At 43.8% G+C, this 144179-nt stretch overlaps 1 protein-coding gene and 1 long non-coding RNA gene across 3 annotated transcripts; both read right to left on the reverse strand.

Annotated features, from left to right (window-relative positions):
• Positions 1-3719: 3719 nt before the first annotated feature.
• PROX1 (prospero homeobox 1) lies at positions 3720-74810 on the reverse strand. The gene is made up of 6 exons (XM_081186001.1): positions 74219-74810; positions 65701-67494; positions 55728-55833; positions 53566-53703; positions 48068-48262; positions 3720-5554 (listed from the first exon to the last, which is right to left on the reverse strand). The coding sequence occupies exons 2-6, from the start codon at positions 67425-67427 to the stop codon at positions 5366-5368; spliced, it is 2355 nt and encodes a 784-aa protein (XP_081042127.1). The 5' UTR covers positions 67428-67494; positions 74219-74810; the 3' UTR covers positions 3720-5365.
• Positions 74811-124384: 49574 nt separating this feature from the next.
• On the reverse strand, positions 124385-131191 carry LOC308582718. Of its 2 annotated transcripts, XR_014005796.1 has the most exons (4): positions 130612-131191; positions 129975-130140; positions 128844-129083; positions 124385-126599 (listed from the first exon to the last, which is right to left on the reverse strand). It is a non-coding gene; the product is annotated as an uncharacterized lncRNA (long non-coding RNA). The 2 variants fall into 2 exon arrangements; XR_014005797.1 differs by having other exon boundaries at positions 129975-131191.
• Positions 131192-144179: the final 12988 nt, after the last annotated feature.

The raw sequence follows: 144179 nt of genomic DNA on the forward strand, positions 1-144179 counted from the left end.
GAATACTAAAGAGCAATGATGATGAAGACTACTTGAAGTACAGCAAAGATTGATGCTTTCTATTTTATTTTATGTGCCTTGGAAGGCACAAAGGCAATATGGCTATATAATGCAATGAAGTCACCATAAATCTAATTGAATTGTATATGTCAATGTATTAGATCAAGACTTGCCTGTTTTTCCTTCCTTAGCATTCTTGTGTGTCATTCACTAGTGATTTGATGTATGCTACGTATAAACAAATAAATAAAATAATGCCCCAAGCTGTAGTGTTCAACCAAATTCAAATAATCACATTTTCAGTCAATAATAATTATAGTAGTGATAATCGCACAAAACCAGTAATGCTAACAATTAACAGTGAAAACAAAAACACGTATAAGGAAAATATTTCTAGAAGTGCATCTAATATATATTATATGTGAAGTATGGCTTTAGTATGGTAGTTGGGGTTTTTTATGTTTCTAGGTGACTGAGTTCACACATAATGCAATGGCAAAACATAGCTTAGCAAAAATGAATAATTGTGTCAGTACTCAGATGTAAAGTGTGGCTGCTTCAATCCTGCACTACCCAGAACTAAAACATGGTTTGGTTCAACGTTATGTCTAAAGCTGAGTCTCCCTCCGTAAGCCAAGAACAAACCATGGCTACAGCTTGTGGTTTGTCTGGAGCAAGACAAACCATTAGCCTGAGTTCAGACATAACACAAAACTAAACCATGTCATAACATGACAGTAGCAGGACCAGGAGAGGCGTGAAGAGACTATGCTTTTTCCTCACTTGCACGTTCACACTGAGCCATGGTTTAGCTTAGCACTACATGTGAAACTGGCCAATGAAACAGCAGACTCTGTATGTAAGCGATCGCTACAAAAATGGGTCCCCCTCCCCAATTAATAAAGTTAAGTATATGCACAGCCCAATGGTAAATTGTTCTTGTGATAGCATAAGGGGGGGGGGGAAGGGAATAGCTCTTGAAGGCCTCCTCTACATTTCCAGAAAGCTTCAGCAGAAATGTGTCCTAAATCAGAAATGGAATAGTCCCACCACTCAGTGAAGAAGCATATTGAGATGTTCTGAGCAGCAATGGCACAGCAGGGCAGAAAGCGCAGCAGTAAGTACTTCAAGCAAGAGGTACTTACTAGTGCAGAAATCTAGAGCTGCAGTCATTATTTGGGCATGGCAGTAGCACTAAGCACATCTAGGCCAGCAGTGCTTGGAACAGGAACAAATATCCTGAACGTGGGGTTGAGGGATCATCAGCAAAATCCGACATATACAAATGTCCTAATGCTCTGCCCATTGTGCACAAATTAAAAGAGTGGCAATTATGCTGTCAACTGTACGTATGCAAAAAGCAAAACTGTACTAAGTACTTTAGAGGAAGTCTGGAAGCAGCATGGCTTGCTTTGAGTGCAAAGCGTACTACAACTAATTGGTGGTCCTTTATCCCATGGTATTGGCTAAATCACCTACACTGCATAGACACAATTCACATCTATGCTGCAACCCACAGAGTGGCGAGTGAAAAAAGAAGCTTATGTACAATTAGGCGCAGTTCAGACATTCAATAGACCATAGTTTATGAAGTTAGGAACAAGTGCCAAGCCAGAAAGCTCTGCCCTTGCTTCCTCTCTTTGTGCACCTGCTTGGCACTTATATCCTGGTCTGTATAAACTATGGCTCATGTCCGAAACAGGGAACTGTGGTTTGATGTCAGGTTACTAGCCGGGTTCTTGAATGTGGGTCAAACTGCAGTTTAAGATCCTGGTTAATAAACTGGTATCACAGCTCCCAAGTTTGAATACGATTGGGAACTAGATTTTAAACAAACCAGGGTTGAAGTGCTAAGGATGACATGCAAGGGGAGAGCCATGCTCCTAGTTTAAAAAACCATTGTTTACTGGGCCAGGGATGTTACATATGAAAAGACCCATTGGGCTTTGCTTGTAGTGTATGTTGCCTGAATGTATTTGCTTGTATTATTGTGCAAAAGTCTTGCACCAAGAAAATGGGTACTCGGCATGGATAAATTCTGTTATTGCATGTGGAAGAGGGTCGCTAGATTGTGGTCCTGGTGTCCTAGTTTGTTTGTTTTTAATCAGCAGGTTTTTAAGGCTTTTCACTGACAACTACTTTCATCCATTTCTGTCTCTTCGAGCAGTATTTGTAAATGAAGCATCTTTGCAATGACTAGGTCAGCTTTTTCAAAATATATATAATGTTGCGTGGGGTAAACTTTCACTCTTCAAACTCAAAAGACAATTGTTTAATAAGAAAAAACAACAACGAAGTTCAAGAAATGGAGTAAAAGGTAGGGTCCTTTTAAAAAAATTAAATTGCTAAGCTATAAAAAAGATACCTTGGCTAACTGGTATCAAATCTGTATCAAATTGCCAGTAAGGGGTGTATAAGGAAAACTGCTAGCCCAGGTAACAATAAATTCTTACTGCATCTGTACAAAAGACAACAGAGAAACGACAAATACATAGTGCCATAGAATATAAGAAAACATTACTAGACACTACACCTTTGCAAAAATGCCCAAAGAAAAAAGGAGACCACTGAAGAAAGCATTTAAAACTAACAGCGAGCTTTTAAGAAAAAAGCTGGTTATTTTATCAATTCACTGCAGTTGTATTCATTCAACTCCTATTACTAATTTTCCACTCTAAGGTAAACTTATTTTGGTCACCTTGTGGAGAAATTCCATCTGCGGCTGCTTTAAAATATGAATTCTGTTTCAGTAAATGTCAAAAATCAAGGCCAACTAGATCTACTAAGTGCTGTAGTGGTCTGAATATAGGCCACGCTCTCCTGCCCCCCCCCCAAAATCTGGCTTGTATAAAACCTGAATACAGTCTACGATTGTGCTCTTATAGCTAGAGATACCGTGATTTAACAAATCCATATAGGGAGTGGCTAGATTTGGGGACGGCTTATATTCAGACCCATAATTTTTTATCCACTCGGCGCTGAAAATGGCCGCCATGTGTCTATCTCCTCACAGCAACAACATAAAGCAGAACTTCATCACAATTGGCTATTGTGGTATCTTCCTGCCCCATGCAGGTGGACAAGCATAGAACATTATGGGCTGCATACAGCGATGTACAGTAGATGTTACAGAGGGGCAGGAATGTGTATATGGTGGCCATTTCCATTTGGCATTACAAGGAAGAATCATGTCTTGTTTGGCCTTGGGTACTTGCTGAAATCATATTTGTCTGCAGCCAGGACTCGAATTGATCCATGTGGCTCTTCAACGCAAGGTGGTGGTAAAAAGGGGAAAGTTCTCTTGATGAGAAGTGACAGAAAAGCACTGGTAAGCCCCATTCTGGTAAGCACTACGCTCTTTTTTATTTTATGCCGCTTACTTTTGTTGTAGAAGAGAAGTGGTTTGATCAGGTTTACTTCCGTGTTAATGAATCACTTACGATTGAGGAAATAATAAAAGTGGCTAGCTTCTGCTTCCCTAGCCCAAAAGACAGGGATAAAGTTTCTCCATGATTTATAGGCTACAAACCCAGAGGCACTGAAGCCTGCTCAACTCCAAGGAAGTGAGAAAGCACCGTTAACCACTTAAGTTCCCGCTGGGTTCAATGAAACTTGGAATAGCCCATTTTTGCTAGAGTTGTGTTCTCTCTGTGTATTGTGCTGTGTTTATTCCTTTAAACAAAAATGTCTTAAATGTCTCTGTGCCAGCTTTCGCTTTTCAGGTAAAAATGTGAAATATCAAATATATACACCACTCGAGGGTCTGGTTGGGACAGAGGAACGTATTTTGATAAAGATGGCTCCCAGGATGTGGGGGAAACCTGACTGTTCAGTGTGGTAAAGGGAAAGGACACCTTAATAAAGCGGATTAATCCTAACAACATCTATTCAGAAGTAAGTTCTAGGTTCCATGGCACATACCTCCCCGAGTATGTGTGCATAGGATTGTAACCTTAAAGGCACACCGATTCCCACAGGAGAGAGTTACCACAATATTTACTGGTGAAATAATGGGACTTAAAAATGCTCAGCTATGGCTGAGAGCCATGCAAGAGTTTGTTTTTGTTTTTTACTCTACGGAGAGTGAAATACTACTGCTTTTATAAGCTGAACAGTATTATTATGACACTTAAAATCACTCCTAGAATGCTGTGTATAGCCTCTTCGATAACACAAAAACCCCTTGCCTTAATTTACTTTATGTTTTGTGCAGTATTGCTTTGTTTGAAATGCAAGATGGTGGCAAGATTTAGGTGAACAGTGGTGGGAGCAAAGCCCAAAAGTGAGCGAAACTCTCGGCACTGGAATTTGGGGTTCTAGCTCCATCTCCCTAATCTGTTTGGACCCGAACCTTGCTGGAATCTTGGTCCAATCCAAAATCGAGCCTTTTCAGGCCTGCAGTGGGTTCACAGAAACTCTTCATCGCCATTCCCAACCTTACTGAAGGGATGGGCAAGGTGGGGAAATCACTGCAGTAGAGCAGTTTTCTTCAATCTTGAGTCTCCAGATGTTGTTGGACTACAACTCCCATCTTCCCTAACCATTGGCTAATGGCTGTGGCTGATGAGAACTGTTGTCCAATGATGAATGTTGTCCCTTCCAATTCTATGGTTTTATGACCTTACACTATCTGGGGACAGAAGGTTGAAGAACATTGCAATAGGGTATGTGGCAGAAGATGCACATGGCTACAGCAGCACCTAGGGGCACTGGAAAATGGGGCAAAATGATTTGGGGGGGCATATGTTGTTCTTGTAAGAGAAAAGCATGAAGACTGGTGTGGATAGATACTGCTTTTGACGTCTAAGTAACTGAAATGGTTGTTTATATGTCTTCTAAACTATAACACAAAAAATCTACCGCCTTCAATGAACAGTTGAGCTAAAATTTAGAAAGCTCTACGCTTGTAAAATGCCTCCCTAGAGCCGCGAGCTTCGTACAAACGAAGAAAACATCATTGTAGGATTGCGATGCGACATTTGTCTAAGACAAAATGCCACTTTGTAGCAAAATGTAATGCCCTAAACTTACTAAAACAGGCTTGCACACACTTCAAAACATTCTTCTCCCTGAAAAAGAAAAGTAACCCAATTGTTTCCCCTTCCAAATATTAAAAATCATGGGCAAAAGTAAAACAAAACTTGCGAGTTAAAATAATTATCAACTTGTTACTTATCAAATAAAAATACTCATGGTGGATTCTTATCTGATTCCATATATATATATATATATATATATATATATATATATATATATATGAAATTAATATAGACACACGTACACACACACACTCACATGCACAACATGGGCATCAAAAATTGGGTCTGCTAATTTTTTATACATTCATAAATAGTGGTTGAAATCTCTACTCATGGAGAAGCTCTTGGAGGCAGTTTGGGGATTTGAAAATCTCAGGAACTTCACTGTCCAGCTTACAGATGACCTTGTATATGGCCTTCTTCCAGGAAGGATCAACATCTTTGCCTGCGATAATGGCATTGAAAAACTCTCGTAATGTGATCTGAGCCACTTCCAGGAATCTCTCTGGAACCTGCTGATACAAGGAGACAATGGCATTAATAAAAGTTTTCAGTTTCAAGTCTCTGGGTCTTCAAAGGAAACTGAGCTAAGTTCTTGCTTTCAAAAGGGAGCTTACATAGCACCTGCATTTTCTAAATGCGGCAGGCCTCTATTCTCTTAGGCAAGGCTGTTATATATAGTACAATAGTAATAACTTTTAAAACATGTGTTAGCTAGCTTTGCAAAGTTGAACCACAGAATGTAGGTATTAAAATATGAACATCTGGGTTTAGTGGGTGCTGGATTTATAAGATATAATTAGCAGAGGAAGGCAATGGAAAGAGTAAAAAAAATAAAAAATACAAAGAGCAATAATACACAGCTATTGAAGATCTGCAGGGGCTTTTTTCCCAAATATTGATGTGTTTCTTCCTCTTTTCTCTGAGAATTTAGCATGTGCTGAAAAGAACATTGCCTCTTAATTCCAGCATACTCTATTAATATTTTTTCATTATTTGCCCTCTGGAACGCCCTCCCATCAGATGGCAGAGAGATAAATAATTATACGACCTTCCATAGACGTCTGAAGGCAGCCATGTATCGGGACTCTTTTAATGTGTGATGTTCTGTTGTGTTCTGTTGTGATTGTTTTTCTATATATTATTTGGAAGCTGCCCAGAATGGCTAGGGCAACATAGTCAGATGGGTACAAATAAATAAATATTGTTATTGTTATTCTGGTCCCAGCTAGTTCTGAAAGCCCAACAAAGAAGTAAGGGTATCTAGGAGCACCTAGTAAAGCCCCCTTCAATTGGCCTGGCTGAGAAGGTGCTTTGTTTGTTGTGCTCCCATAACATTTCCTTGCACTCAGACATTACAGCCCCCCTTCAACATGAGTGTTCAGATAAAAACACACCCTTATGCTTTGGGTGTGTGTCTGTGTTGTGACCATGGACCCAGGTTCTTTCTGACCCATTAGGTTTCTAAATGGCAACCCAGTCTATCTGGCAAATTGGAAATCATTGCACATGGACGGGCAGCTTCCAGCATCTTCTGCAACTGTGGGCTGGAGACAAGTGCCCTTGTCATGAAGGCAACTTCCTCTAAATCATCTCCTTTTCATTCATTTGTTTTGCAAGTTGAATCTATGCAGCCAAGCGGCTGTGGCGCTGTCGAGTTGCATGGAGCTTACTCCCCGCAGGAAACTCTTACGGTATTATTTATTGCAGATTCAAGCCCACTTCGTCATGCCCATCCCATGCGGGTGGCCGCTCACAATGCAACCCTTGTCAGCAGAGCTTCTGAAGACCTGGGACTGCACATGCCAGCAGTGGGAGTGACCAAAGGCACACAGCTCCCGCCCCCTGCCCCTCCTCTGATGATAGTCTGTGCAAAAGAGCTGAGGAAGGGGATTACAGTGGTACCTCGGGTTACATACGCTTCAGGTTACAGACACTTCAGGTTACAGACTCCGCTATCCCAAAATAGTACCTTGGGTTAAGAACTTTGCTTCAGGATGAGAACAGAAATCATGCTGCGGCGGCAGCAGGAGGCCCCATTAGCTAAAGTGGTGCTTCAGGTTAAGAACAGTTTCAGGTTAAGAACGGACCTCCGGAATGAATTAAGTACTTACCCCAAGGTACCACTGTACTGTCCCTCCCTGCTCAGCAGATGACACATCTGGGAGGGGACAACTTGCATCCTCATTAGGGTGCTTAAACCTCTCTGTGTCCACCCTAGATCAGCGTCTAATCTAGATTTATTTCCTTTAGTCAAAATTGGTGAGATCTTGCGTGGTTGGTGGGGGCATAAACAATTGCCAGGCCGGTGTGTCATCTGGTCGATGAGCCAGATGGATAGTTTGACCTGATTAAGCCAACTTTTTATGTTCAGCTCAAGCATTGTTCTATGCATTTTGGGGCATAACCCATTCAAACAACTTTCCTGAAGACATGGACCACTGACTATCTGTAATTTCAGATCCGGCTAATAAAACCCTCTCCTCTTAAAGGAGTTCATTCACCTTCTTCACACTTCATACAGAAGACCTTAAACGTCTCCTCCTGTAACAAAGCGCTGAAAGCTTTCTTGCCCGTTGTAGCAGATGACACAGCAGTGATCTAGGAGCCAGGTTTTGCCATGAGGCAGACATGTGATCAGCTGCTGCTGAAGTCAGTGGGAGTCGCTTGCATGCGCTAGAGGGTGGAATTTGGACCCAAACACTGAGTGTCATTTGCAAATGGCATATTGACTCATAATACTGAAGGCGTGATATGCAAAGAGAGACGGGGGGGGGGGCATTCAATATTCAGGATTGAAAAAAATGTCTGTCTTTTCTAGGGAAAAATAGTTCGACAACACACCACTGTGTTTGACTCTTTAGTCATATAAACACTAAATGCACTAACTATTTGGTGCTGGTGTTTGCAGGGGTCCATAATCAGAGGCTGTATAGTTCTAGGAATCCTTCCCTTGAAAACGACAGCTCTTGTTATTGTCCAAATCTGATTATGGAGGGCTGGGAGTTTGGGGAGGGTGGGAGGTATTTGCCAAATGTTATGGAAAGATAACAAATATTTGATAAATAAAGTCAAATATTTTTCTGTAGGTTTGGTTAAGTATTCAAAAACAACAGACATTTCCCCCTTCAGAGTTGTGCTACAGATTAGAAAAGAGAACTTAAGTGCCCTCATAAAAAAAGAAATGGAGTCAAGGGTGGCATAAAAAGGCAAGGGAACTTACTATGGCAGGGATGGAGAAGATGTGGTCTCCAAATGTGGATGAACTACAACTCCCATGACCCCTAACTACTGGCCATTCTGGCTGCGGCTGGTGGGAGTTGGAGTCGAACAAATGGAGGTCACAAATTCCCCATCCCAGTTCCAAGAAGCTGCCTTATACGGAGATGGACTGTTGGTCTATCTAGTTCAATGTTGTCTACACCAGTGATTTTCAACCTTGGGTCCTCAGATACTGATGGTCTACAACTCCCACAATCCCTAGCCAATCTAGTCAATGGTCATGGATGATGGGATGATGTTGTCTAACAACATCAGGGCAGGGACCTAGGGTTGAAGAACACTGGTGACACAAACTGGTAGTGGTTCTCTAGGTTTTCAGGCAGGGTTATTTTCTAACTGGAGATAACAGAGATCGAACTTGGCACCTTCTGCACACAAGGTATAGTAGATGCTCTAGCACTGAGCTGTGATGGTGCTTCCCCATATGCGGTATGAAACCGCCTTACACTAAGCCAGCCCATCAATGTCTAGTCTTGATTGGCAGGGATTGTGGTGTGGTGATGAGTCTTACAGCTCTTTGTTGCACCCAGTCCTTTGCCAGTAGCCTTCCACAACCTGTGCCCATCCTGAAGTTGCTAGACTGCAACTCTCATCAACCCACTGGCCATAAAGGCTTGGGCTGATGTGAATCGCAGTCTGAAGCATGTGGTAGCTTGGAGAAGGTCATGCTAGACAAGCAAATGAACAAGCAAACCAGTATCACAGAAGTGGGACATCATTCCAGAGCATATGTGGAACTCCTATTTAGTTTGTTTGTTGAATTTACATAGCGTCCAAACCTACAGGTCTCAGGGCATTTCAAAGGAAAACTCCTACAGAACAAATGTGTGTTAAAAAAAGAGAGAGAGAGCTCTAAAGGAAGAAAAGCTGAATGGATTCTTTGCAATAACTTTCACTGAACGTGTTGGAGGGGAACAATGGGAAAGAGAAGTGACAAAGGTTGCAGAGCCAAATAACACTTGCCCAAGTGTTCCTAAAGAACTTTGATATTTCAGTGCGCACACCCCCACGCATGCACACACACCATTTTTTGTAAGCAAATTTAAAATTCAGATTTTATTCATTAATCCATTCAAATGATGCCAGGAATAGTTTGCTAGAGGTTATTCAGAGGATGTGACAAACCAACAAATGTGATAGTGATTGGGTACAGGGCTACATAAAGTCTATAGTGGAAGGTGTTGTGGGTGGCAATGCTCACTTTAATTCCTAAAAGCCAAGTCACTAGTGCTTGCCAGGAGGGAGAAGGGGAGAGCTAAGGCAGTGGGGAGGTCAGCATGATGCAAACGCACTGACAGTAGGGCTGGATTGACTCTGCTGGAGGGTTTTCACTGTGCCAGCCTCCCTGCCGCCTTGCCCCTCTCCCTCCTGGTAAGCAGCAGCAGCTCAGCTGTCAGGAGGTCAGGTAAGCACCACCTCTCCCCTGCATGCTGGCCACTGCTGCTTACAGGAACTGCTAGAACAGTAGGAAACAGAGGGCAGGAATAAATGGATGCTATGTGAAGTGTAAACAGCAGGGCCCTTCAAGGGTCTGCGGACTCTCACTGTTAACTTGATGAGAGGTGAACAGTAAGGTAGCCAGGTTTGGAGATGACCCCAAATTATTCAATTATAGCAGATGATTAAGAGCTCCTACAGCTTCTCTATGAAACAGATGAAGAGCTTCAAGCTCCAGATGAAATTCAAAGTAACTCATACGACACGAAAGAATCAGATGCCCGATTTCATGACTGCTACGGGACTCCCAGCTTTAGATTCATCTATGCAGCTTGAGTTGCTTCATCTCTAAAAGAACAACACAGTGCTGTAAAAAGAACAGGTCTGGGGCCAAATGTGACCCTCCAATCTATCATTTGCCCGATAATAAATGTTGGAAATGTAAAGAGACCGAAGGTACATTCTTTCAACTTTGGTGGACGTGCCCAAAGATTAAGGCTTTCTGGGAAATGATCTATAATGAAATGAAAAAGGTATTTAAATATACCTTTCTGAAGAAACCAGAGGCCTTCCTCATGGGCATAGTTGGCCAATTGGTGCCAAAGAAGGACAGAATTTTTTTTATGTATGCAACAACAGCAGCAAGAATATTGATTGCAAAGTATTGGAAGACACAAGATTTACCCACACTGGAAGAATGGCAGATGAAGGTAATGGACTACATGGAACTGGCAGAAATGACTGGCAGAATTCGAGATCAGGGAGAAGAGGTGGTGGAAGAAGATTGGAAGAAATTTAAAGACTACTTGCAGAAATACTGTAAAATTATTGAATGTTAAAGGGATGTTGGATTGAAAATAAGCGGCATTGGTAAAAAGATTAATAAGAATATGTAAATATGGATTGATAATGGTGGAAAATACATATCTATAATAGGTTAAGACGTTGAGCAAGGACAAATGATAGAGGGTAAGGACTTGCTGAATTTAATATCTGAACTGGAATACAAAAAGGGAGGTGTGAGGAGGTCAGGAAACTAGTAAATGAAGTACAAGATATGAAAATATTGGTGTTTTTTCTTCTTTTTTTGTTAACTGTATTCTATTTTGCATTTTTTATGTGTTTTGTTTTTGTACCTTTGTAGTTCTTTTTTCTTTTATTAGGGTTATTCTTTGTTCTTATTTTTTTTAATGTTTAAACTTTGAAACTTTTTATTGTCTTTAAAACTTCAATAAATATTACTTTAAAATAAAAAAGTGGGAAAAACACACAAATGTGACCCTCCAAGCCTCATGAGATTCTCCCCAGCCACACACTCACTCTCCCTGGCCTTGCTTCAGATGTTCCCGGAGTACTTTTGCCTGGGTAGAAAGTGTCCTTGAACTCTGGTAACGCCTCCTGCTTGCCTGGATGGAAGACAGAGAGGTAGGTGTGTGTGTGTGTGTGTGTGTGTGTGTGTGTGTGTGTGTGTGTGTGTATAAAACTAACCTACTGTGCAAAGATAAATTTTACATTCATTGCTGCGGCCACTTTTGCCTTTCGCCCTGCCTGCCAGTGGAAGGGTGCCCCATAGGGAATATGGTCCTGGGGCTGAAAACTATTCCCCACTCCTGCTGTAAATAAAATCAGATAAAAAGCAGAAAGGACAACGTCAGAGTTGACTGAAAAATATGATGCATATATGGGAGATAGGGAGGTACCTTGGGACTTCAAATAGCTTGAGAAAATATCAAGCAGTAACAGCTTTTATAGGTAAATACACCAAATGCTGAGTTCCTTACAAATTCCCCTCCTTCATTCTGAGGAAACATATGCAAAACAAGTGGCTGCCTACCCTACGTTTCCAAAGGTTTACAACAGTCTCCAGCCATTCCAGACCTGGTCTATTTTTATTGTCCATCCAGCTTGCTTCTTCATGCCAGGGAGCCTTAGCTTATTCCTTTGTGTTGCATATTATCCTAATAGCCAGGGTTTAGCTTGAGCCAGGGCTCAGCAGAGCTAAGCTCTGCGACCTGTTTTCCATACCATGTGAATTAGATGGATTTTGCTATTTCTTTTTAACAAAAAAGAGCTTCTGGGCCTATGCAGAATGCCTTTCCCTCACCACTGACTAACCACAACCAGTAAGTCAAAATTTCCAGGTCAGGAGACGCAGCTCCCAGGCTTGTTTTGAGCCTGAGAGACTATCTTTTGAAATTAAGCACTCCTCCCACCTTAGTCGTAGCTGACCCCCCCATTCCCTATCACAAAGAGTACAATATTTTCTTAAGAGAACTGCACATTCTGAGGCAAAGCATCTAATTGTTTAAATGGATGGGTGGCTAGATAGATTTTTCTCTCTCCAAGTGGGCAATTAAGCAGTCAGCTGTGCTAATTGCGTATGTCTGGGGGTAGCTTTTGCCTGACCCTAAGTGATGATGACCTACTAAGTACGTCTTTACACCTAACTGATTGAACATCTCTCCAGCAGAAACATCTGCAGAAACAATGCCTCAGTGACAAATAAGACCCCCGTCCAGATTTCTTTTTATAGACTCAACAACAATCCCTAGTATGAACCCAGAACATTTTCCTAGCATCAGGTGGCTGCAGTCAATCAAGTAATAATACTTGACATTCGCCAGGAGGAAAGACAATGCTGAGAGGGGGAGCTAGGTGGTGGACTTCAGACTTAGACACGGTTGTCTCAGAAAAGAAGCCTCACATTGCTCCACGTAACCAGCAGATCCCAGGGACAAATGGCTATATATGTCTACAACATGGCAGAGAAACCAGCAGTGAAAGTACTGGTGAAAAACTACTGACTATTTAGGGAGTGTTGAATAAGCGAAAGATGGAGCATCCTGGCCAGTGTGCACTGGTAATGGTTATCTGTGAACCTATGAGCTGGTTCAGCAATTGCCTATCATCCAGTCTTACAAATCATCCAAGTCCCACTTAAGATGCACTATTTTCTCACGAGGAGGGAGGAGATGGGTTGCCTAGTAAAGGCCCTGCTTACTTGTTCGTTTATTACAGGAGCTGCATCTCATAAAATGAAGTGCTTTGAACCCTCTTAAGGGGAAATCTGTGGCCTTCTGCGTATCATTGGATGACGTCCCATCGTCCCTGACCATGGTTCATGCTGGCTGTTGAAGTCCAACCAAATCTGGAGGGCCACCAGTTCCTCATCCCAGCTCATGAGCATTATTTAAATGCTGAGTGTTTTTTTCCCCTCCGCCATCCAAAAAACCCCCCACATGGATGGTTTGGGTAGAAATGTCAACCAGCAATGGAAACACAATCCAGGAAGCCAGATTTGTATGCATAACTAGACTTCCATGTGCAGAATCAATGTAGAGGTACACCCTGACATGGGAGTTGGTACAGCATTGTGGGTAGGCAGCTGACATTTCTATTTACCCAGACCTTTGGACTGAGTGCAATTCTGGTATAGTGCTCTGCTGCTGCAAGATAGCACCATAGGATTTGATATGTTTTTTAAATTATAAATACTGATATTGCTGTTTTATTTTTCTATTGTTAGGCTGCCCTTTGCTTCTACAAGGAAGGGTGGGGTAGAAACACTCTCTCACTTCCTTAGACCACCTAATAGCCAACATGGAGATAACAGTGCTAATCAACATTACAGGGTTACAGGCAAGCTTACAACAAGTTAATGCAAGTGAAGTGCTTTGAACACACACGTGTTCTATAGAAATGCTTAATAATAATACTTGGAGTAGCCATATTCCATTGTACAGTCTGGATATACCGTTTGCTGTACAATGGGAACCTGCCATTTCCTATAAGGCTATTGGTTAGGCCTACTTGCTTGCATCTGCAGCTGGATAAAAAGCCCATCTGACTCTACCATTTTGATACGGAATACTAGGGCTCTCAGACTACGTGCCACACAGTCTACTCCACTGCTACAAGGCAGAGAAACTGGCTCTCTTAATCCCTACTTGTCAGTCATCTTATGGCATACCTCAAGGGGTGTGCATGGAGGCAATCAGAGAGCAAACCAATTGAAACGACACACAAATGAGTGAAAACACTTGCTAATAAAAGGGGGAGAGTAGGAATTTAGAAAGCTGCCTTCTGCTGGTCAGGCCAGTGGTTCATATTGCTTCATTTTGTCCACTCAATATTGCTTCATATTGTCCACTCTCCTAGGACTGCAGGGAGGAGTATCTCTCAGTCCAGAGGCTGAGGATTAATCCTGGGACCTTCTGCATATAAAGCAGATGTTCCACCAATGAGCTATGGAGCTTCTCTTTCCAACCTTACATGGAACCAAACAAACAGGAGTAAAGCGTTTCTTACTTTCTTATAAAAGGGACGAGGGTGGCGCTGTGGGTTAAACCACAGAGCCTAGGACTTTGCCGATCAGAAGGTCGGCAGTTCGAATACCCGCGACGGGGTGAGCTCCCGTTGCTCAGTCCCTGCTCCTGCCAACCTAGCAGTTCGAAAGCACGTCAAAGTGCAAGTAGATAAATAGGTACCACTCTGGTGGGAAGGTAAACGGTGTTTCCATGTGCTGCTCTGGTTTGCCAGAAGCGGCTTGGTCATGCTGGCCACATGACCCGGAAGCTGTACGCCGGCTTCCTCAGCCAGTAAAGCGAGATGAGTGCCGCAACCCCAGAGTCGGCCATGACTGGACCTAATGGTCAGGGGTCCCTTTACCTTTACCTTTACTTTCTTATAAAGTTATCAATTAGTCTTTAAGATATGAGAGTCTGTCCAAAATCTGACTTGCCACATCCTGTATAAAATTCATTGCACTATTTGAAACTGTCTTAGGTTGTCTCCCTGAACACTTTGCCAGAGGCTTCACAAGACCCGCTCATCACATTGTGTTAAGCATTCTGACCAAAAACAAAACAGTATCAGACATGTATATGATATTACACTTGTTTTTATATATTATATTGTGTGAGCTGCTTTGAATTTGCTTCACGAAGAGAAGCGGAATATAAGCTGCCAAATAAAAATGATAAAGAAACGTCAAAAATCATGAAAACGTGTAATTTTCATTTTTCCTAAAACTAGTTGCATGAATCAGCCTGAAGCTACCTTGTTCTTCTTTTCCTAACAAAATGTAACTTTTCGAGCCAATCTGTCTCTTAAACCTCACAGGGCTTTGGAGCCGCTGTAAGGAAAAGTTTTCAAATATGTGCTGAATGCCTTTTTTTCCAGAGGGAAAAAAGGGTTTCACTTCAACAATTTGATGTGCTCAGACACTTATCCAGTGGCTGCGCTGCTAAATTTATCGAACTGAAGTAGAATTTCCGTTTTAAGTCACCAGGTTTGGAACAAAGAGTGTAGACTGGCACAGAATTTCACTGACATCATACTCAACATGGGGAACCCACAATGAATCAAGCAGCAAAGGGTTACATTTCCCTGGTTTGCCAAAAAATAAACAGTGTCTCCTACTTGAAATTAGGGCACACAGGGTGAGAGTTTGGGGTGTGTGTGTGTGCTTATGATGTTCCACAGGCTGGCACTGAGCCTTCACTGCCGACAGTTGTTTTCTTGTTATTTCTTTATTTTTATTTTTTGCCTGTGCAGCAAAGACTTTCTCCCCCCCTCCTCCCCCTCTGCCCCCCTCCTTCTCCTCTTCCCAGTTGCTTTACCTTCAAGGATGATTTGTTTTATTAAACTGACTGTCCCCAGCCTCTGCAGTACATAATAAAAGCCTGACATAGCAGCCTGCCTGCCTTCTGTGTCCTGCAGATACTCATCATAAGTGTCAGGACATACCAAGGTTAGCGGTCACTGGAAGTGTGCTGGCTGGCTCAAGCCTTTGCCAAACATGCTTGGCAGCTGAATGAATGTCATAGAGAATAGAAGGGGAATTACAAAGGTTAGAGGGAAGACAGCCTCGCCTTCTCTCTCTCTCTTTTTCTTTCTTTCTTTCTTTCTTTCTTTCTTTCTTTCTTTCTTTCTTTCTTTCTTTCTTTCCTTCTTTCCTTCTTTCCTTCTTTCCTTCTTTCCTTCCTCCTCTCTCCTCTCCACCCGGCTCCCCACTTGTTTCCCCCTTCTGGAAACTGATTTTTCACACTCTCCTGAAAGAAACATCAGCTTGTACAGGGAATCATTACTCAGTCCCTTAAAACTTTTTCACTGTCAAACAAAGCTTTTCCTTTTTGTGAAAGGGGGCTGATGCTGTGCCTATTTTTAGGCACTCATGCCTTTATTGTCTTTTCACTGGTGCCCCAAGATGCTTGCAATTTTGTGATTTTATGGAGAATGAACTTGTTTCACGAAGTTAACATGCTTTATCACTTAAACGGTGGAGCTTGCCTCCTTAAGATTATTACCATGCTTCCCCCCACAATTTTTCTTTTAAACCCACATGTCACTCTTTTATGGACAAGTTGTGGTGTGCAGCCTCTGCTGAAAGGAACAGAAAGTGTGCCATTGTGCAGTGCCTGTGCATTCTGAGGACTGCTTGAGCAGGAGACCTTCCCACTGCACTTTCAAACTCACCACCACCACCACTAGCGCTGCCCTCTAGATTTAATTGTCATTAAACCCAGAAGAAAGGAAAAGTCAGGGTGATATGAAGATCGTCGTCATGTCAAAACTGATCTCCTGGGGAACTGCATTTTGTTTTTTTGACTATAAAAGGGCAATAAAATGCTGACTGTAAGAAGACAATGTCAAGGAGAAAAGGGTATTGGTATTTTGGATACTCTTGACTGCTCGCCTTGGAGAGAGAGTTATTCTTGTCACAAACCCTTTTGTCTGCATCTGCTGACTGCTTGCCTGTAGCCAGCAGCATACTTTAACTGTTTTGTCACCTCCTAACATCACACGCATCAGCTGTTGTGCTTTTGTTACGGGTATTGTCAAACTAATCCACTGTGGCTGTTCTAGTGTGCAGTAAATAAAACAGAAACTGCTTCTCAGACAATTCTGCATGAATATTTCAGATGGCTTTTACAACTCTGATTCACAAAATAAAAAAGCACACACAAACGCAAAACTAGACTTGGATGCCTTAAAGCTAATTGCATGTGGCCACTTCAATTGTTTTGGAGTAGATAATAAAGAGCTGCTCTTTTCCGTCCTTAACTTTTGAGTGCAGCTCTTTAGATTTAAAAAGATCTAGATAATGTGGTTTTTATGTATGCTGCTTAGAGGGCTGGCTTTCTTTAATTTAAGCGGTTTATTTGTTTATTTTCTAAAATAGGCAACATTTCACAGTCTAAGGCTACATAAATCTTCTCAAATGCAAGTCCCACCCAGGCTTCCTTCCCAGGTGAGAGGTACAGGATTGTAGCCTAACAGTCCAATCCTATATATGTTTATTTAGAAGCAAGTCCCTTTGGGGGGTCAATGTTTTCCTGTTGGAGTGGCTGAGTTTCACAGTATTAATTCGGAATGTGTGAGAGTGTTTTCGCAAATGAATTTATTTTAAAAATGGAAGAAATATAGTGCAATTAGATACAGCTGTATTTAGGGGAGTTGCACCTTCATTTTAAATGCATTTACTGGGAAGTGACCTCTGTTTGCATAGAAGCACATGTGTCTAGGTGCCATGTTGGGGCTGGAAAGGTTTAAGCCAGGTCCACAACTAGGGAAGCCATTTTCCTTAGTAACACACCCGGTCCTTTAGAAAGGTTTGTGTGAGGTATCAATGGGAGTCCTTGGAGAATCTTTTTCTAAAGGACAAAACCCAGACTATATCTCTATATATTTGCAAGGTCATTTAAGACACCCTGCAGAGATATGACCAGCACAATTTCATACACAGCCTCCACATACATGAATATGGTTGTCCTCACCATAAATAATAACAAATTAGACATTATTTTATTTTATTTTAGCCAGGCATCATGAGTTGCTGGTTTCCAGAAAGTGAAATTTGAATACTGGGAAACGGGCATTCCTTCAAATATAAATACTTAATTTTTAAGAATAATAATTTAACATGTATAAAGTATTTTTAAACTACCATGCCCCAGTAAATTTTAGCGAGAACCATGTAGGATAAGTTGGTATTATTAAACTCAAAATCTGCACATCAAGGGGTGACAGAGGTAAGTGTTGATGTTCTCAAAATAATTGAATAATAAAATAACCGAATATCTGCTGAGCACTTCCAAGTATCAAAAGTGCTTCCAAGGCACCATCTATTGTAATCTTGACACAACAACCCTGTGAGGTAAGTCTCTCGGGCTGCGGCTGAAAAGAGAGAGAAGCATACAGAAGGGCCTAGTGATTTTGGGCAGATCCACACCATACATTTAAAAGCACATGGCTTCCCCCAAATAACTCTGTGAAATGTGGTTTGTTGAGGGTGCTGGTAATTGTGAGGGGGGAACTACAGTTCCCAGGATTCCTTGGGGGGGGGGAAGCCATGTGTTTTAAATGTGTGTTGAATGTGCTGTGAATCTGCCCTTTATGACCAAGGCAGGATTCAAACTGGGAGCTTCCCTGTTTATAGCTCAGTGTCTTGGCTACTCTTCTCAACACAAGCCATTATACGCAGGCTCCTCTCCAGTGAGGGTTATTAAAACTGTTTTAGTACCGACCACCTTAGTGAAGTCACACTGGGGTGGTATGAAACGAAGAGAGAAGCCTGTGCGTTAGGGGGGGGGGGGAGGCACAGGAAAAGAGGCAAACAGCTGAAGTACTTTTTACCGAGCATTCATTCACCCTTGTGTGCACATGATTCTTCTAAACAAACTCTCCTATCCCTGCTGTTTGTTGAGCAAATATTGATCAAGGAGAGAGATCTATCTCCCGACAGCAGTGACACAAGCTGGGGACTTGCACTACAGACAGAGTGGACTTAAAACAGATAAACTTGGAAGCTTAAGCAACCCCGAGTGTTAGGTAAAGAGGCAGGAGGAGGGACCCCTTTTCTCCTTCCAAGCGTATTGTCAAGAAAAGGGGGAGATTTTTCTCTGCTCATAAACATCCTGGGGAGCTATGCCCTCGCTTACATGCAACTAGAAGCCTAACAGCCTGATTCAGAAACCCGCTAAATCAAGGTCTTCCGATTTAAGATGATTTAGGCCATGCATGGGATTAGGTGAGCTTAAAATCAAGTTTGCCAGTTTAATTGGTCTGCGGTTCAGCTTCAAAGTGTCTTGTCTTGTGCCCCCCTCCTTCTTACCGCTGAAGTGGTAATGGATTCCTATCCGAAGGGATGGGGGCTGTGAATGGTCTCTCCTGAATGCGTGTGCGCTTAGGCACTACAAAATCTGCACAGCAGAAATAACTGAATTGAAATCCCTGAACTTCAGTTATCAGATAATCTCTTCATTGCCCCGCTGAACCGCGTGGCTTTAAAGAAACAGTGTGACCACATAGCCCCACGTAAAAGGAATTCCCATTTATTGGCACTTCAAAAACTAAATGCAAGCAGTTATTTGCAATCGCGTTCCAGAGGAATCCCCTCAGAAGGACTGAAATCTTAAGGGATCCATCATTATGGGATGCATTCTGCGGCTACCACAAATCCAGCAAGGTTTTTTTTTAGTTTTTTTTTTAAAAAAAGTTTGCCGGAAGAATCCTGCATGGTGGTCCCTTTCAAGCAGCAAGATGAGATGAACATGCCACCTTGTGCAAAACTCCATTGCACAGTGGAGAAATAGGCTCTTAGAACCCATCTCATAGGCCTGAGCTGAAGCCATTTTCATTCCTGCCCCGATTTGGACAATTCAAATATAGTTCCCCCTTTAGAAATAGTCATTTACTTTTCAGCAGTCGCACTCGTTGCGCTCATTGTTCTATCCTTTCTCATGACCTAACATCGTTTCTTAAGAGGAGCCTGCAGGATCAGGCCAATGGCCCATCTAGTCCAGTATCCTGTTCTCACAGTGGCCAACCGGATGCCCGGGGGAAACCCTTAAGTAAAAGCTGAGCATAAAAGCACTCTTTCCTCCTGCCATCTCCATCAGGTGGTATCCAGAAGCGTTTCTGCTTCTGACTATGGAGGTAGAACATAGCTATCATGACTCATAGCCACTGGTAGCCTTATCCTCCATGAATTTGTCTAATCTTTTTTGAAAGCCATCCATGTTGGTGGCCATCAACGCTTCCTGTTGGAATAAGTCCATATGTGTGAAGAAGTGCTTTCTTCCTTGCTGCACATCTTCTTATTTGCACAGACCTAATGCTTCCATTTTTCCAAAGTGCAGAGAAGATAACTTCATTATCGGCTCAAAGCATCCCACTTGCTGTACAAGATTTGTCACTGGCAAAGATGGAAAGAATAGAGGAAGAGCCTCAGTTGAAGGGCTATAGCCAATAGCAGAAGGCCCCAGGTTCCATGTCTGGCATTTCCAGCTAAAATGATCCAGTAGCAGCCCACAGAATGTATTTCAATTATTTCAGAGATCCAGCATGCTGTACAGTCGTACCTCAGATTACATACGCTTCAGGTTACATACACTTCAGGTTACAGACTCTGCTAACCCAGAAATAGTGCTTCAGGTTAAGAACTTTGCTTCAGGTTGAGAATAGAAATCGTGCTCCGGTGGCGCGGCAGCAGCAGGAGGCCCCATTAGCTAAAGTGGTACTTCAGGTTAAGAACAGTTTCAGGTTAAGAATGGACCCCCGGAACGAATTAAGTACTTAACCCGAGGTACCACTGTAGTGGATTTGGTCTAAGGAGACCTAGGTTCAAATCCCTACACATGAGGCTGCATGACCAAGTGGCCATTTCTTAGCCAAGTCTGCTTCACAAAGCTGTTGTGAAGATACAGTAGGAGAAACCCCACAAGAGCTTCCCGAGATCCTTGGAGACAGAGCGTGATGCAAACTAAAAATAGTTTAGTTGCTCCCTCACCCCAAACTCCTTTAGCTCAGTTGTTCCAAACTGAGCAGACGTTCAAAACTTAAGTGTCAAATGTAAAATTGACTCTTAAAATAAAACCCAGTTCTCTGCCTCAGCAGCATATAGAATGGAGGCAGGCAACCTGCAGCCCAAGGATGCAGCCTTCAGTCTAATATCGTGCAGGTGGCAAGTATGGGAAAATGGAGAATGGGGTGGCAGAGAGAGAGAGAGAGACAAAGGGTGGCCTATTCAGTTTCAGCTCTCCCTACACCCACCTCCCACTGACTCTGACTCCCTCTGGCTCCCAGCATATGGTCCTAGGCAGGTTGCTCCTCAATGAATGCAGCCCTCATGATGGACGGCCATCTGAGAAATCTTTTAAAGAATTTCTCTGTTTTCCCCATATTATCACAGAGTTGGAAAGGAATCAGTGGATTACCTTGTCTAACCCTCTGCCCTGAGGCAGAACATACTTTACTTAAAAAGAAACCTGCACAGATGCATGTCAAGCCTTATTGTGACAACCTTCTGGAAAGGAAATTCTACCCCCTTTCTAGATGATTTGTTCCTCTGCTAAACCAAGCTGAACTGTTAAGAGCTTGTAAGCCCTGTTGGTTTCAGCGAGACAGTGAAATACATGCTCTTCCTAATACTTAGCCTACATCTCGTTTTCTTCTCATCTGAATCAATTGCTTTGTTCTATACTTTAAAAAACCAACCCCCTAAACCAATCAACATTTTAAATTAGTCTCCCTAAATAACCTGCTGTGATCATTTCAGTTGTATCTTTGTATACTTTTAACCAGAAATAAACTATCTTTTTTTGAGGTAGAGCATCCAGGGATGTTCGCAAGGCCTGCATCAAAGGACCAGTTGATTTCATTAGCAACATCAAGTTCAAGTGCCTTCCCTGTATAGCAGGGATGGGGATCCCATGGCCTTCTGGATGTTGCTGGATTACAACTCGCATCATCCCTGACTGGAGCTGATGGGAGGTGGAGTTCAACAACATCAGGAGAGCCAGAGGTTTCTCCTTGCAGCTGGACAAAATAATTTCAAACCACAAACATTGACATTGGCAGAATGTAAATATTCCTCTGTATTTGAAAATAACAAAACAAAATCCCTTAAAATCCAAAACATATCAGGGAGAAGGGTTCAGTTTAGCACTGTTCATGGCATGTAAAAAGATTTCTGTCATGGAAATTCAACCGTTCACTATCACAGTCTAGAAAAGGATTTGTCCATTGTGCTGATAATATAAACTGTTCACCTAGAAGTCCAACTGATTGAATAGGTCTTGCTATCACAATCTTTGGTACCTACACCTTGAACACCACAAAGTTTCATCATGAGATCAACACATTATGCAAGAGGAAGCAGAAATGTTAAATAGTTTGTTGTTTTGTGCACAACCCTCAAACATGCACGCCCGTCTCCCCTTCACATATAAGGTTCCTGGTTTGTTATCCAACTTGTGGACTTCTCAACTTGTGGGCTTCTGGAGGCTAGTTGGTTACCCACTGTTAGAAACAGAATGCTGGACTAAATGGGCCTTTCAGTTTATCTCACAGAAACTGTCTTAAGCTCTTATGGTTTGTGGAAACCACACTTTCCTGAGTTGGGATGAAACTGGGAACTGTGGTTTACAACAGATCAGGATTAGAGAATGATATCCATTCAATATTCAGAGTAACAAACAAATGAATTTAAGTCCGTTGATTTTTACTAACACCAGATATCACTGAGAAGCTTAAAATTTCATACTCTCACCTGCCAAAGAAAGTGTGCAAGCTCAAGGCTCATGTTGACAAACCATGATTTGTTTTAGCATTTTTAGAGCTGTGTTAGAAAATCTCTAGAAACAGCAAAACTAAGCAAAGTATACAACTGTGTAGCCTAATGCTGTGCTGCATTACAAATCTACCCAGGGTAAACACACTTGTAGGAAACAGCTATAGTTCAAGGCTAGCCTTTCTTTGAAAAAACAAACCCGGAATGTTTCATCAGTCTTAGCACAAGAACTAAGAGCAATAACACTCTGTCTCATATTTTACAAAGCTTCAAAAGAACAATGTCCCATTGAGTAAAATTCAGCAGCATTCTGTAAACATTAATTTAAGGAAATCAATAAGCTCTGTGAGCTAAAGGCATATTACAAGATAAACTGGCCCGAGAGCTAGTTGGTCAAACAGATTTTAGTTTTCTCGGCCAGATAAAGATGGTTTCAAAATGGGGCTAACGTGTCGCAACCAAGGTTTGAAAGCTATGTGGCCTTCAAACAGTCTGCTTGTTCCTACTACAAAGCTGGACAAACATACTTTAAATATGATAAGACTGGCCACAATTCGTTTGCTTAGCAGTTTTATATAAAAGTAGAATTGTTAGCCTGGGAAGCTTCTCACACTTGCTCTCAAATCACAATTCTCAGCAAACCAATTTCAAGAGCTCAGGGTTTGAGATTTTATCGCTTTAACAGGAGACCTCTTTTTCGTTTTGTTTTTAACAGCAGAGAGTTTACGGGTCCATCTTTATTCATGTTCACCTGGTGGGCAACATGCTGTCCTGCCAAACAGAAAAGCTCAGATCTCTTGTGGATTGGAGATCAGAGGTCTCTGGTTGGTGAAAGCTGCTCACGTTGCAGAGCTGAACCGCACAAGGTCATGTCAACGGGAGGTAAACAGGTAGTGGGGAGGGCAGGCTGGCAGTCTTCTCCTTGGATGCTGCAATAGTGCTTTCTCTTAACGCAGATAAGGGAGCTTTAGGGGCAGTTGACTTGGAACTTCTGCAGCAGGAAAAAAAGTGTGAGATCAAGCAGAAAGGGAAGGTGGCGTTCCAAGGTAAAGCAGCTCCGAGGGAATATGGATCCCCACAATTTGGATAAAAAGAGGGGTAAAGGAGGGGGTATTAGAAACATTACAGATTAAAAATAAAGCAAGAGAAAGCTCTGATGAGAATGTTCTACTCCACAATCCAGTATGAACATTCAGAGAGCCCAGGAAGACATGGTATATAATGGTATGTATCCTTTCTCTAGTTTAAAAATGAAAAGCGGCCTCCAAAGACTGCAAATGGAAGCGGCTGTTGACACCTTTCCCTTCTGGTGATCCTCCCAGTCAAAGCTGATTTCCTTACTGCAGGGTATTCTCCACTCCCCCTCTGTTCCTGTGATAAAGCTTGCTGCCTTGGGGGCTTCTTTTTAAATCCAAATAAAACATCAGAGCAAAACTTTTTCATGTAGTTTGAAGGCCTTGAGGTAGTCAACATACACCCAGCTCCTTCCCATCATCGTATGAGGGGAGGAATGTGTGTGAAATAAGCAGGGCTATACTGGATTTACACACACACACACACACACACAGAGAGAGAGAGAGAGAGAGAGAGAGAGAGAGAATTCTCCATTTTCTAAATTAATGAGAGAAAAAGCTGCAGTCAAAAATCATCAAAGATTAGCTATCTATCTATAATTTTACGTGCACACTGCTTTAAGAGATTTTCTTTTTTTTGTTTATCAAACAGTCCATACATCTACCAAGTAAATAAATCAGGGAATAATGGGTGAAGCCCTCAAAGGTGGCGTGTAGGGTTTTCGTTGTGCTTGCCTTACTTTTGAGGTGGCCGGGGGTTTGTGCAAGTGCCTTTTCTTTCATTTTACAAATCATCTAAGAAGATAATAATTGCTAATGGCCCTGAGATTTCCAGCCACTGATATTCAGAAGCATTACTGCTTCCCCCTGCAGAGGGAATAAATGTCAGAACGTAGCCAGAACATACAATAGTTTGTTGCTTGTTAGCTCCCGCCTTCGCCTCCCTTAGTTCTGACATCAACTCCCCTTGATCACCTGTAGCGAGCAAAAATTGAATCCTAGCTAGTACAGGTAGGAGAGGAAAGTAAGAAAAAAAAAAAGAAAAACCCCAAATCCATGGTGAAAGAGGGAAAGAATTTGCCATAGTGAGTGCTTTTTTGTTGCCTGTAAGCTTTTCAAAAAGTATCGACATATAAAGCTTTTTAAAAGGTATGAAGTGTGATCTGGGTAGGATTAAGATTGAGTAATCCTATTTAGAAGCCTTTAAGAGTTGGAGTGTTTTCGCACATCTTGTGCGTTGCTTCACTGATTGTCACAAAACTTCTATAGGTTTGGCTGGTCTTCCAGCAGCATATGCTCCCCCCGCATTTCCACAGACAAAAGAGGGTTCCACCTGGAACAAATTATTCATTAGGTTATCACAACTGTTTTGCAAAGGCCAGGGAAATTTTTTTGCCACCTACTCACGATGCAATTGTGTTTATGAGATGCAGAGGACACCAGACTGGCCTGGGGCCAGCTTTGTCCCTTTTTAAAAGAGAGAAAGGAAGGGAGTGAGAGAGATACTACTACAGTGGTACCTCGGGTTACATACGCTTCAGGTTACATACGCTTCAGGTTACAGACTCCGCTAACCCAGAAATAGTGCTTCAGCTTAAGAACTTTGCTTCAGGATGAGAAAAGAAATTGTGCTCTGGTGGTGTGGCAGCAGCAGGAGGCCCCATTAGCTAAAGTGGTGCTTCAGGTTAAGAACAGTTTCAGGTTAAGTACAGACCTCCGGAACGAATTAAGTACTTAACCTGAGGTACCACTGTACTACCTCTACTAAAGTTTTAACAATGTGCCAAATGTTGTGGATATGCCCTGGGAAGATAAAGCCATTCTTATCTTGAAACCTTAAATTCTAAATAGGATGGTAAAGACAAGGTGAGTAAGCAGGACAAGATGATTAATTTAAAAGAAATAAAAATGGAAAACGGTAGAACAGGGATGAGGAGGCATTTTCACCTAAGGGCCACCTTCCTTTCAGAGCAACGTTCTAGGAGCCCATGTCAATGGTGGTGGATGGGCCGAGAGGCATAAGTCGGCAGCACAATAAATGTGAATTTTGCCTTTGTACAGCACACTTGTTTCTACACACAGCCCTCTTTATCCTCCAATCCAGGCAAGCAATTTTATCAACAGAGTTCAAGGACGCACTCCATCTTGGCAAAATTGCTCAATTTGGGCTGGTGAGGGGTGTGGCTTAGGGAGAGGGGGTGTGGCCTAAAGAGCATCCCCTCTCCCAGGCCTGAGCTTCCTTATCCCTGGAACTGAACATGAACCTATAGTGGTACAGGAAAGTTTTACAGAAGAAATGGCTTCTGGGAAGATATGGCCACCAACCTGAAAAGCTTTAAAAGAGGGTTAGACAAATTCATGGAGGAGAAGGCTATCCATAGTTACTAACTCTTGACAGTTGTGTTCTGCCTTCACTGTTGGAGGCAGAAAGCCTTTAAATACCACTTGATGGGGATAACAAGTGGGGAGAGGGGCTTCCCATAAGCATCTGGCTGGTCACTGTAGAACAAGACGCTGGACTAGATAGGCTACCAACTAGATCCAGCTGACTATTCTTATGTGGAAAAGAGAGGAAATTAGACTACAAGCCTGGAGGAGGATGTGTCCCAAGGCATAACAGAGGAAGGATGAAGGGTATTGACATGTAAAGACTAGGATCTTGAAGTGGGTGAATAGAATGACAGGGAAAAACAGCAATGGAAGACCATCGTGAGTTTAGCAAAAGGAAAAAGAAGGAAAGAAAAGCATATGCATATATATATGCTTATATATATATGGTGGAACATTGCCGTTAAGAGAATACCTTATGAGCGGGAAGTCGTGTCCAAAGGAGGGCAACCAAAATGGTCAAAGGCCTGGAAACGATGCCTTATGAGGAACGGCTAAGGGAGCTGGGCATGTTTAGCCTGGAGAAGAGGAGGTTAAGGGGTGATATGATAGCCATGTTCAAATATATAAAAGGATGTCATATAGAGGAGGGAGAAAGGTTGTTTTCTGCTGCTCCAGAGAAGCGGACACGGAGCAATGGATCCAAAATACAAGAAAGAAGATTCCACCTAAACATTAGGAAGAACTTCCTGACAGTAAGAGCTGTTTGACAGTGGAATTTGCTGCCAAGGAGTGTGGTGGAGTCTCCTCCTTTGGAGGTCTTTAAGCAGAGGCTTGACAACCATATGTCAGGAGTGCTCTGATGGTGTTTCCTGCTTGGCTGGGGGTTGGACTCAATGGCCCTTGTGGTCTATTCCAACTCTATGATTCTTTGATTCTAAGTCTCTAGTTAACAACTCAGCTGAGCTAGTAACTCACTGGGTAGCCTTAGGCAAGCCATTATTTATCAGCCATTTGCAATATGGAGATGAGAATATTGGCCACCCGCTCAGCATTCCTGAGACAATATTCATCATGGGTGGGGACAGGGAAGAGGAATAAGGTGCTGAAAATTTACAGCAGCAACTGGGTGAGAACTGTAGTAACTGCCAATGATTTCCTAACAACTATTGAGGTTGGGGTTTCCACCCTTAAAAGGATTAGCTACCCTGTTCCCTGCTCTTACACCTTCTAACCCATCAGTTCTTATCTCCCATACTTGCCTCACTGGAATTTTTCTATCCACCATTTACAGCAGCAGCTGTAGCCAGTTCCAGTTGACTGTTCTAATATCGGTGCTGGTCAATGGCCAGCAATTCTTGGCATTTTAATAAGTATGAAAAGTATTTGTCCCTGGCTGGTGAGTGTGGGTCTCTCTCCACACTGTGTGATGGGCGGAGGTGCTTTCCGGATGCACAAGGATGTGCAGCTTGGCCCCGCAGGTAACCAATGCAGGCCCAGAGTCAAATCAGAAGAGAGGTGCGGCAGGGAGAGGATCCTAGACAAAGCTTTTCCATCCTTGAGAATGATACCGGTCAGTGGAGACAATACTGAACTACTGCAAGAAGTGCAGTTTCAGGGAACCAGGCAGAGGGCCTTCTCGGCAGTGGCACTCTCCCTGTGGAACACCCTCCCATCAGATGTCAAGGAGATAAAGAACTACACAACTTTTAGAAGACATCTGAAGGCAGCCCTGTATTGGGAATTTTTTAATATTTGATGTTATATTATGTTTTTTGCTTGTGTTGGAAGCTGCTCAGAGTGGCTGGAGCAACCCAGCCAGATGGACTGGGTATAAATAATAAAATCATTATTAGTATTATCATTGTGGCGTGACTCGGGTATGTTCCTTGATCATTCTGCTTTTGTGGGGTCTGTCTCTTCTCTCACGACAGAAAAGCAACTTGGCCCACAGAGTAAGGCAGGGTCTGCGAGTGCCCGATACGATCAGAAAAGATAAGCCCACAGTGAAAGTGGATATGGTGCATTACAGTAGATTATGTTTATGAACTTTAATAAAGCTTTTTCTCTGCAGAAGGATTCTTTACGTGCCCCATATGGCAACACGGTACATTACAGTTAGCAAGTAAATCCAAAGCACCGTAGATGTATTTCCACAGTGGTAACCCTTGTTCCACTGGTTTTTGTTCCAGATTTCTGCTTTACAATATGGCCTGGGGAAACAGATAAAATCCCTTGACAATCGACCCTCGCTCTTTCACTAATCTTCTGCCAAATACCTGCTAAGACCTAGACTGAAACGCCCCAACTTAAAAGCTAAACTGCAAGTGGGTCATTGTTATTGAATCACAAAGTTGGAAGGAACATTGTAGACGATCGAAATCCAACCCACTGCTCAATGGAAGGCTGGCAAAATAATTGCTGGATCAGGTCAATGGCCCACCTAGTCCAGCGTCCTTTTCCTCACAGTGGCCAACCAGATGCCTGTGAGAAGTCCGCAAGCAGGACCTGGCCTCTCTTCTTTGGTTTCTAGCAACTGGTTTTCAGAAGCATGCCAACTCCAACCGTGGAGGTAGACTATAGTGGTTAGCAGCCACTGATTGCAAGGTACAGCTATCCCATGCCTGGCAGATAGCTGTCCAGTCCCTTCTTAAAAAGAGCCCATCACCTCCTAACGTAGTCTTCCACTATCAAGCAGTTCCTGTTGCTAGATAGTAAAGGTAAAGGGACCCTTGACCATTAGGTCCAGTCGTGGCCGACTCTGGGGTTGCGGTGCTCATCTCACTTTATTGGCCGAGGGAGCCGGCGTACAGCTTCCGGGTCATGTGGCCAGCATGACTAAGCCGCTTCTGGCAAACCAGAGCAGTGCACGGAAACGCCGTTTACCTTCCTGCCGGAGCGGTATCTATTTATCTACTTGCACTTTGATGTGATTTCGAACTGCTAGGTTGGCAGGAGCAGGGAATGAGCAACGGGAGCTCACCCCGTCGTGGGGATATGAACCGCCGACCTTCTGATCGGCAAGCCCTAGACTCTGTGGTTTAACCCACAGCGCCACCCGCGTCCCTTATGTTGCTAGATAGTTTCTCCTAATATTTAGTCAAAAGCTGCTTCCTTGCAATTTATAGTCATTAGGTCTCATCCTGCCTCTCAAGAGCAACATAGAGCAAGTCTGCTCTTTTTTCTGCATGGAAACCCTTGAGAGATTTGAAGATAACAATCATCTCCACCCACTCTCTCCAGGCTTATTTTCTCCATGCTAAATGCACTCCCACTTTCAAAGGTTTCCAGACCTTACAGAATTCTGTTTGCCTTCCAATGGACATACACCAGTTGGTCAAGGTCCTTCTTAAAAATATGAAAGAACTTGTGTTGTAGTGGCAGCAGGACTAGCATTCCAGGTGTAAACAGATATTGCTTGAGTTGTCGATATTTTGGGTTAATTTCAGGAAGATCTACAACCATACATTGAAAGCACATGACTTCCCCAAACTAGAACCTGGGAACTGTGGTTTTCCTCTAATAGAGCTAAAATTCTCAGCACCAATAGTGACCTAAAGTCAACACAGTTTAAATGCATGATGTGGATCTGCCCTAAGTCATGCTCAGTCGTTTCAATTGGTGTACTTTGACTGGCATTCAATGATATTTTCCTCAGAGTCTTCTGTTCTGCTCCGGTTTAATGGTTATTGCACACAAACCACACCAGACCTGGTTTGCACATAATACTAAGCCATGGTTTACTGTAGTGATAACATTAACCGTAGTTAATCAATCATAATTAAGCTGTGATGTCTAGAAGACAATCACTTAAACCTTGGTTTGTTACACACACCCCCTTCCCCCATTCAAAGAGATACAAGTCCGGGAAAACCAGGGAAGAATCAGAGGTCTGAGGCTTTTGAACAATAACAGATTCTTAATTTTAATTAAAGAGGAGGACAGGGTACACATGTAATGGTAATCTACCCAAACTACAAACCTTTACTATGGTTAACAAGCTATCGTTACCCATAGTTAAGTTGGTAGGTTTCACACATAACACTAAACCATAGTTTAATGAATCATGGTTTAGCTTTATGTGTAAACCAAGCCATTACCAACCAACCAGATGCAAGAGTACTAGAAGAAAGGACTTGCACACTTTGTAGGCTTTCCCTGAAACTCTGAGCCTAATTTAATACCTAATTCTCACTAATGTTTCTAGGTTGTACCACTTCAGACTAGATTAGGCACTCTTCTGCACAAAGATGTCTCTTCACACAGTGCAATGTAGAAGGTGCTTTGGGGTTCTGGTAGCTATTTTGAATTAGAATCAATCATTCAGAAATACATGTTCTGATGTGTTTCCAGACATGTTACATCTTGATATTCTACTCACTGAGTTGTTTGCAACGGCTGTAAAAAGCACCCAGGCTTATTTTATTTTATTCATTACGTAAGAAGGGAAGAATAATTTGCACAAGACCATCTGTAGCCAGTAGTTTTTAACTCCAGAGCGAAGTCCCAAATCATCCACTGGACTGAACTTCTCTTTCAAGTTTTGTCTGGCATGATAACCCATGCTAAGAAGTATCTTTTATAGAACTCTTATTTTCTAATCCCAACAGATCTCGCAATTTAAAATACCATATGCCAGATCTTATCAGCATTATACTAATATTGAGTTTTCATAGATTTCCTGTTTGAATCAGTTCGTAAAAACACCAGCAAAAGAAGGGGGGGGGAGGGCAAGGATTAAGTTGAATGTTTACTCTTCTACCAGCTCAGTCCATAACCTATTTATTTAGAACAAACTACTTCAGTCTACAATGATTTAATCCCATTTATAGGAGCACTGAGAAGCTCAACACTTCCAGGCCTTGTGAACCCAACGCTTGGGAGAAATAATTGCCACTGAAACCACACAGTAGCAGCAAAATTAGACTGTAACCTGAATCATTTAGTCTGCTGTTTTGATCACAGAAATTAGCTATACTGGGACCCTGCTGCGTAAGGGATTAAAGCGTTTAAATGCAAATGCAAATAATCTTAGCTGGGTTGCGGTTTATTCAGAAAAATTCTCAAAACTTCTCAAAAATGCAGATAACATTTTTAAATGTCAAAAAACCCCCTGTTCAAATACATACTGGCTCTTCAAAGGCCAAACTGAAGACACTTAGGCAACACGATCACAATGGATTAATTCATTAGAATAATTGTTTAAAATCCTTTTTTTTTAATCAACTAAAAAGGTGTTCCCGATTAACCAGGTGACACATATATTAAAAATAATTAATTAAAACAAGGGCTTCTGCATACTGCAAGCACTAGGCACCATTTGGGAAGTGAAATTCCCATTTCACTCTCAAACAGGGGAGAATGCCTCTTCTAAAACGCCATCTAAAAAAACCCAAGTAATGGTGCTGCTTTTCTTGAAGACTATTGCTGCATCACATGCAAATTTAATTCATTAAAATGGGTTTCATTAGCTCACTACAATTCTTTTAATCAGTTTACAGCTGTAGTACAACAAACAACTTGGGGAAAACATTGCATTTTAATGTTAACTGTGTATTTGGTTTATATGAATCAACAAGTGTGGTTAGCAGTGGCAGGATCACAGCTTCGCTGCAAATCAGTCAGCCACCAGAATAGTTTTGTGGCACAAATGTGCAAGAACTCAAGGGGGGGGGGGTGAGTGCTACAAGCATGGTGGTGCCACAACCACTCTAATGGGTATAAATCAGGGTAGAGAATGGTAGCACTCAAGAAGTAAACAGTTGAGCATGTTCCCCAGCCTGTTCATACAAATAGGATGAGAATTGAATTTTCATACACTGTGGAACACTGCAAATATCTAGAATCTTAAATGAAGTAGAAGCACATTGCAGTTTTACAGATCAGCAACTGCATGAATAGCATTTTTTTATATAAAAAAATGCTGCTCACAATAAGCAGCACTTTAGATAACATTATCAGCAAAATATGAAAACATTGTGTGTGTGTGTGTGTGTGTGTGTGTGTGTGTGGTGCCTTATATATAATAAAAATAAACAGATACTGGAAAATATGCTTTCAAAAGCCAGTACTTAAAAATAAAACCAGGGAAGTGATTATCTAAGCACCAAAATAAAGAGGAGAGCAGATATAATTTTGTGGCCAAAAAACCATACATTCTATAATTTAAAAATTGTCAATTGTAATTAGTGATTAAAACATGCATAGATTTACTTCCATATTTATTTTCATACAACGCCCCCCCCCCCCAAATTGGGTGTTTCCTTCCACTTCTTTCCCTGCTTGGAGCTAAGAAGGTAAGGGGCAAAAAGGTAAAGATCCTTGTGAGCAGGAAGAGGAAGCCAGAGGAACAAAAACTGGGAAGATGCTGTTCATGGATGTAATATTAATGGATGGGTCTACTCTATCATTCAAGCCCTAAGTAGTAGCAGGGTGGTTCAGACTGCACTAGACGGGCAGGAGCAGTGAGAGAAGGAACTAGAGTTTACTGGGCAGTCTAGAAGCCTCAGTAATTGTATGTGTGTGAACACAGGGAGTGCAATTTGAGCTACGCTTTCTATGTTCACACACATCATTGACACCTGCCGCTCTTCATATCTCATTTCTACAGCTCCAGATACATGGGGACACAACAGCATTGCAACCTGCCATGATTAAAGCCCTCCCCCATTGCCCTGTAATAAGCACTAATCAGACACTATTCAGCTTCAAAGCACCTAGTCCATGGGTAGGCAAACTAAGGCCCGGGGGGCCGGATCCAGCCCAATTGCCTTCTAAATCCGGCCTGTGGACAGTCTGGGAATCAGTGTGTTTTTACATGAGTAGAATGTGTCCTTTTATTTAAAATGCATCTCTGGGTTATTTGTGGGGCTTAGGAATTCGTTCTTCCCCCCAAAAAATATAGTCCAGCCCCCCACAAGGTCTGAGGGACAGTGGATCAGCCCCCTGCTGAAAAAGTTTGGGGACCCCTGACTTAGTAGAAAGAGTCCATACTGAGTCCGTACCCCCCCACCACATTCATGAGAACTAGAAACTTGCCTGTTTTTAAAATGAAAATTTAGATATATTTTTTCAAGGAAGCGGTGGCTGCAAAATGCAGTGAATAAAGGCACACTGAAGCGCACTGCTTTCTCAAAAAAGCACACACCCCCAAAACACAGAAGAATAAGAAAATAGAAGGTGGGGAGACGCAGAGAGCTCCGGCTGAGTCAGAAGAGGTTAACAATCCGCTCCGCCTCTTCCACTTTGCCTTACAATCCTTTTAAGGGAGACTTGAGCTCAGGACATCTGGAGTTCAGGAAAAACAGAGAAGAACTGGGAAGATGAATAAAGGCTCATCACAGTACACAAAAGAACACAACGAAAAGAAGCCTGGGTTTGGGCATTCTTGTCTGGCAAGGCAGGCAGGCAGGAAGGCTAATGAAGCATTTGCAATATGGGACGTTTGCCAGTGTAACAAAGAAGATGTGCATCAGCTCTGCAGATGTGCCAAAGCCCCCAGAGCAAAATAATGACATAATCACCATAAGTGTCACAGGCCAGACTGTACACAAGGTGACATGGGAGGGAATAAATAAGAGTCTTTAGAGGCATCTAGTACACACATGGGGGAGTGGGGGGTGGAATAACCATTCCTCACTATTGTCCCCGCCACCAGGCAGTTTGGGAGAAGTCAGGAGCATAATGCAGAAGGCAAGCAAAAGAAATCTTCAGCAGGGCAAAGCCGACACAAGTAGCTGTGCAGTTTCTCCCCCTTCCGCCTCTTAATTCCCCTTAATTTCTTAATTCCCCTTGCCCTCATTGCATGCAAAGTGAAATGTCAGCAACGCTCCACAGTGTCTGGCAAACTCCTTTTTGCAAGAAGAGGCGAAGAAGGGAAGAAGAAAGGGGGGTAAAGTATTGGTAATAACCACTATGTCCAACACATATCAAAGACCCACTATAGACTGCAGCTGCTCAAATGATCTTCAAGTGATTGATTTAAATAAGAATTATACCTCTATCTATCTATCTATCTATCTATCTATCTATCTATCTATCTATCTATCATCTATCATCTATCTATCTATCTATCTATCATCTATCTATCTATCTATCTCCTCTTCAGAAATTATCAGGGGAGGGGAATGCAAGCCAGATTGCACATTAAATATGGCAACCATTCAGTACACGTTGTGAAATTGTGACTTCAATATATTTAACGTGGGCATGAGCCATCCACAGCAAGACATGATTCTTTACTGATTTCAGTAAAGAATGATTTAACCACAGTCATAAAATCATAGAATTGCAGAGTTGGAAGGGACTACAAGGGCCAACTAGAACAACCCCCTGCAATCCAGGAAACTTTTGTCCAGTGTGGGGCTCAAACCCATGACTGAGATTAAGGGTGTCATGTTATGATTCTACGATTTTATGCTCTACCGACTGAGCTGTAGCAAAGAATGTCTTTCTTCCTCCTCATTGCTCTATACTGCTCCTCGGTGCTACTGTTTTGTTTCACTGCCGCCCATTGTTTGGTAGTTTCAGTTTCTGGTTCCAATGTAAATTGCGCTTGTTTTAATTGGGACATTTCTGGTAACCTGTTTGGGACTATTCACTGAATGGCTGGTGAGAAGTACAATTAATTAAAGTGCCCAATATTGACTGGATGTGCAAAATGTTCTCTCTCCCCATCCCATCACTATTGTCTCTTACTTCAAGAGTTGGTTGGACAGTGTTCTCGAAGCTACAAACATGAGTCTGACCAAACTGGTCCATGGGGTCACGAAGAGTCGGACACGACTAAACGACTAAACAACAACAACAAACTGTAATAGTAGCTAAGAGTATGACTAGAGGGTTTCAAAGTCCAAATCTCTCGTTATTCGCAGTGCAGTCCCATGTTTACGGAGAAGTCAAGTCCCTTTGTTTTTCAATGGTACTTCTGCCCCAGTTTAAGAGTTTGTGGGATTGTAGCTCCATAAACCACTGGAGAACCTGAGGCAAGCCACCACCGAAGCCCAATCTGTAATGTAGGGATAATATCTGCAGCACTGATTCAATGACTACTGGGATAATATATCTGAAGCACATTGTATTTACACAGAGCAGAACACTTCCAGTGCTTTACTATAAATATACAACTTATTAGCAGCTCCTCCCAGGGTACTGTTCTGCACTAAGAAAGGAAATCCCAACAGCTTTATGAATATGCAAGCAGTTTTTCTCCCGGTGCTAACTTGAGGCACAGCCTATGGTCCCTGTCTCTCAAACTGTTTGCTGTGGCAGTCTCTATCTACACAACTGGGAATCAATAAATAAGAACCTGCTTGTGTTCGTTAAGTACTGCAAGTCGGCATCTTCTAGGAGAGACTCCAAGCGAAGCTCTTTGCTTCAACATGGCCCTTTTCATCTGGGTCTAATGAAAAATTCATCAGATTAACTTTAAATTTTTATGATCCCTTAATTGCGTAAGCTGTGTCTGCTTCACCTACAGCAGACCCTCCAAGTGTCCCTATTTTCCAGGGACAGTCCTAGATTTACAAAAGCCATCCCAGTTTCTGATTTGATCCTGGAATGTCCCGCTTTCCCTTAGGGTGTCCCTATTTACATTGGATAAATGTTGGAAGGTATGGAGTTATGTGACCCACGAAGCAAAGGAGATGAGTAACTATACAACCTTTAGAAGACATCTGAAAGCAGCCCTATATAGGGAGATTTTTTAAATGTTCAATATTTTTATATACGTTGGAAGCTACTCAGAGGGGCTGGGGCAACCCAGACAGATGGGTGGGGTATAATAATAATAATAATAATAATAATAATAATAATAATAATAATAATAATAATAGAATGCCCCTATTTTCATTAGAGAAATGTTAGTTTGCTACGGTGTTGTTTTTAAAATAATAATAATAATAATACTGGTGATTATGATGATGATGATGATGATACAAACTTGTTTCAAAAGGTTTTTGCATAAGAAAGTTAATCATTATATAACAAGGACCTGAGTAACCCAGTTGGTTTACTTACAGTGCAATCCTAGTCAGAGGAAAATTGTCATTGAGTTAAATGGAGTTTACTTCTGAGGAAGTGAATAGAGGATTACATATGTGGGGAGTGACATTTTTCACAGCTGCTTCACTTATATTATGATTATGTGAGCTTCAACCAAGTGTTTAGAACTCTACAGACATACAAAGTTAATTAAATTAATGGAGAGATTGTACGGTAGATAATTTAGTGCCATATTCCCTCCCTACCACCTCGGTTTCTTTGTATTGAACACCCTTATATTGTAACTTTGATTAGAATAGGCAATGCTCTGTTCTGTGTACTTTCCCTACATCTTCTAACTAAATCTTTGCTTACTATATCATTAGGGAAAACAACAGAACATGTATATCATTTTGTTTTACAGAGCCTAATAATTATGCCACAGAGGATTCTAAATTAATCACAGACGGTAAAACAATATTAATAATCTGCTCGGCAAACGCCAGCTTCTTTGCTCTTTGATAGATATTATTAGGCTATTACAATTTTAATTAGGCACACATTTCTCAGGGAGCCTGAAGTGGCACACCATTTACCATAAAGCTATGTAAACCATATCATTAAGGCAGCGGCAGCCAGTGTGGTTCCCTCTAGATGTTGAACTACAATTCCCATCATCCTCGACTAGTGGCTGGGGCAGATGGGAGTTGTAGTCCAACACCATCTAGTGAGAACCACACTGCATTCCCTGCCTTAATGAAATACCAGAGTTAACATAGCTTTAGCTATTTTGTCACCAAAAACTGACAGGCCATATTTGTTTAGTTATTTACAACAGCAATGGATTGAGCAAATGATTTTCCATCTTCACTCACCATCTCCGTGCAAGTTAGCTTGGTCATGAGGTTTGACCAAGGCACTTAACATTCCCAACTAGCCAACTCAATGGAGGACCATAACATTTACAGGTTCACAAAAGCAAATTTGTGATGAATTCAGAGCTAGGGAAATAGGATGCTGCTTTATATCGGGTCAGGCCATTAGTCCATCTAGCTCAGTATTGCTGACACCGACCGGCAACAATTCTCCAGTTCTTCAGACTGGTGACTTTGCTGGCCCTACCTGCAGATGCTGTAGATTGAACATTCTGCATGCAAAACAGATGTTGCACCACTGAATGATGAGTTCTTCCTCAGGTGAAATACCTGAAGAATTTTGAGGATACTCAAATTTTGAAAGGCTAGCAAAAGATGTTCTGTGTGTGCGCGTGTGCACATATCTTTAATATAGGACAACGGTTTGCCACAGACAGAAACAAACATTTTATTATTATTTAAAAAAACTAGACATTTTCAATACTATTCCGTCAGTATTTTCCTTAAACATTTCCCCTTCGTGTATTGCTGGCTGGTGGAGATAAAAATGAATTTAAACTGGAAATATTCTCGCATTTGTCAGTGCAGGGTCTTAAAACTCCCCCCCCCCCATAGGTAACTGCAACCCTTACTTCAACCTAATGACGGGGGCATTATTGGCGGGCAGGGCGGATCAGGGCCCCCTGAGCCCTAATCATCATCTTATTTATACCCCTGCCACCCTGGATGGCTTCCAACATGCATAAAAACATAATAAAAATAAAAAACTTCCCAATACAGGGCTGCCTTCAGTTGTCTTCTGAAAGTTGTATAGTTCTTTATCTCTTTCACATAGGATGGGAGGGTGTTCCACAGGACCTTTTGCACTGAGTCCCATGTCTCCTGTCTATTCTACCCTTTTCTTCCCAACTTATTTTTTTCTCAAGAAACAACGCCCAACAGACCTGTGAGCAAAGCACAGTGCCGTTGAGGCACCACCCACCATCTTAATTTGCCCAGAGACCTAAATCTGTGCCTAAATTAGCATACACAACAGCCCTGAGCTGTTCAAGTACCTAGCAATTCCCCCCGCACCCAGCTAATGAACCCACGTTTTCTGCATATGCATCCATAGCAGTCTTCCTTCTTAAAATTGTGTGTGGCTAAAAAATGAAAGTCCCGGTGCAAATCTACGCAAGCTTGCTCAGAAGGGAGCCATGCTGAATTCAGCAGCAATCCCACCTGCATTAAATGGCTATACCAGTCTACAACAACCTGATGCCTTCTAGATGTTGTTGGACTACAGCTCCCGCTGTGCCTGATGGGAGTTGTAGTCCAAGCACGCCTGGAGGGCTCCAGGTTGGCCTAGGCCGCCATACAAGATTGCAGCTGATGTGCATAATGATAACTTTTTTCATGCACTTTGACAGGCAGGCAGGCGGGTGGGGAAAGGGAGGTGGGGAGAAACCCTATTAAATTTCCCAAAGAATTAGCAGAATAGCTCTGCTAGAATGTATATGGCATTAAAGAAGAGAGAGAAAGGGTTCTGAAAAGGCTTGTCAGAACTTTTCCGAGCCCATTTCATCCGCCGGCAGTGGAAGCACAATGATCGGGCTCTTGTCAGAGCGCCACAGCCGCCACCTGCGGACCTTAGAAGGAGCGGCTGCTCTCTGCTCCCATTGATAACCCTTTGTGGTGTGAAGGGGAGAGGGAAAAGAGCCGAACGGAGGAGAACTGAAGGTCAGACAATAGACGTTGCTGCACACACTGTCTCTGAACTTTCCTCATCTCTGAAGGACAATTAATTATCAAAGCCTTTGGGGCAGGTCGAAGCAAAGGGAAAGCCTACTGCTGGCCCAGCACTCCAGCCATTTCGCTCTCTGTGTTTGCTAAATGGCCCAGCCTGTTGGAAAGCTAAAGTAGCAGCCACCAGAAATAAGGCAATAGATTGCATCTAGGGGTGGGTGGCTAGGAAAGCGGACGATTCCTAGCTAGATATAGTGTGCGCAAGCTTGGCCTTGTATCGTTCTATTATCCACACACACAAAGCAGGCAAGGGCAATTGCGCCCCGTCTTCCCCGCCAAAAAGCCACAGGGTAGGTTGGAGTCAGGAAAAAACGTCCTCGCCGTGGTGCGTTAAAAAGGATGGTCCCTTCTCTCTCTCCCCCACCCCTTCTCTCCGCCAAATCACTTCACAGAGGCAGAAAAACAGACAAACACAAAAGAGTTTGAGACTTTTTCTCCGACATTAAATAGAGTAACTGATAAGGTCAGACATATGATACCTAAAGACATGAATCTGTGAACTCTTGAAGTCAAAGGACCTCTCTGTGCAAAGGAACAATCTTTCAAAGGAAACAGATCACAGAACCTCCACTGAATCCCCTTTAAACTTTATGAAGCAGGAGGGGAAAAAGCTCTAAGTAAGGAAGCCTGACAGAAGAGCCTTGAACTATTTTCTGAAGGAAAGATGAGACCCTCACTAGGCTGCCACAAAACATCTTTTTTTTCTCTCCTAAAGGCTCTTCTGAACTTTGATATGTGCCAAGACACCACTATTGAAAGCTGTATAATTATGTGCTATAACCACTGTAGAAAATGCTTTGTTCACCTCAACAAAGAACAATAAGCAAAGTAAAGTGACATTACACTGTATCTTTTTCTTTAAGAATGTTGAGAGAGGTCACGGTACATTATAACTAATAGAGCTGTTGAGTAAGGAGGTTTAAAAACTTGATCTTGCTGTGCTTAAATGTAACCCAATGGGGGAAAATAGTCAGAGGGAGATATAAAATCTAATGACATTAAATCAAATAGCCCGCACATCATTTCGGGCCTATCTCATTGTAGCAGCAAACACCTTGAATCCAAGGGGGATAAATAACAAAATGAGAGTTTCCTGACTCAAAAACTACATATACCCTCAATTGCCATGCCTGGTTCAGCTGATTAAATACTGTTTGAGGAAGAACTTCCTCAGCTGAACCAGAAACAACAATTGAATGTATAATTATTATTAGGGGTCCACACAAGGTTCATTGACAATTAAAAGTGGCATTTACAATCCTGTTACAGCGCCACTTTATGCTTGCATAACTTTTGCAACTGAATTTAATAAAATGAGATATACTGGCTGAGCTGAGGGAAACTGTCTTCCTGAAGGATGTTTTCATACTTTTTAAAGAAATAAAAATCAACATTGTTTAAGATGCAACGAGATAGCTAAAACGTCTCTATATTTTTAATGGAAAATAGAGGAACAAAGTTCTGCCACGAATCCCATTCTGCAATCTTTCCATTCATTGATTTTGGATATAATTAATCAGCCCAGCAGGAATATTTTAATTATTTTCAAACCCCAATGTTTAAGTTTCAAATTCTTCTGTTGCACATCAGAGGAATTAGAGCTTATTATGAAATAATAATAATAATAATAATAATAATAATAATAATAATAATAAATGTGCATGTGTAACTAAGACTGCTATCAAATGTCTGAAGAATACATGTAGCCAGGCATTTTCAATATATAACAAAGTGCAAATGAAGTCCTATTACTCTGATTGCAAAGTGCAAACTAATGTCCTATCATTGTTACAGCCGCATCAAACTTCTTTAAAACTGATGCCTCTCGCTTTTGTTGTTGCATACTTTAAAATAATATTTTTAGCCCTGGTAGCCTGTTAGAACTTTCTCACTCAAAATGTGAAGCCTAGGTTTAAGGCATCCTTTAAGGCACAGGCACTCAGCCTAGGTGGTACCAAAGGTTAAATGCACAGTGCTACATAGTTTTTGAAGTCTGATTCCAGAATGTTTGCAACAGTATTGCTGGTAAACATGCCATGGATGTTAGAAGTCAGAACCACAACCAATTAATCAAATTCAGCTAATTTTGACCCGTTGTTTCATTAGGGTGAAAGTCGCTTACATATTTCACAGGGATATGTCTGAGGCTTTAGCCAAGCAAACTAAAAGCCAGGGGGGCATGAAATGCTCTGCAGTCTGTATGTGGATTGTTGTTAACTTTCAGACTTAAAGCAAAATAGTACGTACATTATATAATGGGTAGAACAATCAGCAGTTTGGCATTTTAGTTAATGCTAAGTTACATATATTGTATTGGGGGAGCCTGTTTGAAGATTTTAAATCAGCATCAATAGACATGACTTTAGAAAATGATACACTTGAAAGATTACAGAATTGTGAGAGATCTGAGAAATAATAGCGCACTGTAGTTGGTTAGACAGTGACCAGCCCACAATGTTACATCTATTCCTTTACACCTAAGTTTCCAACCTTTGGGGGCCCATAACAGATTTGAAGTTTTGAGAGGGTGCCACACCCTCTTCCTTCTCTTCCCCCTCCCTTTGGTACTGGTAATTTCACACAGACACAACCCTCCCTGAGGCAGAGAGCAAGCACACACACACACACACACACACACACACACTGGGCTTTCCTGTCGGCTCTGAAGGTCTACATTGGCACAGGGCACAGTAAAAGTTGCAGAGCTGGTGCTTGCCAGTGCAACAAAAACACTGATGAAGTTACAGGCAAAGATTGTCACGGATCTTCACAAAATTTACATATGATGAAAACCAAAGCACCAAGAAATTACAGGACACCTCTGGATGCAGAGGTAACCAATGATTTGGTGGCAGTTTTCAGAGTAACCCTTGTAAAAGTTATGAGGATACATGCCTTGTATTCATGTTTTTGAGTCATGGCAGTGCTGGAAAACACCAGTCATGGAGTCCCCCCCCCCATTTCAGTCAATGGATACAGATGTTTCTGTTATATGATATTAGGAGGATGAAAAAAATTACACAATTTCAAGAGACTGTTTTACTGCAGCCAATCTCTCTCTCTCTCTCTCTCTCTCTCTCTCTCTCTCTCTCTCTCTGTGTGTGTGTGTGTGTGTGTGCGTACGCACGCACACACGCACGAACGCACACACACTCTATTTCTTTCTCCTCATCCCCTACAGATCTCACTTTTTCTCTCTCTGGTTCTCCCCTAGTTATTCCATTTTCCTGCCTGAGCATCCAATATTGCTCCCATTTCTCTTCTCCTCTCTTGGCCTTTCAACTTCCTTTTCAGCTACTAATCTGAACATTGGAAAACACACACAACTAGAAAATGAAGTGGGAAAGAGTGGCCCTCTTTCAACTTCCTCCTTAAGTTCCCTTTTTCGAGGGGGGTGAACCTCCATCACATGACACAGGGAACAATGAGGAAGGGGGAGGGCTTAGAGATTTTGTGAATACCTAGAAAAGTCCTCAAAGATGGTATTGTGCTCACAGGAACCCCTTTGGTGATGCCAGCCTTATAAGCTTACAAAGGTATCCAGGATGCAAAGGTTTATACATGACAACCACAGTTTACTAGTCAGGCTACTACAACTCTCTAGCTTATATTTGAGAGAATACAAGTTCACATGTGAGTGCAAGTTTCTGGCCCACAACATTTAAAAACAAATGTAGCAAATAAGTACACCTAGGAATGCATCAACTGATTTTGCTAGGCTAAAATCCTAAATTACAACCTCTTAAGGAAATGGAACTAGGTATGACAATGAAGTTATGGATAGAGGCATAGTTTGCACATAACACCAAGCCATCGTTTATTAAATGATGGCTTATTTGCATGTCTGACTCATGCCAAGAGGCTGAACTATAGTTGGGTTACCAAACAACCCACCCACTGAATCCATGATTTGCTGTTGGCTTGCAAATCTTGGTTTATTTTAACTATGGATTGGTGCTACATGCAAACCCAGCACTCTTTCTTAACTATGGCTTGTCTGGCCACCTTTACCCAGACACTCACCTGACTACAAAAGTACAAGGCAAGAGCAGATGAAAAAAGACTTTGGAGAAACAAGCCATGGGTTTATTTGATTGTCTGTAGGAACCCATGATATGTTAAACAAACCATGGCTTAGTGTTATGGGCAAACCAGGCAATTTAACAGGAGAATACTAGTGGAAGGGAATGTATATGTCCCCATTATGAATCTACTCCTCCCTCTTCCTGACAACCTCTCTGCTTTTCCGGAAATCCCAGATCTCATTACTATGCCCTTCAAAATAAAAACTCAGCCATAAGATTTCACAACAGTGCATTGGCAGAGTTTTGATTTTTACATCAACAGGTAGAGCACCTTTTTGGTATACATAAGATGCCAGGTTCAATCCCTGACATTGCCAGTTAAAAATATCACAGGAGGCAAGGCTGGGAAAGACCTCTCCCACAGAGATGGATGAACCAATGATCTAACTTAGTAAAAGGCAGGTTCATACATCCATCACTGTGGAATTTAGGACTTTTCAGCTTACATTTCTAAGTAATTGCTTATGAAAGGCAAACAGAGACTACCCACTTGTCAGAGATGACAGTGACTGAAACACCATTTATGAAAGTATATCACAATTTATTGTATTCAAATATACTATGAATGTCCATATTATAAACAACAGTGCTCGTAAAACAGGTGCATATATTACTGGCTATACTGTCCACTTTTTATTTCGTGCATTCTTATTGTATATATTTATTTCTAATTTCAAACACCATGTGTGCAGCAGCGTGCCAGGAATCCCCTCCATTGAAAGCCTTCCACCACTCGCTTCAATGCAACAGTCAGCTTCTAGGGGCTCATGTAGCAGACACTTCCATTGAATAGGGGAGGGTAGACTTTGCAAGGAATACCTGCACACACTGGCAGTCACTGCAACAAGGTGCTGCTTGCACAACTAGCATCCTTAGCCGCCTACCTTTTGGCTCCAAGGATACTCCAGCATGTCTCATGAGACCTTTCAGCTGTCTCTCCATAAAATCAACACTGCAAGCCTTGTTCAGTGGTTTTACATACAGTTAATACATGCACAAGTGGGGAAGTGGGGCCACGCCAAATCTGAACAGGCATCTATAGGGATATAGAACATGATCTGGAACCTTGAGCAAACAGGGTTCCAGATTGCAAAGGTTCCCTTCCTTCAAATGTTTGCAGAGCACTGTATGCATCGATGTCTGGGTGAAGGGCTACTGGGGACGGCCCCTCTCCTCACTCACCTGTTTTCCTTTACTGTAAGCATAGTGTTCGCTATAGAATTTAGCAGGTTGATCCCCAATACCGTTTAATCCACAAAACAATTAAATACAACAAGGCAGCAACATGTGTACCAGATATGTAGGTTCCACACTCTGTATGGTGTATGAGTCAGCCTTTGGCTCATCTTCCATACTGCATTTAAGCCTTTATAGCCTGTATAGCCTTTAAGCAGGTATACAGGCAAGAGTGCCCATGCAGGTTGGCTCTGGAGATGTGGTCCACACCATGTCTGCCATGAGCAAGTCCAATTTACACAGAACATATGCATAAGGGGAAGTCCATGCGTTTCGCTCCTGTATCCCACCATGGGCATAACTACACGCTTCTCACGGCACGTGATAACTGAGGGCCACATGACATGGGAGTTCTGCTACTGGATTTCCAGACACCTTCCTCCTCTCTCCTCAAAGCAGCTGCAGAAGGCCCTGATTTTTGTAAGGCAGGATGGAGAGTTTAACTCTTGTTTTCAATGCCCGTTCCCAAATGCAAATCAACTTCCCAAAGCTACTTTTAGTTGCAAAGTAGAAGCATCCATGCATGAGTATTTATGCAATGTATCTATTTTATATCTAGGAGCTCACAGTGAACCACAACTGGTGTGGAATGCATGTTGATAGGGGGTGTGCAGCTAATTTGCTTCCCAAATGCCAATTCTGTATGTTTTAAAGGGGGGAAACAGCAATTTACACAGGTACATAGGGTGGAATTCAACATAGTGATAAGTGGGGTATGCCAGCACAGAACGAGATCTGCTTGTGCAATGGGACTTCCCCCTCTTACACCCCAACCTCTGGAGCAGATTTAAAGGGTATGGGGAACAAAGCGGGAAAGGTCTCATTCACAAGTGGACCTCATTCCATGCACATAACAACTCGGTTGAATCCCACCAGTACATTTCACAATCACTTCTTTTCTCCTCAGATAAATTTGCCCAAGTATGAAATGCAATGGGGAAAGCTGTATCTAAGTGCAATTGGAACAAAGTGTAATATGAACAAGTGCTCCTCGTCTAGGTTGAATTGATCTGCCACTCACAGCGTACAAGCAATTAGATTTCTGCAAAATCCCAAAATGTTCAGTGGCCATTCACAAGTTTGATATGCTAGCCTACCTAATCTTTAGGTGGGCAAGGAAGTTGAAGATAAACTGGAACTGGTCCAGTGCTACTACCACTAGATAACTGGGGGAAAGCCGGTGGGAGAACAAAGAGCTAACTAAATCCACCCTAACAATTCAATATTAAAACCAAATAATATATGTGTGTGTGTGACTTATGTAAGAAACCCATAGAAAGCTGCTGTCTCTTTCATGTTCGGATTCCCTTTAAAATATTCTCTGCAAACCATCCAGGATAAGTATGTTTCTATTGCATTTGGAGTGCATATCTAGATGTCTACTTGCAAGTTCAATGGAGCTTTGTTCTAAGTGTGTCTAGAATTGCAGTCTTTAGATACTTGAGTTTAAAACATACTAGAGATTACACAAACAGCACACATAGCTGCTGAGGTGTTTTTTGTTTTGTTTATTTAGAAGGGAGAGCTTCTATTTAATGTGTGCTGAAAACATAAATGAATTAGGATGGAGTAGGATGCTCTATAAGTTACCATTTGTGAAAACAGTAATGCGCAAGGATAGACATATGAAAATCCTCCTTCCCCAGCACGCGTATCTTTAATTCATCAGAATGTAAGTTTTGCTTACTACTAAAGATGATTTGGTTCAGTTTTGTGTTGCAGCTGAGCCTAATGTGTTCACAATTTCAACTGACCTCCAATGACAGAAACACAGAAACAAATTGGTACACTTCTCGCAAACAGAGAGAGATTACTCGTTCAGTCACCAAATCCTTCTGCAAGGTGCTTCAGCTACCTCTGGCTATGAGCCTGAGGTGATTGTGACAAATCTAAAGTAAGGAGGCATGAGGATTGTTAAGGATCTTATTTGAGTTCTGTTAACAGCTGCTGGCGGCTCCAAGGCATTGTGAAAGGAAGTCAGAAAAGCCAGCTGATATGTTAGAGCAAAGGCAGGCCCCAGCAGCTCCACAGTGGGTTGAGGATGTGTTTCGTATGAACTGCTGAAGGACATTCATGAGTCTAAAAAGCATGTGTGTTGTCCACAGGGATGCCGCTTGCACAATGTGTGCTGTGGCTCTGGCAGGTGTATGTTGAGTAATAGATCTTAAGGAAAACAGGTTCCATAATTCGCCCAGAGTCCCTTCTTTTCTATGAGATTTTATCCCCATTTCTTCAATACGTTAACTCCGTAAGAGGAAGCGAGCAGAAAAGGTTTAGGAAAATCCATTTAAATTATTTAAGATGAAAGGCATATCAGGCTTCAATTATATTAAAGGATCAGCAATAAAAGTATGAAGGGGAGGAACTCTGGTGATGCTAAATATGGAAAACGCTCCATTTGCTCAAGGACTTCAGATCCAATTTCAACACCACAGTACATGTCATTTTTGCTTCAGTGCTAGTCACCTGGGCTGGCCGCTGATCAGGCAAGAATGCATACCTTCAGATTAAACGATATGCAGTAATGGCCTGTTCAGGTCCAGGTTTTCAGCCTAGTGCGTGGAGTTGTGGATAGCAGTCTTAAAGCTGCCATCCAGCTATTTGTATGAATTAGGAATTTCATAGCCATGCATTTGAACACAAGTGAAAGGGGTTCTGTGTTATAAGAAATTAACTTATTGGGGGGCAAAACTTATGCTGCAATCTCCAGATCAGATAATTGCAAACTACTGGGAACAATATACCATAGGTGTTATGTTGCAGCCTCAGGCTGCTCCAATTAAAAGCCATTTCCTCCATGCTTTAAACTGTGCAACATAGAAAGACTCACATGGGTAGCTCAAAGACAGAAAGAGGGCAACACAATATATAAATGCATATTAATGCTTTTACATTTTCAGACAGAGACGTGATTTATGAGAAGAGGCTCATATTGTGAAATTGTACATGTAACCCTTATTCATCTTCTGCTAAATTGTTATTAGGAGGGTGTCAAATGCACTTTCCTTTTGTTTTTGTTCTTGGTTTCTTCAAAGAAGCTCCATCCAAGAGTAGTGTAGTCATTGGCCCACCAGAGGTTGCTGGACTCCAACTCCCATCAGCCCCAGTCAGCATGGCCCATAAAAGGCCAGGGACGATTGGAGCTACAGTCCAGCAGCATCTAGAACAGGGTTTCCCAAACTTGGGTCTCCAGCTGCTTTTGGACTACAATTCCAATCATCCCTGACCACTGGTCTTGCTAGCTAGGAATGATGGGAGTTGTAGTCCGAAAACAACTGGAGACCCAAGTTTGGGAAACTCTGATCTAGAGGGATCTTCAGTAGCCAGGACCGCAAGGTAGGGCACACATTTGATAAAGAATAAGCCTGATGGGCCATGGCTGTTTTGTTTTGGCAACACATACTGAAATAAAAAGCTCTGGTGAATGAGTAAGAGTAGAAGTGAAATCTGCATCCTAACCTTCTGTGTCCCTTTCCAACTGAATCACTTAGATGTGGTGATGATGGTGATGGCAATCACTTTAGAAATGCTTCAGAGCACGTTTTTGTACCAAGCGCACTACTACTTCCATAGGGAAAGAAACAAAAGCCCTTGCCACCCCTTCTGACCACGCCACTGTGCAGCTTATACCAAACAATGTGGCCCATCCTTTGAGCAGATAATACCAACGCACTGCCACAAGGCTTCAATGCCACAGAGTGACAACTCCCAGAAGCCCCTCTGGCCTCATCCCTGCATCTGACAGTGCAAAATGCTTATCATCAGCACGGAGGAATTTGCCACCGTGGGGCTTACGGAAGGTCAGCAGGTTAGCAACAATCGCTTGCTGAGCCAAGGCCTCGGTGATTGGCTCATACCCGCTCATTGTTGGCCTGTAAGGAAGAGTTTCAATCAAAGCTGCCAATCCATGGGGTATAATCCAGAGACATTTAGATAGGCCTAGTCCCCGTTGATTTCAATGGAACCGAGACACAACTAAGTCGTGCTTTTGTTTGTTTTTGTTTCGCTCGCGAGCTGCGTTTTCTGTCCAGGTTGCAAAACGATTAGCTACAGTCAAAAGATCTCGAGTAGGGTGGCTTTTTCAAGAAAATAGCTCTCGAAAATGTAGCTGAAACGCAAGCAACCCAAATGCAGCGCTCTGCTATTGAGACAGAAAAGTTTCCTGCTTTCTGATAAGGCAGGCAAAAATGACCTTCTTCCCTTTTTAACAAAACATAGAACAAAACACATTAACATCATTCACAAGGTGGGCACTGTAAAAGAAACAGTTTCCAAAATAAGTGAAAATGCATAAAAAAGGGAGGGGGGAAAAGAAAATTTCAATTATATGCATGCATAGAAGAGGAAGAAACCCAGAAAGGTCACAGCGTACCTCAAAGTCATTTGCCTTATTGTAGTGCATGTTGAGGGCTCTGTACAGCTCACAGTCTCTGGTTATGGACAGCTCTTCAGTGCTTGTTACCCCGTCGTTGATGGCTTGGCGTGCATACTTCTCCATCTGAATGTAGTAGAACTCACGGAAATTGCTAAACCACTTGATGAGCTGAGAGGTAATACATCTGTTGAACTGTGGAAATCAGAAGAGCAAGAAGGATTAGAGCGTTGACACGTTCTCTCTTTCCTCCCCATTTCACAACATCCTTTCTTACATCCACCCCTTCTCTTCCACCCGCCCCATAGCCAAGCTTCAAAAGCCTTTTTTAAACCCAAGGGGTAAAGAGGCTTGAGTGGTCGAGTCAAATGATAGAAAAATGCTGCACCAATTTTTTAAACGGGAAAGGATTGGATCTCGTTCCTAAGGTTGCTAAAGAGCACTGCTGTTCTATCAAGTTATGTATCACGCATAGAAAGCACTTTCAAATTTCGAGTCACCACTAGCAAACTTCTAGGCTCTTACAGGAGGAGATGTCCAGGACTTTCCAGGTTTGTGCTGATGTATTTTGTCCGATATAAGAGATGAGTGGCCAAAACAGTAAAATGTGACTATGTCTTGCCCAATGAAGGCAATTATTTATGGAGCCACATATAAGATGGGTGGGGTTGCAATGTGTTTCCTGTTACGTAGCAGTTATTCCCCACAAATAAAAGTGTGAAATCAATTTAGAAAATATTTATGGGCAGGTGATGTAACGGACATAAGTAACTTGAGGTTGGTTACATTTCAGTGTGTCACATAGATCTGATGCAAAATTCCTTTCTCGTTCTATGTCAAGCTAAAAAGAATTCCCCTCTCTCTTTATTGCACACACTCTAAACAAAAATGGGGCCTTCCTATAGGGTTGCTCTCACTTTGCAAAAAATAAATTTATAAATTTGCATGTGACATGTAGATGCTTATCATATCCTGAGTATCGAAATCCGCAAATCCTCCTTTAATCCCTAGGCATTCCATCCAGCAAATTTAAAGTTTTCCAGCTCATCCGTAAGATGGAGGAAAATGCACTGGATCCCTTTATTAGAAGTCAGAAGGTCAAGGTTAAAAGTGCCCACGTCTCTCAGGACAAGTTTCCTTACTGTTCCTCTGACCTTTGAACTGAAGATGTCACTAAACTGCGTTGCAGCTGATCCCTTCTTATTGACAGCCCTCCCTACGTGTAAAGGACAGATGCAACTTAACTTGCCAAGTTAAAACCAATAAATCCATAGCTATATATCTGGCAGGCTGATATACTACCCCCTGCCTTTTGTCATCACAGGCATTCACTTCCCCCGGCCCCCAGAAAGAGATGTGCATTAATCAAAAATCAACAAAGAACACTTATCAAATGCTGGCCATGAGAACATCCAGGCCTCCAACAAGATGACAGCTAAAGTGTGCATTGGGGCTGTAATTACTACACAGAAAGTTGTTTCCATGCTAGCAAAGATAATAAACGAATGAAAATTTATGGCAGGGAATCTAAGTAACAAGGAAACAGAAGCAGGGAGACTGGTGTTTCTCCCAAAAGGCCAACTTGCATCATAATTGCCATGCAGTTGCAAGGGTCCTTACAGATAATTGACCAGAAAATGATTAAGTCATCATCAAATCGCTTCTGCTTGCAAGAGTTCAAACATGTACTTAACCTATCCAAGAATTATATTTTCACTCTGTGTGTCTGCTCTGTCTCTATTCAGCCCTTGCGGGGAACCTGATTAAAAAGACAACTGAAGGACCCCCGTTATCTGATCTTCTGGTTACCGATTTCAATAGAACTTAAACCCATTACGATTTGCTGAACTTGGAGTTCTTTCCATTTTATCTCAGCAGTAAAATACACTGTCCAAATTTCCAGACACTGAGATAAGGACTACAGGCCCCCGTGACGGCTTACTGTTCCTTTTTAATTCTTTTAGAATAAGAAACAAAACATTACAAAATGATAGCAGGGTGTGCACTGGGGAATGAAAATTGCTTTGACATGGAGATTAGGCCCCTGTATTGTTACAAGACATTGTCTCATATGGGCAAGAGTACTGTAGAAGGGGAGGAAAATAGAAAGGGGATTCTTTTTCTAGAATGGTCATGAATGACCTAATGTGGACAACAACAACAAAAAGTAGGTGCGCATGTCATTATTTAGCAATAGGACAGAAAGAGAGATTTAATGCTTATTGCTGCAGCATGGAAACATCAGAGAAAGTTTTAGAGTGGACAGAAAAAAGTAAGACATGCAAAAATTACAGACATAAGCGCTTAAGGAACAAAACTAATCAGCTCGAATAGTATAGAAACATTCGGAGAGTGAGTTAATTGTGCATACATACAAATGTGTGTGCAACACACACGCAAACACAGAGACAAATGCCCTCTCTCGCCTCAACATTCTGGTGTAGATAAATCAGTCTTTTTAAAATTGCTAAACTTTAAAGAGTTAATTATTCCCCCCCCTTCTCTAGTGGAGTACAAGAAAAGGATCAATTGTTCTATAAAAGAAAAGCTCTGTAGTGTGTTAATGTGTTACTGCAAAAACTAATCGCTACAATAAAGAGTCTGTGTTTCCACAGTGTAAGAGTCTCTGTGACTTTGATTAATGCTTCCCACGGGATACCTCAGCCTCAATATGGGCTGAAGAAACTTCCTAAATATTCAATGAGCATGGTCAAAAGATGTATAAAACAAATCAATCTGACACCTTAATCTGGCTAGGCAGCAGTTGACTCAAGGGGTGGAGGGAATGAGATACATCATTTAACACTGCTGGGTTGAAAAGCCTGGAAGCGCCTGTTCTTCAAAGCTAAAATGACACTGAATCTGTTGTATTTAGTAGTCTTAGAATTATTAGCTTATACATTAAAATCGGCATCAAGTGGAGCGAAAGAAGATGATACAAGGAGAATCCTTTTTTGTTCCCACAATACCGACTCAGGAGATTTCCCCTTTCCCCCAGTTTAGGGACAAAATTATAAGATGGTTGCATCTTATACAGCCTCACTAATGGCAGCTCCTTAAGTAAAGCAGCAGAAAAATCAAGGGTGAAATTTGGGTACGGTGATTCATGCATAAGCGATTGGAAAAATAAAAAAATCAATGGGACAATTTCAAATAAATTAAGTAAGCAAGATTGATCCACAGAAATCAGTTTGGATTTATTTACAAACGAAAGATTTTTGGGGCTTATCTGCGTATGAAAAATATTTTATTCTTTTCAAATTGGTTAAATTGGCTTTTTTTGGGGGGGGGGTAAGCTCCTTTGCGTACAAGACCAGCACAGAGCACTAAACTGGACTTTGTATATTTATTGTACAACGTATTAGGATAGATTGCAGTGCATGGGCTGGGTTCCAAAGAGCCCTTGTGTGTTTTCCAGGGATTCTGTTCCAACTATAGATTCACATGCCGCACTGGAGGCCACTCTGAATGATCTCTTGATTTTTTGGAATGGATTTTTAATGGGGCACATGGGGTTGTGGTGGAAAGAAGGACCCTGGAGGATGGGCTCCATCCATCCTTTCTTCCCTGATTGCATTAGTGTTAAGAGTGTTCCTTGAGGTTTTTTATAGGCACTGCTAATACAACAGAAAGAGTTCCTATTCTGCCACCGTACATTATGAAGTCCTTCCATTGGTTCTTCCTTCACATTAACTAAAAGCATCTGACCCAGAAATTTCTTCAAGACCTCTTTCTTATCTAGAAACATGAATAGCTACACTCTCAAACCTACCATAGGTGCCAACTCCCTGAGGCCGTGGGTGCCCAAGCACCCACAAATTTCAGTGCCAGGGCCATGAGCGCTGGCATGGCACCCACGGCCCCAGACACACACAGTCACAGGGCTAAGTTGGCATGCCTGAACCCATTGGTTTTGGTCTTTGAGAGTATGGGCAACATTCTCATGCAGCTAAGTTAGACCAGGGTATCTCATGTTAGTCTAATTGTGTCTAGAGTTTTTGGCTATAATGCATTATGTAAATTAATGCATTAAGTTGCATTGGGTTTCTCTTTCACCTGTCTTAACTAGCGGCCTGTGTACATAGCAAATACTTAGGAAGTCAATTTATTGATCATTTACACCAAGGAGTTCAGTGGGACTAAAACCCCAACCTATTGTTCCAGCAGGGATATCTGGTAAGACTGGCATATTATGTTCTATAATGTTTTGCTGAAGTAGTGATTCATACATGTTCTGTATCTGCTGGCATGAACTTGTGAAAATTGTGAGAGGTTGTTTGTTTGTTTAAAGTTTGTTCGCAATCTTTTTAAAGCTTTCTTTTTTAAAGGGTGGTGTTCATCTATGTCTTAGAGTAGATCTATTGAGGCTAATAGCCACGTTCATTAATAGCACTGGACCCACTCTGAGTAAGAGTTGGTTGAATACCAACCAAAAGTTTGACATTAAAGTTTAGCCAAGCTGATTTTGAATTACTGTTGCCTAGCATGGTTTGGCTGATTAAATACTATAAAAAGGTGACTTGAGATGGAGGATACACTGATTTTTTTAAAAAATAAAAGAACTGGCTTAAAGTAAGTTGGGTCAACTGTCCAGACACAAGTTTATGGGTGACACCATGCCCCTTTGCAATTCCAGATGAAAGTAAACATGCCTCCCAAAGCATGCCATTATCACAGGGCCTTTCTCTTCTTTTATAACTAAAACTACCTCCATGCGCATGGAAAGAATCTACTCAAAAGGAGCCTGCAGGCCTCCCCCCTCCCCACAGAGCGCCTCTCCTCATTCCCACCCACATTTTCCTGACCTGTGCATGACACCTTTGAATGGCTAGCCCACAGAAGGTTCAATTCCTGGAATAGCCATTTGAAGAACATCAGGCAGAAGGACTGTGATGAGCTTCTAGTGTTGTTGCTAGTCTACGTGAACAAGCCAGACTGAGAAAGGCCAATGGTCAATATTTTTCACTAGCCTTCCCCAACCTGGTGCCCTCCAGATGTTCTAGACTCATCAGAAAGACCCATTCAGCCTGGTCAACGGTCAGGAATGAAAGGATTGCAGCCCACAACATCTGGAAGGAACCAGGTTGGGTACTGCCTTCTTACACCCTATTTTCAGCAAGCAGTAGTATTGGTCTTATTCCACCAGACTACTGTACCAGCATTCTGTCTGGCTAAGACTGAAGACATCAATCTCCTTTCTTGAGATAAGTAACCCTTTCCCATCTCCTGACATTATTTTTTTAAAAAAGGAGCTCAATGCAAAAAGAGAGAGAGAAAATTATGTGCACAATTCCCACAAGCGTCTACTTCGCAGCTTGCCTAAAATAAACATTAACCCAGCCCGGATCACACATTCAGCCCAACCAAATTTACAGAGCAGGTTAAAGGAGAGGCTGACTTTACCCACCATGAAATAAAACATTCCAAAAATATTAAACGTGGAAACCCACCCTCCAACCCCGCTCCCCCAAGAAAAGAGGAATGTATCTAATATTTACATCTACTGGTGTGTGGTGTTGCTGACCCCGAATGGCTGTTGCCTTCCACCACGGAAGTGGCTGCCTTTCAGTGGTGGGTGAATGATCCCTATATTGGCTGTTTGTAAAGCACTTTGGGCTTCTTCTGGATGAATGATGCTATATAAATATAAGGTGGCATAACATCAAAATATTTCATATCACTCGGCAACATTGCAAGAAGACCGACTTCGGCTGTCACATGCTGAAAAAAGACAACAGGCACTACATACTAGCGAGACTTTTTTCTTTTCTGTAGGGCTGCCTACATCGGCATCCACCAAAGCAGGGCTTCTCAAACTTCGGCCTCTAGCTCTTTTTGGACTACAATTCCCATCATCCCCGATCACTGGTCCTGCTAGCTAGGGACGATGGGAGTTGTAGTCCAAAAACAGCCAGAGACCCAAGTTTGGGAAACCCTGGAGCAGAGAGAACATCAGAGAGAGCCTTTAGGAGGATTCCCTCGAGCCATACTGCAGTCAAGCTGCACCAATGGCTCCAACGTCTCCAGAGCAAGAATTCTTTACATTGTTGCATTGCAGGTAATACTGCCACAGAAGCATTTTCATTGGCCCATTGGATGAGTCATGGCAGGTTATTAACCAGGCATAGGCACTGTATGGATGACGCATTATTATTATTATTATTATTATTTAAGCAAAAGCCTATGACAGAGCAGTCGTTAACAGCAATACACACATTCAGTTTTCTTCGCCAACACCCTACTTGACTTTCTGGACAAAATGGTTTTCAAAGCACTTCTTAAATTTTTTTAAAAAAAGCAGAAGTAAGAAAAAGCCTAGAAAACCAGTTTGGCCCTAAACTCTAGCAGGGCAGAATATGTTGAATGTACGTATACATGGATGCCATGCAAAAAGAAAAATGAAAGAAGAACCCATTAAAATCAGCCCACAAAGCACAAATATTTCTAAGTAAAATGCTGCAACCAATGGGAGGAAGGGTGTGCAATTCAAAACACCCCAATTCTTAAATTGATTAAATAGAAGCCAATTAACTAAACAAGATAGACCAAGTTTCTTTTTTTAAAAAAAAATGTAAGCAAAAAGTGAAAGGTAGTTAACAAAATACAAAAACCCAGCTTTTTCTTTTTGTTTTTTTTTTTAAGTGAACAGCAGGCCAGTTTCACAGGAGGCCCGTTTAAGAACATCCCTGAAGCACAGAAGGCAAATTTGCAAAAGTGGAGGAGAGGTGGTGATCATGGCTAAAGTTTTTGTAGAATCTGGGGGTGGGGGTGGGGGGGAGCGAAAAGGCAAGAAGAGAAGAATTTTAACACGGCAAATTTAAACTAATGTGATGTTTATTTTTAAAGGCTTACAAAATGATACCATGTGTATCATTATAATAATTGGAACCCAAACTTGTTTCTTCCCCCACAAAAAAAGTAGATGATTATAACACAAAAAAATCAAGTTGATGTGAAAGAACAATTACTTAAAAAAAAAACCAGGAGGTCCTAATATTCTGTAAAATGAGGGGAGGATGCAGCTGTACGTCGACAGCTTTCATATCCTCATTTGAATAATGTGGCCTGAATCTGTCAGTTTATTCATCCTCCTTATGCTCAGTGTACTCTGCATCAACAACAAATTAAGTTGTAAATAAGAGACAATCATCACTTTTGTTTTTAAGCAGCTACTGCACGGAGAATTTCAATGTAGTATTTCTTTTTCCCCCACTTTTCTTTTTTGACGGAAAGGAAAATGGGTCTCTACAGCGGGCACTAATCTAAGCGGAATAGGAGGAACCCGGCTGCAATGGAACAATTAAAGGAGCACTTTCAAAATGCTCTTGTATAGTAGGCTAATGCCACCAGTAGACATTTCACGGATGCAAAAAGCGTGCTGTCCAATGGTGCTTAAAAAAATTACAAATTTACAGGTTTTGTTTGTTTTTAATGTCCACAGGGTAAAGGAGATAAACAGAACAGGGAGAGCATAAACACAGACCTTAAGAATGACTTAGCAGCAAAATAATAACAGTAGCAAAAAAATATAACAACAGTTTGCCAAGATATATTATTAGCGAAATCAAATTTAAATTAATAAAAAAGCATTCAGGGGGTTAAAACATGCAACCAAAAGCAAGAGGAAATAAAAATAAATGAATAAAAGGATTTTTCCTACCTTTACATCTGAAAAGTACGTTTTCAGCATGTTGGAACTTGGGTAGCGTGTATAAAAGAACATGAGCTTGGCCTTTTTCAAGTGGTTGGGAGACAGACCTTCCTGCATGTAGGATGAAATTAGTTAAGGAAAAACGCTTTGCTTGGAAACTGATAAGACCTTTTGGGAGAAGAGTTGTACCTGGAACTGACCGACAAATTAACGTTCAATTTGCAACACACCTCAGAAGGGTCAAAACTGGAATTGGAGAAAACCTACATGCTTTTTTGGGAACCATTCTTGTAGAACTTACTTCCATGCAAATCTTGAACTGGGCCTCATTTGTTTCTTAGGAGATGGTGGCGGAAATTTTGTGGGTGCAAGGTTGAACGCCAGGTGTGCGCTCACCTGTTGCTAAGGAAACAAACACACAATGCATATGTTTCCAAGAAGACGACTCCCCTCTCCATTTTTGCAGTTGCCTTTTGATGCATTCTTCTTCCCTGAGTACCACATCACTCACATCAAATTATGCTAAGAGTAAAAATAGAAATGTTTTCGCTGGGTATACACCATGTTTTCCAATATCTCTGATGCTCCAGCTCCTTGAGAATGGGGCAGGGAAAGGTTTAGAGAACCCTTCTCCCAATTAGAAATAAATAAGAGCTTTCCTTAAAGGTGCACAGAAATGTGCTTGGGGGCCAGCAAATATCGAGAAGTGGAAAACTGCCGATTGATCCATGGCCGCTTACCCTGCAAGGATACCTATTTATTCTTCAGACATCATTACCTTTCAGGCCTGTAAACAGAAATAACCAAAAGCATTCCCAAGGGAATGTGAAACTAAGCATAACAATCTAGGCTTTCGGGACGGGTTTTTCCGCCACCCCTCCTTTTCGGGGCTTCTTGGCACTCTTTTGTGTACTGTTTGCTAGGACAGTTTTGGTCACATCTGTGTGGCAGGCTGGCCCTGCCATTTCCTCTGCAAATTAATGGCTTTATAATTTATCAGAAATGAAGATGCACGTGACAAAATCAATGTGGCCCCCACAAGGTCAATTAAGAATGCTCCCAGTAGCTTCTTGGAGGGCTGTTTCCTTTAAAGACAATCACCACACACACATGCACACAAATGTCACTTATTAAATATAACATGCGTTATGGCAGAAAAAGGTCAAACAAGTTCAACGTGATCTAGAAACTGAAGCACCTTCTCCTAACAGCATAATGGGGAGACAAGACACATGAGGTTCAGTGATACAACACACATTATATACTGCTCTTGGAGGGTTTATGGTTTTGGGTTTTTTTTTAATAAGCCTCTTTTTAAATAGAGCCCTTGCATCTAACAGCAGATTTAAAAATTTTACTCCTGGATGCGCAGGAGAATGGAGGAAGGTTTACTATTATTTAAAAGCACAAGATGTTGCCAAAAAAAAAAAAAGCTTTGTTTTAATTCTAAAAGGATATATAGAAAATGTTGTGGTTTAAAGCTCTTAATTTTATGTGACACGCACTGCAACATGCTTGGCTGAACTAGATTTTTTTTTTTTTTTTTTAGCTTCAGATGTTTAATGATTACAAAGAAGATAATTTATGACTGACATACTTCTTGTGCCAAGAGAAGAGTTGAAAGAACCTACAGCTACCTCCATTAGACTGATAGAGAAGTCTAAAAGAGCATTGCGCTAGGAACCGCCATCTGTCAAAATGCATAAGTGAAATAATAGTAGCAAGCTGTCACCTATTGCTTAGCAATAAGAGTTTCAGACAAGTCAAAACTTCTCCGATAGAAATCTGTTTCATTATGCAATTGTCCTGAGGAAGCCTGCACACACACACACACACACACAAATATATATCAACATTTTTTTTAAAAAAATGTATTAAAGCTCTAAGTAATGGATAATTCCAAAGCAGTTAACCCAAGACACAATTTCTTGGGAACTTCTCCTAGGCAGGTCCCATTGAAACAAGTGACACAAGAAAAAGCAGAGCTCTCATTCTATTTTAGAAAAGCACTGCTAGGAAAGGACCCCAATTATAATCATGCTTATTGCATTATTATTTTTTATTAGGTTTGTGTGCTGCACTTCTCCCAAGGAGTTCAGAATGGGGCATCAGTCCTCTCCCTATTTTATCCTCAACAACGAACACATAAGGTAGGTTAGGCAGAGAGATGATGAGTTACGCAAGGTCAGGTAGTGCACTTCATTCTGCCTTGGGAGGGTATATTTGAACTCGACACGCAACACATGTTCACAAGACCACCTCCACTTCTCAGTACTTACAAGGCAGAAATATCCATTTACACATATGGCTTGATTATTTCAAACGTAAATTTTCAGAAGCCCCTTTCTTCTGTTCCCCTAAACCTTGCCTGTCGTTCACAATACAGTCCTCATACACCGTTTCTATTTTGTTTCAAACAGATTAGATTATTGCTAAAAAGCATCCCTAATAGTGACTATTAAAAAAAGAGCCAATGGAACGCTAAAAGGGCCAGTAGTGAGATGACCCCCTTGCTAAATCTGAGCTGACCAATTGGTTAATTTTCTTTTTAAGTGCTTGTGTTGAAAAGCAACTGTTCTTCCAAGAAAGCACTGGCTGTTTCCAGGATACTTACACACGCACAATGACTCATGATGGAATAGATTCAGTAAACATACAGCTGTACTGAACACGAGCTAAGCTCCATTCAAGGCCAGGAAAGAAAATGAGCACAAATAAATATTAAGGAGGTAAAAAGGGGAGGGGGAGGTAGAAGAGGGGGGGGAGGAGGAGGAGGAGACACGCAAACAGGCTCTGCCCCAGCAGCTGATGTGGCTTGCCTCCGTACTCTTTGCCATAGCTTTGTGAAGACAGATGACATTCAGTTCTATGTGTAATGCAAAATAGACAATAACTGCTGAAACTTGAGCCAGCTGCCAGGTGTAAAAGAGAGAGAGAGAGAGAGAAAGAGAGAGAAGAGAGGGAGGGGGGCAAAAAGAAAAGAAAAGATGATAAATCCATAAATTAATGAAAGACATCTGCTCAGGAACATAAAAGATCAGAGAAACTGTGTACTGCAGCTGAACCTAAAACAGTGTTCAAACAACGTGAGAATCCAAGTGTTATCTATTTACAAAGCACAACGCAGCCCTGCTTAACACAACAGCAGAAGAGGAGATGTAAGGAGCAGGAAGTGGAGAGAGGATAAAGGAAGAGACGCATTGTTGTATGCAGTTTTCCAGCTCATGTTTTCCTTGTAGGTATACAATATGGATTGTTGCTCTTGATTTGAGATACTTTTTGGGGAGGTGGGGAGCAGAGGGGACTGGCATCTGGATTGTATCAGGTCTGGAAGCATCATTGTCAGAATTATTATATGAAGATGCCTTTATTTTTATCCCTTCCTCTTTGAAATCCTCTTATGGCCTCTTGTGTGGTTTTGTTTTGTTTTTTCGGTACCATAACCCAGGGTACCTGCCAAATGAAAAGAATATATATCTTATGGGCAGATTGGTGCTTCCAACACACCTTTCCTGCTTTCAGTCATATATCCCCAGATTAATAGAAATTGTGCTGCATATATTTATTGGGTTTAATAATGCGACACCATATTGAACTCAAGCTACCCCCAGTTTAATCAAACGTGTGTGTGTGTGTGTGTGAGTGAGTGAGAGAGAGAGAGAGAGGGAGAGAGAAGGCTTGAATTTGCTGCAAGTGTTTTTATTTTGGCCAGAGAAAATAACTCAAAATGCTGTCATTCATAAAGCATTGTTTGTCCATACTGCATCCTTGCACAGCTTGGACAAGAACTGTCTGTCTTACTTCAAAAAAAGTCCCCCCCCCTCTCCTTGTGAATTTTATAGAAGACAACCCTTCTGAAGAGAAAAATATTACAGCCTTCACCTGGGAAGATAATCTTCATGCATTACAACAAGAAACAAAACCAAACCAAACCCACAATCTAATGTTGTGTTTCAATATTCTCTATGCAAATGGCCTGAGGCTGCACAAGGCTATTTTTCTTGAGATGCAAAGAAGGTGGCCTGACAAGGAAGATCAGGCAGCAAAACAATTGGCTGTCTGTTTCTTTTGCAATTTGAATAAAAACTTGAAAAAATATTTGATTAAACGTATTTAGTTTGCAAAGATATACAATACATTCGCGAACAAGGCAGGAACTCTGGATGCAGGTGCATCTTCTCATCTTGTTTAATGCAGCATACAAACATTAACTCTCTCCTTTCGCCCTCAAACAAGGAGGATAATGGTTAGACGCCTTTTACGGGAAGAGCGAGATGTATTTGGGAACTAAAGCAAAAACAAAACAAAAATACCAGGAAGGGCTTTCGCTACCAAAACCTGAACTTGGCTCTTATCTGCAAGGCTTGTGCTCTTATCCTGGATGGATTCTCCAAGGAAACAGATGTTGCTTTCTGTTCCAAAGGGAAGAAGAACGGCTGCTCTTAAGATTCTTTATATTGGAATATTCAGCCATGTGAAATAAAGAGGAACAAAAACAAAAACCTGGTCGAGAACAAACAGACCTTCACATGCCTCTCTCTCTCTCCCCCGTTTGGTTTTGCCTACGATGGATTCCAGATAACATAGACAAACAGGCAGCTGTGAGAAAATAAGAAGAGCAGCAAATTCTAGATGTAGTGGTGGCCCCCAGTGGAAATACAATAGCTTTTGAAATATACTTGCAGCCAGCACTAACAGGGTGTGTGTGTGTCTGCAAGATTTTCTACTGAACAAGGACTGTGGGCTGCTTCTGACATTTTTGTTTGTTTGTTTGATTGGCATGCCTCTTACATACAGGCCCAATTAATGGTCTGGATGATGCCAGTTCCTGTGATCATGGTGAAGTGGGGAAGATCAGCACCTGGACAGGAGGAAACTGGGAGTCCCATGTAAGCAGCTCCAACTGAATCCTCCACTGGGGACCAGAGAAAGTAGAAACACTTTGCCAAGCTCCCATTGGATGTGCTAGCTGGGGCTGATGGGAATTGTAGTCCATAATGCATGGAGGCCGTCAGGCTGACAGAAGCAGTAGCCACCAAGCAGGCCTACACTGTTGGTGACCTGCCATGATGAATATGGTCCATCAGCTGCATGTTGGGTGTACTAGGTGTCAAATACCCCATATTGGCAGACCCAGGCAGGCAGCAAAAAGAGGAAGGTATCCAGGCCGAGGTGAATATTATGATGAAAGCCTGTTGTACAGCTTTGCAGTTTCATAGCCAAGTGCACAAAGTCCCCTGCATTTTGAGTAACATCTTTAGGACTGGAATAGCAGCAGGGTAGTCAAGGAATCTCTATGGCTGTCCATGGGACATATCTGAGGATATGAGCACACGGATGGGATGGGGTGGAGGAAACAGAATTTAATGTATGGCCAGAGCTTATGCTTGGACAGCTTGCCTGCATGCAGACTCTCTTCAGAGATTCAAATCTGATATATCCCCAGATGTATCATGTGAATGGGACTTTTTCTGTGATGTCCAAAAAAAGATGCAATCAATGGAGAAAAGGATAAGCCCCAGTTAAAATCTGATTTCACAAATTAACTCCCCAAGCTGTAACAGTGTCAGTGGGGAAGGGGGTTCTGAAGATCTCAATTTCTCCAAAAGTTCCAAGCTATGAAAATGTGAGAAGGGCAAAGAACCTAGTCAAGATTGTCCAGAGCACAGTGGATAAGAGAAGCTATGAATCAGGAAGATCTCAGTTTGCATCTGCCTGTGATCTTGCTAGTTGGGTTTAGGCAAGTCTCCGCCTCATCCGCCATTTTACGGGTTTGGGAGCAATAGTACTAGCTTAATTCACAGGGCTGTTGTGAGGACTGCAACTAGAAGATACACCTGAAGTGATCTGAATGCTTGGAAGCACTATACAAACGTAGGAATAAATAATAATAATAATGATGATAATAATAATAGGAAAGGAGGAAAGATTAAAACAAACAAAAATCACACACAATGGTAGTTCCAGAATTATGAAGAAAGCAATTAAGGGGTTACATATATCAGGAGAGTCCCACTGAAAGCAACTGGTAGTCGTAAATTAAAGAGATGCCTTCAGTAACTATGAGGAGAACTGCATCAAGGCAGAGTCACAGAATGCTGTATTAATAGTTTATATATTTTAGACCATGGGTGGGAAACTTTCCTTCCAGAAAGAAAAGCTGGCATGGCAAAGGATGCAACTCTTACCTTGTACAGCAGTCTATCCAAAAGACAGAGGTTTCTACATTCTCACATGCAGGGCCCATGGGGTGATGTGGGGCAGCCACCTCAGGTGGCAGACCTGGGCCTGAGGGGTGCAGCACGCACTGCCACTGTCATGCCCCCGCAGCAACCATGTCCCTGCCTCCTCTGTCATGGGCACACACCACTGCTGCCATGGGCATGGCAGGACTGGGGCATGCTCACAGCAGAGAAGGTGGGTTTTCCCTCACACACTTCTCCATTATCACAGCTCAACACATCCCAGCCAGGCAAAAGCACTTAAGGAGACGTGGAATCACCTGGTAAGGGGTGTGGCCTGGTTGTGGGTGCGGCCTGGATTTTTCAAGGGCCGAACAGAGATGACTGGTGGGCCACAGTTGGCCCAAGGGCCTGAGCCTCCCACTCATTTTAGCTGTATTTTCACAGTTTTGATTTTATTGCTTATTTTTGACACCTGCTTCATGGGCTCCTGCTATGTTTGCTTTACAATTTTACAACAGCCAGCCGAAAGAGGTTGGAACGGAATCCATCACTCCTTGTGTTCTGGGTTTCTTTTCCACTAAGCCCCTCTTTCCACTCAGGTTCTGTTCACTTCCTTCCCTACAGTGGCTCTTTCCACTGATTCCCAGTGGAATGTATGGCTGATTCCCAGAGCAGAATGACTCCCATGAATGGGTCCCTATTACTAGCAATGCAGGGAAACGTGTTGTGTGAACAGTGCATGGGCTATACAGTTCACTCAACCACCAGGTTGGGCAAGGCCATTCTAAACATTCCTATTCCATCTCCACAATTAACATCAGAAACTCCCAGTCCAGTTCTCTTCATATCCCTTGAGGCTTAATGCAGAATAAGCCCAGCTCAATCTTCGTACCCCTCTACCCAAGAGTAACATTCAAAGACACTTAACTGCCATCCAAAGTTCAGTCTTAGCCAGTGCACTAATGCCGAAAGCTTCCACAGACCAAATCCTACAATGCTGAAGAAACATTAAGTGAGTGGGGCTTGTGAAAGGGTTTGTAGGGACAGGATCTCAATCCCTCCTATCAATTGCCTAGAACAAAGCATTGTAAAAGCATTTTCTTCATGACCATTAAAACTTTCGCTTAAACCAATTTGGAAGCAAAATACGTTTGGAATTATTCTGGCTGAAGCAAATGATTCTGCAATAATAATTATATAAAAAAACCCTTGTGTATATTTAAGAAAAACATGTATAGACTTTCAGCAGATCCCACCACCATCTTGAACAATTGACAGTAACTGTACCAGTACTGCTATGATTGCACAAGGGTGAAGACAGTTATCCATTTACAACAGCTTCCTTTCCAAGTAGGTGAAGCTAAGCCTACTTAGGTCAGCCGTATTCTGCAATGGACTATCTAATTTCAGATGATCAGTTTAGCCTTTATTTCAAGTCCTCTGTTGAAGACAGGGCAGATTTTATGTGGCCTTCAATAAAATGGCCCATTTCAGTTTATCTGAAGACATCCCTATATACCCTGAGGTAGACATTTGATGGTAGGGACTGGGCAATTTTATAAAAAAACTAAATAAAACCAGAGTCACAATCCTAGCATAGTTCCTGGAAAGCAAATCCCAGTGAACTCGAAATATCTTCCTTCTAAGTGAACATGCATAGGATTGGTAGGCCAGTGACTGAAAGCCATTATGAAAATATAATCATCTTAGATTAAAAAGGAAGGAGAGAAAACAGTGTCATTCCCCTCAACTAAATATTATTTAAGGCTTCGAAATTGTGGGGGATTCTTTTTTCTTTCTTTTAAGGATGGAGGAAAAGAAGAAGACATGCCCTAAAAGATTAATCCAGCTGAAGTCTTATATCTAATTATACTCTCAAGCTTTGCCAAATGATTTGCTTTTTGTATGTTAGGACAAAAGATTTCTGTGTATGGCTGAGCAGAGGTTAACCATGCATACCCGGCAGCTGCACAAGAGCCGAGAACGGGACTCCGATCAGAAGGAAAGGGGGGCGGGGAAGGACTTGATTTAGCTTAAATACAGCAGTACCTGTATCTTTATCTTCTTTTGTGCTTGCTTTGTTTACCCACTTGAGAAAATAAGTTAGGAGATCTACAAATGCATCACTTGTCCTTTGGGAGAGATGCAGCAAAGGCAGACTCACTAGGATTGCTTAAGAAAATAAGACGTTTGGATTTGATCTGAAATTATTTCCCCCCAGCCCACATCAGATTCTCAGAAGCCTTCTGGTTTTGAGTATCACAAGTCAATTTCTTTCTGTTTCTTTCTTTCTCATTTTGGCATCCAAATTTGAAAATTTCCCCAGGTTTTTCCCCCTCCCGAAATTGGGAAATATCGTTTTGGCTTTAATGTGGAAGTTTTACCTGGAAAAGAAACTCCATCCCTCTCAGCACAATCCTACACACTTCTGCTCAGAAGAAAGGTTTGTTGTGTTGGATGGGGCCTGCTTCCAGCTAAGTATGTATAGGGTGGAATGACATATCTATGCCTGCAGAACTCCAGCCAACAAAATAAACACATAAGCGACGTTATTTGTCTGCTAGTGAACACTGGAGCTTTGGAAACAGTTTGAGAAGGAACATCTCTGTCAGTGCGGCTAGGATATTTTGATGCAGGCATAGGAAAGGAAGGGAACTGGAAAAACAACCCTTCCAGAACTAGATTGTAAGGGGGTGGCTATTGTTTAATTGTTTATTTATTGAATTTGTAAGATAAAATAATAGTAAGGTAACAGGACAATACAGTAGCAGGTCTTATGGAAAATTCCCTACCGGCTCATCACTGCCTTTGGTGACGACTTTTTAACTAGCGCAGGGGTTACTTAGATATCTATAGAACCACTCGCAAATAAAAGCTCCACACTGCTGGACAATTCAAACAGGCAGCTGACATGGGTACCAAAAGTTTGGGCTTATTCAGCAGGAAAACCTGCCTCCCTTTGACAGCAGTCGAATTCACGTGAGGGGAAACTTCTACCCATGAAAGTGATAAAAGCCACTTGCTGCCTTCTGAGTTTTGTCAGATTGGGGAAAGACAGCAATGAAGCTGCCTTGAACATCACAGCCAAGTAGATGCTCTGCTTCGTCATGGGCTAATAATGCGACTCCCTCCCCACCTGCCACCTGCATTTGTTCCCTTATGCAGGTGTCAATTTTAGGCCCGAAATGCTATGGTTGGGAGTGCCTTCAAAATTGCTTTTTTTAAAGCTGCCTATGATCTGTCTCAGATATCATGTGTACAGTTTGACAGGTCAGGAATTGAAGAATGGGAAGTGGGGCTACTTGCCCTCTCTCTCCCAAACTTGGGTCTTTTTTTATGGCTTCAGTTATAGTTATAACGAGGTTTCTCCCCCAATATACATTACCAAGATGTTCACATCCAGAAATCTATCATTCTCTATCAGGATTAATGGACAAACATTAGAAGACAACCCATTTAAATCAGGCATGGGGAACCCTTGAGACTCCAGATTCTCCTGAACTACAGTTCCCATCATCCCTGACCGGGCATGCTGAGGCTGATGGGAGTCGTAGTTCAGTACCATCTGGAGGTTCCCCACACCTGTATTAAAATTATCTCCTAAAACTGTGCCAGTGAGGAACTGCGCAGAATTGATCCACAACGGAACAAGCATAGTTTACCTTTTCTCCACTTTGTGAGAAAGTTAGGGCCTTATGTACATGTCATTTCCCTTGTTCCCGCCCATCAGTTAACCCCTTACCACCAAACGAAAGAAACCCCATCATGCAAAATGTGGGCTTTGCATTGTAAAGGATATCGCACTCCCCGAGTAAGGTGAGATTTCGGAAATATCTTGTAGGTCACCACACTCGGACTTGATGAGAGATATAGAGAGGCTTTCAGCGGAGCTGGGAGGGTGTGCTGGTGAGCAAGGGTGGTGGTTCATGTGGTGCGATGACATCTTGGTCCTCAGACTTGTGGTCTCCCTTGTTAAATCTAAGGATTCTGGGGAAGCTCTGTCTTTCCCTGGAAAGGAGGCAGAAGGAGCGCCTAAGGGATTCTGAAATGGGTAGGCCATAAGGGGTAGCGGGAATGGGTGGCGGAAAGAGGAGGAAGTGAAGCCTGCGGTAGCTGCCAGTGGAGATTGATGGAGAGCCGGGTGGTGGCTGCCGGGAGGAGGGGCAGAGGCTGACTGGTCCGATGAATTCTTGCGGACAACTAGGGGCAGCGCTTCCGTTTGGTCTGTGGAATTAGGCAGTGGCACATTGCCAAAGGTGTCTAGCGGGTTTGGAATGATGACATCACCAAAGCACTGGAGGCGCTGGTTGGCTGTGTGGAAGTTGTGGTTCTCCCCATTCACAGCAAATCTGGCCTGGGGGATCTGGAGAGGCGGGAAGACCTGAGGAAGTTGGCGGGCGGGCTTGGATGAGAAAACCTTGACCACAGTGTCCACCACCTGAGACATGGCAGTGTTCAGCTCCTGCTTGAGGGTCTCGGCCAGGTGCTTGCCTTCCGGGTGGAAAGAGTGCGGCCCGTGTTCTTTCTCTTTGGGGCCTTCCTTTCTGGGCTTGTTGTCCACTATCTCTTGCTCCCTGATCAGGGCTCGGGCACGGTCGATGAATTGCCCCGGGTCTAGCTCGCACATCTCATGATCTGACCTGCCCACCGAATCTCTGGCCCGGGCGTCCAGCATTTCCGAGCGCAGGCTGTCTTCGGACAGGTTGCCGGCGTCTTCATCGTTTTCCGAATCTGTGCTGTCGTAGATTTGGTAGAACTTCTCCTGCAGCTGGCGCAGCTGTTTCTGCATGTCCTCCAGCTGCTGTTTCAGCTGTCTGCGCTCCTCTCGCTTCTGTTCTTTCCGAGCCGAAACCAGCTGCTGGAAGCTCTGCTGCTGCTGCTGAGGCAGCTTTTGCTTGCGTTTATTCTCCCGGTAACTTTCCCGGGGACTCACGGACTGCGGAGCCATCTCTCTTTCGTTTTCATTGCCCCGTAATGCCACGCTGGGGGAATGGCTCATCCCCCGAATGATATTCTCAACCCGGGCACGCTTAGCTCTCAGGTGCTCGTCGCATAACCGATCCATATCAAACTGGCTCATGGTAGGCCTGCCAAAAGGGGAAAGACACTCTTGGGGGCTGTCTCTTGAAGAGTTGCTGCACACATCCTCCTGATGCACTTCAGAGCCTGTGCTGGAGAGACCACTGGCTTGAAAACTGGGCTCCGTGCCACCATTTTTGTTCATGTTATTTTTCAACAGCTGGGAAATTATGGTTGCTCCTGGAAAAGGCATCATGGCATCTTCATAGGAGTTCGCCCTCTTCAGCAGCTTGCGGAGCACATTTGACTTCTCCCCATCTGCATGCTGCACCACTGAATACTCAACATCCTGCTCTGAACCTTGGGGATTCATGGCACTAAAAAACGACGCTCTCGCCTTTGCAAAAAATGCAGATGCTGTCCCTACCGTCCTTTTCACTCCAATGTCAACTCTTCTTCTCTTGGTTTGCCTGCTTAAGAGGGCTGTGCTGTCATGGTCAGGCATCACTGGACTGTTATTGTGCCATCTTCAAAAGCTTGTCAGCTGGGCACAGCTCAAGAATCCTGGGACCCTGGCCAACAGAACAAAAGGACTGATGAATCATTTTCTTTAAATTTCTCCAAATTTCCTGACCTCAATCCTGAATCAAATGCAAAATGCATAGGCTCTGGGATTTATGGCACATTACAATTATTGCAATTTATTATGCACTCTGCTTGAAATGAAACATTTTAAATATTTCTGCTCCACTGGTTTAAGATGGATTAAGATTTTTTTAAAAGAGAGAGAGAGAAAGAGAGGGATGGGGGGGGGGGAAACTGCTTAAGCACCAGTAATATAGGATTCTCTTGCACAAATGCCTAAAATGATACTGTTTATCTTCAGAAGAAACAGTAGATTAGAAGAACACAGGCTCTGACAACCAATTGATTAAATTTAGGGTATTGAGATACATGTTACAAAAGAAGATGAAAGTAGGTCTTATTGTTAAACAAGACAGCCATATCAAATTTGAACTAAAGAAAAATCAATTTCATTGCAAGAAGGTGAAAGCAGTTTTCAGGCTAAAGTAAAAACTGGAATTTATTTTTTTTACGAGGATTTTGATGCATGTAAACAGCGATTGGGTTGCACAAAATTTCAGAAATGGTTATAGGAACTACAATTTAGGGGAGAAATACATTTTGCTTTTAATGCTCTTTTTTATATATAAAAAAAGATCTATTACTAATATAAAGAAAATGGTTTCTATATTTCCTAGTCTATCCAAGTTACCAAAATTGTGTCATTTTAAAAAAAACATCCCAATGTGTTGTTCTAAATGGGGAGGGGGAAAGAACCTGTCACCTTTGATGACTGGAGTATTTTCACATTTCATAAACTATGATATATGGCACCAAGGTGTTTGCATAAGCAGAAACAGGGCATTTTCAGCACTGTGACACTGTCCTTTAGAACAGCTTCCAAAGATAATATCTCAGGTGCCTAGTGAAATCATTCTTACATACAACATTTTGCATACACAGAACCTTATTTCCTGTAACACACACACACACACACACACACACACACACACACAGAGGAAGACTGAAAGAAAAATATGGAGACATGAAAGAAAACAACATCAAACAACAGCATGAGAAAGGAAGATATCTTCTCTTTTATAGGAACCACCATTGTTTCCTAGGAATACAGAATAAAAAAGAAGACAGATAACACATTTCCTTGCTATATATATATATATATATATATATATATATATATATGTCTCTTGACATTAACTAGTGATGCTAAACTCACATTGCATGTGAGGCATTACAGACTTCTTCCGGTGCCTTCATGTTGAAAGCTATACCAAGTTAAAATTAATTCCCACCCCCCACCCCCATACTGTGTTTATCTAATATTAAACTTCACGTTTGCTTAACAGAGCACAATCTTCACAATAACAGGGTCTCTTGCCAAAGGCAGCACGCAGACTTTTTGGAGCTGCTCCCATCTGTTTTGGTTCACCTGTAAAAACATCTACGTGCTCCCTAGGACTGCATCTGTGGCTAGTTTTTAAAGAATGACTACCCATGCAAATAAGCATAATTTCAGCATGAAATAATCTGTACAATCAAGTGTGTAGACAGTGCTTGCAGCAGCAGCAGCAGCAGCAAAATGAAAAATCTTTTTGAAAGAATGAAAACCATGGCTCTTGTTTTTAATCATCTGAAGGCTGTGCCCCCAACCCAAATATTCTGCACCTACTAAAAGAACTCTTTAAAAGATTTTTGCTTTCACGCGAGCTGCAGGATGCTCGTCTGCATTCCTTGCATTTTGCACCCCAAAGAGGATAATGGTATATAGACTCTCTTTCAGATAAATTGTGAAGCTAGAATCAATCACAATTGTTAGTATTTTAGTCAAAAATTCTACTTAAACATATACACACAAGGGATGCAAAATACTGTAGTAGTAGTAGTAATAATAATAATAATAACTAAATAAACAATTGACCTGGCATAGCTGGATGAATGTAAACCAATAAGTCTATTTTTCCACAATCATTTTATACGCAACAAAAGTAAAAAGTAGTGTCTCTTTTTCTTTCTCTCTCTTCAATGAGTGAAATTAAATTAATGTTTGATGGCATGGTAGAACTGGATTTATCTGAAGGCCTAAGAAGCAAAGCTTAGCTTGGGATAATCAGTATCAATCAGGAGGCTTGTTTACATAGAGTTATTATTTCTATGTAGGAAGTTCGCTGTGAATTGGTATAAGTCAGGGAATAATAGTGGCAATGGTCTTATTATTCGGCTTAGTTCGTGTGACCATGGAGCAGAGTCAAATCTTTTGTGGAGTTGGCAAGTGTCATTTCTCTCTCTCATTTATTCACTATTCTGTTTATTCTAATGGGGGGGGGATTCAGCTGAACAACTCAACACCTCCTTTGCTCCTTAGGTTAAGCAGAACTGAATGACCACTTCTATGAAGGTAAAGGGCAAAAATGTGCAGCGCTGAAAAAGTCCTTTGAAGGGACTGGATCCGCAGCTCATTTGCAACAGCAGATACAAAATGCCTGGCTGCTGCTGACTTTCCTCCAAGTGCTTCATCAACATGAGCTTCACTGTAATGAAAGAGAGGTTTCGCTATAGGGGTGTAAAATGGGGCTGAGCATTTGCAACATTGCTGCAAGTGTTTTCACTTAAGGTAGCAGCAACAGGAGGGGGAGAGTTGTTACCTTCGCCTGTAAAGCAGTGGCATTTGACTCTGAAATCAAACCATTTGGCAGCCATTTGAGGGTTTCTGTCTTTCTTTACTTTGTATATTTTAATTCCCGTCCATTCCTACTGACCCACAAACCCAACCACAGGGTTCCACACATACGCCTTTTGAAGAACCAGCTTTCCTTCGCTTCTTTCCCTTCTCGCGGCACTGCTGCCAAGGACAAGGGGATGAGGCATGGTTCCATGGCGGCAGAGGACACGTTTTGCATGCCAAAGGTTCCAGGTTCGATCCATGGCGTTTCCAGGTAGCGCTGAGAAGGAACCTTGCCTGAAACCCTGGGCAGCCATTACTAGCGTGTGGAGATAATTCAGACCATGAATCGATGGTCTGAATTGGTATACTGCAGCATCCTATGATAATTTGTGTGTGAGAGAGAGGCCAGCAGACAGACAGGCCTGGTGCATGTGCATGGCACTGACCGAGGAAATGCTATCATAAGGTCACTGTCACGAATCCACTATCCATTTTCGTCTCTCGTATGTGTACTGACTAGTGCTCTGTCCTACGGTTCTGCCACCAGAAGGGAAGACCACATTGGCTCAATAGACAGCAAGCCTGAGGAGCGACTGCTCATGAATGACACAATTAGTCCTCTCCTCAAAGCCCCCCTCCACTCTCCCTGGGGCTCTAGCCCTCTGCTCTCATTGACCCTCTGAGCTGATGCCATCTCTTACTACAACTGCTTTTAGACAGCAGAATTTCCGGCTTTGAACTTTCAGCCCAAATGACGAGAGATGTGTTTTCCTGCAGCCAAAGAATGCCAGTGGCTCAACCTCTTGGTTTCAAAAATAAAAAATGCCAACATGAACTGACATCCTGAGAGAAACAGAATACCGCATACAGCAGAATGTGAGATTCTGAGTCAGCAAGAGCGCACACATTTGATATGATGAAGTCTTTCCTATTAAGACGCGCATGCATATATATATATATATATATATATATATATGGAAGGACAAACTGATGGTCAACTTATAGACTGTACTCCTTTCTCATTTTTAAGGGGAGGAAGGAAACTGCTTTGATTTTCACAGATTTCTGTTCTGGAATATACGATCAATGAAATTCTAGAAATCAGTGAAATCCTAAATTTGATTGCAATGTACACAAATGCTGTTGCTTAGTACGATACTTTGAATTCAATATACATTACAAGTGACCCTTCACCTGGTGACCTGGTGTGGCTTCTGTTATCTGACCCTTCAAATTATGTAGGGCTTGATTGTGAGCTCTGTTTTTCACAGATGGAAAGCAAAGAGCGCCTTTTCTCAATTCCATGGCCTGTATCATAAACCAGACTTAGTTCTCTTCTAGTGAGGTCCCAGGCTGCAGCGCACACCTTGCTGATCTATAATCTGTCCTCTCCTGCACTTCACAATCATCTCAAACACTCAAATATGCTATACTGAGAAATTATGTGTAGTGTAGCAAATGCATGGCGTTTAGTTTACAAAAACCCCGTGGAGAGGATTAGGTGCCCACAAGGTGCAACACATTTTTTCCCCCCAAAACCATGTCGACTATACAACCTTAAGGCATCCCAGTCCTTAGCCCTAAACATTAGCTTGCTTAGATGTGCAATCCAGAAATGTTTAGAATGGCTCAAATAGAAACGTCGATGGACTTGTCTGCAAAGTAATCGCCTTAGATAGTGTAGACTAAACTGCTTTCCCATATGGCTAAAGTGGATTGATTTGGGGGAAAGGGAATGATTTAAATAGCAGGTACAGCTAAAAGTTGAACAACATTTTTACTTTGGTAAAAGAAATCAATTGCTTTAAGAAGCGCAGAATTATCTGGTGCAATTTCTCAATCAAAGCTGCCGATGGTGAAGACTGGAGAATGAGAAATTTGAAAGGAAAAAAATCATTCTGCAAAGTTCGAAGCTGTATGTTCTTTTTACAGAACCCAGTTATTGTCTCTCTTCCACGGTCCATAAATATTATATTCCATATGTAACTAAAAAAATGTTTTGAAGGGGGAAATATGTGATAATGAAAGTGTCCTTACTGCACTGGGTTTAGGTATAATAGTTTAAGGAGCGTAAGACAATGACAGCGGTACACGCAAGTTGTTAAATGTCGACAGAACATTATATTGTACAGATCCACTTTAAGTCACCTTACTGTACTTCTGAGAAGTACAAAAGGTGGGGGGGGGAGATATACAACATTAAAATTTTTCCAATGGCAATGTTTTCAGTACTTGTAAGATAGATGACACATTCCTGTCCAATACTCCATCTTTTTAAAATGTTGTGAAGGAATTTAGAAGTACAAGTAATAGTTATTTCTAGCATCAATTACTTCTTTTCTGCTTCATTTAAATTAAGGCATTATGTTAAAATAATAATAATTAAGGACCAAATTAAGGACCCATCTTTAGTTAAAGGAAGGAAGGAAAACTACTGTGGGGACCAATCTGGCAAGGTATTAAGAAGCTGCTGTGAGGTGCTTAGCATTCTCACTCCTACATAGTATAGAAAGTACAAAGTGTCCTGATGACGAAAAGGAGTTGCTATCTTATTGCTTTGTTGGCGTTAGAAATCTTTTTTGAGGGGGGAGGGTGGGAGCCATCCTATACGAATGCATCTAAAGGTTACTCCGTATGAATAAACTATTTGGGTAAGCAATATACAAAAGGCAAAGCCATGCCAGCATATTCTCCATACAAGCCAGTGCTTCAAAGAATCACTAGAAAGAAAGAGCACACCAGCGAAATCAAAACTTGCACATTTATTCCTACCGTAGTTTCACCCCAGATTTTCTTAGTTATATCAAGGTATAGAACCTCCAATCAGAACACTGAATCAAATCACTCACAAAACATACTCAGAAAAAAATCACTCAAGCCTTTTGTAACAGAGCACAATTAAGTTATCCATCACCTGACACTTTCGTGCACTTGGAAAGTGTGCTGCAAAAAAAAAAACCACCAATAGCAATATCCAACCATCTGAAATATACGAAATTTAATTTTGAGCTGATCATTAAAATAAATCCCCAATGGTGACAGAGAGGCCTTCTTTCAATTTTGAACTGCAGTTCAAAGTTTTGTATTAGATTATTGCTTTGACTGTGTGGTCTGCAATCTCCATTGTCAGCAATCTGTGAAGCACATGGGCTTACGAGCAACATTTTAAAAAGTTCAAGTTCTTCCAATAGTGGGACTCAAATGGCAACTTTTATATTTGCCAGAGATGAGCTTTGGAAGGAAAAGCAGGTGAAATGGATAATGACAAGGGCCTTGCAGGGTTGTAACCTATGAAATACATGGTAAGATTAAGCAAAAGAAATGATAATCAAAGACACATACAAATGCAACTAGATCCATTTCAAAAGTGGTCAGACCTGTCAAGGCAATGGAAACAAGAACCAAACAACATGCTCCATTTTTAATCTAACAGTTCATTCCACGTGGCCCTCCGCTAACCTAGCAGACAACATTAACTTGGAAGAAATTACAGGCTCTCAAATGGATGCATACAGACTTCCATCCTTTGTACGTGTATATTCAAATGCAAGCTACAAACCTACAGCTTTGGAGGCATGCATTTGTGGGAAGATTGGGGGAGGAATGATAAAAGTCAAATATGGGGCATTTCATACTTGATGTACTAGAAAGTAATATCCAATAGCCTGTTCACAATTCTTCTTCCAATACTCAAACTACCTTCCATCTATTTTATTTGAATTCTAAGCCTGCTCAATCCTTCCTTATCCATGCTCTGGACTCAAACGACACCTAATCTGTCCTCAGATGGAGATGGGAAAGGTATCCTCAAGATTTGAGACCTACCGCCAAATCTTAAACGTGTTCACTCAGAAGTGAGCCCCATGTAGTTTAAAAGGGAGTTATTCATTTGCTTTTCAAGTAAGCCTCACTGACTTTCGTGAGGCTAATTTCTGAGCAAACGTTGCCAGAAATGGGTTGTTAGGGAACTTACGAGTTCCCTATATATGTTAGAAGGGTTCTGTCTGACCAAGGATGCCGCCTTAGACCGCAATCCTACACGCACTTACCTGGAAGTAAGCCCCACTGAAAACACTGGGATTTATTCCTGAATAGACATGTGCAGGATCAAACTGTTCACAAGCACTTTCCCTAACTGAAGACCTTTCTGTTTCCACGGGGAGCACCATCAAGTGATCTCATAAAATCTCCAAGTAACCAGGCAGATGAGAGGCATGGCATCAGCCTGCCAGTTCATGAAAACAAATGCCAACTTTCCCCCTTCCATGCTCCTCCAAGCGTGTCAGGAGAGGTCCAAGTCTCTCTCTCTCTCTCCCCCGCCCTCCCTTACCCAGCGAGACCCATCTCCTAACAAAGCGCCATAAATTCATCAACAGTCGTTGTGCTGAGGATCAACAGAGGGGGAGAGGGAGAGAGAAACTTGCACCTGTCTTTCTTGACACAACACACCTGTCTGGCACTGCCCATGCGCACTTGGAGCGAAGCGCCCCTTGGACAATTTCAAGAGCTTTGCCAAAGCGGAGGCAAAGAAAGAGAAGCGCACCAGCAGCCTCTCCCGCCGCCGCCAGCCCGCCCTTGTTAGAAGAGGCCACCGGGGGCTGTTACAACCGCTTGCGAGCCAAAACTGCTGCTCGGTCGCTGCTTTGCAACTGGGGACTCGCTTCGCTCCCCCCGTCCCCGTCTCCAGATCTCCAGACAACCCCCTCGCCCCCTCCACCTGCCGGGCATTATTTTTCTTAAGACACGGCCTCCCATGCTGGAGGGCACTTTTCTTTGCAACTCTTTGCCTCTTTCTCCTTTATTTGCGCACGCTGAAACTTAAGCACCCAGACATACACGTGTACCCCCCTACGCGCGCGCACCCCCCCCCCCACCCAGGCACACACTTGCACAGTCGTCCGACAGGCACCGTTTGTAGCCAGATCTTCGCTACCACGGCAGGGGGGAAGGGGGTGCGGGAGGGGTAGAGGAGCTTTGCCATATTGAGTTTGTGCGCCAAGTGAAGCTAATCCCACCAACTAGCTAAGAATAAATAAAAAAACGAGGAAGGGAAAAGTGTCCCGTTACGGGGGCAAAGATTTCTCCTCCTTCCGCACCCCCACCTCTCCAAATCGCGCGCGCGCACCCCCCACCCCCCACCCCAGTCCGCCGCGATCCGCGAGTTTGGAAGCACTTCGGCTCAAGTGCTGCGGAGCGACGCCTCTAGAGGAAGCCGGCCGGGAGTGAAGAGAGGAAGAGCGAAAGCGCGCTCCGGAGAGGCGAGATTCTTCCTCGAGAATGAAGCTTTCTTTCGAAAAGAAAAGTCACACGCGCGCAGGGCAAAGCCAAGCCGATCAACTTGCAGCACCGAGAGAGAGAAAGGGAGAAAAGAAACCAAGCAAGGCAAGAACTCTTGAGCAGACACGGAGGAGATCGCAACCGTGCCGCTGATCGTTTCTGGATCTCCTCCCCATCAAACTTCCCACCACCCATTAAGCCCTTTCATAGATTTCCTCGGAACTAACTTAAACGCCCAGCCGGGAGCTCCAAGGAAAAGTGAGTCTGACTGCAACCTAGCCCTAAAAACCTGACCCCTGGGTTTTTGGTTTGTTTGTTTTTTAAAGCACCCTTCCAGCTCATCCTTTCCCGTCCACCAGCCCGTCCTTTTCAGTCCTCCCTCCCCCGCAAAAAAGAAGTATTCAAACACCCATACATTTCCCCCCACCCCACCCCTCCTGCTCAAATCCTCTCTCCGCGTATTTATAAATACAGCAGGTGGGGGTGGGAGATATGAGAAGTCAGGGGCATGCAAATGATAAGCAAATCGAAGGAGACAAAAAGAAAGGCAGCGATTAATAAACAAGACAAAGAAGAAAGACCAGACCAGGAGTTGGAGAGAGAGAAAGGGGTGGCGGGGCGATGGGGGGGGGGGGTGGAAGAAGGAAGCAAGCCAGCCTCAGGAAAGACACTCATACAAAGCCGAATCATTCCCCACTCCCAACCTTTTTTTAAAAAAATAAAAACCTTTATACGAAACATCGATAAAAAAGTCGAGAGGAGAAAGAACGGGAGAGAGACAATCAGGAAAGGGGGGGGGGAGAGACATTTCCAACATCAAACCTTATCCTTTCCAACTGGGCAAACTATTGAGAAGACTGTACTGAAGCTTTTAGAGTTTGGGGCATAGCAAAAGCCAAAAAAACACACACCCGTTATGAGTGTGGTTTTATTAGTCTCTAACGTCATTAACCTCATACTAGGGGACGAGGAGAAGAAATCAGCAAGAATGATAGGGGTTTTTTTTGGGGGGAGGTTCCCCTAAGGAGGATAAATAAATAAATAACCGCACACACCCCCTGCCCCCAACAACTTGATCCAGCATTTGGAGCAAGCCCGTACCAGTGTCGAAGAAGACCATCTCTCTTACCCGCCACCCCCCCCCCAATTTAAAAAGAGAGAAAAGAAGTGAAGGGAGACAGATACTTACTCAGTTGCAAAGGCGATGAAACTGAGCCCCCCCCCTCCTCTCTCTCTCTCTCTCTCTCTTTTCCCCCTGCCGGTTAGATAGAAGGAGAGAAAGAGAGAGAGAGAGACGGAGAGCGAGCGAGCGAGCAAGAAGGGAACGCGCACACGCTCCGCACAAATACACAGCCTTGCTATCTTGCCGCTGATGAATATTGTAATTGGCCCAGGGAGGGTGAGAGTGAGCGTGCCAGGGTGTATGTAGATGCGTGTGAGTGTGCGTGTGTGAAAGAGAGAGAGAGAATGAGCGAGGGTGCAGGAGAGAGAGAGAGAGAGAAAGCAAGAGGGAGAACAGAGAGAGAGGGAGGGAGGAGGAGCACCCTGCTCTTCTGCGCCGCTCTCCTCTCCCAGCCTGTAATTGTCTCTTATTTCTGCAGGCAGCAGAGCAGCCTCGCTCAGCTGAGGGCTCCGCACCACAACAAGATTTACTTTAAGACACAGCTGAAGGAAACAGGAAGACTACACGTCACGCTCTGAGTGACGTGCGCCAGGCCCAGCGCCCAATCGGGAGGCTCCTTCGGATTCAAGGGGGATAGCGAGCGGAGAACTTGGGAGGAAAGAGAGCGAGACGTGGGGGGGGGGTGCTGGGGGGAGGAGGAGGAGGAGGAGGAACAGGATGGGATCGGTCTCCCCCACTTGCTGCCCCCACCTCGCCGTCCCCTTTCTCCACCCCTTGGCCCCCATCGTCGCTGATGGGAAGGAGACTTTCGTCCCAAATTTGGAGGAGGGCGCATGGGACGAGCCGTCTGTGCCCGGCGCGGAGTTCAGCCTTGCCGGGTGCGGAGATCAGTTACTGAACGTAACTGGCTTTGGTTGTTCAGTTTAGTTTGGGGTATGGCTACAACATTGCAGAAAGGAACGTGGAAAGGTGCGCCTGACTCAAAAGGAAGAGGTGGGTGGGAGGAAATAAATATCCACGCGCGTTTCTATAGCTGGTGGTCAGAAATAACCGGGGTGTGTAGGGAGTGCAATCGGTGTAGCCCCGCACCCGACGCTAGTCCTCGGAGTCCCACGCAGGGTTGTAGGGCATTCCCACGTAAGAGTGCTCAGGATTGCGGACTAATTACAATTAAACCATCCATCCGCGCACAGAAAGCAGGTGCGCGCGTAAAGACGCGCTCGCGTAGCGGAAAGGGGGCATGTCAACGTGTGGCGAGGATACCACCCCCCCAAAGAAACTTTACAGCCTCGTTAAGATTTCAAGTTGGTGGGGCTTTCGTCGCCTTTTGAGCAACTCTGTGGTAGGTGGACAGCCCGATGCAAAAACAGCTAAGGCGAAATCGTTAAAGTAAAGCTTTCCTTCCACTGCCAGTACTTCGGTTTAGTTGGTGGTGGGTTGGACTGTGTGTCATTGCTTAGGCACGGGGAGAGAGGGAGGGGGTGGTGGCATTGGATAAGCTGCACTGAACGAAGCCAAGGTGCCCTCATTCCATCCATTCCGGGCAATCACGGTTGTCAATGGCCAGGAAATGGTTCTCGGTCTTTGACAGACTCTTAAAACTATAGAAGTAGGGGCATCAAAAGGTCAGTTTTAATCGCGGTATATATAAACTCTCTCTCTCTCTCTCTCTCTCTCTCTCTCTCTCTCTCTCTCACACACACACACACACACACACACACACAGCCCTTTAGATCTAGACAAAAACCAGTGTCAGCAACCTATGCACTGCGTAAAAACTCAGAAGGCGCAAGTGACTAACTTAAAACAATTGGACAATTGTTTCCACTTTTGCAAACCTCTTCAAAGCCTTCAATACGAATTCACTTTCTCCTGATTTAAAGAAGTTCATCGATGTTTCTCTCTCTCTCCCGCTCCCAGGAGTGCTACAACAAAATAAGTGGAAAGGGAAGTCGCGTTGGAGCCTTGAAGTAAACCTGGCGGTTGCTCCTAACCTGTCTTGTAGCTATACAATCTTCTGTTGGTCGTGAAGAGGCTCCTTAGTGCAGACGCAACAAAAAGCGTTCACCCAAAGTTCGGATCAGCCTCACTGTATCCATGATGTGTAGGTCATGAACTCAAGAGCTTTAAATTAAATCCTGCTTTAAGTCACTGGAAGGTGGGGTGGGGTGGAGACCACTAGCTCTTTCCAATAACTCTGGAACACAATCAGATCACCGAGTTTGTTTGAAAACTCCTTTCGGTAGTTCAGATTTACGATCTGTATGTCCACCGCGAACTCAAACCACACTTTTCTTGATAGTTTATTCAACTCATTCAGCTCCCTCTTCCAAAGGTTGCCTTATTGTTGTTGCTACTACCATTAATACTAAAGGTATGTCTATTCCTGGTACCACAAGGAAAGCAAAAAATTAACTTTATCGGGATATTAAAAATAAATAAATCAGAGCAGGCAAGTTAAACCGCTTTGAGAAAAGACGGCGCGCTGCTTATCTTATACGCGGGAAAATAATAAAATCCCACCCCTGCCCTTCTTTCGGACAGGTATCTGTGCAAAATATTTTAAACACATAATTTTAAAATCCTAACCTTGTCTGCATTAGTTACGGCAACCGGGGAAAAAACCCATGCCGATGCACAGGTAATCTTTTTTTTAAACACACACACACACAGAGAGAGAGAACACGCAGGAATCTGGCGCGCCCACAGATCCGAGTCTGCTTGAATGGATCGCAGCGTGCGAGGATTTTGGCGCTCTCTTTCTGGTCGCTTTCTAACTTTTAATTCTGGGATTTCTTTAGGGCGCATGGGGTTTATTCTGCATATATGCTCTCTCGTGCACGTGCAACATTCCCTTCTCCATCCCTTCCTCTCTCTCATTCCAACTCCAGAAAAACTAGAAAACTGCTGTGGATAAGAGACGGGTTCCCAAAGAAAACAGCGGGGGAACAATTCAAAACAACAACAACACCCCCAAAACTTATTAGAAACTCGAATCTGAGAACACATTTAAAAAAAAAGAAATAAACAAGGAGAGAACACGAGCGAAGGAAAAAGGACAGAGAGCAACTGCGTGACGGGGGAAGAAGGGAGAGATTGTGTTGTTCTACATCTCTCGCTTGAGAAAACTGTAGAGCCGGGTTAGCGGGGGGGGGGTGCAATAGTCGTTCTTGAAGGCAACCCTCTCGGGGAGAAGGACTGGCTGGGTCGTGGCCCCATCGCCCGGGGTCCCCTGCACTTAATTCGGGAGGGAAGCGAAATTTGGAGGCGGGGGTGAGCGAGAAAGAAAAACTCTCCCTTAGAAACGGTCCACGCCCCCTTCCTTCCTTCCTACTGCGGACTTCTGGGCTGTAGTCCACTGGGGCGGGGGGGCTATCATTTCGCGGCCCTTCATCCAGGGGGCTAACCCCCCTCTTTCCCCAAGATTTCACACAACAACCTCGATCTGGGACGCAGGGGTTGCAGCTGGAGTGAAACCCGGAAAGTGTCCTCCTCCCCACCTCCCCCCCCCCCAAAGCCCTTTGCATCTACTTGTTCAAATCTCTCTCTCTCTCTCTCTCTCCCCTTCTCCCTGGAGAAAAACTCCTGAATATCTGATGCGACTCTCCCATGTGTTTCCTAATCTGTTAGGTGAGGCAGAAGAGTCAGGAGGCGAGGGGGAGAAAACCCTCTCGGTTGCGGAAGGAGAAGCAAAGGCGCCCTTTTTTTTTCTTTCCATCGAGGCGTCTCCCGCGCGCCCCTCCCGCCTCCTTATCTTCTGCAGAAAAGAGGAAACTACCGTTTTTAGTGCCTCTTGGAGAGCCTGTCATAACCATAAAACTGCGGTGGGAAAAACAGGCCCGAGTCCTTGAACTCCAAGCAGCCAGTTCTGCTCAGGGCAACTTCTGCTTCTTCGCTTTAAAATAAATAAATAAAGGAGATAAAATTCCCTTACCTTTGGCTCTCGAGTTCTTCCTGGACTTGTGGCTCCAGGTAATGGAGACCCCATGAGCGCCTCGCCGGTTTTATAACTTGCGACGGCTTCGAGGTGCTCCCTTTGTCTCCCCTCGCCACCCCCGATGGTTTAATTATTTTTTTTTTAAGATATCCTATTTGTAAAACAACATAAAAGTCAGCGCCAACTCCCGCGGCTGCTTGATGGCCTTTGTGTCAAACTGAGAAGCGATCAGTCCTGGTTTAACGCGCAGCCTGTCAGAGTTTATTTTCCTTTCCCCCTCTTTTTCTCTCCCTCTACCCCCGCCTCAAACTCGACGGTTGCCCCACCGAGGACCGGCTCGGGGCATCCCTCGCCCCCTCGGCGGAATTATGGAGACCACGCGGCGAAGCGATGCAAAAGCGGCAGCTGCGAGGAGGAATTCCCTGACGGGAACCCGGCTGCTTTGCTGTGACCCCTCTGAAGTGCGCTGTTTGTTTAACCGACGGCTCCAGTCTAAACAGAAATAAAACGAGCGCTTCTCCCGAGCCAAGTTCGGCTCCTCCGCGCTGCGCGCCGCGCACCAAAAGTTTGCGCTGCTTCTCCTCCGACCCCCCCTCCCCACCCCCAAACTCCTGTCGTTTCCCCACCGAATAAAACCACAATAACTTACAATAGCCGGTAAATAAGATACCCACGCGCGCGCACTTAAAAAACAACAACATAAATCCGTGCAAATTCTCCACTTGTCTTCCGGACGCAGTTGCTCACTTCTCATTCCTATGGGACAAAATTGCAACATTTCTACTTCTGTAGCAATTGTTCCTTTTTAAACAACAGGGGAAAAGATATCCCCCCACCCCACAGTCATCGTTCTGGGCATTATCTGGTCCCCAGTAATAATTATCCCATGATCCTTCAACAAACTTAAGTTTATTAGTACTGCCCATTTTACAGATGGGGAAAACTGAGAAAGAATGAGTTGCCCAAGGTCATGCTGGAGTGACCACCTCTCCCACTCAGTCCCATGGCAGGGGATGATTGCTTGACATTCAACAGGTGCAGCTTTTTTCTATCTTTGCTAGGAAATTCTTTACTTTGGGCTGGATTTGTTGGATTTCTGCCTGCTGTGTAGTTTTTAAAGGTGCAGGAGCTGTGCTGGGTGGGGGAGAGGAAGGAGGGCTGGTTAAGGGATGAATGGCAAAGAACATCCTTGGTTGAAGTGCAGTTTGAACCTAGGTCTTGTCCCCCTGCCACACATTGCCCTTTGGGTGGGGTCGTGTATGTGGAAGGAGAAAAATATTTTGGAGCATGACAATGCAACAGCAATTCACAATTGACTGGTACCCGAGATATCGCCAGTACTGGCTTCGCCTCAGGCAACCAAACTTTCCAAAAATCAAGACATTAACAGATGGTGGCAACCACATGGAGAGATGATGTTGCTGAGAAAGAATCTAGTCATTTCACTCAAGCAGATAAAGAGTGAATCCCAGAAGGACACCGTGTATTCTGAAGAGTTCTGCACTTGGCCCATCTTTATCCATCTCCCTTCTGCTCCTGTTTCATCAGCTTCGTTATCTTTTTCTTTTTGGAGAAATTCAATTTTTTTTTTTGGGGGGGGGAGAAGCTTCCTGAGAGGGATGATGGCCCGCCAAGTGTTTGTGTGGCATTAAGGACACTCAATGATCTCGGTTTATTTTACCACAAGAAAAGGTCTATCTACATACAGAAAAAGCAATGCCTTTTTTTAAAAAAAGAAAAAAATGGATCTTCTGTGGAAAAGGCCAGGAAATGAATAGATACTATTTCTAATAATATTGTCTGGGAACTGGGACAGAAGTGCTGCATCCTAAGGAAAATTTAAGAAAAACCACCCCTCAAATCTATGATTTGCAAACTTTTGCATTCAGTGTCATTTGTTAAAAAACGCTTGAACCTGATCTGCATCTAGTTCATTATTCCATCTAATTGTGAACCTCAGAGTGCATATCTGGAAAAGCTTTTGGGATTGCAATAATAAAGCCGAACTTGATTTCTCTATTGAAATTATTTCTCATGTTTCATTATCACCTGGAATAAGGAAGAATAAAAAAAAGACTTCCTAAAAGGAAAACTACCTGTAGAGGAACTTTAAATGATGCTTACCTTGGAAGTTGTTCAAAGTTCACAATTTTACTGTACTGTATATGAAAGGCACTAAGCTGACTAGATATTGGTACTGCTCAGCAGGCTAACACATAATCTAGTAGAGATTTTACCAATAGCATTTTACCTGTAAACCAATTTTGCTGTTGTGATTTCCCCCAAAGAATCCAAGAAACTAGATTTTTGTAAAGGTGCGAAGAAATTTCTCGTTGGGATTGCTGCTAACCCCTTTTCAGAACTACGGTTTGCCATGAGCCTTTTGGTAGGTGCAGAAAGAATGACTATTACACTAATTTAAGGCTTTGCTGTGGGTATACAGCTTAGAGAGAACATTGCAAATAGCTCGCTCTCTGTTGGTACCTGAGACCAGCTTTCGCTTTCTAATGTTCTGTGAATGAATTACAGTACTTCAGTTTTCTTTTCTGCCTAGTGAAGAGTCCCATGCGGACATGTGTGGCATGGGGGTGGTCACACACCATTTGCACTCTCAAAGAGGGGTTGGTGAGAGAAAGATGTGGTCTGGGGAGAGCAGGTGTGGTTGGGGAGGCAGTGCAGGTTGAGGAGAGTTCTGATAGAGAAGTAGGGGGGTAATCTTTGGCCCTTTGGCTCTTTGGCTTCTCTATGGCAATTATAAGGAACATAGGAAGCTTCCACATGTCAAGTCAGACTGCCCATCTAGTAAATACCTGGAGACAGCTATCCAGGGTCTCAGGCAGAGGTCCTTCACATCCTCTGGTACCCTGATCCTTTTAACTGGAGATGCTAAAGACTGAGCCTACCTTCTGTAGTGGGGGGGGGGGAGAATGTGCTCTAGCATTGAGTTTCCCTAAAAGCTACTAGACATGATGATTATGTCCTACCTCCACTGTCAGAGGCCCTATGCCTCTGAATGAATACCCATTGCTGGAAATCACGTGGGCTGAGTGCTGTTGCACTGGCCACTGTGAGAACAGAAGGCTGGAGTAGATGGGCCATTGGCCTAATCCAGCACGGCTTGTCTTGTGTTCCTGTGTATGGTCCCTATAGGCCAGCCTTTCTCAACCTGTGGGTCCCCAGATGTTGTTGAACTACAACTCCCATCACCCCTAGCTAGCGAGGCCAGAGCTCAGGGATGATAGGAGTTGCAGTCCAACAACATCTGGGGAGCCACAGGTTGAGAACTGCTGCTATAGGAGAATGGGCCCATCTGGGAATTGAACCAAAAGGGGAATGACTGGATAGCTCAGTTGGTTGGAGCATAGGGCTGGTAATGCCAAGGTTGCAGGTTCAATCCCCATATGGGGCAGCTGCATATTCCTGCATTTCAGGGGGCTGGATTAGATGATCCTTGGGGTCCCTTCCAACTCCACAATTCTATGATTCTATGAACTAACAAGTCTGAAACAGAAAAAAACTTTGAAATAGGGAGGGCTGCGATGTTTGAGCTTTGCTTGACTGAAGAGGGGTTCCCGTCTACCACCGATGGTCAGTCTGGATCAAGTCTAAAGTCAACGAACCCCAAGAAGTAAGAGCAGGGGTCTTGAGATTCTTATTCTTTTATTATTATTTAAAAAGCTTGTATACTACTCTTTAGGACAATCACCTCGGAACGCATGCTGGTCAAAATGGCCAAAACACCAATAAAGCAATAAAAACCAGTTACAAACAAGAAAACCCAGAACAATAACCCTTATAAGTTGGCTTCTCAAATATGACTTGAAATTAATTGCCCATCTGCAGATAGCACTGGACAGCAGACTGAAAAGACGCACAAGTCACCTGGACACACTCTTCCCATTATGGTGAACTGCACTGAATTTGTACTGAAATGATAAGTTATTTCTAAATGTGCACCTCTGCATATAGATTCGCATATGCAAATTGAATATAAATTGGCACCCTCTTCTGCTCTCTCTTTTGCCTACTTAATTCCTGGGTGGTGGCGGCGACAATGTGCTGGTGGCTACCCTACGCTTGTCCCCTTTCCCCACATTTGAAAATAATGTCAATCTTCCCTCAAGAGACTTCTTGATCTACTTGATTCTACTTTCTTGATTCTACTTGCTGATTATCTCGTGTATCAAAGTGTGAACTATGTCAAAGAAGAGGAAGAGAGGAATGAAGAAGAAATTCTACAGCTCGGTTCTTTTGCTGGTGCCTCCAGAAAGCAAATCTAGGATTTCACAAATATACCTTTACTGTGATCCTCAATATGAGCCCAAGGAACTTAAATATGGGGTGCAATTGACTTGTGACCCAAACATCTTTTACTGGTCTACCTGCTCCCTGCCTTAAAAACGCTCTCTGTGGAGATATTTCTAGTGTGATTTGTGCCATATTAATAGCATAAGTAGCAGGACTCAGCTTCTCGGTCGGATTTAATCCCACACACTTCTCTCTCCCTCCACCCGCTGACCCTGATTTTTCTGAGGGTGGAGGAGAGACCTGATTTCCTAATAGAATCGGAGTGGATCTGCTTTGTCTGCTGTAGCAAGGCAGCACAACACAATCTGAAGGCTGCCATTCATAGAAAGGTAGATTCTCCGGAGAAATGCAATGGTTACGGGTATTGACTGGCACTCTGTTGTGCATCATTTGGCCAAGTGTTCTGTTCTCTTCATCATGTTAGATAGAGGCAAATATGGTATTGCTGAATATTCTGTGGTAGCAGATGTTCTTTCCCAGAAGCCATTATTGAAATGCCTCTTTACAACAGATTTAAACTTGGGTCTGGTGGACTCCGTCTCTCTATCTCTCTATTGTCATTTCCAGATATTGATCCCTCTGCACAAAGTTTGTGGGGAGGTTAGACGACGCCAGCTTTTTCTTGAGTATTCATTCAGACTAGTTTCAGGTGAGGTTATACAACGTTGTTATCAAGCAATTGCTAGCTTACACTTTACAGTGCATTTCCCTGTCACATTTCTTACTGAAAAAGTCTGATTTTGGGGGCGGGGTTGTTGTGCAAGAGTGCCAAATAAAACTTCAATCGAACAACCTGAAATTGCAGGTATGTTATGGGACGCGGGTGGCGCTGTGGATTAAACCACTGTGCTGCTTGGACTTGCCGATTGGAAGGTCGGCGGTTCAAGGCCCCGTGACGGGGTGAGATCCCATTATTCACTCCCAGCTGCTCCCTTCCTAGCAGTTCAAAAGCACACAGTGCAAGTAGATAAATAGGTACCACTCTGGCGGGAAGGTAAACGATGGTTCCGTGCACTGCTCTGGCTTCACCAGAAGCAGCTTAGTCATGCTGGCCACATGACCCGGAAAAACTGTCTGCGGAAGCGGACAAATGCCGGTTCCCCCGACCTGTAAAGCGAGATGAGCACCGCAACCCCAAAATCGTTCGTGACTGGACTTAACTGTCAGGGGTCCCTTTACCTTTACCTATTGAAGTCCACCCCAAACTAGCAAGGGTCTGAAAGTATCTACCTGTCTGTCTGCCTAGGCTTTCCCCAAACTTGCCATGATTCGGTTGAGAGATTGCCTTCTAAAATAAAGTATTTAAAGCAAGGTTGTGCTGTATTGAATCCCACATTACTTCTTGAAGAGAATTGCAGCAGGTACAGTACGTATGCAGTTGTCCGCCACACACTGAATTTCCCTGCCAATTGGGTTTCACATGGTACAGAAAGATGCTGTTTATGAATGACAAGCTGCCAGCTCATTGAATAAATGATTTAAAATAACTTTGTGCAACGGGCAACTACTGAGCAGCATGCTAGGATACCGGGGCAAGGTTTTCGAGTCCTGAAGGCACTGTTGGTTTCCAACCATTTTGAAAGTAAAGGTTTAAACAAGGTAAGTTTGTTTAGAGTGTCATCCAGAATGGGTTCAGCCTGCAAGTGTCATATTTATTTCTTCTAGAGTAGTATCAGTAACTTCAATAAAATTACTTGAGGGTAAGTCATTTGAGGGGCTTTAGCATAACTCTCTCGAGTTCCATAGAATAAATAATCAAATTCTTAGTAAATTTTCCAAAGTTCTGGGGGAACCAACATAGTACTAAGACTTTAGATTGTCTAAATTAAACATACACACACATACACAGTTAAGCAGTTCCTGTCTCTCATTACAACGAAGCACCTTTCACTTTCTATTACTTATTTAGGAAAAAAATGTTTGCCACCCTTCTGCTAAAGCTCTCAGGGCTGCTTACATATAAAATTAATAAAATACACCAGAAATAAAAATATTAATTATTATATATTTAATATTTCCTGCTTGGGCACCCAGAACCACACCTTTTCTGAATTGAGCTTCAGGTTATTGGCCTTTATACAGTCCATTACTCATCAGAACTTCCTCTTTCAGACTCGAATCTGAGGAAACTGAGAACTTGGCATCATCAGTGTACTAATGGCAACTCACCCCAAGCCTCTGAATAATCTCACTCAGCAGTTTCATGTAGATGTTTGAAAAGCATGGGAGATAAGATGGAACCCTGTGTGACCTCATAACCTGAAACCCACCGGGCGGTACTTCTTAGCGTGTGTTGTAACTGGTAGGGAAGAAGACTGGGAGGCCACCACTAGGTGGAGCTGGAGCAAAGAGCAGCCCATCAACGACAGGCAAAGTTGACTAAATGAAGTTCTTCCCCCATTCCCTTATCCTTCATAGGAGGAAAAGTTAGGAGACAAAATGTGCAGGTTGTATTCAACCCAATCATTTTGTGAGAAATCAAATGGCTATATAAATTTAATACAACAACCAACAACTAACTAACTAACTAACTAACTAACTAACTAACTAACTAACTAGCAACACTACTTGTGGGTGGGTCAGAGCCAATTTAGATTGCAAAAACAGACCAAAGGAAAAATGTTAACCTCCCCACCTCTTTTCCTCTTTGGACCTCTTTGGTTTTTATGGCAATCAATTGTCTTCATAGGATGATGGATTTGAAGCTGTGATTTGATGTTACGGCTCAAATCTGTCCAGTTTCTTGACTTCACAGGCTGAATCAGAAGTAAACACAGGCACCAGTATATCCGGAAAGTGCCACACTACACGGTCGCTGCAGGACAATATGGTGTCACTCAACTGACTCCAACTTTCTGGACTGTCACTCTTTTAGCCTATGGTGGCTTATGAAGCAGGTCTCATTTTGCAGATACTCATGCATGCATGTGTGCACAAACACATATGTGCACACAAACACATATGCAAAGGCAGGCCCACCCCCAGGCAGAGAGCCGCCCCCTTCTCAGCTGATCTATGCAGATCAACAGAGGAGAGGGTTATCACACCCTCTCCACTCATCAAATGAGCAATCTGATGACCAAGATGCAAGTGGATTGCTCTACTCAACACAGTACTATGTGTATATGTAATGTTATATTAATTTTTGTCATTGCTACCAAAATTGGTTGACTCATGGGGAGGGGTGCAGAAAAAAATGCTTAGGGGGAACTGGATCAGGCCTCTCTGAACTGAGGGTTCACCATCCTGTATGTAAGTATCCTGAAGCAAAATCCAGGACACTTTATTTATTTGTTTGTTTTAAGTATGAGAGGCCTATTTCTGCAAATAGACAGGAACATAAGCTTATTCCAGATTCATTGTCCCCTGAAGCCTGTGTTAAAACAGGTGGGGAATGGTATATCATAACAGTCTAATGAATAATTATGTTGCTCAGGTAGATGTTATTCATTACCATTAACACAAATGCTTCCCCGCCGAAGGTACGGGGGAGAAATTTGATCCAGTTCGCATTTAAAGGCGAACTGACCTAATTCACACAAGATGAAACACCGTGCAAACGGAAACACAGCTGCCCTTTGAAATGAATTCTGCAAGTCAGTTCTCCAGCCAAGTCACGTGTACAGAAATACATACAGTTGCATATAAACACATATGTTCATGAAAAGAGCATGCGGAAATGGATTATATCGGAGAAAATTGCATACCATGCAATTTTGCATGTTTAGCGAAGCTTTTAATATTTGATGAATTATTGTATTTTAATATTTTGTTGGAAGCCACCCAGAGTAGCTGGGGAAACCCAGCCAGATGGGTGGTGGTATTATTGTTGTTGTTGTTGTTGTTGTTGTTGTTGTTGTTGTTGTTGTTATTACCAAAATGTGTATGAGAAATTTGTGCTAAAACACTGATGAATTTTCACGGGGATTTGAATTCCCCACCCCTACCCCTCAAACTAATGTGGGGAACTGAATTTAACATTGGGGAAATGGGAAACTGAAAGAAACGCAAAATTGACAGAATCACCCAGCCTTGCCCTTGGGGGTTGGATCCTTGGAAAACAGACCGCTGCAACGCAAAAGGACAACTGCAGCCAAGGAGCCAAAGAGAAGTTTCGTCTCAAAACACCTACTCAGACTGCATAGAGATGACATGTTTTGTCTCCTCTTATTGCTTGGAGTGCTAACAGGGGCTGAGGTATGAGAGTGCCGAAGTGTACGTGGAAGCTTGAGCAGCTGAGAGACACTTGAATTCCTTCCTTGTGTGGCTGCTACCCCTGCTCAGCCGCCCAGCCTTTCAAGGACACTCTGGAGAAGCTTTCAAATTGCCGTGCTTTTGCAATGGACTGGGAGCGACCTCTCTGCAGCAATGCCCCACCATCATCACCACTGCAATGTCTGAGCACAGAAGAGGTGGCCTGGACAGGGCCATCACAGAGAACCGGTGTGGCGATCACACAGGGTCCCCGGATGTTTGACGGTCTATTGATCCCTGTGCCACCACTGTGCTCGCTTCCCCGCTGCCACCAACCCGTTACTCTCTGGTACACACTGAGTCCAGACTGTTATTAAAACTGAACCAAATAAACAAGTTTATTTTATAAGCATTAACAAGTTTATGGTTTCTCAGATAATATTATTGCCATTTTCTTAACTTTAGTGTCTTTACCGGCCTATACCTTCTGACTGATTATCTCAACTGTTTGACTGACTCCTCTTAACAGATTCTCTCGCTCTCTCACATCAGACTAACCCAACCCACAGACTTATCCTCTCCGTTTCTTCTCTAACTCCAGACTAACTTCTCAACCCCACTAACTCTAACTCTAACTCTAACTCCTCCCCTTGGGTTCCCATTGGTTAGTCATTTTACAATTAATTAACCCTTTCCTTATGAACCCAGTATGATGTCACACACCTAGGAGGGCAAACGCCACAACCGGTGAGGTATAATGGAAGCCTGCCTGCCACTTAGAAAGGAGGCCTCTTGAATCGAATGCTATCCTGCATCTGGCCTTGTTTCTCATTGGAGGGAAAGAGAGGGGAAACAGGCAAAAGGGAGCGAGAGGCAATGTGGTTGCAAAATGGCTGTCTTCTTCTGTGATGGCAATAGACACTGGTTTGAGCATATAACACCAAGCTTGGTCCCACCGCACTGGCTGCCAATTAGTTTCTGTGCCCTAATTCAAAGTGCTGGTTTTAACCTATAAAGCCTTAAATGGCTCAGGACTGCAATACCTCCAGGACTGCCAATTCCCTGTATGAACTGACTTGGACCCTGTGGTCATAATCTTTTCTGTGAGAAGCCTGGAGGCTGCGACACGAGAACGGGTCTTTTCTGGGACTGCTCAACAAGCTCAATAATTTCAGCGGTTTTCTAGAAAAAAAACAACTTTTTGGGTGTTCTGGTTTTTACTTTTTGAAATATGGCAACCTTATGAATGTTCTCCTCAGGGAGGCTCGCTTGGCGCCTTCAGTAAATGTCTTAGGTGAAAACTTTCTTCTTTAACTAGGCCTGTGGTCTTTAATTATTTGTGGTCTTTTAGAAGTGGGTGGGATGCCTTGAATGTATTTTTCTTTCATCTTGGTTTTAATGTATCTATCTGGCAATTATTATTTCATTGGTTTGTTGGTTGTAAGTCGCTTTGGGTTGCCCTGGGCAAGATAAGGTTGGGCTGCCATGAGGTGGACACAAAGGATGGATTCAGTAGTCACATGAAAGCTCACCACCTACAAAGGAAGATAACCTACAGCCTCAGATCACACAGTTAAGTTTGGTATCGCCACCATTTCCCAGATTTCTTGAGTGGCTGATGATCAACAATGCTGGGTTGAGCTGTGTGTGTGAATGCAAGCCATGAGTAATCCATACACATGGGTCCAAGCAGTTATGGAGTGGCACCTAGGAGTTAGCTATGAGATCATGGGTTCACATGTTGCAATAAGCTAACCTTTGCCACCTGGCACATTCTGGACATTTTGGACTACCACTCCCTTCAGCCCCAGCAACGATACACTACTTTACGCACATGACATGTTTTCCTGGTCATGTGCCGTTGGTTAAAATTTAACAGACTACAGTGGTACCTCTGGTTGTGAACGGGATCTGTTCCGGAGCCCCATTCGCAACATGAGCAAAATGCAACCTGTGTCTGCGCATGCACGGGTTGCGATTTGCTGCTTCTGCGCATGCGCGTGATGTCATTTTGCACATCTGCGCATGCACAAGTGGCAAAACCCGGAAGTAACCCTTTCCGGTACTTCCGGGCCAACGCAGGACGCAACCTGAAAACGTTCAACCTGAAGCAAACATAACATGAGATATGACTGTACTTAATTTAGTTAAAAGGCAAATGATGAATCAAGCACAAATCATCAGCCTTAATGTTGAAAAAATACATGTGGATAGATCTTTATTTATTTAAAAGCATTTCTTGACACACACATCCCTAAGTGAGTATACAAAAATAATGTAAAAGGCAAAAGATTTATACGATCTGAAGAGAAACCAGTCGATTGATTTGTTTTTAACTGTTTTTACTTTTCTGTATTTTGTATTTTCTTTTTTCTTTTTTTCTTTTCTTTTTCTTTTTGTAATCTTTTTTGAAACTTTAATAAATATCATTAAAAAAACAAAAACAAAATAATGTAAACACAGTAAAACTGTAACAAAAATAGTAAAACAGAATTATTTAAAAGAAAACCCAGGTAAAAACAGGAACAGGTAAAAACAGGAATTGAGAAATAGCCAGGTTCAATCTCATGGGTAAAAGCCTGAGAAAAACAAAACAACCACAATATATTCACAGGACATCTAAAGCAAATGAAGATGATGCTTTATGTATGGCAGGGGGAAAGACATTCCACTGTGTGTGGGCAATGGCAGAAAATGTCAATTTTCAGGTTACCGCCCTGTGAAATTCTGTCGGGTCTTGAGTGAAATTTTGCTGGATGATCTACCAGATCTCTACAGGGGCAGGTGACTTTTCATGTAACCTAGTCTTGATTGTAAAACTCCTGTGCTCCCAAAGTTGCGGGTTATTTTTTTTTACAAATAAATATCTGGGTTTTTTTATTGTTCCCCTCCCAGAAATTTACAGGTGGATGCATGCATCTTGAAACAGATTAATTAGAGGAGGGGCTTATCAGGAGGCAGTTTAATTCAAGACTCTTGCTCTGGTGAAAATACAATTACCAATGGAAAGCAGGAGGGGAGGCGGTTGAAGAGAGGCAAGAGCTCAGGAGAAGGGAAAGTGAACTCTCCTAATCCTATTAAACGCAGTAGCATGTTTCTGTGGACCGCAGGGAGAGATTAAGCACAGGAAAAGGGATAAGTGTTGCTTCAGTTTCACTAAACTAATGTGACAACTTGTCATTGGAAATCTTTACAGCTTGTTAGTAGATGACTAGCTGATTCAGATATGTTTTCTACCATTTCCTTTGTGTCTGTGGGTGGATTCCTCCCCCCTTTCCTGTCCCTTTCTTATCTGGGCAGCTTCATTTCGGGCTTCTCCTTCTCCTTTTAATCCTTCGTGTCTCCTTCGAGTCAAAACATTTAACTTGCTTTAATCAATATTTTGTTTTGAAGATGTCCCTTGACCTTTCGGTTGGGCACATGCAACCTTCAAGGGCACCTCGCTCATTCATTAACCGAAGCTGGATGCTGCGTCCCTTTGGTGGGACGTGAAATGTACGTCCTTCCACACATTGCACGAAGAGTTGACAGTGCTTCTCGGATTCCTTTCTTGCCTCACTGGGTGTTGGGTGGCAGTGAGAACTGAGGTGGACGGTGGAGGAGGTCACACACATCAGCATGGTGAGGAGAACGGAAATGTATTTGGAAAGAACCAGCAGGCAAACACCAGCTTTGGAAACATGGGTCAAGTCCACACCATATAGTTAAAACACTCTTATAAAAGTTCAGCAGGGACGTGGGTGGTGCTGTGGGTTAAACCACAGAGCCTAGGACTTGCCGATCAGAAGGTTGGTGGTTTGAATCCCCGTGATGGGGTGAGCTCCCGTTGCGAAATTCCTGCTCCTGCCAACCTAGCAGTTCGAAAGCATGAAGTGCAAGTAGATAAATAGGTACCGCTTTGGTGGGAAGGTAAACAGCGTTTCCGTGTGCTGCTCTGGTTCGCCAGAAGTGGCTTAGTCATGCTTTCCACATGACCCGGAAGCTGTATGCCGGCTCCCTCGGCCTATAGAGCAAGATGAGCGCTGCAACCCCAGAGTCGGCCACGACTGGACCTAATGGTCAGGGGTCCCTTTACCTTTATAAAAGTTCAACAGCCATGGCTTCCTGCCAAAGAATCTTGGGGACCATAGTTTGTTAAGAGTGCTGGGAGTTGCCAAGGGACCCCTCACAGAGCTACAGTTCTCAGCACCCTTTACAAACCACAGTTCCCATAACTATTTGAGTGGCTTTAAATATGGATAGGGCTTGAAACAGTCGTGGCTTCCTGCAAAGAATCTTGGGAACTGCATTTGTTAAGGGTGCTGAAAGTTGTTAGGAGACTCCTGTTCCCCTCACAGAACTACAATTTCCAGAGTTCCCTGGGAAGAAGGGCTCTGGGGTCTGTAGCCCTGTGAGGGGAAGAGGGGTCTCCTGAGATCTCTCAGGATTATCTGTGGGGAACCAGGACTGTTTTAAAGTTCTGCTTTACATGTATAGTGCAGATGAGGCTCACACACTGCTCTTTTAAATATTCCCCGCTCCTTGTCCAAACCCCCTCCTTCCTCCTCTTCTACCACCAAAGGCGTGATTGTTGAATAGATGGAAAAAAACATTTTACAACATTAAAGGAGGACTGTTTAGAAAAGGAAGGACCTGCTGAGGTGTAGAGGAAGCCTGTTTATTAACACTGGACACCTCTTATCTCAGGCAGCTCCAGATGGATTCTCCCCTTGGTAATTCCTGCTCCTTGCCAAGTGGGGTTAAGCAGGGTAGCCACCTCGACGCGGCCTGGAGTTTGCCAAGAGATCAGGGACTCTCCTTCGGAGAGAATTGGCTGTTTGCTTTCTTTTCCCTTCTTGGTAATGTTTTCCCCTTTCATCTGAGGGGATTGCCTGCAACGGAGCCTTTTGCACACCAATTGTTGCCAGGGTTCGGATGCTCTATATGGCAGCGGAAGGTCTGACACTCTGCTTGGTTCCGCCTCAGAGAAATATACCAGGCCGTGCGAGTGTGTGAGAGAGAGTTGGCGGGTTTGCAGCAGAAGGTGGGCAAAGGAACAGAAGCCTTGTAACTCAGGCTAAAAAAATAGAGAGAGGGGCACGTGGGTAGGTTGACTTTCCTGGCTGTAAATTGCCTACTGTTTGGTCCAGGTCCAGCTTTTGATTGAGAGATAAAGTCGTCCAAATCTGTCAATAATTAACTGTCAGCCAATTAATAGTTCCTTAACACATCAAGTTGCTTTCCTAAAGGTTCGGGCTCTTCGTGGGAAAAGAATGACTGAGGTGACTGGTGGCCGTTAGGTTCGCCAACCCTCCAAGCATTGGCTTAGCAACACGTCTCATTTCACACCCCCTTGCTCACAATGGAAGCATTTTCTTCCAATCTGGAGAGCTAGGAGTGTAGGAAGATAAATTAGGTGTGCATTTCTTTTTTTAAAACACACACACACACACACACACACACACACACACACTGCATTTGTACCTTGAAGGAGTCTAGAAATACAGTACAGTGGTACCTTGGGTTACATACGCTTCAGGTTACAGACTCCGTTAACCCAGAAATAGTACTTCGGGTTAAGAACTTTGCTTCAGGATAAGAACAGAAATTGTGCTCTGGTGGCGCAGCGGCAGCAGGAGGCCCCATTAGCTAAAGTGGTGCTTCAGGTTAAGAACAGTTTCAGGTTAAGTACAGACCTCCATAACAAATTAAGTACTTAACCTGAGGTACCACTGTACAACCAGGCTATGGTGATCGGAAAGAGAAACAATGATACTACAAAGGAGTAGGGCTGGCCATGTGTGCTACTTTACAGAGGTTTGGCCTCTTTGCCGGGTTGTCAGAGGACAGTTCTGTGTTTGAAGGGCTTTCAGAGAGCAGTCCTCTGTTTCAAGGCATCCTGTACGTGAAGGCTTGACAGAGGTTAGTCCTTTATTTGAAGGACCAACAGAGGACAGGCCTCTATTTGAAGGTGTCCTCTACTTGAAGAGCTATCAGAGGACAGTCCTCTGTTTCAGAACTGTAAGAAGGGAGAGCAGAGACTTTGACATCACCCATAAAGAGCTGTATTACTATTTAGATTACAGTGGTTATCTATTACTATTACTATTACTATTTAGATTACAGCGGTTCTCTCTCAGTTTGCAGCTATTTATGTGAAATGGCATATACAAATTGTATGCAAATCCCGCTTTAAAGGGAAATATAATGAAAATGATGTACAGATGGTATATAACCAGTGAAATTAGCTAAAATGTACAAGACAAATAACAAATGCTGGGAATGTAAGGTAAAAGAAGGTACCTTTTATCATATGTGGTGGGAATGCAAGAAAGTAAAGGATTTCTGGGAAATGATTTATAATGAGATTTTAAAAATGTTGAAATATACATTTGCAAAAAAAACCCAGAAGCCCTTTTACTTGGTATAGTAGGCACAGAGATTTACAAGCATGATAAAAAATTGTTTTTATATGCTACAACTGCAGCAAGAATACTATTAGCCCAGCGATGGAAGCAAGAAGAACTACCAACAAAAGAAGAGTGGCAGATGTAACTGATGGACTATGCCGAGTTGGAAAAATTAACTGGAAAAATTCAGAACCAGGAAGACCAGACTTTCCTGAAAGATTGGAAGACATTTATGATATATTTGAAAGACAATTGTAATCAATTGACATCGCTTGTAGGGTTGCAAGAAGTTTTGCAAGGAGAACTATATGAATTATTGCGAAAAAGGACTAAGAAGGAGTTTATTTAGGATTTCGATTTTATAGCAATAACTATTAAAATAAAATGCAAAATCAGAAAGAAAGTTAGAAAACCATTAGTCGAGATTGATGGAAGTCCTAGGCTGTGATAGCCAAAGGTTTGTTATATTGTATAAGATGGGATGTTATGTTTGGAAAACATGTGCAAAAACCAATAAAAAGTATATATATAAAATTGTATGCAAATCCACCTTTTCTCCGTGTTCATTGGTGATGCACTTTGTCTTTCAGCTTAAGTGGCTGCTCTGAAGAGCAGGCCTGCAAAACCTGAGGACCATGAGGCTGATGGAGGAAAGAATGAGAGAAATTTTAAGCTGTAAATATAGAATTTTAAGCTGTATTTAATTAACTGTTTGTTTGTTTGTTTGTTTGTTTGTTGTTGTTTTCTATTATGTTTGATTGTAATTCATATTTGGTGTTAGCCACCCTGAGCCCGGCCCTGGCCAGGGAGGGAGGGGTATAAATAAATTATTATTATTATTATTATTATTATTATTATTATTATTATTATGCAGAAATGAAAGAGGAGAAAGAGGCCTACGAAGCACATAGAAAGCAGTGTTATTGCCCAACACACTTTGAGTATATAACTCAGACGCTGATTCAGTCCCTCGCCCTTCAGAAAGAGAAGCCAAAACAATATCCCACAACATCTCAGATTGACTAGTGTGAAGCTTTTGAGGACCCTTCTCTGTATGAAGGTATTCCTCTCTGGGCATTGCCCTCACACCTTGGGTGGTGAGTGAGACCATGGCTCTGCCTGCTGCTCTTTCCTACATCACTTCCCCATTGGCTTACTGGTTTCACGTTACAGGGGAGCACTGCACAGTTAAGGGCAAGCTCCTCTCTGCAGATGGTTCCCTGCGCTCTCTATTCAAAAACATTGCATTTGGTACATTAAAAAAATAAATTAATTAAAAAATCCTATTGTCAACGTAAATGTCCCTGTGAATCTGGAGACATAGAATCGATAACTCATGTCCTTATATATTGCTCCTTTTATAGTGATAGACATCAGATTTTTACCGAACCCCTTTTACAGAAATTCTTAGGACAATTGGGTGCATTCTAGGCTGTTTAAAACTTTCAGATTAGAAGAAGGCATCTACCTCTAAATATTTTTCTAAATGTTTTGCTGCTGCACGTAAAACTCACCAGGGACCTTTAAAAAAAGAAGCAGCAAACTTACAGTTTTTGTTCTCTCTGCTTGGTGTTTCATTGTATGATACAGTGACAAGTAATTTTATTGTTAGACTTCTCTGTTTTTGTTTGGTATTATTTTATTTGTTTGTACAAAGTTTCTGTTTTGAATACAGTATGCAGAGGGCAGTAGAGTTTGAAGCAGGCTTGTTTATAAAATGCTCCTGCCCGCCTGATGCTGAAGGGGATGCCGCAAACAATGCTTTCAGCACCATCTTTTGCACCAGATATTCCACTCTTTATCACTGGTAGCTCACAAGGCCTCAATAAAACTCCCTCCCCCTTTTAGCTTATCTCATGTGGTCAGTTGGGGATTGGGGGATGTTCCCTCACTGGACTGTATTGTTATACTGATATGGCCTTAGGGGCAAAGTAGTTGCTTCCACTTTCCTCTCCCTTTCTTATCAGTTTTTAATTATGTCCAGAGAGGATGCAAGAGAAGTCCTGCCTACAAACTTTTTTCCTACTCACTCTCTCTCTCTCTCTCTCTCTCTCTCTCTCTCTCTCTATATATATATATATATAGAGAGAGAGAGAGAGAGAGAGAGAGAGAGAGAGAGAGAGAGAGACAGACTATGCAATTATTACTGGGAGCAGGAACTTGCAGTGCCTGGCCATGCCCAATTTGGTGGGCCGCACAGGATTTTACTCCTGTGTTAAAATCGATTACAGTACATCCCTTGTGTAATATAATGTGTCCTGTCTCTTTAAGATTAGCCACATGGGCCAGCAGGGGGCGCACTTCCACTGGCTGAGTGAAGGAGGAATCCAGGTCCGGGAAGGGACCTTGCTGCTGCAGCGGCCATTTTGTTTCTGTTTTCCAATAACAGAATTAAGCCAGGCCTAAATAAGAGGCAAACTGTACTTTTACACTGAAATGCATTTAAAGGAGCCACGATGAATGAATGAATATATATATATATATATATATATATGCTTTCGTAGATTTTCACGGGTACAGGAATGCAGGTTTTGGTGTCTTCGGGTGTCTTCCCGTGTAAGAGTTGGGGTGTCTAGGCGACGTTTCGACGAGGTCTCACTCGAGGTTGATTGGAGTACAGCCATCTTCTCAGAAAAAACTCTTCACAAGCTCAAGAGGTCAAGACACGAAAGCTTTAGCAACTAATCCACACCTAATGACCCTCCTAAGTGGTACTCAGAATATCACTCAAGAAATCACTCAAGATATCCCTCAAGTAATTAATGAACAAAAGAAGAAAAGACACACTAACCTGGGAACTTCCTCTCTGCCCAGAACGTTGGAGGCCATACACCACACCCCCTCAACAGTATTTATAGGAACTCAAACACTGAGATCCTGCTCTGTTCCAGTAACAAGAAGCCGAAAGCACCAGCCTGAAGATGACGAGTGAGACCTCGTCGAAACGTCGCCTAGACACCCCAACTCTTACACGGGAAGACACCCGAAGACACCAAAACCTGCATATATATATATATATATATATATATATATATATATATGAATGAAAAGGAGCTTCCTTGGAATGGGGAGGCCGGCTTTGTTTAACTATTTCATCACCACTTTTTCTTCTCAAAATGCTCTCCTTTTTTACATACTCTACTGCCCTCCTTTTACATATATTATTCTCTCTGGTGCGTGCTGATAGGGTCATAGCCAAAAAGGAGCTACTGAGAAATAAAAGGAAAATAGCACATGGATCAAGGGAAACCCAAGGTTTTCAAGAGTACAGAAAGTATTTAACCACCAGAAGTAGCCAATTTAACCACTTCCAAGTAGGCAAACGAGAACTGCGCGTGCTCAGTGGCTGTGTGTAGCAGAAAAAAGTCAGGGCTAATAGAACGGGATATTCTAGAGGAGGCACTGCTGGCTGACCAGAAACTCTCCACGCTGCAATGTTTTGTTGCAGATCCAGTCCCCCATCCCCACCCCCGGTTTCTATAATCTGGGCTAAGGGAAGGTTCTAACCAAACGTTATCTGCTAATGTATAGATGCTTTAATCCAGGCGTAGCCAACATGCCCCCCTCGAAATGTTGCTGGTCTATGATTCTCATTGGTTGTATTTGCTGAGGCTGATGGGAGTTGTAGTTCAGTAACATTTGGATGGCACCACATTGGCTATTCATCAAAGGTAATGCTAGTGTATTAGGAAGACATTTTTTTAGGGTAAGATAGGAAACCATTTCTTTTGGTGAAGATGTTCCGTTTCTGTGCTTGGATAGAATCTAAGCCTGTAGAGGGAAGTTTCTAGCAATAGCCATACAGTTAGAACCACGATTTCTTCCCATATTGTCTTCTTTCTTTCTTTCTTTCTTTCTTTCTTTCTTTCTTTCTTTCTTTCTTTCTTTCTTTCACTCAGCCTTTCTGGCAACGCTTCTGTGGATCTCGGTCTGGAATTTCTAACTGCCCTTCCCAGGAAGAAAGTGAGATTTCCCTGGGGGAAGATCTAAAACAGACACTGTGCTTGGAACGGCGGGACTGAATTTGGCCCATAAATTATCAGCGATTTGAGAGTTTGTTTATTTTCCTTTCATTCATTTCACCTTGGAGCAAGACGTTAGCCATTTTCATTTTAATTGAGATGTTCGCATTAGCAAATGTGCACCCTCTTTATTAACCCCGGCAGTGTAATTTTTCATTGTGAGGTTCTGATTCAGAGGAAACGGTGTCACTAAAACAGCTCCACAATGTGAGCAAAAAATGACAGCTTTCCTCAATCAGTTCCCTTTGTAACCTTGATTTGAACTTTATTCTCTTTCATCCAAGTACTTTTAATTAGGCATTCATACTTTGACATGATGCTAATTTCCCTGTTTTTAGATTCTTGGTTGATAGCGTCTTCTTTAATATAAGCAGTCAAGAATGGTTGTGTTATATATTACTTTGGTTGTGGTTTCTAATAATTATTTTTAAGGGCTCTCAACCACTTTGTCTAAAACCTATGGGCCACTTCTGTTTCATTGCCTCCCCACAACCAACCCACCCCCAGTCTTCGTGAAGCCTAAGCAAAACAGACAAGACGAAAATGGACAAACTATTCAAATGCTTTATGCCAAATTCAGTAATGTCCCCTTTGTATACCACTGGGAGTGTGCAGCTAGCTGCATGTGTGAGGGAAGCCGTTAGGGATGGGGCATAAAGTCCATTCAGTTTGCATTTAAAGGCAAACCTACTTGATTTTAACTGTCCAAAACAAGACACAAAACCGAAACACAGCCATCCTTTGAAATGCAATTCTCCAGCCAAATAAAGTACCGGCATATGAAAATGCCTATACAGTGGTACCTCGGGTTACATATGCTTCAGGTTACATACGCTTCAGGTTACAGACTCTGCTAACCCAGAAATAGTACCTCGGGTTAAGAACTTTGCTTCGGGATGAGAACGGAAATTGTGCTCCCGCGGTGCGGCAGCAGCAGGAAGCCCCATTAGCTAAAGTGGTGCTTCAGGTTAAGAACAGTTTCAGGTTAAGAACGGACCTCCGGAACAAATTAAGTACTTAACCCGAGGTACCACTGTACTGAGATAAAGTGTGACTATGACACACACAAATGCATCATATTAGGTAAAATTGCATGCAAATATGTGTATGTTAGGAGAAAGTTGCAGCAAAAAGCTGATGAATTGTCAATAGGACTTTTTTATTTTTAGGATATGGATTTTTAAAGGATTTTTTAACTGTTATGGAAATGAGGAGAACTGAACTTAAGACTGAAAGAACGAGAAACTGTTTCAGTGTATCTGAAGAAGTGTGCATGCACACAAAAGCTTATACCCAGAACAAACTTAGTTGGTCTCTAAGGTGCTACTGGACAATTTTTAATTTTTTTTATTTATTTCAAGAAACTGAAAGAAACCGAAGCCACTACATGGGGCTGGCTCCCTTAGATGGTGACTCAGAAACTAAAACTAATCCAGAATGCGACTGCCAGACTGGTGACTGGGAACAGCTGCCGGCACCATATAACACTGCTCATAAGGAAATACACTGGCTCCCAGTATGTTTCTGAGCACAATTCAAAGTGTTAGTACTGACCTGTAAAGCCCTAAACAGCTTTGGCCCAGTATACCTGAAGGAGTGTCTCCATCCCCGTCATTCAGCCTGGACACTGAGGTCCTCCTCTGATGGCCTTCTGGCGGTTCCCTGACTGTGAGAAGTGAAGTTACAGAGAACCAGGTAGAGGCCTTCTCCGTAGTGGCACCCATCCTGTGGAACGCCATCCTATCAGACGTCAAGGAGATAAAGAACTATACAACTTTTAGAAGACACCTGAAAGCATCCCTGTGCAGTTGTACCTCTGCTCCAGAACGCCTTGGGAGTTGAACGTTCCGGTTCCCGAACGATTGAAAACCGGAAGTGAGTGTTCCGGTTTTCGAATGTTGTTATGGAAGGTGAATGTCCGATGGGGCTTCCACGGCTTCTGATTGGCTGCAGGAGCTTCCTGCAGCCAATCAGAAGCTGTGTTTTGGTTTTCGGACATTTCAGAAGTCCAACAGACTTCTGGAATGGATTATGTTCGACTTCCAAGATACAACTGTATAGGGAAGTTTTTAATGTATGATGTGTGGTTTCACAATTGGTTGGAAACTGCCCAGAGTGGCTGGGGCAACCCAGTTCTATGGGTGGGGTACAAATAATAAAATAATAAAATAATACTAATAATACTAATAATTACTACTACTACTACTACTACTACTACTACTACTACTACTGTTGGTAATGGGCAGGAGGGGTTCTGCATGCCAACCCTGTGAGAACAGGATGCTGACCTAGAGAGACCTTTGGCCTGATCCAGCCATCAGATTATTTTCATGTTATTATGGGACAAGGTGCAGCCTGACTCCATGGAGTCATCTTGAAGTCTTTTTAGACAAAAGTTATTTTCTGTTCAAGGGTTATTATTATTATTTTAGGCACAAACCACTAGCTATTTTCACCATATCTGAGCCAGTCAGCACGTAAACAATTTTGTGGAGAAATGAGGGATGTTGTTGAAAGGCCATAGCTAGCAGCATGGCTGTCAAGGGAGAAAAAAAAAGGTACATTTAACCCCCCCCTCCCCACCCAATCTATTGTTATTCCTTCTTGCCACTTCCTATTAACTGATGGTGACATCTTATCTGTTGGTTGAAGGGCAGGCTAGCAGATTACTTTGGAGCTGATGTAAGTGACACTCCAAGGATTGGCCCGCAGCCGGTTTTAGTAAGAGCAGTGACCACCCAAGCCCGGCAGTCTTTGCATGTCAACTCTGTGACATGCCTTCAAACCTCAGCTTAATCTTGAACTCTCCTGTTACGGCCTAATAGTCGTGATATTTCACTTTAAGTCACTCGGCGGTATGTCAAGGCTCAATCTGTTCCATTGCTCCATCGTTTCCTTTACTGTTGTCATCAATCATTTGCAAATTACTTTTAATTTTGCAAATTGCTCTTCTGCCATTTACTTGTTTGTCCTAAAATAACCGTAAAAAGGTAGACCACCACGATTCCCAGCTCCCAGGTGGGGCAAGCGTACGCATGTGTGTTTGAGACAGTGGGATGGAGTCTGTGACCTCCAAGTTTATAGTAGCAACTTTGTGGTCTCAGCACATCTGAACCGTTCCTCAATGGAGTCAGGCCTTCATTGCTGGTCTGATGTCTTCTACTGCACTGCCTGCTTCCTCATATTCAGCCCTTAGAAGCTGAGGAAAGGAGGCACCCATAATGGTTGCATTGAAAAGTCTGCACCCTCAAGAAGTTCTGGTTGCTACTGTGCTATTTCCCTAAACCAGGGGTTGGGACACCTTATCCTCCTGAGGGACATATTCCCTTGTAGGGGTGGGTGGAGCCAGAAGGAAAAGTGGGAAGAATAATGCATGGAAATTTTACCTTTGTACAATAGGCTATATTCCAGAGACACAAAAGTTAGAGCTTACAAATAGAGTTTACACAAACACCTATTTTGACCCAGGCAGCCAAGAGGCATTATCAGGGTTCAATAATGCGTTCTAGCTAGGAGAGAGCGTAGAACAGAGACAGAGTTAGTGTGTGGCTTCAGGAGTGTCCTGAGAGCCAGATGAAAAGCCCATTTTCCAGCTCATTTTCCACTGTGGTTTTCCTCCCCTATCATAGAAAGAAAGACATATATTTAATAATAAAAACTGCTCCTCTTTATGTTGTGAAAGCTCGCCCAAACTGGTAAGACATTGGTTTCTTTTCCTTTATCTTTCTTGTTCATGTATATAGGATGGTACTGCAGTTCAAAGACACTTTGCTACCTGGAGAAAAGTCCAAAAGTATTATTCTCTTTGTGTCTGAGGCAACCCAGAGTGGCTGGGGCAACCCAGCCAGATGGGTGGGGTATAAATAAAATGATGAAGATGATGATGATGAGTAGTGGTAGTAGTAGTAGTAATACTTTGGCCACCTCATGAGAAGAGAAGACTCCCTGGAAAAGATCCTGATGTTGGGAAAGACTGAGGGCACAAGGAGAAGGGGATGACAGAGGACGAGATGGTTGGACAGTGTTCGCGAAGCTACCAGCATGAGTTTGACCAAACTGCAGGAGGCAGTGGAAGACAGGAGTGCCTGGCGTGCTCTGGTCCATGGGGTCACGAAGAGTCGGACATGACTAAACGACTAAACCTTTAGTAGTAAACTGTGTTGAGGTTCCAGTTGCAGATAGGTAGCCGTGTTGGTCTGCCATAGTCAAAATAAAAAAATTCCTTCCAGTAGCACCTTAAAGACCAACTAAGTTAGTTCTTGGTATGAGCTTTCGTGTGCATGCACACTTCTTCAGATACACACTGAAGAAGTGTTGAGGTTGTTGCTGTTGTTGTTTTACACACAAGCAGTATATAAATCTTTTGCAATAAACAAACACAGTAGCAGCCGATTCATTCTCTGAGTGTGGAACCTGACTGAGCCAATGCAGGCAACATATTTTCACAAGAGAGGTGTATATCAGCATGCCTCTGGAGACCCCAAAGTTTGAGAAAAACGGAAAACCCTAAGGGCAACAAAACTCTTCAAAATAACCTAAGGAAGACTGAGCATGCTCAGTGAACACAGAATGCTAACTGTGGTGGGTGTAATGGCATGTCGCCCTTGACTGGACTTAATTGTCCCAGGATCCTTTACCTTTTACCTGGGAGGGGGTGTGACTGGCTTTCTGGAATCCTGAACCCAACATGATGGCAGCATGAGTACTAGTTGTTAGTGCCTAATTGTGCTACCTTTCTGGTTAAAAGAGAGGGAGAGACATTTCACCCCTTCAGATTTCCTAGAAGGAATCACTGATTGCCTATATGGACATCAAAGAAACGGAGCTGCTATTATTAATCTGTGTCATTTTCAAATGGTGTTCAGATATAGTTGCAAGAGGGCAATGCACACAATAATAATATAATGAGTGACGTAACGGCAGCAGGAGATCAGCTCCTACCTCCACTGCTTTTCAACCCTCCCATCTAATGCTATATTTAGTTGTTTTTCATAAGTGCGCCCAAAAGCGGTAACCTAAAGGGTTTGTGCGTCTGTTTTTTAAAAAATAAAATCACAGAGATAAGGCAATACTGATTTTTTCATGAAATCCAAGAACAATTTCTAGATGCTTACGGTTCTGATTTATTATTTCATTTGCATTCTGCTGGTGGAGCGTAACTTAATTACCTCTGTAAAAGCCTATTTGTGGCTTGTGAAGGAACCGGGGTTATGAAATTACGAAGGGGTGTTTGGGAAGTTTCAATGGCTGGAACGTTGCTCTTGAACAGTCTCTCATTTTACCATCGTTTCAGGAGCACATCTAGGTACCGTGGGTGAGTTTCTAACTTAGAAGGGCAAAATTGGGAGGTACAAGAAGGAAAACTGGGCCTTGCCTGAGGTTGTGCATACTTAGGGCTCAAACACAGATCACGGTACAAATGGAAGTGTGGAGCCAATTTACAGTTTTGGATGAATGCACAGAGGCCAGTAAACAGGGCTAGAGGGCATGATCCTGCCCTGCCCCTCTGTACATTCATAGCCACGAATTTGGCTCATGATCAGGGTTTACCTTTCATATCATCTGCCTACTGTAAGAATTTTGGGAATTGTAGCTTTGCAGAGACCAACAAGTTAAACTTTCAAAGCAATTCTCTGAAGACTCTGCACACTACTCTATTACAGCTTCATCCCCTGCCCCCCAAATTCTGGGGACTGCCATTGTTGAATGTGTCAAGAACTTTCTGTTAAGAGTTACCTTAACTCCACTTGATTGAAGTGCAGCTCTCAGTGTTTCCTGAGGAGCGGGAATGATTCTGAACCCACTTCAACCTTGTAGTGTGGTGAGATACTCTGAGTCCTGGGTGCAGAGCAGACTTTATGTTCACCTTAGGGAGTCTCTGTGTAGCGAATGACCTCCCCCATGGTTATAATGCATGGAGCTGTTTTGGGAGTGTAGTTCCACCACAATGTTATGTAGCTCCACATGCCCTCTCAAGAGGCAATCAGTCTCAAGGCCTTCTCAAGGCAAGTCGGTTACTGCATCAAGATCAGACAAGCGCCTAGTGTTCTGATACTTAGTCAGTTCCCATTTTTGTTTAAGAAAATTTCCCTGGAAGTGTGACACAGCCATTTTAATAATAATAATAATAATAATAATAATAATAATAATAATAATAATAATAATGGTTTTATTTATACCCCGAACTTCCTGGATTGAAAACTGGGCTCAGGGCGGCTAACAGCAAATATAAAACATTGATTAAAACGCGACTCAAAAACAGCATAAAACAGCATAAAATACAACATAAAATGCAGCCTCAATTTCAATAAAATTAAAAAATTCAGGGGTCATTTTTTGGGGGGAGGGGAACCCCAATCAGTAGACATCAAATGATCACCTGGGCTAACTGGCCAAGTTGGTCCTACTAGGGAAGAGACTAGGGAAGAATTAAAATGTGGGGTCCCAGAAAGGGTTTCTTCATAGAAGAGGAAAGGGGAAAAGGGGATAGAGGATCAGGCTAATTCAAATTGAAGGCCAGGTGGAATAGCTCTGTCTTACAGGCCCTGCAGAAGGAGCTCAAGTCCTGCAGGGCCCTAGTCTCGTGGGACAGAGCATTCCACCAGGTTGGAGCCATCATTGAAAAAGCCCTGGCCCTGGTGGAGGATAGTCTGGCTTCCTTAGAGCCCAAGACCTTCAAGCTATTATTCATGGACCTTAGGGTCCTCTGCGGGACATACCAGGAGAGGCGGTCCTGTAAGAAAAAAAAAGTCCTGTGGTTTTCCCCCCCTGGGGCTCCTCAAGGGTACACCTCCCCCCACCCCTCTCCAAATGTTAAAAGTGTGCGGCACGTACTGTAACAACTTCATGGTGAGAACCAGTACCTTTCTTTCTCAAAAATTGAAAAGCACTAATAATAAGTATATAATTGTTGGACTGGTTTTATGATCTTTGTGTACTGACTTTGCAATCTCTTGTATATTTTTAAATCGTATTTTATGGTAACCTGCTTGAGTATTCTTTTTTTGTGGTGAAGTGGACTGCAAATAAATGAGTAAAATAGTCTAGCATGGGCACGGCGAATCAAATCGTAAGGTCATAACTTCACTGTAAATAAGTATCTGCGTTACGGGCAGGCATTTTTGGCACAGCAAATGTAGCATGTGCCCTGGCGCTGGCTCTCTCTGCTTCACACTTATAATAGTGCAAAGTAAGTGCAAAGTGTGTCCTACCATTAGTTGTAGATACAGAAACGGACTCATATTCACACTTGAGAATTCTAAGCTAGGCTAAACCTCAGGTCTAATATAATATCAACAACAGAACAGGCAGTTGCTCTCTAAGTTTACGGTAAGTCCATTGACTCAAAATCTGCTGGGTTGTCCATCTCCTGTTCTATAAGAAAATGCCTGTTTATTCAGCACTGAAAAGTTTAGGATCAGGACCTGTGCCATCCTCAGGGTCCTTTCCAATGCTACAATTCCACGATTCTGATATTCAGGACACCAGGCTTTGGCTTTTGTTGTTCCTCCATCACATTGTCACCTCAATTACGATTATTTATTTATTACTTGTATGACCTGCTTTTCCTCCAAGGAGCTCCATGTGGTGTACATGGCCCCACCCTTCTCTGTTTTATCATCACGACAATCCTGCGGGGTAGGTTGGGCTGGGTGACCACGACTGGCCCACGTTGGTCCAGAGAGCTTTGTGGCTGAGTGGGGATTTGAAGCCAGGTCTCCCAAGGCCATAGTTTGACATGGTAACCACACTGGTTTTCACTTGCTGAGGTCAAGATTGCCCCAAAAGTGGGATTCTGTTGCTTCTTTCATTGGTGTAGGTGGTGTTGTTTGTTTGTCTGTCTGTGTTGTGTGTGTCACAGAAAGAGAGAGAGAGTGTAAGGACTGAGCTTTAGGCACCATGGTGTCAGAGGTGAACAACCAAGCCAGGAACCAGAGTTGAGAAACACACCCAACAAGCCAGGGAAATCATCAAGTCTCAGGCAAGGTTTCCACCCAAACAGGAAGCCTTTTATAGCCCTCCCTGGCCAGGGAAGCCCACTAATTTCAGTGGGTTTTCGTAATTAAATCTTAATCCAATGCCGTAAAGCTAACTCAGCAGCCTTCGTCTAAGTAAGCAACTATCCTTCAGCATAATCTACCACTCAGGCTGTTGTGCAGACATAATAATAAACTTATACTAGCTGAGCTGCTTGGAGGAAAAGGTGGGACACATACCCTACAACATTCCTCACAGTAAACCAGGAACATTTCTCACTCACCCCCCAACTGGCCCTCCTCGGTTCCCCCCTTTTTTTGCCTTCCCCTGAAGAGCATTTTCTAGCAGAAGAAAGGCGAGTGCCGCCACCACTATGGCAGCGGGACACAGCATACACCATCCCGAGAAAACCCCTTAATCCCAATTTTATTTTATTTTATTCTTTCATAGATTTACAAAAAGAACAAAAAAACCCACACCAATAAATAAATTTCGGAAAGGGTCTATATTAGATGCAGACACACAAAGCATTTAAAAGCTAACAACATCAAAAATCCTTGCGCTCTAACCCGCTCCCCCTTTCTTTCTACCCAGGGCAGCCCTGTCCTCGGCCTACCACCTCAGAGCCATCATGTCACATGGGGCTTGGCCTGAGCGGTGGTAGCCTCTCCTCCTCCTCCTCTTCCTCCTTACCCACTCTCCAGCAGCTGCTACAAGTTGCTCAAGGATGGAGGCCGGCAATGACAGCCATGGAGAGGCCATGGGATATTATCTCACAGCTGCTACTGCCACCACCACTCAGGACGACTTGCCGGCTCATCCTCCTTCTGGACTGCAGTGGCGGCAGCAGTGGCAGTGGAAATAGGGACATTCCGGGTTCAAATCCGAAGTGGGGATGGCTTGTGTAATTCTGGGAGTGTCCCTGAAAAAATATATAGAGGCACTTGGAGGGTGTGGACACAGTTGTGATGAAGATGTAAGCAGATAGCTGCTGAGGGCAACGAGGCCTATGGCAGTGCTATATCCAAAGCAGAAGCCAGATTTTCATGGATCCAGCCGCTATTGTCAAGTGTAGCTGCAACAGCAAAGTGATAATACATTACAACCTTATCCAAAGAGGGGGATTTATTAACAAGTGCATGTAGCAACCAAGAACACAAAAGGGAAATGGGAATGGGAAGGTGTGTTGGCAACTGTTGTCCTTTAACATCTCTGAAAACATAGATGTTAATAACCGAGGTTCATCCAGTGAATGATAGATGGGTAATACATGATTCGGAGTACAGTTAAAAAATGATTCATCTTGCTTACATGCTGTATGTTGAATTAGTTAAGGACGCCATAGGAAAGAGCACGATGAGCCATTGTCCCTGCAAAATTATAATGACAGCCTTGCTAACTACTGTATATTTATTATGCGAGAAAGGAAATGTCTGGTAAAATTCAGCATAGGTTAATAACACCCATATAGTCCTTCTTTTCTACTGTCTTGAATAGACCTCCGACTGACTTTTACTGGATTATTAGCGTTAATTGCATCAATTGCAATATAATTGATTCTTAAATACTATGTAGAAACCTCGTACAATTATGGAAAAACAAAAGTCATCTAGACATCTCAGATTTAGAATTCCTGCACATTTAATTCCCGATAATCACCAGTCAGTTTGGATGTTAAGATTGCAGGGTCTCTTGTTTTCTTTCAGATAGGTTTTGACAGAATTGATAGTTTTGCAACATTTAACACATTGCACATGGAAATAATAATATTAAGGCTTCAATGCAGCTTGCGGAAAAAAATTGAAATAACTTTGTTTCTTAAATGTGAGGTGAACATCACCACTGAAGTATAGCCTAGAAAACACACACACACAGAGAGAGAGAGAGAGAGAGAGAGAGAGAGAGAGAGAGAGAGAGAGATTCATATGCAGTAGGGAGTTAATATTTTTATCTTACTTGCAGGGTTGGCATAAGGATTGTTAAGATAATATGCACTTTTGTTGTTTAGTCATGTAGTCGTGTCCGACTCTTCGTGACCCCATGGACCAGAGCACACCAGGCACTCCTGTCTTCCACTGCCTCCCGCAGTTTGGTCAGAATCATGTTTGTAGCTTCGAGAACACTGTCCAACCATCTCGTCCTCTGTCGTCCCCTTCTCCTTGTGCCCTCCATCTTTCCCAGCATCAGGGTCTTTTCCAGGGGGTCTTCTCTTCTCATGAGGTGGCCAAAGTATTGGAGCCTCAGCTTCACGATCTGTCCTTCCAGTGAGCACTCAGGGCTGATTTCCTTAAGAATGGATAGGTTTGATCTTCCTGCAGTCCATGGGACTCTCAAGAGTCTCCTCCAGCACCATAATTCAAAAGCATCAATTCTTCGGCGATCAGCCTTCGTTATGCACTACATGCACTACATATGCTAAAGTGCCAAGCTTGTTAGTGTAAGGCAGAAGTGATGAATTTATGGCCTTCCAGATGTTGGACTACAATTCCCATCATCCCTGACCATTAGCCTTACTGGTTGGGGCTGATGGGAGTTGTAGGCGACCATCTGCAGAGCCACAGGCTCCCAACTTCTGGTCTAGGGTTTTGGATGTGAGATACTTTGCATGCAGATGGTCCCAGTTTCAATCTTCGACATATCCAGCCAAACCGGAGAGCCAGCTGGTTCTTAGCTAGCTGGACCAATAGTCTTGACTAGCATCCTATTATATGAAACAAAAACAAAGTAAAAAAATAAATCTGTATTTCCTGGTTGATGAAGAATGAAATGCATTGCCCACGTGTGCAAGAATTGCTCTAGGTGATGCTTGTTAAAGTTACCCAGGCTTTCGGTGTCTGGCATGAAACGGACATGAAATGTTCGTGTCTTGGAGGCAAGAGTTCACTGAGGCATTAGTAGCTGCAACATTATTGTTGTTGTTGTTCAGTCGTTTAGTTGTGTCCAACTCTTCGTGACCCCATGGACCAGAGCACGCCAGGCACTCCTGTCTTCCACTGCCTCCCGCAGTTTGGTCAAACTCATGCTGGTAGCTTCAAGAACACTGTCCAACCATCTTGTCCTCTGTCGTCCCCTTCTCCTTGTGCCCTCCATCTTTCCCAGCATCAGGGTCTTTTCCAGGGAGTCTTCTCTTCTCATGAGGTGGCCAAAGTATTGGAGCCTCAGCTTCAGGATCTGTCCTTCCAGTGAGCACTCAGGGCTGATTTCCTTAAGAATGGATAGGCTTGATCTTCTTGCAGTCCATGGGACTCTCAAGAGTCTCCTCCAGCACCATAATTCAAAAGCAATCAGCCTTCTTTATGGTCCAGCTCTCACTTCCATACATCACTGCTGGGAAAACCATAGCTTTAACTATACATACCTTTGTTGGCAAGGTATGCAAATTAATTGAAAGAAAGCATGTTTTCTATCTTACTCGTAATCCTGTACTCAAAACAAACATGAAAAGTCAGTTGATCATTATGGTGTTGGAAGCCTGCAGCCAATAGAAGGAATGATGCGCTCACCACAATATATTGAGGTTCTATGAAAGAGAGTTATTCCAGAACTGGAAAAGAGGTATCCTGACGGTACTGGGATATTGCAGTGGGACCTAGCCCCCTGTCACACATTGAAAGTGCTGAACAAATTCATGACAGAACAGCAAATTCCCTGCACGTAAATCCCATTGAGAATTTGTGGGCTATATGCAAAAGTTGCCTCTGTTCTGTAGACTGTATGACTATGGAGAAGCTCATTCAGGCGCTGATTCAACTGTGGTACAGGGATCCGAAAATCAAGAGTAACTGTCCAAAACTAGTAGACTCCATGCCAAACCATGTTCAAATGCTGCTTAAAAATAGTGGATGTAAAGTATGTATACAGTGGTACCTTGGGTTACATACGCTTCAGGTTACATACGCTTCAGGTTACAGACTCTGCTAACCCTGAAATAATACCTTAAGAACTTTGCTTCAGGATGAGAACAGAAATCGTGTGGCAGTGGCGCAGCAGCAGCAGGAGGCCCCATTAGCTAAAGTGGTGCTTCAGGGTAAGAACACTTTCAGGTTAAGAATGGACCTCCGGAACAAATTAAGTACGTAACCAGAGGTACCACTGTATGTGAGTTTTGTACATGTATATGTGAGTTTTGTACAATAAACTACATTGTTTGTTTCAAATAATTTGCATGAAGGTGTATATATATTTTAAAAGTTCTGAAAGACTGCCCTTCTTTCAGTAGAGTGGTACCTTGGATTTAAGAACAGCTTAGTTTATGAACAACTTGGATTAAGAATGCTGCAAACCTGAAGTAGGTGTTTTGGTTTGTGAACTTTGCCTTGGAATAAGAACATGTTTCGCTTCCTCTTGAGTGAATTTGCAAATTGAGTCTCCCGCTGCTATGCGAAAGCACACCTTGGTTTAAGAATGCTTTGGTTTAAGAATGGACTTCCAGAACGGATTAAGTTCGTAAACCAAGGTACCATTGTATAAGGAAGGGTTACACAGAATATCGAGAAGCTCAGAGGCATTCAGCATTATTAAGCATCTATACCGCTTTGCAGTCAATTGGATATAACATTTCTTGCACTGCTGCTCATTCCGGTCATGATTCCTGACATGTTTCTTATTGGCTCATTCCAGGCTCTTTATTGGCCTTCCAGGAGTCATGTGGTGTGTTGTATGAGCTGACTTTCTTTGGGCTTAAGCTCTTAACAATCTCCGTAAGGCTAAATGCAGCACGCTTTATGTCGATGACATTGAACAGGACTACTTTTGACCATTGTTGGGAAGGAAAGTATTAAGTAGTGGGTTGACATAGCAGCCGGCACAGCGATTTCTTCAAGTAGCTCTTTTATTAAGATAAGCTGGAATAGAACTGACTGCGAACAGCTCAGCCGGCCTGTATTTATAGGCAGCCGGCTGTCAACATTGTAACACAACAGCTCAGAGTTCCCGCCTAAACTAACTGCCGCGGACCTGAGTGAAAACTATCTACAGACCTGAGTGAAAACTATATACAGTATCCCCCTGTTGGCCCAGGGTGAAAATACACTACATAACACCCCTCCCCACCGAGATAAGGCATTAGTTACAATCGTAATGGTTTCCTTATATACAGCACTACGCGTAATGGTTCAATTAGGCACAAAAGCATATCGGTTACATTTCCCATACTTAGACCAACAGTGATACCTGTCCAACAACGTAGTCCTTTAAATGAGTTGGGCGCTTGGAAACTCTGCCAGACCGCCGGGGACTGGTAGCCAAGTCCGGAGGGCCACACAGTTCTTGCTGAGGCTGTGGTGCGACCCTAGGTGGCGTTGGAACCAACTCCCCTGGATCCGCTGCTGTGGGTGGAGCCTCCGCAAGTGGAGTGGTCTGAGTCTGTTCTGAGACGGCTTGGTTCGGCTCCACGCTGGCAGTTTGCGAGGGAGGTGTAGGTGGGGCCTCGCCATCTGTACGTGTCTCTTCTGGAGCCGCAAGCGCAGTTGGGGGCACCTCGGTAGTGTCTAAGTCGCCAACCCTGTGCCTAAGCTGGTCTATGTGCCGTCGCCACAAACGTCCGTCTTCGAGTGCCACCTGGTACGAGCGAGGTCCAGTGACTCCCACTACTGTGGCTGGCACCCAAGGGATGTCCCCCACATAGTTCCGGGCAAAGACCTGGTTTCCTGGGACAAATGACCGTGGTGCGTTGGCACAGCCTGGGGGTTCAGCCACGGCAAAGTCTGGGTGTAGCCGGTCGAGCGGTGACCTGAGGCGGCGGCCCATAAGCAGTTCAGCAGGACTCCTCCCTGTGGCCGCATGAGGCGTGATGTGTTGCACGAACAAGTATTCGGCGACCCGCTCATGCCAGTCTCCCCGGTCCAGGCGCGCCAGTGCCTCTTTTGTCGAGCGCACCATTCTTTCCGCTTGCCCGTTGCTGGATGGATGAAAAGGTGCCGTTAGGGCATGGCGGATGCCCAGTCCCAAAAGATACCGCTCAAACGTGCCTGACGTGAACTGCGGTCCGTTGTCAGAGACAAGGACATCAGGACACCCATGCGTTGCAAACAGGCCTCGCAGCACCCGGATGACAGCTTCGGTAGTGGTGGAGGGCATCAGGGCGACCTCCACTACCATAAAGGTCCGGCCGTGAAAAGGGCCAGCCAGATCGATGTGTACCCTCGACCAGGGTGTCTTTGGCGTCTCCCAGGTGTGTCCCTTAGCTGCCGGTGGTGCAGGCCTCGACTCTTGGCACGCTTGACAGGCGGATACCCAGGCAGTGATGGCATCGTCCATATTAGGCCACCAGACGTAACACCGAGCCAACGCCTTCATTTTGACAATTCCCGGGTGGCCAACGTGCAGAGCCTCCAGGACGCGCTGACGGAGTCCCTGGGGAATCACGACGCGGTCTCCCCACAGCAGACAGCCGCGATGAGCTGAGAGTTCATGTTGTCTGGTTGCGAAGGGCTGGAACTCCGATGCAAAAGGCCCTTGTGGCCACCCCCTCCACACCCAGTTGAGCACCCGGCTGATGGTGCGATCCTGGGCAGACGCGGAGGCCACAGTGGCAGCCGATACAGGCGCTGCCGGAAGATCCTCAATCAGAAGGAGCGATGAAGCTGGAGCCGGGTCTTCCACAAATGCTGGAAGAGGGCAACGGCTGAGGGCGTCGGCATGGCCCATCGATTTCCCCGGGCGATGGATGAGCCGGTAGTGGTAGGCAGCCAGGAAAACAGTCCATCGCAGCATGCGCGGTGAGAGGACCGGTGGAGTTGGACGATCACCGGCGAGGAGGCCCAGGAGTGGCTTGTGGTCAGTGATGAGGTCAAAAGTCCTGCCATAGAGGTATTCATGGAACCTCTTCACTCCAGCCACAAGTGCCAATGCCTCCTTGTCGAGCTGGCTGTAATTCCGTTCCGTCGGAGACAGTGTCCTGGAAAAGTAGGCGAGCGGTGCTTCTCTTCCATCTGGGAAACGGTGACTAAGGACAGCACCGATGCCAAAAGGTGAGGCGTCGCAGGCAAGGACCAGCGGCCTGGATTCACTGTACTGTACCAGTACACTGTCTGAAGAAAGGAGAGCCTTGACTGCGTTGAAGGCCGCCGTCTCTCGATGACCCCAGGCCCAAGGCGTCTTAGTGCTAAGGAGTCGGTGAAGAGGCTCTGCCACAGTGGCTTTGTGGGGCAGGAACATGTTATAAAAGTTCAGCAGCCCCAGGAATGCCTGCAACTCCGTTTTGTCCTTTGGGGTGGGGGCCTGCTGGATAGCGCGGATCTTGGATGTGGTTGGATGAAGGCCGGAGGCATCAATAAGATAGCCCAGGAACTCTACCTGTGGAACGGCAATCAGGCACTTCTCCCTCTTTACCTCCTGGAACCTGGTCAGCACGGCACGGAGGCGCTCGAACAGCTGCTGGTGTGATTCTGCAGACACCAAGACGTCATCAAAATATGGTACCACGCCCGGAAGCCCTTGCAGGAGACGCTCCATAAGGCTTTGGAAGATGCCAGGAGCCACACTCACCCCGAACTGCAACCGGCGGCAACGGAATGCCCCCCGGTGGGTGACGATCGTCTGGGCTTCAGCAGTGGCATCATCGACTGGCAGTTGTTGATAGGCTTGGGCAAGGTCCAGCTTAGCGAAGACCTTACCCTCACCCAGGGAATGCAGCAGGTGTTGGACAACAGGAACCGGATAAGCGTGCTGCTGAAGTGCCTTGTTGATTGTGCACTTGTAGTCAGCGCAGATCCTCACCGACCCATCTGGCTTGACAGGCGTGACGATGGGGGTTTCCCACTTTGCGTGGTCAACGGGCTCCAAAACTCCTTGGGCGATCAGTTTGTCCAGTTGTTCGTCCACCTTAGCCTTGAGAGCAAAGGGAACCCGGCGTGGCTTAAGCTTGATGGGGGCGACTTGTGGATCAAGGCTAAAGGAGATGGGCGTACCAGTATATTGTCCCAAGGTGCCGTCAAAAACCTCGGCAAAGTCTTTGACCAGACCCACAGTCTCTGCGTTAGAGATGCAGTTGATGCCGGTGACTTCCAGGCCGAGGGCATCAAACCAGTCTAGCCCTAGGAGGCTTGGCCGCTGACCTTCGACCACCACCAACCGGAGCAGGCCCGAAAAATCCTTGAAGGCGATCCGGAACCGGCCAACGCCTACCACGGGAATGTCGTTTCCCTGGTAGTCTCTCAGGTGTACGCGGTGAGAGTCGAGTTGCCTTTTGGATACTCTGGGTACCAGTCTTTTGATGGTGCTCCATGACACGACGGACAGGGCAGACCCGGTGTCGATCTCCATGTCACATGGAGCTCCTTCAATGAGCACCGTGACGTTCAGCTTGCGTCGCGTAGACGAGTCGGTTTGGCCAATCGTGGTTCCAGACGGGCAGCGGCAGTTGGTGAGAGCGAAACAACTTTCCTTGGCAGACTGGAGTGAAGACTTGGACTTGCGAGTCGATGAAGGGGGGGTGTCAGATGGAGCTGATCGGCAGACCTTAGCGATGTGGCCCCTTCTGGAACACCTCCTACAGATGGCGTCTCTGAATCGACACTTGGCACGGGAATGGTCGCCTCCGCAGCCAGCGCATTCCGGTTGGCCCTTGGACTTCTGTTGGAGCTTCCTGCGCTCCCGCTTTGTCTGGTGCACGTCATCGTCTTCACTGGAGGATGCCTCATTACTGCTGGCCTCTTCATGATGCACCGGAACTGGCCCCCTAGCAAGACGCGGGCTGCTGGACTTGCGGATCTCCTGGGCGGAGCGTTCAGCAGCTTCTGAGGCCACAGCCTCCTCAATGGCTTTCTGTAGCGTGAGGTCTGGCTTGGCTAGGAGACGCCGTTGCAGATGGATGTCCCGGACCCCGCAGACGATTCGATCCATCAGGGCATCGTCTAAGTCTCGGAACTCACAGTGCATTGCAGCCTGTCGCAGGGCGGTGGCGTAGTTGTTGATTGACTCCCCCTCTGCCTGGTTCCGGTGGTAGAACGCATGGCGGGCAGCAATCTTGGACGGCTTTGGTGCGTAGTGGTTGCGGAGCTTCTCTTGGATCGTGTCCCATGGTGTTGCCTGGACTGCTTTCGGCGCAACCAATGCTCGGGCCGTCTCAAACACCTCAGGCCCACAGAGGCTGAGGAATAGGCCCCGCTTCCGATCCACTGATACTGCTGTCAGCTCGTTGGCTTGGAGGTAGCAGTCGAACCGAGCGAGGTAGGAGTCCCATGACTCAGAGGCTGGCGCAAACAGCGGTAGAGGCACAAATGAAGCCATGATTCCGATGCCGGCGTGAAGGGCGATGGATGGAACACAGTGCTCTAGCCAGAACAGTCAGCTCTGAATTGGTTCTGCCCAGTGATTTCGCTCAGTGATTTCGCTCAGTGATTTCGCTCTGTGATTTAGCTCAGTTCAGAGGCTGGCCGCATCTGGCTGTGCTCTGATGTCCATCCAATCCCATCCTCGTCGCCAGTATTAAGTAGTGGGTTGACATAGCAGCCGGCACAGCGATTTCTTCAAGTAGCTCTTTTATTAAGATAAGCTGGAATAGAACTGACTGCGAACAGCTCAGCCGGCCTGTATTTATAGGCAGCCGGCTGTCAACATTGTAACACAACAGCTCAGAGTTCCCGCCTAAACTAACTGCCGCGGACCTGAGTGAAAACTATCTACAGACCTGAGTGAAAACTATATACAGTATCCCCCTGTTGGCCCAGGGTGAAAATACACTACATAACAGAAAGCCTTCAAACGCACCGGCACTTCTCATTTGACATAGAGCACTTCCCACAGACTCTCCAAGTGCCCCCATTTTCTAGGGACAGTCCCAGATTTACAAAAGACATCCTGGTTTCTGATTTGATCTTGGAATGCCCCACTTTTTCTTAGGTCCCTGTTTTCATTGGAGAAATGTTGGAGGGTATGGAGTTATCTGACCCCAAGCCATCTGAAGGCAGCATTGTATAGGGAAGTTTTTAAAAACATTTAATATTTTATTACGTTTTTATACCGTATTTTTCCTTGTATAAGACGATGCTTTTTGCTAAAAGAAATTAGGCAAAAATTGGGTGTCATCTTATACACGGATAGTGAATGCAGAGAAGGGACATGCGATTAATGGCAGCAGCATGCAGGAGATTGGCAGCTGTGAGTGGGCAGGTGATTGGTGGCTGCGGCAAGGCCTGCTGGCGATTGGCTGTGGCAATTGGGCAGGTGATTGGCAGCTGCGGCAAGTGGGCGGGTGGGCTGTTGGTGGCGGTGAGCAGGGAGACAATTGGCGGCTGCAGCCACTGTGTGATCAGCAAATGACTGGCAGTGGCAGGCAGGTGGGTGAGCAATTGGCGGAAGTGACCTCCCCCCCCAAAAAAGCTAAACAACTTAATTTCTTAATTTTGGGTTTTTTTAAAAAAGGTGTCATCTTATACACGGGGGAGTCTTATATACGGAAAAATACGGTATATGTTGGAAGCCACCCAGAGTGGCTGGGGCAACCCAGTCAGATCGGAGGCGTATAAATAGTAAAGTTATTGCAGTCGTACCTCAGAAGTTGAACGGAATCCGTTCCGGAAGTCCATTCGACTTCCAAAATGTTCGGAAACCAAAGCACAGCTTTTGATGGGGTGCAGGAAGATCTGGCAGCCAATCAGAAGCTGCAGAACCTGCGTTGGACGTTCGGGTTCCAAAGAATGTTTGCAAACCAGAACACTCACTTCTGGGTTTGCCGTGTTTGGGAGCCAAAATGTTCGACTCGCAAGGTGTTTGACTTTTGAGGTGCCACTGTGTTCTTGTTGTTCTTGTTTGTTGTTATTTAGGATGTCCCTATTTTCATCAGAGAAATGTTGGAGGGCATGTTTCACAGAAGCAAGCTGGGCAGAAATTTGGTTGCATTCTTGTACGGCATGTTATTATTTTGCGGCAAACGGTCCAACTTAATCTGTGTCACTTAAACATGCTGCAAAGCAGTCCTGCCGTCAAAAGGTTTCCCTGAGGAAAAGTTAAGCCCTTGCAGGCATCAATTATGCAGAGACTACATCTAAGGGCACCATCCACCTTGTCCTCCTGCCTGCCCGAAGTGTTAAATAAATCATAACATCCTGTTCATCCTGCCGTCAGTGCGGGTGAAAGAAGTCATCGTAAATGAGGTCGAAATCACAGGGTCGGAGACGGCGTCCAAGTTTATGTTTGCAAGAAGTAGCGACTCCAGAGCTTTTGGTAATTCAGGTCCTCAAGGAAAGCCTTCCCCCCTATCTCAACTACTTCCTGTTAATATGGACCAGGGAGGAAACGGTCATTAGGCACAAGGAAGTGCCCACCCGTTTCCAGTCGTGTGCCTTAATTTGTCATGGGTAAAATTGGCACCTTCTGGCTTGTTTTGGCTCCTGTTCCATCCCTAATGAGGAAGTATCAAAATACTTGTAACCCGCTGTGTGAGGACTTCAAAGCCTTTCATCAGTGGAGACTTAAATGCATTAAAAAAGAAAAGCGGAAAGGAAACTCCTTTGGCATTTGTTTTATGATGATTTTTTAATAATGGCAATAGAAGAGAAATGAATTAGGTAACAACAGCCCGTTGTTGAAAAGTATGTTTACAAATAATGTTTAAATCGCTAGGAGTGATGCTTCAACCCCATCTTGAGGATTTGATATTTTGCCTTGATAGATGTTGATGTTTGACAGGATTTGGCAGTTGCCATGGAAGTGTAAAGCACTCAAGTTTCGTCACATTTCAGACGCCTAGGCCTAATTTCAGAATCCAAATTCACATTTGGTAGGCTGGAGGATTTTGAAATGATCCACGCTGCACTCCTTTATGGACTGCAGTCTGGGTTGGAGAATTCAAACAGAGAGTTGATTAGACATCTCAGACCCAGTCTTACTGTCAGGGAAGGGCTGTAGCTCAGTGGCAGAGCATCTGCTTTGCATGCAGAAGGTCCCTGGTTCAATCCCCAGCATCTCCTGATGGGGCTAGGAGAGACACTTTCCAGAAATCCTGGGGAGCTGCTGCCAGTCAGTGTGGACAATATCAAGTTGTTGTTGTTGTTTTAGTTAATTAATTACATTTATATATTGCTAGTTGGACCAGTGGTCTGACTCAGTAGAAGGCAGCCTCCTTTGGTCCTTTGTTGTTGTTGTTTAGTTGTGTCCGACTTTCCGTGACCCCATGGACCAGAGCACGCCAGGCACTCCTGTCTTCCACTGCCTCCCGCAGTTTGGTCAAACTCATGCTGGTAGATTTGAGAACACTGTCCAACCATCTCATCCTCTGTCGTCCCCTTCTCCTTGTGCCCTCCATCTTTCCCAACATCAGGGTCTTTTCCAGCGAGTCTTCTCTTCTCATGAGGTGGCCAAAGTATTGGAGCCTCAGCTTCAGGATCTGTCCTTCCAGTGAGCACTCAGGACTGATTTCCTTAAGAATGGATAGGTTTGATCTTCTTGCAGTCCATGGGACTCTCGAGAGTCTCCTCCAGCACCATAATTCAAAAGCATCAATTCTTCGGCGACCAGCCTTCTTTAGGGTCCAGCTCTCACTTCCATACATCACTACTGGGAAAACCATAGCTTTAACTATACAGACCTTTGTTGGCAAGGTGATGTCTCTGCTTTTTAAGATGCTGTCCTTTGTACTAACATGAATTATTGCCAAGTATAAACTTATTCGGCTTTCTGTGCCTCTTTTCTCTTTGAGCCTTGTCCTCCCGCCATTCTCTCCTTGCCCCCATACTCAGTCTGATCCCAGTCCGATCTTCAGCCTCAAGCCAATCTTGCAAAGATCACTAGTGCCTCAGCTCCCTTGCCGACACCAGGCTTGTGAGATCTCCTTTTTTTTCTTTTTTGCCAGAACCTTGAGATCCATAACGGGGCTTTCTGGTGGCGGGAGGGCACAGCACTGAACCAGCATCATGAACCACGTGTGATTCAGGGTTGATCGTTGCGCCAGCGATCTTGCTGTTTGTTGCACCTTCTGCTCCAGTTGTCATATGTGGTGGGGCTGAGGTTGCAGCAGGGGAATAGGAAAGGGGAGGCGGGGGAAGGAGGCTGCCCCAGGTACCATCATGGAGGGGGGGTGACAAATTATAAAGGAACAATTACTGCCCTACAAGGGCGGTTCATTAATTATTTTTTTTTAAAAAATGCCTGCTCCAAAGGCATCTTACTACACTAGGGATTATATAGCTATATCTGAAATTGCATGCATATCAGTTAATATCTTGACCCTCCTCCATGAAAATACAGTGGTACCTCGGGTTACAGACGCTTCAGGTTACATACGCTTCAGGTTACAGACTCTTCTAACCCAGAAATAGTACCTTGGGTTAAGAACTTTGCTTCAGGATGAGAACAGAAATCGTGTAGCAGCAGCGGGAGGCCCCATTAGCTAATGTGGTGCTTCAGGTTAAGAACAGTTTCAGGTTAAGAACGGACCTCCGGAACGAATTAAGTACTTAACCCGAGGTACCACTGTAGCTGTTTACTTGGCCGTTTTCCTATGTAGTGAAGCCCAAAATTTCAATTCAGTGGAGCAGGGTCAAGATATTAACTGATATGCAAGAAATTTCAGATATAGCTATATAATCCCTAGTTTAGCAAGATAAGACCTTTGAAGCAGGCTTTTTTTATTTTAATTTTTTTTTTTATGAACCACCCTACTGCCTTACCCTCCGCTGGGCTTCCCAGGTCCTGGAAAGTCGGCCTATGTGAAGAAAATGAGACTAGGCCGAGTAGATTAGATAATACAGAGCATGGTGAAATCACGATAAATAAAACCTCCCCTTCAGTAGTTTCAAGCACTACTACAGGTTCCACGTAATATCTGTACTGCATTGTTTACTGTGACAGCACCTGCACTTTGGAACTCCCCGCCTATTGCAACAAAGCACATGCCTTTGCTAGACTCTTTTTGGGCACCTGATAAAAGCATTCTTCTTTAGGCAAGCATACCTAGATGCTTAGGAAGTTGAAGTAATTTTAATCTTAATATTTTAGTTTTTGTATGTTTTAAAGTAGGATTGTTAATTTTTCTTGATTTTACTGCTGTGTTTTTTGTTTTTTTGTTTTGTTTTGGTAAAGGACTTTGCAGGTTTTTTAAAATAAATTTTATTAAATAAATAAAAAAATAAACATAAATAAAATAACACAAGCCAAAACACAATCCATCCTGTAGATTTAAGTATCTGTCCATAGTTGCCTACTTGTTATCAGAGGCCCAGAATCCACATTCCTTTGTAAGAAAATATGAAATAACGTAAAACCATTTTTGCAGGCAAAAATATATATTAAAAAATCAATGTGTGTGGGGGTGACAAGAAATTTTCCGCACCGGGTACCACCTTACCTTCCTACGCCTCTGGGTTGCAGCAGTGGTCCCACCTCCCTGGAAGCCCCACCAAATTCTGGGGTGGGGAGTCTGAATTGCTCCTTTAGCTTCACAACAGGCTTATGAGAGGGGTTATGCTGAGACAAAGTGACTGGTCCAAGGCCTGACTTTCATGACCGAGCATGGATGTGTCCCTGGTCTTTCCTGGCCCCAGGTGTCAAATGTTATCACTGCACCATAAAACTGGCTCTTACCAGTTTTATGCAACTTTGTGCCATTTTAAGCAATTCGTTGACTGAGCCAAAGCTCATACGATTGACCGACTAAATTATTTTTAATTAACAGCCGTATCATTCCTATAAGTGTGGAGCAACTAGTAAACAAAGAAATAAACCACGGCCATCCCTTTTGCCGCCTTAGAAATCCATGCCACCTCCCTGCCACCCTGGAATAAGAGTTTTTGCAAACTAATATTTACCAAGCAAATCCTGTCTTTTCCTGCCAACTGCCCATGCATGTGGGTTTGGCCAAATTCACCGCGCACGATCTAACAGCGCCGCTTAGACACACAGCCAGCTCCTTCCCACTGAGCAGGTGAAAAGTTTCCTGACGTGATTCACCCCGCTGTGGTCTTCTTGTTTGCTGAATGTGATTTGGAAAGAATATTCCTCCTCCACCACCCGCTTTCATCACCATCATCATTATTATTAAAAATCATTGTTTCAAGAGGCAGCCATAAGCAACGAAACCACAAGGCTAGTCTTGGCTGGCTGACTACATTCAGCAGCTGCTGTGTTCCAAGTTCTGGGCAAGCCACCGTTATCCAGATTCCCACTTGTCCTCTGTGTCTTCTGCCTCAGTTGCATTACAGCATCTTGAGCAAGATGGACCACTAATTGACCAGTCTGGAAAGACTGCCAGCGTTTTGATGCAGCCCGTTCTCTATCCCCAGCAGACTGTGCCTGCCCCTGTCATGCCGCGTTCCCCACCCCTGTTATCTGAGGCCTGCGACATCTTCCAAGCCCTCCTTGAACGCAAGACTCCGATTTAGCATGTGATATGTGCTGTGTAGCTTTTATTTCCAGCAGGCTGCTTGGGGTTATTGTATCTCGACCAAAGTATATGTTCCGAGTGGGTAAGTTCTTTCGGCAATCATATTCTAGCAGACTAGCAAGGCAGCAAAGCCAAATTTCTTCTCCCCTTCTTTTCGTCTTCCTCTCCCACCCCTTCACACAAAGAAAAAAAAAAACCATGCACCAAGCCCTATCTTGGGCTCCTTCGCAATTATTCTGAAAGCTCTGCACACTCACAAAAGTGTTGATAGCTACATATTTAGCGATCCTTTTCTTAAAACAAGAGAGAAAATGCTGGATGCGTTTTCCACTAACCCCCACACCTCCTGACTAAAGTCGGAAGGCTATTTAAGTTGGCTTCAGTGCATTTCTTCATTGTGTTGTGCTGACATGATTTGTTCAAAGAAATTGTGCTTTTGGAAGGAAAAGGTTAAAGTTTGCTACTGATATTCATCAGGAGATGGATATTTAATCTTTAATCTCTTGTTCTAGGCCCCTACTTCGGATCAACTCATTATCCCGAATAAACGATGTGTCATTCCCATTATTTATGTTTCATTGCAGCCAAAGTATCTGGACCTCGTTTGGGTAAGCACCATTCATTTCGACCCATTCAGCATTAATCTCCCTGCTAACATCTTTCCTGTCCTATGCGCTGTCCCCTATTTGCTTTTATGTTTTCCGTGGAGTGTTTATAAAAGGATAATCTTTTACAAAGCAGACAGAATTTTTTTGTGTATAAACTGCTGGGTTTGAATGCCTCATTGATACACCATCTAAACTGAAGTGTTCAGCAAGATTAGTGCATCCAGCGAGCTTCTGAACTGGGTAAAAAAAAAAGAATTTAAAGAACAGAGGGACTGCGCCTTTCTTTATGGTGGGAAAAAAAAGGGTGGCTAATGATTCCGTCACCATTCAGATGGGATACTTTTTAAAGCAGATGGACTTGGAGAACAGGAAAACATTTGAAAAAAATAATTTTAAAAAACCAGCCAAGGAGGTCGCTTATGGTGACAGAGAGAAAGGGAAAAGAGACAACAGCCGTGTTATTTTGTGGATTCTGATTTGCTGGGGAGTGAATGTCAAGCTGGAACGGAGCCATGGAAATCAGCAGAGTGACTTCTTCTACATCATGGTAGCTGCGATCAGAAATTGCCCCCTAGCACCGCTAAATGCATACGACTTTTGCTGGGGAGCAGAAGCACGTCGCTCTGTAGTATGGAAATAGGGTAATTATTTTTTTTAGAAGAGAGATTCATAGATGCATTAGCGATGCATTCTGCCATCAACTCCCTCCCTCCCTCCCTCCCCCCCCCCCCGCCCGCCCGCCCGCCGCCCAATCTGTGCACTTTACAAAGCCATATCTTTGAGGATGTTGAATGTTGGGTGCTATTGACAGACATCCCCCTGTACAATGCAAACACTTTTTTGTTGTTGTTTAAAGAACACAATATGCAAGTGCTTTTCTGCCCATATCCCCCACATTTAATAGGGAAAATTCCAAAGCAGACATGTGGTGGTATCATTTGAATGGCATAGATCCTTAAATACATTTGTCACTTTGCGCGCTTGCCAGATATTTTTCAAAGATCCACACCATCGAAAACACTCCAAATTATATCCATCATGACACTGTCAACATGTAGCACTGTTTAGCGTTTTATTTTCATTAAACTGCACTATTGTTGTCCATCTATTATGACATAAACTAGGATTCGTGCCCTTGCATTAAAACGAAACGAAGACTGAAAGAAATCATCGGGAAAAATGTTCAGGAAAGCTTGCAATTCGTTTGTGTTTGTTGAGCTGCCTGGGCACATGTGGAGGAAAAGGGTAGGTGAAATGTCATGTAGATCAGCTGCGCATTGCATAACGGTGGGTATTAAATTCCAAAGGGACTCAATCAGACATGTAGCCAAGAGCATGGGATGCAATTTTACTTCTGTAACTACTGCTTCTGTTGTGTATATTACCCCACCTTGTGTATATTACCCCCATCCACAGGGCTTAAGGGAGGGATACATAGTTCTCTTCTCCATTATATCCTCACAACAATCCTGTGAAGAAGGCCAGGTTGAGAAAAGAGTGAGAGGTCCAGTGTCATCCAGTGAGATTCATGGCTGAGTGGGGATTTGAACTTGGATCTCCCTGGTCCCAGTCTGACATGCTGTACTGCTATATTGCACTGGAATAAAGGGGGGGGGGTAAAGGACCCCTGGATGGTTAAGCCCAGTCAAAGGCAACAATGGGGTTGCACCACTCATCTCACTTTCAGGCCGAGGGAGCCGGCGTTTGTCCACAGACAGCTTTCTGGCGCATGTCGCCAGCATGACTAGACCACTACTGGTGCAACGCAACACTGTGACGGAAACCAGAGCACACGGAAAAACCATTTACCTTCCCGCCGCAGTGGTACCTATTTCTCTACTTGCACTGGCATGCTTTCGAACTGCTAGTTTGGCAGGAACTGGGACAGAGCAGCGGGAGCTCACTCCATCGCAGGGATTCGAACCAGTGACCTTCCAATCAGCAAGGCCAAGAGGCTCAGTGGTTTAGACCACAGCACCACCCGTATCCCTGCTGCACTGAAGTATATATTACTGTTGTGGTCATGGTAGTTATGTGCAGTGCTATTTTTTTAGAAAAAGAGGTTCCAGAACTCACCATGAACACCTCCTTTGTTCTCTTAGAATGGCAATGGTGCCCATATGAGAGGCGCCGGACCTAAGTTCTGGTGAGCTCCAGGTGGGAAAAAAGAAGCAGCCCTGGTTATGTGTAAACAGTGGCTCTGTTCTTACAGAGGTGGCAAACCTGGCCCAAGCTTTATCCTTTAGATTGCAAGAGCTTTCGTGATCGAATGTTCCTTTACACGGGGGGGAGTGCCCTCTGGATTTGGGTTTCCAGACCTCCAGGGCTGACCTGAAGTCCCCAGATTTGCCTGGTTCCCTCCAGCCGGCAGTGGGAGGGCTTGACTCTCCAGGCGTACTCTTAATATTTTATTATTTTAAAATTGCGCACACAGCTTGCAAGCTCTGGTTCAGCAGGAGCCAGATTTAAATTATTTCATAGTCCCTTTAAGTGTGTGTGTGTGTGTGTGTGTGTGTGTGTGTGTGTGTGTGTATGTCCTGCCTTCCTCTCTTATATAACTGCCATCTCCAGCCCACCCCTGTAACATCACCAGCAGCTACCCCTAGGTCTCAGGTTTGGGCCATGAAATCTCAGCTTCTGGGATGTTTCTGACTGGGCAACACTACACTGCATAGAGAGGCAAACTGAGGTCAAGCTCTAGTTTTCTAGGCCCCATTCACACTACAGTGGTACCTCAGGTTACATACGCTTCAGGTTACACACTCCGCTAACCCAGAAATAGTGCTTCAGGTTAAGAACTTTGCTTCAGGATAAGAACAGAAATCGGGCTCTGGTGGCGCGGCAGCAGCAGGAGGCTCCATTAGCTAAAGTGGTGCTTCAGGTTAAGAACAGTTTCAGGTTAAGAACGGACCTCCGGAACGAATTAAGTACTTAACCTGAGGTACCAATGTATAGTTTTAAAGCAGTGTGCCATACCACTTTAAACAGTCACACCGTCAGGTAATGAATCTTGGGAAGTGAAATTTAAGCGTGAATTTAGTTACCGACAGAAGAGCCAGAAATTCATCCAGTGATCTCAGGGCAATTATAGTTGAAGGGAGTTTGGGCAGTATTCTGTGTTGCAGGCAGACAGGAATCGGGGAGTAATTCAGTTCTTGTTTGCGTTTGAAGGCGAACCTACCAAATCCACGCTTCCTGAATCATTACATGAACTGAAACATATCCATCATATTTTGCAATGCAGGTCTCCAGTCATGTAATGGGCAGCATATGCTAGGATAAAATGTGCATCTTACTGAAACTAGCTTATTAAAATACATTATAATAGAAAGATAGTGCTTGCACACACACAAAAAATACTTAGCTAAATTGCTGAGGAATTTGTAAGAAGATTTTAAATGCAAACTGATGTGGAAATGTGGAGAAGTGAACGTAAGATTGTAAAAAGGAGAAAAAGAGGGACAGGTCTCTCATTACAGCAGACTAGTTATTTTAGACTTCCACAATATAAGCAACTGGATAAAAAGGAGACTACTTGCATGACCACTTGTCTATGTTATCATCCCAGAAGGAATCTCACTGAGCTAATGATTAGCTCTTGGTGGGGAAGACCCGCACTCTGTCTTGGGAAACTGAATGACTCCAGAGATGGGTAATGGGACGTATAGCTTCCCATCCTTCAGTTTTTTGGCTGAAATTCAGCTCAGCTTGAGTGTAACCAAAGGTTCACAGCCTAATTGCTATTTGATGTTCATCAAGTCTTTGGTGGTCTCCAATGTAACTTCCAAGGGATTCAATCAGCCATCATATTTGGCATGCTCAGCAAAAGTGAATGGTGGCCAGGACTGAAATAGTTTGGAGACAGAACCCCTCCTCCCTTTTTCCTCCTCAGCTCAACTCAGCCGGTGCTGGTGCAGCAGATTGGAGAACTGTGAATTCTCTAGTTGCTTCCGCTGAGGTAAATTCCCCAGAGAACCAAGCACTGCATCTTCGCTCCCCAGTTTGGTTTGCGTCTTTCACAAGCTCAAAGCTCCATGAAGACAAAATGGAGGGAGAGGGAAATTTGAAATTTGGTTGCCTTTCAACATTGTTGTCGACAGGAAATTATCATTAGCCAGTGCGCCTGCACAACTTGTAAACTATGTAGGGGCGGACATTTCCTACAAGCCTCTTCTGTCCTGTTTCCACCTTTTTGTTGTTGTTTAGTCGTTTAGTCATGTCTGACTCTTCGTGACCCCAAGGACCAGAGCACGCCAGGCACTCCTGTCTTCCACTGCCTCCAGCAAAATCTGCATTTAAAAAACAATAGTATTTTGATCATGTGTTTCTCCCCAAACATGCATTCCAAAATCTATTTTCCCTCAAGACTGCATTTCTAAGGCTGCAACCCTATACTTTACCTGGGAGTAAACAGGAAGGACAGATCCTGAAGCTGAAGGTCCAATACTTTGGCCACCTCATGAGAAGAGAAGACTCCCTGGAAAAGACCCTGATGTTGGGAAAGATTGAGGGCACAAGGAGAAGGGGACAACAGAGGACGAGATGGTTGGACAGTGTTCTCGAAGCTACCAGCATGAGTTTGACCAAACTGCGGGAGGCAGTGGAAGACAGGAGTGCCTGGCGTGCTCTGGTCCATGGGGTCACGAAGAGTCGGAGAGTCGGACCCAACTAAATGACTAAACAACAACAACAACAACAAACATAGCAGGATTGCCAGGAGGTCAGAGAAGCACCTCCACCCCAACCAGCTTGTCTGCTGCTGCAGGTGGGGTATATCAGACATCTGGCAGACCTCACCCTATGCATAACTGGGGAGCTGCACTCAGCTTGGTGGTCTCTTTCAGGATGTTGATGCAGAAATGTTCATATGGATATTAACCCATGCTGGTCAAGGAGAAGGATAACCTCAAAATCATTCATCAATAGCCTAAGTGGCACTTGGAAGACGTGAGTTGTAAAGGACTCTTTAAAGATGCTGTAGTGATACATCTTTTGGCATGTAGGTATTGATGTTTAAGTGATTGATACAGTTCCTCAACAACAGGGATTTCTCACATTAATATCCCTCAGAAATAGCCCTCCATGAAATTTATGAGAGCTGCTGGCAACCCAGGTAGCCATAAAATATTAATCAAATGTGTGTGTGTGTGTGTTGCCGTAATATATATATAAAGAAGCAAAGAGCATTAAGAGCCCAATGGGACCATTAAGAGACCTATAAAAATAAAATGTCAAAAGACAGGCATTGTCAAGCTTGTCAGGATCCAGAGCATCATTTACTCTAATATTTCTTCTTTATGTTCCTTTTTGATAATAAGGAAATCTGTTGACCTCAACAGGACTGGTTTCTTAGCCTTGGTGATTCGCAAACAGGGGGGGGGGATGATGGTGGTCAGATCTGTAGAGGACAGCATGTCATAGCGGACAGAAAAATAAGCAGATAAAGAGATAGGGCAGCAAACAAGAAAAACAATACAAAGATTGTAAAAACTTTTAGGAACGATCAAATATCCTCACCACTAAATAATTTCAAGGTTGCCAGTAACAAGATCTTTCAGCCATCAAATGCCTGGGTGAACAGGAATGTTTTCAAATCCACCTAAATATTCACATTGAACCCAGGTTCAAATTCCTGCTGTGCTCCACCGCAACGATCCTTGGGTGGCTGTGGGTTATGTTGCATCTCTCCATCCAACTTGCTTCACAGAGCGGGTTTTTGTATACACGGGATCATCTTTTGCTCACCGCCTTCAGCATCTTGGAGGAAAAATGGGATACAAATGCAACAAATAAATCACAAGAGTTGGAACATGGAAATTTAATATTAATTACAAAATCTCATGAGCTCTGCTGGATTCTGTCTAGGAACATCCGGGGTTGCCTTATAGCAAGCCAGACCAGAATTTTCCACCAAGGTTAGCACTGTCTACCCTGACTCTCCCAGGCCGAGCTGGAGAGGAACCTGGGACCTTGGGCAGGCAAAGCAGATGATCTGCCACTAAGCTGTGGCTCTTCCCCAGTTGGTTTCTGCTGATTCAGGCTTAAGTCTTGAGAAAAGAAAAACACCCTGGTCTCTCCATTGGTTAGTTATGCCAATGAGAGTGTATTCTGCAGGCCAGTATCTACAACACTGAAAGCTCTCCTTCGAGCAGGGCAGCCACCCAAGAACCACTCAAGGACCTCACCTGATGCTCTCAATCATCAGATGGATCTGGAGGAGAGAAGGCAGAATCTTGGGTATCCTGGTCCCAAATAGATTAGAGCTTTGTAAACTAGCAACAAAACCCTTAACTTGGCCCAGAAGTATATTGGCAGCTTGGCAAGAGATGGTCATGTCCACAGAATCCCTTCAAATCACATGTCTTTTTCCAAAGAATCATGGAACTGTACATTACCCCAAACGGGGCTGCAATTCCCAGCACCCTTAGCATACTATAGTTCCCAGGATTCCTTGGGCAAGTGCTTTAAATGGACGGTGTGGATGTGACCATGAAGCAAACTGAGGGATGTGTTTTTGCCAGAAACTTAAGTTTTGCAAGGGAAAATGTGTATTGAAAACAGTTACTTGATGTACCTGTTTTTCACATGAAGTTTTAGATAGGGAAACAAAGTGAATTACCCCCCCAAAAAAGAGGAGTTAACCTTTACTTTTGTAACTGCCATCCACAGCTTTCTCTTCACCCTCCTTTTCTTTCTCCTGAGAAGCCCCGAAACATCTAACTCTTAACTCTCTTCGGGCCTCTTATTTGATGAAAGCTCAATCAGCGACCAGACTTTAAAAAGCTACATTGTGAGGGAATCCTCATCTTCTTGGCTAACAATACGAAAGCAGAGAAAGGAATTGATTTGACAGCTGAATGGATTCCAAAAGGGAGCAGGGCAGCAGTGGGGGTCATTTTCTCACATGGCCAAAGAATATGACAGAGCCACGCAAGGGTGTATGTGTGCCTTTCAACACCTGGCTCAACTCTAGAACTGTTTCTTTGGAGCCCAATATTAAAGGCTGGAAACCTTAAACTCCTTCCTCCCGAGAACGATACCAGGAAATGCAAACTTGTGCAAACTAATATGCATAGGCGTTGACTTTCTTAACTAGCGATTAATGGGTTTTTAATCAAGGTGACTGTGGCGTTCGTATGGAGCCCCCGGTCGTCTCACTGACTATTGACCCGTACGCCACTAATCCACTGCCACCAACCAGGTCCTCCCTGGTAAAATCACTTCAGTCTCAGTCAGGTTCTCAATTAATAAAGAAGAGTGTATTTTATTTCAGACACAAACAAACTTTTCCGGCATTCCAATTGTTGTTACTCTTTACTTTCTTAGTCTTATTTTCCTCTCTCTATCTCTTCTACCTCCTCTCACTCAAGAACCCACTGCCCTGTCTCTCTATTTCCAACTGCCTGCCAACTGCTTCTCCAACTGCCTTTCCCAACCAGCCAACCCACTAAAACCAACCCACCAACAACTCTAACAAACCCTATTATACACATGTAGGCTCCGCCTCCAGCTTTCCTATTGGTCTACATTTTTAACTCTTTCATTTCCCCCTGTACAGACAGGCTCTAAACAAACGGGAAAATGCCACATCAACGCACATGGTTCTCCCCCTCCTTATTTAATCCCCACAACAACCCTGTGAGGTAGGTTAGGCTGTGTGACTATGCCTGGCCCAAGGTCACCCAGCGAACTTCTGGATGAGTGGACATTTGAACCCTGGTCTCCTAGGTCTTATTCCGACACTCTAGCCATTCCACTGCACAATTTTAGGTGGCGCCGACCACTGCAATTTCACTCAGTGCAAAAGTAAAAAATAAAATTATGGAGGATGTCTGTGGCTAAACTTTCACCTTGGGCCAAGCCACCAGGGCTGTGTGTGTTGGGGTAAGTGCGGCCAACTCACACACACAGCACACACGTTTATCTTCTCAGTTTATCTGTGTGGAGAGGATTGCTGGCTACCCTCTGCTCATGAAACTATCAATCCGATGGGAAGGGGGCAAGTGGCCTCCCCATTATGGCACTAAGTTCTGCCTTGACTTTATTTTTATTTTATTTTTGCTGCTGCTCTTTGGGCGGGGGGTGGGGGTGGGATTTGCTCGGGGGTCACACCAGGCCTCTAAAGCGAGGGACAGCCACTCTAGAGAAATTTTGGAGGGATGGGAAGAATTTCAACAAGGCTAGTGGCATTTCTGAATGGGAGGAGGAGCTGGGCTTGTCATCTGCACATGCTAGGTTGTTATCAGATCTCACCCAAAGCAACATTTTAAGCACAGTTCTTACACCAGTGAAGCATCTGAGGCATTTCCAGGGAAAACTGACAACATTTCTCAAAGTATTCCCCCACTGCACATTCCTAACTTGAGGCTTTGGGGGCAGGGGAGTAGGAAGGGGGGCAGGGGGGGCAGACAGCCACGGGTGCCCTCACGGAGGCGGGTGACATTTGGCGCGCCATCTGCCTGCAACTTCCAAGCCTACCCCGAGCCGTAGGGGTAAGGGGGGGGGGAGTTGTGCCGCTTTGCGGGTGGCATTCCCCACTTCCCCCTTCATTTTGACTGCTTGGAGGAGACTTGGGAGTTGCGGGTGGGCAGCGCGCTGAATGTCCGTGATGGGCAGCTTGCTCTGCCCTGCTGCAGGGGCGCGTGCCACTCCGGGCACCCGAGCGGCTATCCCACACCTGGGAGGGCACCCTCCGTACCATGCCCTCTCTTAGGAGCACGCCATGCCCTCCTCGGAAGGATGCCCGCCCTGGGCAGCATGGGCATATGATCCGCCGCTGTTTGGGGGGCTTGTGGCACCTTAAAAGTGTGTGACACACACACACACACGAAGTATGAGTTATATATGCACACAGTTCTCTCTCTCTCTCTCTCTCTCTCTCTCTCTCTCTCTCTCTCACACACACACACACACACACACTTTCCTTTGCCCCGTGGCTGTTTCCGCTCTCTATCAGCCATCATGGAGCATGGAGGGCACCACCAGGCCCACAGTTTAAATTGCCCAATCTGCGGCGACCTGGAGGCCAGGGCTTGGGAAGTACGCCTCAGGAATGCATTCTTCCCTCAGGTCCGCTCCCTGGGCATTTAAGCGAGCTGGGGCTGCCCTCGGCAGCGCAGTTGGCCAGGGATCTGGAGGAGAGAAGGAGGAGATATTGATATTATTATTATTATTATTATTATTATTATTATTATTATTATTATTATTAAAAAAGTGCTGCATGACTTGGCTGCAAGCCTGCCTGGTTGCTGCATGCTTTGAAATTTTGGCAGGTAAAAATGCCTCTCCCTGGACATGGATGGTATGTGATGGTGAATGATATATCATTTCTATGGCATTGTGCAGGGAAAAATGGCTCCCTCCATGGACAGCTCAAGGAGTCAGGCATCTCCCCCTCCCCCCGCCAATAGGGAGGGGCATATTCACCAAGCAAGTTAATAATAATAATAATAATAATAATAATAATAATAATAATAATAATAATTTTATACCCCGCCCATCTGGCTGGGTTTCCCCAGCCACTCTGGGTGCCTTCCAACAAAATATTAAAATACAGTAGTCCATCAAACATTAAAAGCTTCCCTAAACAGGGCTGCCTTCAGATGTCTTCTAAAAGTCTGGTAGCTGTTGTTCTCTTTGACATCTGGTGGGAGGGCGTTCCACAGGGCGGGTGCCACTACCGAGAAGGCCCTCTGCCTGGTAAAAAGTGCAGAGAGCCAGGTGGGCTGAGAGGCAAGCTGTTTGGTACTTTAAATTTGATTGATTTGTTGAATGGAAAAGACCCACAAAATTGAATTGGTGGAGGCTGGTCCACCTGAGCAAATGGGGCCCCGCCCTGCCCATCTCATTCTGCAGTCAGCCAGCCCCCAACTTTCCTGCTTTCTGACTTATAATGACTCCATAAAGTGTCACTACCTGTTAGTGGAGACCTCCTCTGTTGTATTCTCCTTGTAGAACTTAGGGGAGGCGATGGGAATAAAACCAGACTTAGTTGGCTTTGCCTGTCATTGGCTCCACTTGATCTCCCTGCCTTTGCCACACCAACCAGCCTCAAAGGACACTAGCCATCATGGCATTTAATTGTCAGTTATAATAATAATATAATAATAAATTTTTATTTATACCCCGCCCTCCCCGGCCAGAGCTAGGCTCAGAGAAGCTAACAGCAATAAAATTACAATAAAACATAATGGGGGGGGGGAGAACCAGTTTATTAAAATATGGTTTAAAATACAATTTAAAATGCAGCCTCATTTTAATAGTAGCCCATAAATCAAAATCATAATGGGAGGGAAACATAAGGGTCAGACTGAGTCCAAATCAAAGGGCAGGTGGAACAGCTCTGTCTTGCAGGCCCTGTGGAAAGATGTCAAGTCCCGCAGGGCCCTAATCTCTTGTGACAGAGTGTTCCACCAAGTCGGGGCCAGTACTGAAAAGGCCCTGGCCCTAGTTGAGACCAATCTAACCACCTTCTGGCTTGGGACCTCCAAAGTGTTATTTGTCACTCCACTGCCTTCATCCTAAATGGTCACATCCACACATTAGCCTTCTTCACCACTTACCTCACAATGGTGAGAGGAAGAGGGTTTTCACTCCTGTACCAAAAATGTTCAGTAGACATTTGCATGAATCCTTGATCACACTGAGTGGATCTGTTTGTGTCACCATCCCACCACTCACCCCCACCTCTGATTTTTTTGAGGGAGGGAAACATAGCAAAGTTTTGCCCATATTCTCTATAAGTTTGCCTTTATTCAGCATCACAGGCAGTCTGTGGGCATATTTAGAAGGTATTATGAAGCAGTGATTTGCTGCTTCTGAAATGTTGTGTACCATATCTCTCCGATCTCAACCCATCTGTCACGACAGTCTACGTCTTGGCATCTCCGAGGAAAGAAACCAAATTAAAAAGGGAAAGGGATTTTTTTTTTTGGGGGGGGTGTTTATTTTTTAATGTGGATTTTGAACACCCACAAGTGTGAATTAAAAATTGCTCTCCTCTTGTGGTCTTACAGCAGTATTACATGAAAACAGGAGAGAAAAATATATTACAACTGTTTCAGTGTCCAAACGCTGTGGAAAGCTATTTGCTATGACCTGTTGATATTCGGGATTCATATCATTTGCATTAATAAAAAACAAACCTTAAGCATTGTGATCTACAGTAATAGAAAAGCTATTATGGAGGACTGTCATCATAAGCTTCTTTGTCAAAAAGCTAATGTACTTGCTTTCAATCACTAAACACTTTTTTTTTAATGCCCTAATACTGGAAGGCTTGATGGAATACATAACATTCCTTTGCTTCAAAGGATGGTCTTAAGCAGGGGTCAGCAAGGTTTATCTTGCCTGGGCCGGATCGGTCCCGCAGAGATACCTCCATGGGCCAGATCACGAGCACCCGTGATTTTCGGCATCTGCACATGCGTAGACGCAATTTTTGGCGCCACGGAAGTGAGTCCCCACGCTGCGCTGCGCTGGTTTAGTGCAGCGTGAGAGTGGGTAGCTCAGTTTGGGGGCTGCTTGTGGGCCGATCAAACGACCTCCGAGGGCTGATTCTGGCCCATGGGCCTTAGGTTGCCGACCCCTGGTCTTAAGGAACACTCCTTGTGGATCCTCAGAAAGAAATCAATGCTCCTTCGTGAACTTGGCTTTAAACTGAAGAAAGTAGTTGTGGCCACAAATGCACAAGGTCCGGCTTCCCATTTACTCCAGACAAGTAGACTTCGCTGGAATAAAGACGCTAAAAACATCGTCAGAACATTGGGCTGCTTTTCCACTGGCTTCTCCCGCTGCTCACAGTCGCAGTATTTGTTGTGTGAGGAATAATTATAAGAAGAGCGTGCTGGATCAGGCCAATGGCCCATATCTAGTCCAGCATCCTGTTCTCACAGTGGCCAACCAGAGGAAACCCAGAAGCAGAATCCAAGCACTCTTGCCTCCTTTGGTTTTCAGCAGCTGGTACTCCAGGGGTGTAGCGTGGGGAGGGGGCTGGGGGGCAATCGCCTCGGGTACAGTTTTCTGGGGGGCACGCCGCTCCCACCACCCTCCCCGAGCCAGCCCTGCACTGCTTTGTGAAGCTGGGATCTGATCTGATCTGATTCCCCAACAGCTTGGGGAAGGCAGCGTGATAAGGATGCAACAGCCACATGCCCTTTGATCCCAGGCTAATAATACTTTTTGCAGGCTAGTAACCTTTGCTGGCTTATTAGTTTAGCTATAGGGGTGGGGAGCAGTGGTATCAGGCAGGAGTGGACATTGATTTCTTATTTTATTTAATGGATGTGATTTTATTGGTGATTTTATGCTGTTCACCACCTTCCTTTTTTATGTTGGAATATTTGCAAAAGAAAAAAATATAATGAAGAAGAAGAAGAAGATTTTGGATTTGATATCCCACTTTATCACTACCCGAAGGAGTCTCAAAGCAGCTAACATTCTCCTTTCCCTTCCTCCCCCACAACAAACACTCTGTGAGGTGAGTGAGGTGAGTGGGGCTGAGAGACTTCAGAGAAGTTTGACTGGCCCAAGGTCACCCAGCCTTGTGGAGTGAGGAGACTGCATGTGGAGGAGCGGAGATGCAAACCCGGTTCACCAGATTACGAGTCCACCGCTCTTAACCACTACACCACACTGGCTGTTATTTTCCCAGTTCTGTGAAGCTCATTTCCGAAATGCATGACCCTAAACCTAAATACTAAGTACAATGAGTATATATCCACTGTCACTAAAGAAGACGTCGCCATATATTTGACACACTGTTACACCACTTTTGACAGTCATGGCTTTCCTCAAAGAATCCTGGGAACCGTAATTTCTTAAGGATGCTTTGAGCTGGAGCTCTGTGTGGTGTCTCCTAATTCTTGGGAGCTGTCATTTGGGAAGGGTCCTAGGAGTTCTTAGGAGACCCCACACAGAACTACAGTTCCCACTAGCCTAACAAATTGCAGTTCCCAATATTCTTTGGAGGAATCCATGACTGTTAAGATGGCATAAGAGTTCTTTAAAAGTATGTTCAATGAAGCTCCCTAGGTTACTCTTCCCAGGCAGTGGTCCAAAGAGATATGATGCAGCACAATCACCAAAGTTGATCAGTGTTGGAAGAGAGACTGTCAGAGAGCTCTAGGTACATTGCCTTGACTTTCACTGAAGAAAGGCAGCATATTAATTTCTGTAAATAATAATAGCTAGACTGTGTTAGAAGTGAATGGGAGATCATCAACTTTTTTTTACCACCATTGACTGAGCAAGCACCAGGTGGCTAAAGTCTGTTAAAGGATACCTGTTGTGCATTAAGTGGCTTTTAATGTGCATCTCTCACAAGACTTTGCCATTTCTTGGTGCAATTTGCTGTGTTTAGGGTGTCTCCAAAAAATGTCACTTGGGAAGACAGGCAAACTAATGCCAGTGTACTGGAAGAAGCAAAGAACACCAGTGTTGAAGCAATGATTCTTTAATATCAATTTCGTTGGACTGGTCTTGTTGTGCGGATGCCTGATTATCGTCTTCCAAAGCAACTACTCTTATTCTGAACTTAAAAATGGAAAGCGTAATGCTGGTGGTCAACAAAAGAGGTTTAAAGACTCTTTCAAGGCAAATCTAAAAAAAAGTAGTATAAACACAGACAAATGGAAAACACTGGCCTGCGAGCACTCTAACTGGAAAACAGCCTTTACCAAAGGTGTCATCGAATTTGAAGACACTCAAACTCAGGGCGCAAGGGAGAAACATGCTAAGAGGAAGGCACGCTTGGCAAATCCACACCGTGATCACCTTCTACCCGGAAACCTATGTCCCCACTGTGGAAGGACGTGTGGATCCAGAACTGGCCTCCACAGTCACTTACGGACTCACTGTTAAGACCGTGTTCATGGAAGACTATTTTACTTGGCTACGAGTGATCGCCAAACAAAAGAAAGAAGAAGAGCCCCATTGCTGGGGCCCAATGCCATGTACAACTGCAAACATTGCTGGTATTATCAATAAGAGGGATGTCAGCATTACCCAAGCAATCCTTGTATGCCAGTGTTGCATCAGCTAGGGAATTTAGGGGGGGGGGTTAGAAAATCAGCCAGGGAGAGGAATTGTGTGTTTAGGATCAAAAGAAGCTACCACATATAGACCACTGAATCCTCAGTGTATTGTCTACACTGGCAGTGCATCTCCAGGGTTTCAGACAGCACTGCTTCCAGGCCCTACCTGGTGATGACAGGGATTGAACCTGGAACCTTCTTCATGCAAAGCAGGTGCTCTGCCATTGAGCTACTGTTTTTGCCAGTGGACTAGGCTGTGGGAACTCTGAGTATCAAGCAGCGGTATATTGCGTACATGCCTATCTGCTTGCAGCCCACTGTGTGCTAGGCACCACAAACTCTCCATGTTCCTGGCACTTCAGATATTGAGAACTGTTGTCTTAGTAGTTCGGGAGCAACAAATTTATCTTTCTCCAGAGATTACGTAGAACAGACTTCTCGAACACGCTTCATACCTCATAAAATCTGCATGGTCACCCTATTAACAAAATGTCAGTGCCCCTTCATGTTCTTGAATACCTCTCTTTTTTTGCAGAAATGATGTTGCCGAAATTAAATGAATTCCCCAGTCTTTTTTTTGTTTTGGTTATTAAAAAGTTTTCCACAAATCCAACAGTTTCCCCTTCCGTCCGTGCTCCTTGGTTTCCTCCAACCACCCTGCACACAACGCCTTAGTCCATAGCTGTCAACGTTTCCCTTTTTAAAAGGGAAATTCCCTTTTTCCGAATAGGATTCCTCGCAAGAAAAGGGAAAGGTTGACAGCTATGGTCCTTCCTAGAAGTGCAATTCAATAAACATAGTCCTATTGCCTATCAATAAAAGACAAAAAAAATATGTAAAATGATAAATGCGTGAAGAAGTTAGCAAGAACAACCTTGCCACAGGCCCAATGCTTTACATGTTGATTTATTATTGAATTTATACTTCTGCTTTCAAAAATATTTTACTCTAGACAGCTTTCAGAGCTACGCATAACATAGAGGTCAGAGTTGCCATACATCTCGAATTTCTTGGACATATCTGGAATGCTGCAGCTGGAAGCAGTGTCCAGGCGGGAATCGCAAAAAAAAAAAAAAAAAAAATGTCCTGGAAAATCCGGATGTACAGCAACCTGTGTCGGTGCCGTTTTCTGCAATTTCCCTTAAAAATAGCTTTTTTTTGCGAATTTGCTGGATTTTCACTGTTTGAAATATGGCAAGCCTAATACAGGTGGATTTCTGGCTGGGACCAGTCATCCCAGTAATTGGGCAGAGATTTGGGCAAGTATACTAGATATACTTTAGGTGAAAATGGGCTTACATGGAAAAACAATGGGCTTACATGGAAAAACAAGGAAACAGAGCCCTGAGGCAATGTAAGCCACGTTGTAGCCAAATGAAGAAGTTCAACAGGGAAGCAGTGGCATAAACTAAGCACCCACCCACAGCAGAAAGTGGAGTAGCAAGCAGTGGCGTAGCGTGGGTTGTCAGCACCCGGGGCAAGGCAAGTAATTTGTGCCCCCTAACCCGTGGATTTGCGCCCCCTAACCCCCAGATGTTGCGCCCGGTGCGGCCGGCCCCCCCTGCACCCCCACGCTACGCCACTGGTAGGAAGCCAATAAGTGCAGAAGCGGAGGCTTTGCAGCAGACTGAAAAGGCTGCTGCATTGGATTTACTCCCAAGTGGCCTGGTTGTTCCCCTCCTACTCTGGGTCTACGTAAAGGCTTCCTCCCCTATGGTTTCTCTCCGTCAGTGTGAATCTCCACACCGTTTGCTGGGAATCACAGCTGGGGAGAGTACGGTTGTGCTCGCGTCCTGCTTTTGGTCTTCCCATGTGGTTGGCTTCTGACAGGAGCAAGCCAGCAGTAAATCACACCATGCAAGTTGGAGTTAACTCTTGAGGATCTGCACAGGAGTGTCAGGCCTAATGAGCAGAGCAACACATTTCCGGCAGGTCTTGCCCCCATGAGGCAGTTGCTGAGACTCCCCACAGCTCCCTAAATCCCCTCCTCTCCTAGGTTCTCCTCCCATCCAGGCCCTGACCAGACCCATATTTGCTTCAGCATCATGTGCCTTCAAATATGCTAGCAATGTAGGCCCGATAGCTGCAGAAGGAGATGGACCCCACCACATTATTAAAGAGACTATGGGAAAGTAGTGTTTCAGCAACTACCATGGCACCATGGGAATGAGAGTTTGGATTTACAGTTCAAGATGTAGTAGCTACAAGTCTGGTGTCAGACATGTCATCTTTGGGAAGCTGCATCTGCCTGCCAGCGTTGTGTAGTGGTTCAGAGCGGTGGACTCATAATCTGGTGAACCGGGTTTGCTTCCCCGCTCCTCCACATGCAGCTGCTGGGTGACCTTGGGCTAGTCACACTTCTCTGAAGTCTCTCAGCCTCACTCACCTCACAGAGTGTTTGTTGTGGGGGAGGAAGGGAAAGGAGATTGTTAGCCGCTTTGAGACTCCTTAAGGGGAGTGAAAGGTGGGGTATCAAGTCCAAACTCTTCCTTTTCTTCTTCTTCCTGCTCCCAGCACTCCACAGATGATGGATCCACCCTGTCGCCCACATTAAGTACCACAGAAGTCACCATTTTATTTTCCCGTAGCACCTTGGAGCAATGCTGTGTGGAAAATTAAAATAGCACATCCCAGGCCTTCACTGGGGGCTGCCCAATTCTCATCAGAGTGCCTTTGCTGGATGCTGCTACCCACATAGGAGTGGTCCAACCACTTGGGCCCATTCCCCATTAGACATGGAGGCAGCTATGGCTGACCATTTCCTCATCATGTAACAGAAGACTGGTATTTACTCACCCACAAGCAGAAGGATGCAGGGAACTTACATAATATGAGAAGCAGAACTTCTATGCAGGGGGTGTGGTTAGCAGAAGGAAAGAAAGGCGCTTTTGCCAGGGCCTATATGGCTGCCTGGTGCTCAGCTTCTTTTACGACAAGTTACAAGTGTCGCAACACCATTTTTCAGAAGTCCTATAATGGAATTTGGCAAAGGGAGCCATGTTTTTTATTCCAGTGCTCATGGTTACAACTTCAGCCCTTACTTTTTGCCTACAATTAGATATGCACCACAAATCCTCTTTATGATCCAAGCCTTGCTGGGGGAAAATATTTTTTCCTCCATTTAATTTTACGGCATTAACTCAGACATTTAGGAGATGCTCACCTCTTGCTCCGATATAGATGCATTGAAATCCTGCTGTCTTCATGCATCTCAATCTACAGATGTCACTAGCTTAAAAAAAACCCCAATTCTTTTCAGAAAACAGGGAGACTCTTAACAGTGAATAAAATGTATCTGGCTCATTTATGTTTTGAGTTTAAGACTAGCACAATGAAACATTTCCCAGTCCCCAAAGACCCTTTAGGAGAGATGCCAGGGTTAGGCTGCGATTCCTTATAACACAATAGGCCACTCACTCAAAGCTCACCACATACTTGTGGACATTGCGCGCGCGCACACACACACACACACACACACACACACACACACACACGTGTCTCAGTTCACTCCAAGACAGTATTTATGGCCTGAATCCAGCAACCAAGGACCAGACTATTAATTATTACATGTATAACCAGTAATGGCCAGTGTGGGGTACCACTGCTCATCTGGCCTCTGGTTGGTTGCATAGTTGCTGCTTAATGGGAAGTAGAGGGTGGGGAGCGAGGCAGGGGTGATGTTGGTGTGGTGCAAATGCAGCAGCAGCAATGCCAGATTGGCTTTGCTGGTGTGTTTGTACTGCGTCACCCATGTCACTGACTCACTCCTCCCCTCTACCTTCTGGTAAACAGCAACAACACAACTGAGTGGTGCCACCCCATCCCACCACCTGCTACTGTTTATAGGCCACCTTTCCTTCCAGTAGATCAAGAGGCAGGTGTGGTCTTCCCTCTACCAAGCCAATGGTGTTGGTTGGGCTGAGAGACAGCAACTGGCACCAAAGTAAGCATCTTGGCTGAAAGACTTGACCATGGATCTCCTCAGTGCTGATATGACACTCCAGACACAACACTGTGTTAGCTTTGTTTGTAGCATCTCTTTTGGCCCCAAGTCCTGTTGAAACCACAGGACTTAAAGTAGTTGTTGCTATTCATTTGTCCCATTGTCTTAAGCGGGTGTGCAGCGCAACACCATGCATGGCTTCTCAGAGATATTGTTGGCATCTGCTGTCTTGGGAGACAATAGAGGAGTGCGCCTTTGAGGTGAAGTCAAACTATTGGAGAGTTACAGCACCTGCTATGGCTGTAGAGACCGATACAGGAGAGACATGTTTTGCCACAGCTGGGCCAGATGAAAGTGTCCGGTTGTGCTACTGCAAATGCACCGTGGCTTTTCTTCTCTCTGCGCTCCTTCCAGCGATCATTCCTCTTCTGGTCCTTGCTGTGGATACACGACCTGACTGCCTGTCTCCAGGCACTGCAGTCGTCTGCAAGGGATTCACACAAGGCAGGGTTGATCTTGCCAGCCTATGGGACCAGTCAGAGATAAGGACCACTGAATGCAATGGGAATTATTCCCAAGGAGGAATGGATGAGTCTGTCAGTTTCTCATTCTCTCAGTTGCTAATCATTCCAGTCTTAAGAGCCAGTGTGGTGTAGTGGTTAAGAGTGGTAGTCTCGTAATCTGGTGAACCGGGTTCGTGTCTCCGCTCCTCCACATGCAGCTGCTGAGTGACCTTGGGCTAGTGACACTTCTTTGAAGTCTCTCAGCCCCACTCACCTCACAGAGTGTTTGTTGTTGGGGAGGAAGGGAAAGGAGAATGTTAGCTGCTTTGAGACTCCTTCGGTAGTGATAAAGCGGGATATCAAATCCAAACTCTTCAGTTTACCAGAGTTCTACATCAGTCTGCAGGGGTTCAGGGGGGACATCATGAAAATTCATTAGCGTTTTACTGTGTGTTTATCCTAATATACACAGTTTTAATTTTGCCTATATAAACATTCTTGCAAGCAATCTCCCCATACCTGCTACATTTTTGGTAACACAATAATCTCAGCAATTAACACCAACCCACTAGTTTAAGAAGTTAAAGGTGTTCCTATTTAACATATAGTTAAGCTTTAAATATCGCTGGCTGTAATTTGTGCATCTCGTTGCCTTTCAGCACCAACCTTGCAATTTTCTCTTTTATAATCCTTTAGGGCTTGTTGAATTGATTTTATTGTTTTGATAGCTTGCGTCTTTGCTTTTCATTCTGTTTTAACTTGTGCACCACTTTGGTCTATACATTTGTGTAACAACAACAATTATATCGCTTCAGGCAGCTGACCAAGTGGGCTTATGCCACATAATACATGAATTTGCCTTCAAGATGCCGCAAGACTCTGATTCTTTTTACTGCAAGAGAATAACTCCACTACCCCTCTGAAATATTTCTGCACTAGTGTGAACTGTTATTATGATCACTGTTATATTATTGGCTGGCGGTCAATATGTTATTATTATTGTTATGTTTTTATCTTTGATGTTCTGTAACGTGTTTTTAACGTTGTAGATTAAATGTTTATTTTAAATGCACAGTAGTAGTTGTTGATGATGTGTTTTTAACTACCTTATACATATATTAGAAGGCAATTAATAAACCAGTGATTATAATAATAAAAATGTGAACAAAATTGAATTTCTCCCTCACCCCATGTGATATCCAACCAAGTCATACTCAAAAGTAGACCCACTAAAATCAGCAGACTTGAGCTATCAACTCCAAGTGTGTCTAACCCACTGTCTAGTCATATATTCAACATGAAATCTCAAAATATTCCCATTTAAAACTGTTCTACTGTGCCCTGTTCTCTCCCCCCTTTTTCACGTTACTCTGTTATTCCCTCTCATTTGACCACATAAGCAGTGATTCTTCCCCACCTCCAGCTTGATTGAGAATAAAATCAGACAGCTATGAATCATTGCGCTTTCTGCTGCTTTGGGCCGATCCTGCACTTGGGCTTAGCTGCGAAGTATCTGCCTTCGTAAGTGCCATGGCCTCTAACCTCTCTGCGGTGAAGAGAGAGCAGCGAAGATCTTGCGTGTCTAGGAGAGGCCAGGCTTGTTCAGGCACGGCTTCCAGCTACCTGCTTGGCAGCCTTGTCCAGGAGAGGAATATTCTTAATGCTCCTTCTTTCCCATCCTTCTGTTCTGCCTTCCTCCGCAATAGAGTCAACAGCTGTAACAACACATGGAGGATACTTGGCAGCTGCAAGACACAGATGCCGGGTTTTATAATGTACTTTTCCTGTCGAAGCAACGGAGTGTTTTGCTGGCTGCTCGAATGTCTTTATTGCTGTCTGAGTGGCTTGCTGTGGCACTAGTTAGAGTTATGCTGATGGTGGTGTGCAACTGCCCCCAGGGAATAGGAAATCATGTTGATGGCAGCACAGGCTGACGGACTAGGCTTGTCCTTTAAGACGCTCGCTCTCATTTACACCGCTGTCCCCAGAAGAGCACTGAACGCTTTATTTTAGCATGGAGGATGTGCATTTGATGGTGGAGTCTGTCCCATGTCTATTGCATTTAAGGGACAAGCGATGCTGCTGTGTTTGTTGTGCATAGATGCTTGTTCTAATTGAAATGTGACTGTCTGTACTTTTTGCATTTCATTTCCCTCTGAACTCATGGCTTACAAATGCAGCTTCCATGCAGTGGCGGCTGGCATCTACTGTGGCTGGTGGGGTACAGGGTAGGGCGGCCAACGGTAGTTGGAGGCAGGAAGAACAATAGGCAGAGCTAGGAATGGGGCAGAAATTCCATTCAGTTCACAGCTGAAGGCAAACCTGCCCAATTTGTACTTTCTGAAACGTTGCATGAATCAAAACACAGCTGTCC

This window comes from Podarcis bocagei (genome assembly GCF_964188305.1).
Source record: "Podarcis bocagei genome assembly, chromosome: 3".
Classification (NCBI taxonomy): Eukaryota; Metazoa; Chordata; class Lepidosauria; order Squamata; family Lacertidae; genus Podarcis; species Podarcis bocagei.

Bases quoted from the DNA above. Each gene is read 5' to 3' on its own strand.
- PROX1 (XM_081186001.1), bottom strand. From the start codon at position 67,427: ATGCCTGACCATGACAGCACAGCCCTCTTAAGCAGGCAAACCAAGAGA. The intron at 53,704-55,727 runs GTAGGAAAAATC...ATATTTATATAG, and splicing joins CGTACTTTTCAGATGTAAAG to CATCATTCATCCAGAAGAAG. The intron at 5,555-48,067 runs GTACGCTGTGAC...TCCTTGTATCAG, and splicing joins ATAAGGCAAATGACTTTGAG to CAGGTTCCAGAGAGATTCCT.